This window comes from Leptodactylus fuscus, chromosome 3 (assembly GCF_031893055.1).
Source record: "Leptodactylus fuscus isolate aLepFus1 chromosome 3, aLepFus1.hap2, whole genome shotgun sequence".
Taxonomy (NCBI): domain Eukaryota; kingdom Metazoa; phylum Chordata; class Amphibia; order Anura; family Leptodactylidae; genus Leptodactylus; species Leptodactylus fuscus.
This window is the reverse complement of record NC_134267.1, coordinates 182,088,725-182,226,122: the sequence shown is the minus strand read 5'-3', so window position 1 is coordinate 182,226,122 and position 137,398 is coordinate 182,088,725. Positions and strand designations below refer to the sequence as shown.

Here is a 137,398-nt window from a genome sequence, read left to right as displayed (position 1 = left end):
TGGTGGATTCTGCAGTTGATTTGGTGGAGTGAAAAAATTCTGCCTCTGAATTCTTTAAGGAGGACCCTTCAGGTCCTCAGGGCATCTGCGGTTTTATATACCACTAGAAAGCCGACTGTGCACTGAATGCAGCACAGTGTTGGTTTTCCCATTATGTGCCCCTGGTGAAGAGTTATCGGTGCACTTACTGAGAGCTCTTCACTGTCAGAAGGGCGTTCCTGACAGTGTAACTGGGAATGCCCTTCTTGACAGTAGAGTCCATAGCGCTGTACAGTGAGAGGGCATTCCTTACTGCCCAGCCATGATGCTGTGTGGTGAGGAACGCCCCCCCCCCCAGTACTAGCCTATGGACGAGTATTATCAGGAGTATTATCACCCTTCAGCGTCATGACTTGGTGGTAAGGAAAGCCCAGTTACACTGTCAGGAACGCCCTTCTGACAGTGAAGAGCTCTCGGTAAATGAACCAATAGCTCTTCATCTGGGGCACATAACGTGAAAACCAACAGTGCGCTGCATTCAGTGCAGTGTTGGCTCTCTAGCGGTATATAAAACCATAGGTGCCCAGAGGACCTGAAAGGTCCTATTTAAAGAGAAGTTTTTAGCTTCTATGAATTCCACTGTTTGAACTTACAGTAAAACTATTGATTTTATTTTGCTTGCTTATATAGTGCTATCATATTCCGCAGCTCTGTATAGTCATTGTCATTCACTGTCCCATATTGGCCTCCATATCAGTATGTCTTTGGAGTGTGGGAGGAAACCCACACAAACACGGGGAGAACTTACAGACTCCTTATAGATGTTGTCCTTGGCAGGATTTGAACCCAGAACTCCAGCGATACAAGGCTAACCGCTAAGCCAAACAATGAATAGTATATGCAATAAATCACTGTTGTGTATAAATTAATTTGAGTTTTACATTTGGTCTGTTACAACACTGTTCCCCTACATATAACGATATTCATGCAGAACAATTCAGCCGCCCGAGGCGAGCGACAGAAAGCCACCCCCCCCGGGAGGAGGGGGCGGAGCGGAGGGGCGTGGCCGAGTGAAGGGGGCGGAGAGAAACTAGGGGCAGGGCTTAGCGCCGTTCGTAGGCAGAGAGCAGGCACGGAGAGGACCTGCTCTCTGCCTGAGCGTGAGGGGAGGCTGCTGGAGCAGCGCTGCTCCACTGGCCTCCCCAATCCACCACTTGGTGCTAAGCCAGTCCAGGACAGGAAAAATGCCGCCCTCCCTGGCCCTGACATAGCGCCGCCTGAAGCGGTCGCTTCAGGTCACCTCATGGGAGGTGCGGCGCTGATTCAGTCCTATTATAAATGTCATACTTGGGGTATTTCCAGAACTAACTTGTCATGATTAGGTCATATAGGTTTATATGTTCATCTTTAAGGAAATCGTCTTGAACGCTGAACTGTCTGCTCGGTCTTAGGAGAAACAATATTCATATGCAAGCAGTGGAGAATTTAAGCATGTGACTAAAGAAATGGATGACCACACTGCTCTGCGTTTCTTTCCCATAACATGATTTTGAAGATCACATGGTTTATGTTGTCACCTAGAAAAATTTACTTTCCTTCACAATATTTATTTTGGGTGACCTGATAGTATTTAGCCTATTATGACTATGTCACGCTATTAAAAGACTCACAGTACGTCTCTATTACATGGATGAAGTGACATTTAGAACGTCATTGTCATATTTGTTTTGTGATAGGAGCAGCTTGTACAGGGCTAGATGAATAGTGGTTTACTGTAGAGCACTTTGGTTGCTTCAGTACAGTTCAGTAACCAAAACTGTCCTTTCACATTTTTCTCACAGGAACAGTTCAATGCACATCATTATAAGTGAAAAACAAAGTTACAAGGTTTAGGTTGACTATTATTAGCATGGAAAATCTTGTGCAAAGATTTACAGGCACAGACTTGCCGTTATCTTATGTTCAGTGAAGAGGGACTTGGGATGTTCGGCTGTATCTTTGAATAGATTTTAAAGGCAGTACTGGCACATTGCATACAAGTTAAGGGGATATGTGAGATAAGGGATGACATTTTTTCCAAAAGCAGAACTGCCAATGATGTACCTAGTACTGTAGCATCCGTAGTAACTACAACATGGCCATGGTCTCAAGGGGACCTGTCACAGTACGTAAGTGTCAGGACCTTGTATGTACCACGGCATGCAACGTCCTGATATGCCGAGCCCGGCATCAGGAAAGATCCCTAAACTGTCCAGCATAGGGATATTCCACTTTAAATATGTATGACCAAAGCGATACAAAGAACATACATAATTGGTATGTGTCCACATAGACAGACACCCCCAGCCATCATACTCTACATTTATTATATTGTAATTAGAGATGAGCGAGTAGTATTCGATCGAGTAGGTATTCGATTAACTACTACAGAATTTGAAATATTCGTACTTGATTGAATACTACTACCGTAGCTATTTGCAGTAAATATTCGATTCAGAACCAGTGTTGATTGGCCGAATGCTATACAGTGTATAGCATTTGGCAAATCAACACTGGTTCTGCAGCAAGCTCGTCCTTTCTAGGAGCAGGCAGCTTGCTGTTACGAGGGAGTTGACTTTTTTTCATAGGAATGAATTGACCAGCGTTGATTGGCCAGTGTACAGCATTCGGCCAATCAACACTGGTTCTGGATCGAATATTTACTGCGAATAGCTAGTAGTATTCGATCAAGTACGAATATTTTGAATACCATAGTATTCAATCGAATACAGCAGTCTCCATTGTGGTCCGATTTTAGACTCCGCCTCCTCACAGACGAGCCTCCGGCAGAACCAGTGTTGATTGGCTGAATGCTGTACACTGGCCAATCAACCCTGGTCAATGCATTCCTATGACAAAAAAGTCAGCTCCCTCGTAACAGCAAGCTGCCAGCTCTCCTGACTAGCAAGGACAAGCCTGCTGCAGAACCAGCATTGATTTGCTGCAGGCTCTTCTATGCTAGATGAGGGAGCTTACTTTTTTATCAGCACAACTGCAAGCACTGTGCAGTTAAAGAGCACAGACCCACAGACTATAATGGGGTTAACTGCACAGCGCTCCTCCTAAACACTCTCCTCCTGCTATTCGTGGACTTGGTGAATCTCCTTTAGTCGAATAGTGGTTTCCCCTGAAACGAGCATTTTTTCCCATAGACTATAATGGGATTCGATATTCAATCAAGTAGTCGAATATTGAGGCTCTACTCGAAACGAATATCGAATCTTGTATATTTCACTGTTCACTCATCTCTAATTGTAATGTAATTAATATGTAATTTATCCAAAAAAAAAAAAAAATGAAATATGGTTTTGACATTGTATGATGCCTCAGACTTTATATCCCTGGTTTTATAGCACTATATTGTGCGTATACAGCATGTTTAACTTTTATATCAACTAGTTGTATGCAATACAAAATGCATTGGAGGTTTTTTTTTTTTTTGTCATTGGAAATCATAGTCAAATAAAAGGGCTCTATAATTGGGAAAAGTCATTTTTACCTAATCACATCCTTGCATAGCCTTTAGAAAGGCTATTTCACATGTACCTTTAGTATGTAAATTGCCCCAGTGGTTTTTTAATAAGTTTGTTTTTATTCACGGACTTATTCAAAAACCACTGAGGTAATTTACATACTAAAGGTAGGTGTGGAATAGTCTTTCTAAGGCTGCATTCACACAGAGTAACGTTGGCGTTTTTTGTGCTTATTTTGGCACATAGCGCCACGTAACGCCGCGTATACGCCGCGTTTGCACCGATCAACGTGACCGCAAAGTAGCGCGGCGTTAACGCGGCGTTAACGCGGCGTTAACGCAGCGTTTACACGGCGCTATGTGCCAAAATAAGCACAAAAAACGCCAACGTTACTGTGTGTGAATGCAGCCTAAAGACTATGCAAGGATTTCATTAGTTAAAAATGACTTTTCCCAATTATAGAGCCGCTTTAAGCTATCAACATAGGAGCCCCCTGTAAACCCTGTTACTACTACCTCCATCATCCTTCTACTTAAAGGGTATCTGAGTTTTCCTGAAAAGTTGAAATGTCCGTAAAGACTTGCTGAGCAGTCTGTTCTCTGGCTGTTCTCTGCCTTCTTATATGGTGTCCTATATGTTTTTCTACTGCTAATTTCCCCATTATGGCCGAAGCACATTTTACATTTCTCTCTCAGGCTGGAGGCATGTACAATATTTCTTCTGCTACTGGATTTGCATGAAATTCTGCTAGGAGTAACTGTGAATGTTGTAAGGAAAATCTACAGAACTTCTCTTTGTGAAGAGAGAACAAACCCTCCCCTCCACTCACTGTGAATCTGTCTTGCTTTTCTAATGATAACTATGGATGGACCATCCATAGAAACAGGTAGTGAACAGCAAATAAGTTATAATGGAGACACCTAGTTGCAGGAACATCCAACATTTTAGCATATAATGGCATAGTTGGAATATAATGTTTTAGTGACTTAGTGCATCAATGTTTATTAGATAAATATAGACTTTTTAACTGAGTACTGTTACATATATTTATTTAACTTGTCTTTCACTTAACTTTTCTTAGGGTCCATTCACACGAGGTAACGTGCCGCGTGATGTGGCACGTATACGGCATGTGAGACTTTGTGCGCCGTAAAAGCTCCCATTGCTTTCAATTGGAGCCTGAATCATATACGCCGCGTTATTTTGCGGCTGTATACGATCCAGGCTCCCATTGAAAGCAATGGGAGCTTTTACGACGCGCAAAGTCTCACACGCCGTATACGTGCCACATCACGTGGCACCCTTATGAATGGACCCTTATACTTGAACATATCAGTTATTTGTAGGCACAGAAGACTTTCCATGTCATTTTCCTAGCAAGAGCTTAAAACTGGCACAGTCCACAGTACGTGATTCACAGTGACTACATAGTGTGCAACATCTTCTGGTTAGCATATTCACGTTTATTACTTAATGAGTATTCAGAGGAAGAACAGAATTCACAGAATTCGTTAAAATGATCCAAACAATAAATTTAAGTTCAGTTCAGTTATAGCTTTTTGTCCTCTAACCAGAGAGGGATAAATATTGAGAGGAAAACTTCAGTCTCTATGTTCTAGTTGATCCCAGGGGTGCTGTAACTTTATTTGAAGCTGAAGTTCCATGAAGTGATCTTATGCATTTGTTGCACTGAGTTCATAACTTGTTGTTTCCAAGTATTTTCTTTGGCCGTATTAGCTGTCTGTAGAAAAAAATGATTTTAATCTCATTTCACACAAATGACTTTGTCATTAATTTCTAAAATTAATTTTATTGGAATTTTTACTTTTGGGAGCTAAAAGCAAAATATAGCAAACATTGAAAAAGCATAAAAATAATAAAAAAAAGCTTTTGTTATCCAATCCCTAAAACACATAAATCATTGTAGCCTCATTACTCTTCAACACTTTCTAAGAATATATTCAAAACTTCAAAAATGTTGAAAATGTTCGTCCTAATCTGGTTATGTTTATTGTAGAACCCTGGCAATCCCAAGTGAAGATTGTTATTTCAGTGAGAAAATCCAGTCCAAGCCAGAGATTCACGGTTTATGACTTATAATATTCCCTCTTATTGTGAAACAAGTAGGAACAATTTGCTTAACAACATTAAATGGACACTGCACGTAACAACAACTTTTGTCTACCTTTTTGGTAGCCAGTGCCATATAGAACAGAGGGGAGCCTTTATTTATTTGGCAGATGCTACACACTTTAGCAGAGGCCACATTGGCTGATCTATTTGTCTATTTATCTTCACTCTATGTTCTATAAAAAAAATCAGCACACCCAAATCCTTATTTACCGTACTGATGTAAAACCTTACTCTGCAAAACCCACCCATATCTGCTTCTAATTTAGGAAGCTTCTAGCATCGTCTGTAGACAGTGCTGGTGTTAGCACCTGGCAAACCTGGGCAAGTGCTGGGACCCCAAGCTCCTGAGGGGACCCACTCAGCAGTGGCACATGGTACGTGATCCACAGCCCGTTGGAAATGGCTCAGGCCATGGACCACCATGATAGCGGTTGGGGAAAGCCTGGTTCCCCGACTACTATACAAACTGGTAATGGAGAGAGGCCTGGTGATGGTCAGCCCAGGGGAGGTGATTAAAAATTAAAAAAAATATACTTATACTCACCTGTCCTGGGCTCAGCATCTACTCTGGTGCTCTTTAGGCCGGTGACTGAGGTCTTGCTCCCTAGGCTTCATTGCTGGGGCCTGTAATCTGTCATTGAGCTCCATGTGATTACTGAGGCCCAATCACAGGCTCCAGCAAAGACATCTGGGAAACAGGACTTCTGTCGTGAGGAGGAAAAAAGGATGTCCAGGAGAGTTGAGGTAAGGTTAGTATAAGTGTTTGTTATTTTTAGTCACTTCGCCTAGACTTCTGATGAATATACTCTGGGGTTTGAGTAATAAAAGCTTCAGCTCTAGGAAGGGGTGGCTCATGGGAGCATATAACACTGTGTGAGGAGCATTGTGCAGTATATAATACTTATGGGTGCCACTGCAGAGTATATAATGATGTGTGAGGGCCAATGCGGAGCACATAATACTATCTGTGGGCCACTGCAGAGCACATAATGCTGTCTGCGGGCCACTCTGGAGCATGTAATACTGTGTGGGAACCACTGCTGAGCATGCAATGCTGTATGGGGGCCACTGTGGAGCAGTGACGTCATGACACTTGGTACTGTGGCCCAAACACAGGCCTCAGCAGAGACCCCAGGCACATGAAATTACTAAGAAGATGGAAAGAGAGCCCTGGAAACTGCAAGGGGTCCAAAAGAGGAAGGTGAGTATGAAGGTTTTTTTTTTATTCACCTCCCCTGGGCCTATTATTCTCTGTGGTCTGAAGAGACTGTAGAGAAGACCTGGGCAAAGTCCGGCCCCCGGGCCATATCTGGCCCTCTGACTGATTCAGTCTGGTCCGCACAGCTTTGACTAGGGAGGCGTGTCTAGGGGGCGTGTCTTAGTGCTGGCAGAGGATGGAGACATGTGGAGTGTGTCATAAGGTACTGAGAGATGCAGGGTGGAGTGTGTGTGTGTGTGTCTATATATGTCTGTATGTGTGTGTGTGTCTATATATGTCTGTATGTGTGTGTGTGTGTGTGTCTATATATGTCTGTATGTGTGTGTGTGTCTGTGTGTGTGTCTATATGTGTATGTATGTGTGTGTCTATATGTGTCTGTATGTGTGTGTGTCTATATGTGTCTGACTATATGTGTCTGTCTGTCTGTATGTGTCTGTCTATATGTATCTGTCTGTCTGTATGTGTCTGTCTGTGTGTCTCAGTAACCTAGGAGCAGAGATGGAAGGGGAATGTTATACTGGGGCAGAGATGGCAGATGAAGAGGGGGACATGAAACTGGGGGAGAGTTGGAGGGAGGACATGAAATGGGGAACATAAAGGGGGATATGAAACTGAGGGAGAAATGGAGGGGGGGACATGAAACTGGGGGTAGATGAAGAGGGCACGTAGACTGGGGGGACATTAAACCATGGAGGAAGCTGTAGGGGGACATGTCTGCCTCTAGTTGCCCCCAGTTTAATGTCACCCTCCAGCTATCCCTACGGTTTAATGTCTGCTTCCCGATTTTAATGTCCCCCTGTAGTTGCCCCCAGTTTCATGTCCCGCTCCAGCTGTCAATTTATTGCTTCCCTCCAACTACCCCCACTGTTTAATGTCCCCCTCCAGCTGTCCCAGCTTCATGTCCCCTCTAGTTTCCACCAGTTTATACTGGGGCACCAGGAGAGGGACTTAATACTGTGGGGCAGTTGGAAGGGAACATTATAATGTGGAGACATGTAATGTAACTGTAGGAGGATTATACTTTGTGGGGGCACATGGAAAGATGATTGGGAATGGGCAGAGTCAACGTAGAAGTGGGTGGAGCTAAATTTGCCGTGGCACAGCCCTCTAGCATAGTTTCAATTTCTTATGTGGCCCCATGGGAAAATTAATTACCCACCCCTGCTCTAGAGTATAATAATGTCACGTTCACTTTGACATAACTTTGGCTGTGTTTGTCTTAGAGAGCTAGAATTGGATAGATAAGTTCATAGGAACCCTAAGAGTGTTCTACACTAGGTTTCGAAACAATTTAAGGTGTGGTTCATGCCAAACTTGCTCAACCTGAAACAAATATTGGACCTGAGTCACTCAAACCCCAAATTAAACGAAACCTGAGAGGTTTACTCATCTCTAATTGTCTACCATGTTACAGCTATAATGGAGTGGCAGCTTGGTAACGATCAAACTTTTTAGTGAAGGCAGTCAGAAATGTATCATTTATCCCCAGCAAGAAAAGGTAAGTAGGAGATTGTAGTATGAAATAAAATGGGTTTCTGCACATGGTTTACTTTAAAACATAGTTTCATCTGCCAGGTGACCCCACCACCCAATATGTTTCCCCATATACCTAATATCACATTTGCAAGCTTCCTGAGTTCTCATGGTGTCACCATGACATACTGAGTTTGATTATATCAGTCACTTCTGACAATTGCATTTAGCTTTTTGTGCTAGATCACAGTCATTGGTAAATTTACTGTAATATAGTCACATGACATGGTCATGGTGCGCCTGGGAAAGAGGCCACACAGGTAATAAAGTTATTTTGGTGCCACCACCTTGTGTCATACACTGTAGCTTATAATGTAGCACTGGTGCCGATTCTATTAATTTGCATGGCTCATTATACCTGAGTCTTGTACACCAGTCTCATCAGGTATAACAGGTTTATTTGCTATTGTATGCTGTTTGTATTGTAATATCTGGAGATATTCTTTTTAAGGTTTAAGATATACATTAAATAACGCATTTAGAATTCAATTTTTAAAACATATTTTTATTAAAACAAGGCAATGAACATATGGTTTCAAAGCACAAACTTTTTCACAGAAAACACAACAGCTGAACATTTTACTTGTCCAGAACAAAAGCAATACTATAAACCATACATAGAAATTTATATAAAATATTACTATAAAAATAATGATACTTGCTAATTTACATACACCAAATGAAAACGGCTTCATCACTATGGGTACATTGTTGACTATGAAATATATTAATATTATGTGAAATTTTACTTGTCTTTGAGACATTCTAGTTTTATTTTATCTGCATTTCCTATACACACTGTCGATTTATAACGTTGTACTAATGAAATCTAATGCAGATTTTTGTAACACAATGACTGCTGTTAGGACAAGTTCTAGCACTATGTAAAACTCACATTACTTTAAACAATGTCTGCAGCATATTCTTTAAGCATCACTCATATGATAAATGTCTCTAGTGTACTATCTATTCTCAACACAATTACAATATCTTTGTAAACTTTAAAGTGTTTTCCGAAAGATTAACATTAATGTCTGGGGTGTAGCTATAAGTGGTGCAGCGATAGCAGCCACTACCGGGTCCTGGACCCTGAGGGGCCCCCAAAGGTCTCTCCACCACATCAAATATACCACTATCCTAAATGGCACAAGGTAGGAATGGGGGCCCATTACAGATTTTGCTCTAGGGCTCAAGTTATGCCTCTGATAAAAGCCCTTTCCTTATGATAAGTCATCAATATCAGATGGGTGGGAGTCTGATTCCCAAACCCCCACAGGGCAGTTATTTGTGCAGGCTGCTGTTCTCCAACTCTGGCACTGGACGAGCATAGCGCCATACACTGGATGGGGACCACTGATGATACTGCCACGGGTTCCCTTTCACTTAAATGGAAGCAGTGTTGCAGTATGTAACATATGTGGCCACTACCCAGTGGATGGAGCTGTGATGCCTGCTCTGTACCAGTATTAAAATCTAGAAAAACTCAAAAGTTCTATTCTTTCAACATTATAAACAAACTAACAAACCTTGTCATCCAGCCCCTATAAATATGCCATATAATGTCTTGAATGTGCCTAGCTGACTCCGAAACTGATTCTACTAATTGATAATTACAAGTTCTATGAAACAGAAAAAACATCAAACACAATGGGATAGATTTATGAAGCCCCTGTTTCAAAAAAGTAGTGTAAAAAAAGTAGCAAATCTCAGATTTGTGCAATGTCCTTGCCATTACTTAAAGGGGTTGTCCCATCACAAGGATCCTATCTATACTGCTTGTTAATGTGGATGTAAGACTTTTCCTAAATACATTGCTTCAGTAAAACTGCTTTGTTTGTCCACTATCTTACTTTATTCAATTCTTTGTGGCCACAGCCCTGACTTAGCTGCTCATGAGTCAAGTGATGTATCTGCTGCTCTCAGGGGGAGAGAGGAGGGGCTAAGTGCAGGGAGCGAGCCTGTGTATCTAGCTATTCCTGTGTCTACACCACGTGACCTAGCTTCCTGCTATCAGATAGCGGAGAGGAGCTGCTTCAATTTCTTCTGTTCTCCCAGGTATCAGGCTAGCTAATTCAATTGTGTTCATTATGGCAGAGACAGGCAGTCTATGTATGTAACACAGAATGGAGTTGCTGCTGCCTGTACTTCATAGTCCAATGTGGGTGGGCGGAGCTACACACAAATTTGGGGGCAGAGCTAAACAGCAGGTTGCATGTGAAACCCGCCCACCAAATGATGCAAGAAACCAGGAAGAAAGAAGATTTTACAGCAGTAAAGACTGATGAGTATGTGAGGTGGGAATACCCCTTTAAAAGAGGGCATGTCAAGGGTGTGCTATGTGCAGGGACATTAGCCCTGGTAGTTTATGCCACTTTTCTGGTGCAGATGAGCCGGAGTAGACATATATCCGATGGATGTATTTGATTTATGATTTGGTCTGTGCCTCATTGTAAATCAAGCAAATCCTCCGGTGGTGCAGGGATCACAAGACCGGTGTTGAAGAAGCAGGTCTTGATGAATCCCCCTATATATAGAGTCTCTATAAATACACTCTACTACTCTAAATACACTACAACAAATGCATACAAAAATATGGCCGCTCGCATTACGGTAAACGTTTGAGCTAACAGTTTTGAAACAGTTGCAGTCATAACTTGTGGACCACTGACATGGATATACCACTGATATACTATACAAGAACTACAACTTTATATGTTATCACAAATATATTATTAATTTTTACACTTTGTAATAAAAATTATCTTCGTTAAAATTTATATTGTGTTAGAAATAAAATATTTATGTTTCAATGAATGAGGACACAGCAATTTTCATTGATGGATTACTCAGTATTAACAAAACAACATTTGTTGCCCATACAGTACCTCTGGCCTTGTCTACACTTTGTAAGCCTACGGTATGTCACCTATTCAGGTTCACATTTGTAACTGACTTACACTGTATGGAGAATGTGTCCCAACCTCTTAATCATTGAATCTAGGTCTTTACTTCTAGATATTCCATGACCAACTATTATTGAAAAGTGGAAACGTTTAGGGACCACAACTCAACCATGAAGTGGCAGACTAGGTAAAGTTAAAGAGCATGGTCACCAAATATTGAGGCACATGGTGTGCAAAAGTTACCAATGCTCTGCAGACTCAATAACTGCAGACATAATCCCCTCTGGCATTAACATCAGAACGAAACCTGTGCACGGAAAGCTTTATGGCACGGCTTACAGCAACGTGCAAGCATATTATATGACTAAAGCATGCTGCCACTGGACTCTGGAGCAATGGGAACATGTTCTATGGAGTGAAGCATCATGCTTCTCTAAGGCAGTCTGATGGGCCAGTCTAGATTTAGCTAGGAGAACATTACCTGCTGGATTGTATTGTGCAAACTGTAAAATTTGGTGTGGGAGGGATAATACTATAGGATCATTTTTCAGAGGTTCTAATGAAAAGAATTCTTCAGTATACCAAGACATTTTGGACTCTTTGGGAACAGTTTGGGAAAGGCGTTTTTCTGATCCAGCATGGTTGGGCAAGTTTGGCATGAAATAACTTGCCTGACTTATACAGAGCTCTGACCTTAACTGCGTTGAATACCTTTGAGATGAAAAAGAAGAGAAGTTGTGAACTAGGTCCATTCATCCAACATCAATGTATGATCTCACAAATGCTCCTCTGAGTAAGGCCCGGTTCACATCTGCATTCGATATTCTGTTCAAGCACAGACTAAAGCAGAGATTAAAAAGCAGTTAGCTAAGAAACCACACGGACCCCATACAGTATAATGGGGTCCGTGTGATTTCTGCTTGGTGTCTGCACAAATCATTCAGAGAGAAAAGTACAAGCAGCACTTTTCTCTCCGCATGTTTCATGCAGAAATCAAGCAGAAACCACACCAGACCCCATTATAGTCTATGGGGTCCATGTGGTTTCTTAACTAATTGCTTTTTAATGCATATAGGTTTCTGTTTGGGGGGGTCCCCAAGTGGACTCCCGGAGTGGAATACCAAACGCAGATGTTAACCGGGCCTGAATACACCAAAATACCAGGTACACTCCAAAATCTTGTAGAAAGCCGAAGCTGCTTTCGTTGCAAAGGGGAGACCAACTCCTTATTAATGCCTATAGATTTAGTGATGCCGAAAGGTCTTATAGATTTAATATATGGGTGTCGCTATACGTTTGTCAATACAATGTGTATCCAAAGATAGTAATATGATCTTATGACTACTCTTGGGGTTGGGTCTTATCTGTTTATGCTCATTTATGTTCATAATATGATCAGAAAATAATCCTGTAGTATATTTCTAAAGAGCCAGTAGGGTTTTATTGTAGACCATGCAGGTGCAATTCATTCATAAAATAAGAGCAAGTAACATTACACCAACTGGGAAAATGTATTATGCCTTGTATGTCTGTTTTCTTGCATACCAGGCATGAAAATTTAGCAAATTTTTGCTTAAGTCAAGTTTTTTGCAATTTTTTTTCTTTACACGACTCTGGAGACTTTCCTGAGAGGGGGTATGAGGAGGGATATGTCATGGGTCAGGTTTATATCATTTCTGATGTTACTAGTGTAAATTATGCCTGAAATCTTCGCTAGCTATAAGGCGGTGTCTGAATTAGGAGGAGCCTTGTTATATAAGAAGGGAACCTTCCACCAGTGCAGAAGATATGAAGACTGCCACTGAAATGCCACTCTCCATACATCACCCCCACTATCTTTATACAGGTAAGAGCTGAAAAAAAGTGTCTTTGTATGTAAATGGATCTTGCACGAAATACTACAAGTTATGTTTTTACAGCCTTGACATGGAAGCATTCTTCATTCAATAGTCAAACCACTTGACAATTTATTTCAGAATTTCTTGGAGGAATAATAGCACGACACAGAGCTCTAAAGAAGATATTCCATAATTGTTATTTTATGCAGAATACAAGAAAAGGAAACAATCGGCCTATCGTTTATATGGGTTTCCTAATATGCAAAACATGTTTGGTATCCTTGCTTACATTTTAGCACAGAGAGCTGTGTGGATCCTGGGGAGACATGCCGTCTAGCAATGGTTTAATGTGTGATGCTATTAGGTAGTGTATCCTTAGGAACTAGTCTGTTTGAAATATCTCCACTGTGTAGATCAAAGCTGGATGGCCACTGCGCTGACAGTAGAGGGGAGGAAAAGCAGCTTTGGCGCTGTCAGGTCATTCCTCATCTCCCTATTCTGTACTAAGAGTTTTAAAAAAAATGTATTTACGTATTTAAACTTAATATTCAAGACACCGGTGTCCACTACATGGCTATAAAAACGTAATGTGTGATGTTTAGAGATAATTGTTAAAGGCATTCAATATTTTAACCTGGTGTGAATATAGCATGCTTTAAAACTGGGTTTAAAACATCTATGTCAGATTTTTTTTAGAAGCCTTTTAAGACATTCAATAATACTTAATAAGTGGAGGTTTTCCGGTACTGTTTCATTGATGACCTGTTCTTAGGATAGTTATAAAATGATAGATAAAATATCATCTGTTTGAAGAGGCAATGATGTCACATGCTCAGTCCCATTCAAGTGAATGGGCTGAGCTGTGATACCAAGCACATCTGCTGCCCAAATATCTGGCACTGTGCTTGGTAAGTAAAGAAAAGGCTGCAGCACTCATGCAAATGCTGAAGCCTCTCCAAACAGCTGATCAGCCAGGGGCCCTGGTGTCGAACCCCTGCTGATCTCTAATTGATGACCTATACTAAGAATATATTAACAATGAATAAGCCCCAGGAAACCCATTTAATAGGCGTAGCTTATAGACAAAAGTGGCACTGCTTCTGAATAAAAGGTCATTGCTTGGGACAGCTGGAATACAACAGGGCGTGAAGCAACATTAATGTTGTCAGGTTTGTATGTTCTATCGAGAACTTTTTATTAATAATTTAGATGTACAGGTTGGGTGAAGATGCTCCATAGGAGGTTTCTAGAATAATGAATACATTGTTTATTATAGCAAGCATAAAGGGAATCGGACACATTGAACATGGTATCTGATCTGCAGGTAGCATGTTATGATGCTGGAGGGATAGAACAGATAGATACTGTATATAATTTTGTAAGAAACGATTCAGTATAAATTGTATTTATTTTACTTAAGTCTGTGCTCTTTTATGCTTAGGAGTTCAATGCACATATGGTATCTATGGCATAGCCTCGGAATGTGTCTTAAGTGTCTGCACCTTTCACAAAAATACAGAGGTCTCCTGAGCATGTCAAGACGCCTCTGGGACCTTTTCTAATCTTGAGACCACTGCATCCAGTCTGCAAATGACTCGAGAAAGTAGTGGGATAAACAGCTAGGCTCTGTATACTACACTCTGTATACTACACTCTTATTTACCTGTATTTATTTACAGGCTCGACATGGCAAACAGAAGCTGCTTGGACTTCAGGGTTTAGGGGACCTTTGTTCTTGAGACAGATGTGGCCATCTATCAGATATTAATGGAATATTCTCTGGATATTGTGAATGACAACTGTCTCTCTATGGACAGGGAAGGTTGTCAATCAAAGAGTAGGGCCGGCTACAACCCAGTATTGAAAAAACAGGGATTTAAGTTAATGAAATACAATTTATATAGATTTTTTTCCCCACAAAACTATATCTCCGCCTGCCCAGCTCCTTCTACCATATAACATCTGCCTGAAGATCAGATACCATGTTCAATGTGTCACATTCTTTTTAAATAAATATATCAAATACATAAAACCACAAAGCATTATTGCCTAATAGCAATCTGTATAAAGGCATAGAAATTTTACATTACTTAAAGGGAATCACCAGACGCCAGGATAACAACCCAACCCTGCAGTTTGATAGATTAGGATCATCTGAATTGAGCTACGTTTTTACCTTGTGACTTGGTGCCTCAGTAGCCAAGCTATCCCTTTTTTGACCCCTTTGGAACAATGACAGTGTTGTTGTTTATCTCTTTGGAGCAACAGCAACTCCTTCTCTGCTCTGAGCTTACTGGTACATTGGCAAAAACAGGGACATCTCAGCAACAAGGAAAAATCACCATGATTCATGTGATCCTAACTTGTCTATCTGCATGGCTGGGTTGATATACTGGGTTCTGGTGACTCCCTATAAAGCCCTCTATTAGAGAAAAATAGTATATTTTGTGACACTGACTTCTTATTTACATACTCTCAATATAAACATGGATATGAAATAATATGTATAAATTTCACTGTGTAAATTCTCGCGACATAAAAATAAAATTGCTATTTATGAAAACATTCTTTGCGGAAAATGAGGTATAGTCATTAATGATCATTAGAACATTCACTCATCCATTCATTTACAGTATATATCATATATTCAATGTGGCATGTTGATATTATACACTTGGAACTCTTCAAAGACCATTTCTCTTCATACAATCCAATACTCTAAACTATACATTCTCTTTATACAGCAGAAGTTTTGTGGCCACTGGAATGTATTGTACAGTATTTATAGTGAACTTGACACTGGGTCGGATTCATCATTGAATTAGCACAACTGAACATTACTTTCAGGACTTGGTGGCCAATTGTGCTAACTCCCAATCCTTGAATCGTACAAATTACCATTCTAGGTATTTTCCATTTGTAGCTCTTCACGTTCACTCAAACGCAATGAGTTTTTGACCGAGGAACTGTGATGTTCTGATGGGCGATATGAAAGCGTACTCATCTTTGTGTTCAGGCTTGCGTGTGTCCTAAGTTTTGGTGGAATGTTTTTCAGAAGTTGCAGGAAGTGTTTCCTGAAATTTTTTCCAAAAAACCCATATAAGAAAGGGTTTAAACAGCTGTTAAAGTAGGCGATACAAATCGTAATAGGCATCCCTGTGTCTACAATGTCTTCAAACTGACAGTTTTCTATTACCTTCATCTGAATCAAAATATCCAATAGGGTAAAAATTTGATGTGGAAGCCAGCAGAAGAAGAACACCAGAACAATGGCCACGATCATCTTAAAGATGTCATCATTCCTAGTCTTGCCCCTCTGACCTTGGAAGGTGGCCTTCAGTGTCTTGCCAATTAAGGTGTAGCTTGTTAAAATGATCAGAAAGGGAACAAAAAAGCCAAGAACATTCTTTGTTATGTTCATTCCAATATAAACAGTTTGCGAGGAGTTTCCTGGATAGTAGAACGCACACACTGTTATGTTATCTTTGAGGGGGACTACTGTACGGTAAATGAAAGCGGGTAGACTTGCCAGACATGCGATGATCCATATAGAAATACATATGATCTTACCAACCATTATGGTTCTGCGGATACGAGATACCATTGGATGGACAATGGCTATATAACGGTCAATGCTCAGGCATGTGAGTAGAAATACAGATGTATACAGGTTAAAAGTGATTGCTGTGGCCGACAGTTTGCACAAGAAGGTGCCAAAAGGCCAGTTATAGTGCATGGCTGTGTATGCCGCCCATAAAGGTAATGTAATCACAAAACACAAGTCAGCAATAGCCAAATTCAATAAAAATATGCTAGCCACTGTCTTCATCTTCATGTAACAGTAAATGACAATAACAACAAGACTATTTCCAAAGACTCCTATGATAAATATGGTGCTGTAGATTATCGGGACTGCAATAAATATGTAGTTGTGTCTTCCTGCTTTGGCGCATGAAACTTCCACCTGATATGATGATGTATTCTGCATCTTGAGATTTGTATATATTGTAGGCTGATTCTCTTCACTTAAATCTGAAAGGTAAGGACAGATACACCAAATTAATAATCTGCTTTTGTATCTATGAATAATTGTATTATAGGGTGTTAGCAGTCAGTGCATCTAGTTTTACAAACATGTATTTGGGTTACCATTTTGTTATACACAATTCTGTTCATGCTAGATTCACATGACTGAGTTTCACCTGTGTGCACCGGATTTACTGGCTCCGAACATCATCCTGTGAGAGGATTATAGTTATCTAATATGCTCGGAATCCCTATCTCTCGGCAATGCACAGTCCCCCTATCAGGGCAATGTTCAGACCAGTAAATTCAGTGCACACACACGACAAGCTTCACAAGTAATAATCTAACCTAAGGCATACTCAGGCTTTATGGATTCTCTCTGGTGCCATACTACAGAGCTATAAGCATCATGTGGCTGCTCTAGGGTGCTCCTTGTGGTACAACATTATAGAACTCTTCTACCCTTGAAGCAATGCTACTATAGGAGAATCACTCTGTATTATGTCATCCAATAAAGCATGGTATGTTTTCATATGGTAGATTTATACAGACCTTGAAAGAAAAAAGTCTGCGCATTTCCATATGGAATTAGAGGCATAGAGAGGTAGAGCACACCAAAGTCCCATCGAAGTCCCAGAAGAATAATCAACCTATGACTGTAGTTTTGGTTTCCAGTTTCATAAATGGTCCACCTGTGTAATGTGTAGAGATGAGCGAACAGTGAAATATTCGAGATTCGATATTTGTTTCGAGTAGAGCCTCAATATTCGACTACTCAATCGAATATCGAATCCCATTATAGTCTATGGGAAAAAAATGCTCGTTTCAGGGGAAACCACTATTCGACTAAAGGAGAGTCACCAAGTCCACGAGTAGCAGGAGGAGAGTGTTTAGGAGGAGCGCTGTGCAGTTAAAGTGCACAGACCCCATTATAGCCTATGGGGTCCGTGCTCTTTAACTGCACAGCGCTTGCAGTTGCGCTGATAAAAAGTAAGCTCCCTCGTAACCGCAAGCTGCTATCTCTCCCGACTAGCAAAGACGAGCCTGCGGCAAATCAACGCTGGTTCTGCCGGAGGCTTGTCTGTGAAGAGGCGGAGTCTAAAATCGGACTACAGTGGAGACTGCTGTGGTCCGATCTTAGACTCCGCCTCCTCACAGACAAGCCTCCGGCAGAACCAGCGTTGATTGGCTGAATGCTGTACACTGGCCAATCAACACTGGTCAATTCATTCCTATGAGAAATAGTCAGCTCCCTCGTAAAAGCAAGCTGCCAGCTCTCCTGACTAGCAAGGACGAGCCTGCTGCAGAACCAGCGTTGATTTGCTGAATGCTATACACTGTATAGCATTCGGCAATACTGTAATGCTATACAGTGTATAGCATTCGGCAAATCAACGCTGGCTCTGAATTGAATATTTACTGCAAATAGCTAGTAGTATTCGATCGAGAACGAATATTTCGAATACCATAGTATTCGATCGAATACCTACTCAATCGAATACTACTCGCTCATCTCTAGTAATGTGTTAAAAATATGTAACTTTATTAGTGGGTGATCTTTATAAATTGCTAAAATGTGTGTTTTTTTTTTAAATGAATATATACTCACATGGTAAATACGCTCTGCTCCAGTGCCACCACTCTAGTGACCTAATTACATCCCTGCAGTGATGACACGTTGTGCAAGTGACATGGAGCTATTCTACAATGTACAATGCTTGTAAGGCCAGTGATTGGCTGTATATGTATGGCACATCATCACTGCAGGGCAAGGGGAACCATTGGAGTGCTAGAGCAACAGCCAAACAGAAGTTACCAGATCAGTATGATATCCATTCATTATTTTATATTTCCACTTTCCCATTCTTTTTGAACCTCGGAAGCCCACTTGGAGTTTCTGATGGAAAGTATGTCTAATGAAAATATTCACTGGAGACTCCCAAATGATTATCCCTGAAATTCATATCCTGCCTAGCAAATAGTAGAGGTGGGCACACTAGGGCTGAGTAGCATGCACAAGGCTAAGTTACATTGATATTGAGTTTTGCCTATTTTCAGTGCTGACTGTAGTTATTGGGCCATATGATCTAGTAATATAGTTATAATCCGTCTTGTGTTACCAGTACTAGCATTTTGCCAATTTAGGGGTGACAATTACCAATATTAACAGCAAATGCTTTGCTCTATATTTTCCATTTGTGAATAACCCCTAATATCTCTCCTAAATATCTCTTGAGAGCTGGCTGCTCTGTAACAAAAATTTATATCCCCTTATAATATTAACTATAATACTTAAATGAATCATTTTCATTTAGGCAGACACTTAGAGTCAGGTCACAATATTGCAATGACATACAGTAATTGTCTATTAAATCAGGACACGGGAAAGCGGATGTTTTAATTAAATGTCACCTTGCTTTAATATTGGAGCAAAGATGAGAAATCTTAATTTTTGTTTGCTTGCATAAAGATGAATAAAGTTACACTCTTGTATCTCACAATATTATTTATTTTACAATTAGCGATTCTATTTAATTTTATCCATAACCATATTACTATGGCCTATGACACAGAAAGCATTGCTGATTTTCTAGCCTAATCTTATCAGGGCTCAAAGAGGCTAATAATAGAGCCGCCGAGAAGCACAGGTCTCCAGTTTCCAGATCTGTGCTTGAGAAAGAAATGTTATTGAAACAGCTGGCAAACTCATTTTCTATGTAACTGGTGAGTGCAGCTATCAACCATAGAGGTAACATTTCTGAAATAAACTCCCTATATCTTTAAGACTGTTACTGTAGGAATATATATATATATATATATATATATATATATATATATATATATATATATACCGTATTTTCCGGACTATAAGGCGCACATAAAATACTAGAATTTTCTCAGAAATTGCAAGTGCGCCTTATAGTCAGGTGCGCCTTATATATGGATCTGTCCTACCTCTAATGGAAGATGCAGAAACTCAATTTGAAGCTGTCTCTTCCCCAATACAACTGGTTGGGTCCCGGTCATGCTGTGGCTGGTCTCTCCGCCGCGCCGAAGTGACCTCTCCGTGACTGCTGCACTCTGTGGCGTGATGTTAGGACAGCGTCCGGCCATGTTGGCTGCTGGTCACGCCCCCTCGCTGCCTTACGTGTTCTTCACAGCAGTCTGTTGTGTCCCCGCCTAGTTTCTGTCTCACACTGGAGAGCTGGGAGCGCATCATCCCCTGGAGCTGCTGATGCTTCTGTCCCCTGTGTCACCCTATATGGTGCGCCTTATAGTCTGGTGCGCCTTATAGTCCAGTGCGCCTTATATATGAACCTAGATGCCTTAGCAGGCATTTTTTTACAGGTGCGCCTTATAGTCCGAAAAATACGGTATATATATATATATATATATATATATATATATATATATATATATTCTGTCTTGTCTGGATTATACAATAATAATAATAATAATGATAATAATAATACATTTTATTTATATAGCGCCAACATATTCCGCAGCACTGTACAATTTGTAAGAACATGTTATGCAGTTTTAATTGATTGAAAATCCATGAAAACCAAAGATTTGTGAAAACTACACACATAAAATAAATAAAAACTATTGGTCGGTTACACCATTTATAATATCTACATTCATTTTTATCCAGAATAAATACAAAAATATATCCTTAGTTAGATTACGGCTTGCCTTCACATCTATTTCATTCATTTTGATCATAGAACTTTATGATTAAAAAGTAAGGGCTTGTTCACATCTGCGCCCAGTCTCCGTTCTGCAGGTTTCCGTTTCCTGCACAAAACTGAGCAGGAGATGGAAACCTGCCAGGACTCTCTCACCCATTCATTTGAATGGTTTTGAAAGATGTCCGGCCGTGAGCGCCGGTGAGCGTTTTATGCTCTCCGCTGCAAAACCATTTTTTTTTTTAAATTGGACACAGAGTTGGACATGCAGTACTCTGTGTCCGGTTTAAAAAAAAAAACAGTTTCGCGGTGGAGAGCATAAAACGCTCACCGGCGCACACAGCCAGATCCGGTTTGACAGCTTTCCGTCTTCTGCATTGCAGATGATGGAAAGCTCAGAACGGACTCCAGGCGCTAGTGTGAACCTAGCGTCAAGCTTCAGGGTTAGCCATTGGTCTTAAAATCTAAACCAAGGATTTATATTATGCCTATGGCCATATTGTAATTCAATTACAGTTAACAATTACTTTTACTTTTTCCTGCTAACACTGAGTTTGTATCATCTTTGTGTCTCTTCTGTTTTCTTCTGTTGACCCCTATAAGCATCATGACACCCCACATGACCGCTGAGACCCAGCAACAGACTTCAGTAGACTCTCAGCGAGGCTGGAAGAGGACACTTAATACTTTGGGGTCCGGAGACCACAGAGTGTAGTAGTGGTTTGTTGGTGGCAAAAATTTAGTTTGTTCATCCTTAGTGTTTATCCTTATGTTTCCTCAAATTTCAGATTATAATTTTTCATAAAACAAATTCAATACAAAATCGCAATATTGACTTTGACCCTTGACTGGCTGTAATTTGCATCACAACCACTTGGTGGCTACATGCAGAGCAGACTAATATAGCATAGACATCTAGCAACAGAATATCAGAAACTCATTTTTTAAGGCAGGTGATCTCATGTCACACACCTTAGGATTAGAGATGAGCGAGTAGTATTCGATCGAGTAGGTCGATTGAATACTACGGTATTCGAAATACTCGTACTTGGTCGAATACCACACGTGAAAATTCGATTCCCCTCCCACCTTCCCTGGCACTTTTTTACACCAATAACTATGCAGGGGAGGTGGGACAGGAAGTAGGAAAACATAGGCACTGAAAAAAACCCATATACAGTGTATATTTATAGTGTGAATTTTTACTGTGTTTACCGCTTGGTATTCGACCGAATACGAATATTTCGAATTTCGTAGTATTTGATTGAATACCTACTGGATCGAATACTACTCTCTCATCTCTACTCAGGATATGTTAGATCAAGAGAAAAGGTCAGGATAAACAGATCAGTATAGACACGGCCTCCTTTTTATGGTTATTTCTCCATTTTTTTGACCAGTTTTGATCTCTCTTAGTTCAAGGTATGGCATATAGAAAATAATAAGGGGATTAATAATCAAATTTAATCTATTCAAATCTAATTTGACACATTTTGCATTTAGAATTTACATTTTTTTTTTTTTTTTTTGCAAAACGCAAGGTCTTATGATTGAATCTTGCACATTCACACCCCCAAAAATAAATATTGTGATTAATCTTGGTTAAAAAGAGGAACCTGGAAAAATATTAATGATTTAAAATGGATAGTGCTACGTTAATAGCCATCTCTCTATTTATATATTAAGACATTAGGGCCTCGTGAGTGGCCTTGTACATCACAAACAAATGGCGTTACCTCTTACAAAGCCCCTGGGCTATAATTAGAATGACATACTATTTTAAATCCACCTATAAAACAGCTCAGCTACAGCCATCAGTGTCACACATCCACCAAGACGAAATGCAGGAAATTCAATTAAGTCTGAAAGTTCAGCTTTCATTCCAATTAAAGGCTTGAAAACAAATGGGAAGTAAAGAGTTCCTTGGTTACATCCTATGTGATTAACGCTTTTACAAATGCTTTCATTTGAGACGAGAGCTGGAAACTGGGAGCTTTTGTTTCAACCAGTATACTCTTCATAGTCTATGTACAAGGTATATATCCCTATCTATCTATCTATCTATCTATCTATCTATCTATCTATCTATCTATCTATCTATCTATCTTATATTTACTGGTGTCTGCTACACTATTTTATATTAATGAATCCATGATAAATCAGGGATCTATCAAAATCCACAAGATCATGGGAAAGTGGCTCAGGTAAAAGAATAGAACATGGGTATATTTGAAGACTCTATAAATGATTGAACAATGAATACAGTCTAGTTGGTTGATTGTCCTTCAGATGAGCCAGAATATTCTACAAGATAACAGTTATTCAAAGAGAGTGTTAAATCCTGTTTAATATAATGTATTTCTTCTTGAGCTGTCTCATCCCATTTTAAGGCTAAAGCCCCACGTGACAGAAATGCAGCTTTTTTGTTGCAGATTTTGTTACGGTTTTTGAGCCAAAGCCAGAAGTGGATTGAGCAGAAGAGAGAAGTATAAGAACTTCCTATATATTTCCCATTCCTTTTGTAGCCACTCTTGGCTTTGGCACATAAACACGCAGCAAAATCTGCAACAAAAAAAGCTGTATATACACCAAATCCTACTGGAACAGTCTGTATGATGTATAATACATGTTCAGCTCATAGAAACATCATCATAGTGCATGGAGCCTAACTCTATAGCCACCTTCAATACCCTGCTACTAGATTGCAGTAGTCTAGATTTATAGAATATACATTTCGTAGTTTTACAATTACAAACAGCCCTTTGAATGCAGTCATAATGCTGATGTGTCCTTCAATGAAAAGGTGTTTAACACCCCAGGTCTAAGTAAGGGAGCGTTCACACTATCGTCGGTGTCTGACAGCTAATGTCCGCTCAAAATCTTGCACGGACATTAGCAATTGACACTAGCTGTGTCCATGACATTTTGCATTGATTTAAATGGAGATCGGGTGCGTTCTTTTACTGTCCGTGCCTGTCCTTAACTGTCCGTTCCCAAAGATGTCCGACTTTCAAGCGGAAGCAAAATCCTACGTCGGGTTTTGCTGTCCGCTTGAAAAGTCGGACATCTTTGGGAACAGACGGTTAAGGACACCCACAGACTGTAAAAGAAAGCACCCAATGTCCATTTAAATCAATGCAAAATGTCACAGACACAGCTAGTGTCCGATGCTAATGTCCGTGCAAGATTTTGAACGGACATTAGCAGCGGACACTAGCTGTCAAACACAGACGGTAATGTGAACACCACCTTAGTCTTATCCATTGAGTTTTTTTTTTTCCTGTTGGATTCTACAATAATCTAAAAAAATAAAATGGTGGAATGCACCATTGGATGACATATTACTTTACTCCTAGAATATGTTCATAATATGGTACCATAAGGTAACTACTACTTCATAGAACTGGGCCATAAGGGTCTATGATCACAGTGACCATGCCAAATTATCATGTCATCAATTATAGCCTGGCGTAAATAAACAGGATCTGTTAATAGGTTAGTCCCTATACAAGTAACTGGATGTCATGACTATTGTTCACACAACTGCTCAGCCGATCTCTGACCTCAGCAGTTAAGAATATATAACCAGTGTGGGGAAGGTAGCTCGGAAGAAGTAGTGGTGCAGACCCAAACAGTCAGAGACCGGGACACAAATCTTGCAGCAAAGCAGTTTATTTAAGAAAAACAGCAAAATAAATAAACCTTTATATCAGGCACAAAAATTAGCAAAATAAAATACAGCCTTAAAATCAGGCAAAATAATGTCAAACAAAACCCAGCTGGCCTGAGCGCTAACTAAACAGAAAAGTACTAACTGTATGAGTGGCTTACTACCAGCCACATGAATTAATCAAAAAAACACCGTATGGTATCACAAGGTTCTCAGTGTCAGGACAGACCCAGTCACTTCCTCTCCTCCCAGGATCTGCCCTGAAGTGTAGGCTCTGCAGCCTTTTATGACCCAGTAATGGGCCTATGACCCACACCTGGGGCTGAAGCCTACTCCAGACCTGCCCTGTACCACACATAGGTCAGAAATCAGGGGAAGATATAGCGGGACTCCAGCACTTTACCTGTCACCTTCTCACACACTAGAATGGGAGGCCTTTATGCAGGTAAATTCATTTTTTTCCTTAACTTTATTCAATTATTTGCTCACTGTGCAATATATATATATATATATATATATATATATTTATTTATATTTAAAAAAATCACTAATAGCGATTTTAACGTCGTTTCTCAGGCAAAAATTTTAATGTGGTTCAGATCTTATGTTCCTGGCACTGCACCACAGGCAAAGATGCTGCACGTCAGTATATTTCCTTAACAACTGCATACAAAAGCATCAGCTATTATGGCGCATTGGCCATGGAAACAACAAAACTAAAACTCCATTGTCAGCGCTCCCTCTCACTTGGCGGAGCCATTGTCAGCAAGGAACACAGCAGGGAGAAACAACAGAGACATCCAGCAAAATGGAGGAACACAGAAAAACTACAAGGAAGACACAGATAATGGGAAGATAACACAACAGGTATTGTACAAATTAAAGGAGCAGGCCAAATAATCCTCTTACATACTGATTTGTTTATTCTTTACCAAATCATCTATTATAGTTTATTTAATTAGATATAGTGATAGATAGAGTTATACATTTGTACTTATGTTACATGTCCAAGGATGACAGTGATGCGTCACGCAGTGTCTGATCTACTATGTGTAGAATCATATTGTGTGGAAGACACACACAAAGCTGGCTCTGCTGCAGTCCAGGATTAATGAACATGTGGAAAGAACAGAGAAGTCTCATTAAGCCAGATTTTTATTATGCAATTTTTCTCGTAATCATTGTATAGCTTGCTGCTGACTTGTCTGTTTCTGCGTGAGAAACAGCAGATTTCCAATAACCTTTTGTTCTTGCTAAGCCAGCAGTTCATAAGTTTTGAAACTCGCCAGCACATAATTCTTTGTTCACTATGACAGTAACTTTTGTATTGTATATATTTGGGGCCAGAACTAGAAGATATGTTCACCCTCCATCAAGGGCATACATACGGATACATCCATGTGGGGCAATAATGGCATCTTGCCCCATCTAAATAGTTCCAGAAGACAGCTCCCACAGGGGACACACGGTGGCTCAGTGGTTAGCACTGAAGCCTTGCAGTGCTGTTCAAATCCTGCCAGGAACAACACCTGCAAGGAGTTTGTATGTTCTACCTGTGATTGCATGGATTTCCTCCAATTCTGCAAAGACATACTGATAGGAAAAAAAAATTGCATTGTGATCCTCATATGGGGCTCACAATCTTCTAAAAAAAGACAGTTCCTGTAAACAACAGAATTAGCAAAGCACATGATGATCTAATCTATTGGTGTATCTATTTATCAAAATAACTTTCTGATTTACATTGTCTGCCATCTGTTCTTTATGCACAGCCAAACAATTGGACCAATCTACACCAAATCTGATCCATAGATAAATCATGCAGTTCTGAAGGTTTTAGACATGGTTTTAAGCTTTCTAGGACCTACCATTTTTTACATACAGTATTCATAAAAGTGAATATAACACCACAGTCATCTACATAGAAGACCTTCCTCCACATAACACCATGAGACCCATATTATTCAATAGAAGCTTGCAGGTCCTTTAGTCTTAGCCTCACTGACATATACCATCATATTGAGGATTGCAGTACTCAATTACTGTTCTTTTCGTTTTCAGCCATTATCATAGGATTGTATATATACATATATACAGCACTCACTCACTGTTGTTCTCTGTATGATAACAGAGTATTGAATATTTTTGCCTCAAAACATATAATTTGCATACTTATCAGCTTTGTGGTCCAGGGATTGGGATGTTCAAGTCTCTCTGCTAAATCAGGTCTCCGAGGAAAGCTTTTAATAAACCATATACCTTTCCATGCAGGGACTTGCTGAATTTTCTGTGACTGCTACCAAAAAATCCTGGGCAACAGTCCCCTAAGTGTCAAGGTGGGTAACAGATTTACATCATACAGACGTTGACATGGAAGGATTCCGTAAAATGAGAAAGGGATTTACAAGTGGGTGGGATAATACAAATGTTCCCTAATAACTTAAATAATTTTGAGTGCTCAGTTTGTGACCCATATTCCTGTTCTACTTCCCACTAATATCATGCAGCTTATTGAAAGCTTTACATTTCCTATACATTACACTCGGAACAAACACTTCACAGCCTTTTCATGACAAGAGTCAAAATTTACTTTTACTATATAGTTATGAAATATTATAATGGTTACATATGGATCATTTGGAGTCAAATGTTTCATATACGTTTTAAGTTCCAGTACTGGTAGGCTTGTCATATTACTTCTTCAGTCTGGGGTTTCTGCTTTTTGTGATGGGGACTTGAGCACTACCGTTTCTGGAAATATTCTTGATAATTTGGAAATAGTCCTCTGAAATATTTTTTGTCCGCCAAATTACTAAGTAAATTATTTCCTGTTTGACCTTGTGGATTGTGGTAATGTGCAGCAATCCAGAAGACTCTTCTGGGTCATTTATCTCTCCCGCCAGAAGGGAGGCTGAATTTTTCACATTATATTCTTTAATGCTCTCTCACTATTATTTCTACAGTCTACTTCACATATACACATTACTGTATGACATGAACATGCAGTAGTCACATAAAATGAACAAAGATTCCCAACCTTTCGAACTCACTAGTTACATCAAAAGATAGTATGTATCACTGAATTGCATTATGTACCGTATATTGAATGGGTTATCTCACTTTTACTTTCTGAAGGGTTCTATATCAGCCAAACCTTGGGTTCTGGACCTGTTTAAACTTTGGATCATGTGATCGGAAACAGAATCTGAGACCTAAATTGATCCCCCTTCTCCCTCCTCCCCTATGTTCATAGGTAGTTACTAGAGATGAGCGAACAGTAAAATGTTCGATATTCGATATTCGTTTCGAGTAGCCGCTCAATATTCGACTACTCAAATCGAATATCGAATCCTATTTTAGTCTATGGGGGAAAAATGCTCGTTTCAGGGGTAGGCAACATTTGATCAAATTACACTTACCAAGTCCATGAGTGAGGGTCCGGCTGGATCCTCCGAGAAGTCTTCTCCATGCAGCATCCCCGCGGCATCTTCCGGCTCTGAATTCACTCTGCCAGGCATCGGTCCTGGGCAGAGCCGACTGCGCATGCCCGCACTAAAAGAAAATGGCTGCTTACAGTCAAAGCGGCCATTTTCTTGTAGCGCGGGCTTACGCAGTAGGCTCTGCCCAGGCTCAATGCCTGGCAGAGTGAATTCAGAGCCAGAAGACGCCAAAGGGAAGCTGCACGGAGAAGACTTCTAAAGGTAGGAGAAGAACCAGTATTGATTGGCCGACTGTATAGCATTCGGCCAATCAATGCTGGTTCTGCATCAAACTTTTCCATTCGAATAGCGAGTGGTACTCGATCGAGTATGAGTATTTCGAATACCGTAGTATTCAATCGAATACCTACTCGATCATATACTACTCACTCATCTCTAGTAGTTACCTGTACTATGGTGTCTGGCAAAGTAGATCATTATAATAGTAAAGCTAGCCTCTATAGTACAAGTAACAGGTGACCTGCAAGCATGGAATAGGAGGTGGATTGATACAGTTTTGCTAGGTGCTAGTTTGAATGTCTGAGAGTCAAAACCAGCCTTGAAGCCCAAGATTTAGCAGAAATAGAACTCCTGGAGCAGTAAGTTAAAAGAAAAGCCCTAGATAACTCCTTTAAAGAAAAAAGCTTTTACATTTAAATAAATATTATCACCAATAAACCATATGAACAAAATAAAGTCATGACTGATATGTTCACTGTAGTATTGCAGCTTTTCTTACTATGATGATGCCTTGACAGCCATACTGGATCCACGTGGTTATTAGCAAACTATTCACCTTAATGTAGTCCATTGTTGAGTATTTTTTGACAGCAAGAAAAGAACTGAAGATTGTTTTATCCTTGTCATCAGAAATACTGAAATGGCAGACAGAAACTCAAAATGTGTGTACTATACATGTCAATGGATCCTATGTAAATCCAAAGATAGATGGATGAACAGATGGATCAATAGATAGATAGATAGATAGCCAAAAAGAAAGATTGCAGCCCTGCGATGGTTATGAAGATAATCTTATGTTTATTAGAATTAATAATTATTATGTTCATTAAACTGAAATAAACTAGCTTATATAGACAAGTTTATCTTTACCACAACTATGTGAGTTCTGATTTCTTCCATCTGGTTATCTACAAACCTTGGATTGTTGTTTTGTTGCTGGCACCATCCCCATACTGAGGGCTGCTCAGTTTTTTTTGGATTAGATAGATAGATAGAAAAGAAAAAGACAAATAGTGGGGGCTTGATTAACCCATCATGATTGGACCCCTGGGGTGTGACCATTTCTTTGGCTCAGTGCTACATGACTTTTTGGAGTAGATACTTGATAGATAACTGCGCAGAGATGATTGCTAGTAGATGTCCCCATTGTTCCCAAGACTGTAGTGGTCATGGGGCACCTGGCCAGTTCAATGATGGAGCACTCAATGACTACTCTGTCCAACCACTAAAGAGAGCTCTTCTCCACAGTGTCACATACTACTCTGCACTCCCTGTAGCTTGATCTAGCACATTTCATGACTATTGAATGCTCAGAAATGTGCCTGCCAGGCTGGCCCTAAGTAATAGGCAGTAGAGATAAAAACTGTGGTTTTATGACATTTACTGAAATAGAGCATGAGAAAGTTGGACAAGATGAAATAAAATAGGATTCAGCTGGATAGAAAACATATGTAAAGCAGTGAAAAGTTAAGTAGAACAAGATTTTGTGCTTTTGTGGATGTCCTTAAATTAATCTCATGTGGCATCGTTTTTCCTTCTTGGCACATCTTAAAAAGAAAAAAGGGGGTTAAAGGTTAAGCCCCTGAAGATTAAATAATGGCCCTCCTGGGAGCGATTGGGAAATTGCATTGGGAAAGACTCAGATTCAGGAGGTAAGTGAAGAGTAGATGGGTATTTATTGTATTTATACTTTACAGAGGATTCAGACAGATGAGACAGTGGGATATACTCAGTGAGGTCAGATTTATACCCATGAATCATACTAATGTGTCTAAAAAATGGGCGTCAACTCAGCGATGGTGGTGCTACCTGCTGGGGCTACCGTCCTGAGATGAATGATCTATACTAAGGATTGGTCAACAATATTATAATCCTGGGAAACCTCTTTAAGAAATAAGTAATAGAGATGAGCGAACACTAAAATGTTCGAGGTTCGAAATTCGATTCGAACAGCCGCTCAATGTTCGTGTGTTCGAACGGGTTTCGAACCCCATTATAGTCTATGGGGAACAGATACTCGTTAAGGGGGAAACCCAAATCCGTGTCTGGAGGGTCACCAAGTCCACTAAGACAACCCAGGAAATGATGCCAACACCTCTGGAATGACACTGGGACAGCAGGGGAAGCATGTCTGGGGGCATCTAACACACCAAAGACCCTCTATTACCCCAACATCACAGCCTAACAACTACACACTTTACACACTCAATACCACCTCTCTGACAGTAGGAAAACACCTTGAAACATGTGTATTTGGCACTTGCAGTGAGGAGAGCTTGTCACCAGCAGTGAATTTGGCCCTTGTAGTAAGTTGAGGTTGGCACCAACATTTGTTTTGAAAATCAGGGTGGATTGAGCCTCTAACCAGCAGAGTTTGGGCAAATTCATGGTGGAGGGAGCCTCTAAAAACCCCAGTTTGGACCAATTCATGGTGGAGGGAGCCTCTAAAAACCCCAGTTTGGACCAATTCATGGTGGAGGGAGCCTCTAAAAACCCCAGTTTGGACCAATTCATGATGGAGGGAGCCTCTAAACAGCCCAGTTTGGGCAAATTCATGGTGGAGGGAGCCTCTAAACAGGCCAGTTTGGGCAAATTCATGGTGGAGGGAGCCTCTAAAAACCCCAGTTTGGACCAATTCATGGTGGAGGGAGCCTCTAAAAACCCCAGTTTGGACCAATTCATGGTGGAGGGAGCCTCTAAAAACCCCAGTTTGGACCAATTCATGATGGAGGGAGCCTCTAAACAGCCCAGTTTGGACCAATTCATGGTGGAGAGAGCCTCTAAAAACCCCAGTTTGGACCAATTCATGGTGGAGGGAGCCTCTAAACAGCCCAGTTTAGGCAAATTCATGGTGGAGGGAGCCTCTAAAAACCCCCAGTTTGGACCAATTCATGGTGGAGGGAGCCTCTAAAAACCCCAGTTTGGACCAATTCATGGTGGAGGGAGCCTCTAAACAGCTCAGTTTGGGCCAATTCATGGTGGAGGGAGCCTCTAAAAACCCCAGTTTGGACCAATTCATGGTGGAGGGAGCCTCTAAAAACCCCAGTTTGGACCAATTCATGGTGGAGGGAGCCTCTAAAAACCCCAGTTTGGACCAATTCATGGTGGAGGGAGCCTCTAAACAGCCCAGTTTGGGCAAATTCATGGTGGAGGGAGCCTCTAAAAACCCCCAGTTTGGATCAATTCATGGTGGAGGGAGCCTCTAAAAACCCCAGTTTGGACCAATTCATGGTGGAGGGAGCCTCTAAACAGCCCAGTTTGGGCAAATTCATGGTGGAGGGAGCCTCTAAACAGGCCAGTTTGGGCAAATTCATGGTGGAGGGAGCCTCTAAAAACCCCAGTTTGGACCAATTCATGGTGGAGGGAGCCTCTAAACAGCCCAGTTTGGACCAATTCATGGTGGAGGGAGCCTCTAAAAACCCCAGTTTGGACCAATTCATGGTGGAGGGAGCCTCTAAAAACCCCAGTTTGGACCAATTCATGATGGAGGGAGCCTCTAAACAGCCCAGTTTGGGCAAATTCATGGTGGAGGGAGCCTCTAAACAGGCCAGTTTGGGCAAATTCATGGTGGAGGGAGCCTCTAAAAACCCCAGTTTGGACCAATTCATGGTGGAGGGAGCCTCTAAAAACCCCAGTTTGGACCAATTCATGGTGGAGGGAGCCTCTAAAAACCCCAGTTTGGACCAATTCATGATGGAGGGAGCCTCTAAACAGCCCAGTTTGGACCAATTCATGGTGGAGAGAGCCTCTAAAAACCCCAGTTTGGACCAATTCATGGTGGAGGGAGCCTCTAAACAGGCCAGTTTGGGCAAATTCATGGTGGAGGGAGCCTCTAAACAGGCCAGTTTGGGCAAATTCATGGTGGAGGGAGCCTCTAACCAGCCCAGTTTGGACCAATTCATGGTGGAGAGAGCCTCTAAAAACCCCAGTTTGGACCAATTCATGGTGGAGGGAGCCTCTAAAAACCCCAGTTTGGACCAATTCATGATGGAGGGAGCCTCTAAAAACCCCAGTTTGGACCAATTCATGGTGGAGGGAGCCTCTAAACAGCCCAGTTTGGACCAATTCATGGTGGAGGGAGCCTCTAAAAACCCCAGTTTGGACCAATTCATGATGGATGGAGCCTCTAAACAGCCCAGTTTGGGCAAATTCATGGTGGAGGGAGCCTCTAAACAGCCCAGTTTGGGCAAATTCATGGTGGAGGGAGCCTCTAAAAACCCCAGTTTGGACCAATTCATGGTGGAGGGAGCCTCTAAAAACCCCAGTTTGGACCAATTCATGGTGGAGGGAGCCTCTAAAAACCCCAGTTTGGACCAATTCATGATGGAGGGAGCCTCTAAACAGCCCAGTTTGGACCAATTCATGGTGGAGAGAGCCTCTAAAAACCCCAGTTTGGACCAATTCATGGTGGAGGGAGCCTCTAAACAGGCCAGTTTGGGCAAATTCATGGTGGAGGGAGCCTCTAAACAGGCCAGTTTGGGCAAATTCATGGTGGAGGGAGCCTCTAACCAGCCCAGTTTGGACCAATTCATGGTGGAGAGAGCCTCTAAAAACCCCAGTTTGGACCAATTCATGGTGGAGGGAGCCTCTAAACAGGCCAGTTTGGGCAAATTCATGGTGGAGGGAGCCTCTAAAAACCCAAGTTTGGACCAATTCATGGTGGAGGGAGCCTCTAAACAGCCCAGTTTGGACCAATTCATGGTGGAGGGAGCCTCTAAACAGGCCAGTTTGGGCAAATTCATGGTGGAGGGAGCCTCTAAACAGGCCAGTTTGGGCAAATTCATGGTGGAGGGAGCCTCTAACCAGCCCAGTTTGGACCAATTCATGGTGGAGAGAGCCTCTAAAAACCCCAGTTTGGACCAATTCATGGTGGAGGGAGCCTCTAAACAGGCCAGTTTGGGCAAATTCATGGTGGAGGGAGCCTCTAAAAACCCAAGTTTGGACCAATTCATGGTGGAGGGAGCCTCTAAACAGCCCAGTTTGGACCAATTCATGGTGGAGGGAGCCTCTAAAAACCCCAGTTTGGACCAATTCATGGTGGAGGGAGCCTCTAAACAGCCCAGTTTGGACCAATTCATGGTGGAGAGAGCCTCTAAAAACCCCAGTTTGGACCAATTCATGGTGGAGGGAGCCTCTAAACAGGCCAGTTTGGGCAAATTCATGGTGGAGGGAGCCTCTAAAAACCCCAGTTTGGACCAATTCATGGTGGAGGGAGCCTCTAAACAGCCCAGTTTGGACCAATTCATGGTGGAGGGAGCCTCTAAAAACCCCAGTTTGGACCAATTCATGGTGGAGGGAGCCTCTAAACAGCCCAGTTTGGGCAAATTCATGGTGGAGGGAGCCTCTAAACAGGCCAGTTTGGGCAAATTCATGGTGGAGGGAGCCTCTAAAAACCCCAGTTTGGACCAATTCATGGTGGAGGGAGCCTCTAAAAACCCCAGTTTGGACCAATTCATGGTGGAGGGAGCCTCTAAAAACCCCAGTTTGGACCAATTCATGATGGAGGGAGCCTCTAAACAGCCCAGTTTGGACCAATTCATGGTGGAGAGAGCCTCTAAAAACCCCAGTTTGGACCAATTCATGGTGGAGGGAGCCTCTAAACAGGCCAGTTTGGGCAAATTCATGGTGGAGGGAGCCTCTAAACAGGCCAGTTTGGGCAAATTCATGGTGGAGGGAGCCTCTAACCAGCCCAGTTTGGACCAATTCATGGTGGAGAGAGCCTCTAAAAACCCCAGTTTGGACCAATTCATGGTGGAGGGAGCCTCTAAAAACCCCAGTTTGGACCAATTCATGATGGAGGGAGCCTCTAAAAACCCCAGTTTGGACCAATTCATGGTGGAGGGAGCCTCTAAACAGCCCAGTTTGGACCAATTCATGGTGGAGGGAGCCTCTAAAAACCCCAGTTTGGACCAATTCATGATGGATGGAGCCTCTAAACAGCCCAGTTTGGGCAAATTCATGGTGGAGGGAGCCTCTAAACAGCCCAGTTTGGGCAAATTCATGGTGGAGGGAGCCTCTAAAAACCCCAGTTTGGACCAATTCATGGTGGAGGGAGCCTCTAAAAACCCCAGTTTGGACCAATTCATGGTGGAGGGAGCCTCTAAAAACCCCAGTTTGGACCAATTCATGATGGAGGGAGCCTCTAAACAGCCCAGTTTGGACCAATTCATGGTGGAGAGAGCCTCTAAAAACCCCAGTTTGGACCAATTCATGGTGGAGGGAGCCTCTAAACAGCCCAGTTTGGACCAATTCATGGTGGAGAGAGCCTCTAAAAACCCCAGTTTGGACCAATTCATGGTGGAGGGAGCCTCTAAACAGGCCAGTTTGGGCAAATTCATGGTGGAGGGAGCCTCTAAAAACCCCAGTTTGGACCAATTCATGGTGGAGGGAGCCTCTAAACAGGCCAGTTTGGGCAAATTCATGGTGGAGGGAGCCTCTAAAAACCCCAGTTTGGACCAATTCATGGTGGAGGGAGCCTCTAAAAACCCGAGTTTGGACCAATTCATGATGGAGGGAGCCTCTAAACAGCCCAGTTTGGACCAATTCATGGTGGAGAGAGCCTCTATAAACCCCAGTTTGGACCAATTCATGGTGGAGGGAGCCTCTAAACTGCCCAGTTTGGACCAATTCATGGTGGAGGGAGCCTCTAAAAACCCCAGTTTGGACCAATTCATGGTGGAGGGAGCCTCTAAAAACCCCAGTTTGGACCAATTCATGGTGGAGGGAGCCTCTAAACAGCCCAGTTTGGACCAATTCATGGTGGAGAGAGCCTCTAAAAACCCCAGTTTGGACCAATTCATGGTGGAGGGAGCCTCTAAACAGGCCAGTTTGGGCAAATTCATGGTGGAGGGAGCCTCTAAAAACCCCAGTTTGGACCAATTCATGGTGGAGGGAGCCTCTAAACAGCCCAGTTTGGACCAATTCATGGTGGAGGGAGCCTCTAAAAACCCCAGTTTGGACCAATTCATGGTGGAGGGAGCCTCTAAACAGCCCAGTTTGGACCAATTCATGGTGGAGAGAGCCTCTAAAAACCCCAGTTTGGACCAATTCATGGTGGAGGGAGCCTCTAAACAGGCCAGTTTGGGCAAATTCATGGTGGAGGGAGCCTCTAAAAACCCCAGTTTGGACCAATTCATGGTGGAGGGAGCCTCTAAACAGCCCAGTTTGGACCAATTCATGGTGGAGGGAGCCTCTAAAAACCCCAGTTTGGACCAATTCATGGTGGAGGGAGCCTCTAAAAACCCCAGTTTGGACCAATTCATGATGGAGGGAGCCTCTAAACAGCCCAGTTTGGACCAATTTATGGTGGAGAGAGCCTCTAAAAACCCCAGTTTGGACCAATTCATGGTGGAGGGAGCCTCTAAACAGCCCAGTTTGGACCAATTCATGGTGGAGGGAGCCTCTAAAAACCCCAGTTTGGACCAATTCATGGTGGAGGGAGCCGCTAAACAGCCCAGTTTGGACCAATTCATGGTGGAGGGAGCCTCTAACCAGCAGAGTTGGTGGAAATCAGGGTGGAGGGAGCCTCTAACCAGCAGAGTTGTGGGAAAGCAGGGTGGAGGGAGCCTCTAACCAGCAGAGTTGGGGGAAATCAGGGTGGAGGGAGCCTAGTATTAGCAGAATTGTGCAACGCTTATGGTGGATGAGTATGAGGATGCGGAGGAATTGGAGAGGTTGAGTACAGACATGAAGTTTCATGTTGGGGTGCTTTACACAGGTGGGCCCAAAAATGAAGGCTCTATCCAGTGGTGGTTCATTTTTATCAAAGTGAGCCGGTCGGCACTCTCAGCTGACAGACGGGTGCGCTTGTCAGTGATGATGCCACCGGCTGCACTGAACACCCTCTCAGATAGGACGCTGGCGGCAGGACAGGACAGCACCTCCAAGGCATATAGGGCAAGTTCAAGCCACAGGTCCAACTTCGACACCCAATACGTGTAGGGCGCAGAGGGGTCGGAGAGGACAGGGCTGTGGTCGGAAAGGTATTCCCGCAACATGCGCCTATACTTCTCACGCCTGGTGACACTAGGACCCTCCGTGGCGGCACTTTGGCGAGGGGGTGCCATCAAGGTGTCCCAGACCTTAGACAGTGTGCCCCTCGTTTGTGTGGACCGGTGAGAACTTGGTTGCCTACTGGAGGAACTGCCCTCCCTGCCGCCAACGTCACATGCTGGAAACATCTCCATCATATTCTGCACCAATTGCCTGTGGCAAGCATTGATGCGATTGGCCCTCCCCTCTACCGGAATAAAAGACGAGATGTTGTTTTTATACCGGGGGTCAAGGATAGCAAAGATCCAGTACTGGTTGTCCTCCATGATTTTGACAATACGCTTGTCGGTTGTAAAGCACCCCAACATGAACTCAGCCATGTCTGCCACAGTGTTAGTTGGCATGACTCCTCTGGCCCCACCGGAAAGTTCAATCTCCATTTCCTCCTCATCCTCCATGTCTACCCATCCGCGCTGCAACAATGGGACGATTCGAAGTTGCCCGGAAGCCTCCTGTATCACCATCACATCATCTTCACACAACTCTTCTTCTTCCTCCTCCTCCTCCTCCTCCTCCTCCATTAAACGCAGTGAAGCGGACAGATGTGTGGACCTACTCTCCAGCTGTGACGGATCGGATGCTATCCCTAACTCCTCTGTGTGATCTGAGTTATCCCTGATGTCAATCAGGGATTCTCTCAGAACACACAAGAGCGGGATTGTAAGGCTCACCATCGCATCCTCAGAGCTCACCCTCCTTGTGGACTCCTCAAACACCCGTAGGATGTCACAAAGGTCTCTCATCCATGGCCACTCATGGATGAGAAACTGAGGCAGCTGACTTTGTGGCACCCTAGGGTTTTGTAGCTGGTATTCCATCAAAGGTCTCTGCTGCTCAACCACTCTATTCAACATCTGAAACGTTGAGTTCCAGCGTGTGGGGACGTCGCACAAAAGCCGGTGTTGTGGCACATGCAGGCGTTGAAGGAGAGATTTTAAGCTAGCAGCGGCTACTGTCGACTTGCGAAAGGGGGCGCACATGCGCCGCACTTTCACCAGTAGCTCTGGAACATTGGGGTAGCTCTTTAGGAAACGTTGCACCACTAGGTTGAAGACGTGGGCCAGGCATGGAACATGTTGGAGTCCGGCAAGCTCCAGAGCTGCTACCAGGTTCCGGCCGTTATCACAAACGACCATGCCTGGGCCCAGGTGCAGCGGCTCAAACCATATTGCCGTCTCATCGAGGAGGGCATCCCTCATCTCGGAGGCAGTGTGCTGTCTGTCCCCCAAGCTGATCAGCTTCAGCACAGCCTGCTGACGTCTACCAACGCCAGTGCTGCAACGTTTCCAACTCGTAGCTGGGGTCAATCTAACAGCGGAGGAGGAGGCGGTGGCGGAGGAGGAGGCGGTGGCGGAGGAGGAGGCGGTAGAGGAGGAGGAGGAGGGGGGTGTTCTTCTCGTGTCCCTGCCAGAAATGTTAGGCGGGGAGACGAGGTACACCGGGCCAGTTTGGGAAGCAGTCCCAGCCTCAACTACATTCACCCAGTGTGCCGTCAGTGAAATGTAGCGTCCCTGTCCGCATGCACTTGTCCACGCGTCGGTGGTCAAGTGGACCTTTGTGCAAAGCGCGGAACTAAGGGCCCGCCTGATGTTGAGTGACACGTGCTGGTGCAAGGCGGGGACGGCACACCGGGAGAAGTAGTGACGGCTAGGGACGGCATAGCGAGGTGCCGCAGTTGCCATCAGGTCCAGGAAGGCGGGAGTTTCAACAAGCCGGAACGCCAACATCTCCTGGGCCAGCAGTTTAGCGATGTTGGCGTTCAAGGCTTGCGCGTGTGGGTGGTTAGCAGTGTATTTCTGCCGCCGCTCCAATGTCTGAGAGATGGTGGGTTGTTGTAAAGAAGCGCCTGATGGTGCCTTTGATGGTGCAGGAGAAGGAGATAAGACAGGAACAGGGGAGGATGAGGGAGAAGTCAACAAAGTGGCAGAGGCAGATGAAGTGGTGTCCTGGCTCGTCCTCTGGAGTGCATCGCCAGCACAGTCAGCAGTGGCAGTGGCAGAGGCAGAGGCAGTGGCAGAGGCAGTGGCAGTGGCGTGAACGGCAGGCGGCCTTTGTCCTGCCGTTGCTGCCTGCCACTGATTCCAGTGCTTGGATTCCAAATGACGGCACATTGAAGTGGTGGACAGGTTGCTCTTCTCAGAGCCCCTAATCAATTTCGAGAGGCAAATTGTGCAGACAACACTATATCTGTCCTCGGCGCATTCCTTGAAAAAACTCCACACCTTCGAGAAATGTGCCCTCGAGGTGGGAGATTTTCGGGGCTGGGTACGAACTGGAACATCTTGGGAGATTCCGGGTATGGCCTGGCTTCGCCTAAGCTGCTGACCTCTGCCTCTGCCTCTAGCTACCCTTTTTGGTGCTGCACTTGCCTCAACATCCACACTACTTTCCCCGCTTGACATCCCCCCTGTCCAGATCGGGTCAGTGTCCTCATCATCCACCACTTCCTCTTCCAACTCCTGTCTCATCTCCTCCTCCCGCACAATGCGCCGGTCAACTGGATGCCCTGACGGCAACTGCGTCACATCATCGTCGATGAGGGTGGGTTGCTGGTCATCCACCACCAAATCGAACGGAGATGGAGGAGACTCTAGTGTTTGAGCATCTGGACACAGATGCTCCTCTGTTAGGTTCGTGGAATCGTGACGTGGAGAGGCAGGTTGAGGGACAATGAAAGGAGCGGAGAACAGCTCTGGGGAGCAGGGACAGTTGGGGTTATTGTTCTGTGAAGCTTGGGAATTTTGGGAGGAAGGAGGACAAGACTGTTGGGTAATAGGAGGAGAGGAGGCAGAGTCTGACTGGCTGCTGGACAATGTGCTGTAAGCGTTCTCTGACAGCCATTGCAAGACCTGTTCCTGGTTCTCGGGCCTACTAAGGTTTGTACCCTGCAGTTTAGTTAATGTGGCAAGCAACCCTGGCACTGTGGAGTGGCGCAATGCTTGCTGCCCCACAGGAGTAGGCACGGGACGCCCTGTGGCTTCACTGCTACCTTGCTCCCCAGAACCATTCGCCCGACCTCGCCCACGGCCTCGTCCACGTCCCTTTCCGGGAGCCTTGCGCATTTTGAATTCCCAGTTAGAAATTGGCACTATATACCAGTAGTAAAAATTGTGGGTGCACGTAACCCCAATATATTCTTTGAATTCCCAGTCAGAAACTGGCACTGTATACCAGTAGTAAAAATTGTGGGTGCACGTAACCCCAATATATTCTTTGAATTCCCAGTCAGACAATGGCACTATATACCAGTAGCAAGAAATGAGGGTATTTATAACCCCAATATATTCTTTGAATTCCCAGTCAGACAATGGCACTGTATACCAGTAGTAAAAATTGTGGGTGCACGTAACCCCAATATATTCTTTGAATTCCCAGTCAGACAATGGCACTGTATACCAGTAGTAAAAATTGTGGGTGCACGTAACCCCAATATATTCTTTGAATTCCCAGTCAGACAATGGCACTATATATCAGTAGTAAAAATTGTGGGTGCACGTAACCCCAATATATTCTTTGAATTCCCAGTCAGAAACTGGCACTGTATACCAGTAGTAAAAATTGTGGGTGCACGTAACCCCAATATATTCTTTGAATTCCCAGTCAGACAATGGCACTATATACCAGTAGCAAGAAATGAGGGTATTTATAACCCCAATATATTCTTTGAATTCCCAGTCAGACAATGGCACTGTATACCAGTAGTAAAAATTGTGGGTGCACGTAACCCCAATATATTCTTTGAATTCCCAGTCAGACAATGGCACCGTATACCAGTAGTAAAAATTGTGGGTGCACGTAACCCCAATATATTCTTTGAATTCCCAGTCAGACAATGGCACTATATATCAGTAGTAAAAATTGTGGGTGCACGTAACCCCAATATATTCTTTGAATTCCCAGTCAGACAATGGCACTGTATACCAGTAGTAAAAATTGTGGGTGCACGTAACCCCAATATATTCTTTGAATTACCAGTCAGAAACTGGCACTATATGGCAGTAGCAAGAAATGAGGGTATTTGTAACCCCAATATATTCTTTAAATTCCCAGTCAGAAACTGGCACTGTATACCAGTAGTAAAAATTGTGGGTGCATGTAACCCCAATATATTCTTTGAATTCCCAGTCAGACAATGGCACTGTATACCAGTAGTAAAAATTGTGGGTGCACGTAACCCCAATATATTCTTTGAATTCCCAGTCAGAAACTGGCACTATATACCAGTAGCAAGAAATGAGGGTATTTGTAACCCCAATATATTCTTTGAATTCCCAGTCAGACAATGGCACTGTATACCAGTAGTAAAAATTGTGGGTGCACGTAACCCCAATATATTCTTTGAATTCCCAGTCAGAAACTGGCACTATATGGCAGTAGCAAGAAATGAGGGTATTTATAACCCCAATATATTCTTTGAATTCCCAGTCAGACAATGGCACTGTATACCAGTAGTAAAAATTGTGGGTGCACGTAACCCCAATATATTCTTTGAATTACCAGTCAGAAACTGGCACTATATGGCAGTAGCAAGAAATGAGGGTATTTGTAACCCCAATATATTCTTTGAATTCCCAGTCAGAAACTGGCACTGTATACCAGTAGTAAAAATTGTGGGTGCACGTAACCCCAATATATTCTTTGAATTACCAGTCAGAAACTGGCACTATATGGCAGTAGCAAGAAATGAGGGTATTTGTAACCCCAATATATTCTTTGAATTCCCAGTCAGAAACTGGCACTGTATACCAGTAGTAAAAATTGTGGGTGCACGTAACCCCAATATATTCTTTGAATTCCCAGTCAGACAATGGCACTATATACCAGTAGCAAGAAATGAGGGTATTTATAACCCCAATTTATTCTTTGAATTCCCAGTCAGACAATGGCACTGTATACCAGTAGTAAAAATTGTGGGTGCACGTAACCCCAATATATTCTTTGAATTCCCAGTCAGACAATGGCACTGTATACCAGTAGTAAAAATTGTGGGTGCACGTAACCCCAATATATTCTTTGAATTCCCAGTCAGAAACTGGCACTATATACCAGTAGCAAGAAATGAGGGTATTTGTAACCCCAATATATTCTTTGAATTCCCAGTCAGACAATGGCACTGTATACCAGTAGTAAAAATTGTGGGTGCACGTAACCCCAATATATTCTTTGAATTCCCAGTCAGAAACTGGCACTATATGGCAGTAGCAAGAAATGAGGGTATTTATAACCCCAATATATTCTTTGAATTCCCAGTCAGACAATGGCACTGTATACCAGTAGTAAAAATTGTGGGTGCACGTAACCCCAATATATTCTTTGAATTACCAGTCAGAAACTGGCACTATATGGCAGTAGCAAGAAATGAGGGTATTTGTAACCCCAATATATTCTTTGAATTCCCAGTCAGAAACTGGCACTGTATACCAGTAGTAAAAATTGTGGGTGCACGTAACCCCAATATATTCTTTGAATTCCCAGTCAGACAATGGCACTATATACCAGTAGCAAGAAATGAGGGTATTTATAACCCCAATTTATTCTTTGAATTCCCAGTCAGACAATGGCACTGTATACCAGTAGTAAAAATTGTGGGTGCACGTAACCCCAATATATTCTTTGAATTCCCAGTCAGACAATGGCACTGTATACCAGTAGTAAAAATTGTGGGTGCACGTAACCCCAATATATTCTTTGAATTCCCAGTCAGACAATGGCACTATATACCAGTAGCAAAAATTGTGGGTGTATATAGCCCCAATTCTATTGCTAGGGGACTTGCAGGGTATTTCTGAGGTGAAGGTGGGGGGGGCACACCGTTGGAACGGTGATTTGGGGTGTATATATGGGGTATACGGGAATACACTGTCAGTGTGTTCCATTCAGGATCCTGGGAAAGCTGGGTTGCGGCGATTGAGCCCGTCAGTGCCACGTTACACTGACAAGCTTCTCCCTGGAATTGAAGTTATATGTAAGCCCAATATATTCTTTGAATTCCCAGTGAGACAATGGCACCATATGGCAGTAGCAAAAATAGTGGGTGTATATAGCCCCAATTCTATTGCTAGGGGACTTGCAGGGTATTTCTGGGGTGAAGGTGGGGGGGCACACCGTTGGAACGGGTATCGGGGGTATATATCGGGTATACGGGAATACACTGACAGTGTATTCCATTCAGGATCCTGGGAAAGCTGGGTTGCGGCGATTGAGCCCGTCAGTGCCACGTTACACTGACAAGCTTCTCCCTGGAATTTAGCTCTTACAAGAGCTGTTGTGGTTGTCTTCTCCTTCCTATCCTAGCCTGTCCCTGCCTACCCAGAATCTAAGCCCTAGCTAGCTGGACGGAAACCTCTGTCCTCGGTGAATTGCAAGCTCAGAATGACGCGAACCTGGGCGGCGCTGTTCTTTTAAATTAGAGGTCACATGTTTTCGGCAGCCAATGGGTTTTGCCTACTTTTTTCAACGTCACCGGTGTCGTAGTTCCTGTCCCACCTACCCTGCGCTGTTATTGGAGCAAAAAAGGCGCCAGGGAAGGTGGGAGGGGAATCGAGTAATGGCGCACTTTACCACGCGGTGTTCGATTCGATTCGAACATGCCGAACAGCCTAATATCCGATCGAACATGAGTTCGATAGAACACTGTTCGCTCATCTCTAATAAGTAACCCTAAATAAAAGAAATATAAACGTGCTTGTTAATCTCACTGACAAATATCTATCTATCTATCTATCTATCTATCTATCTATCTATCTATCTATCTATCTATCTATCTATTATCTATACACAGGGTGGGGCAGAAAGGACGGATGTTTTTTAAATGGATAGAACTCACCACCAGGTGGAGTGACAGATGTGGCATTAGGTTCATGAAGTCTTAGCATTTTTTTCTTTTTAGTTTATGCCTAAGCCATGGAGCCGTGGATGATAGAACACCGTGTTTTTGCTTACGACAGTTTTGTCTTACAACAGGATGGGGCGACGGCCCACACAGCTAGAGCATCAATGGACATTATTCGCCGTCTCTTCCCTGGTTGCCTCATTTCCAGGTTTGTTGACATTCATTGGCCTCCTCGGTCCCCTGACTTATCCATGTGTGATTATTTCTTATGGGGTCACCTCAAAGCACGTGTATATGAGCATAAGCCCAAACATTAGAAAAACTGAAGAAAGCTATTCCCGTGGAAGTCAAATCGAGTCGAAAGAGTGGATGCAAATTTCCAAGAACACATTCAGAAATGTATGAGTGCTAACAGACACCACATGAGAGATGTTTGTAAAAAAAAAAATTGCCGATTTTGTGATTTTCTTCAAAAACGTCCGCTCGTCCGTTTGTTTCTGCCCCACCCTGTGTGTATATGTATATATATATAATATATATATATATATATATATATATATATATATATATATATATATATATATATATATACACACACATATTACGTGTATATACATGGTGAAAAGGAAGATGCAGATACATCATTGGTACATGGCCAGGGACTGGATGTTAAAGCAAAACTGGCTTAGTTGCTTATAGCAACCATACCAGTTATTTAATGTAGCAACCAATCACATCACATAGCAACCAATCACAGCACAGCTTTCAGTTTTTAAAAGTCAAATGTGAAATGTGCTTAGATAGTGTGACATAAGATGGTAACATCAAAGCAAAAAAAAGAAAAAAAAAAAAGAAGAAGCTTATTGTGTATTGGAATTTTTTTTTTTTTAATGTAGATTGTGAGCCCCATATAGGGATCACAATGTTTTTTTACTATCAGCATGTCTTTGTAGAATCGGAGGAAATCCACGCAAACACGGGGAGAACATACAAACTCCTTGTGATGTTGCCTCTGGCGGGGGATTCAAACCCAGGACTCCAGTGCTGCACGAGCTGCAGTGCTAACCTCTGAGCCACTGTGTTGACCCTTGCTGCATTGGAATTTGCTACAATGAGCGTTGTTTTACCAGTAGAACAAAACTTTCAGAATACATTTGGTAAATGTTCTTCACATAGAAATTCCATTTCGTATTTGGTGAAGCAATTTGAAACCTCTGGGTGTTTATGTCATGGGAAAGCGCCACCAAAAGAGGTTCGAGCTGTGAATAAGCATAGTCCTAGAAAGCCGAGCAGACGTATCTTATAAAAACTCTTTCTTTTTTTGCTTGCTATATTGGGGATTTTTACCTTTTTTAAAAACTGTCAGGTCAGAGTAGCAACCAGTTTACAATAACTATTCTGCAGTATATGTTGATGAATCTATATATGAATTGGTAACACATACTTCCTTGCCATGATATTTTCAGGGTGAATGATATGTAGAAACTCTTGTGACGGAGAAAGAAATGTTAATGGAATTAAACAACATTTCATTTTTAGATACTGGACATATACCTTAAAGGGCTGAGACATGATCCTTAATAAGAACCCAAAATGAGATAAAGGAAGAGAGGAGAGGATACTGCCTGTACAAGCTTATACCCTAAACATTATATGGGTAATGAATTTCTTAGTCCACTTCTCATTCACAGTAACGTGGAGAATCTTATTCACTTACATTAGTATTGAACAATATGAGCAGTTACATGTACCAGTAGTTTTCATCTTTTGCATTTAACACAATATAAACCATGTCAGAATTAAAGAATATACAGAAAGAATAAAGGTGAAGAACAATGATATGAAGAAAAAAAATCATAGACGGTACCTTGCGTTAATAAATGAGCTAAATTTCAGTTTCCAGTCTTTACTCCATCTTTTATTTCCAGGATTGCAACTTGATTGTAGTTATTTACTTTTATCATGTCGCTCCCGGTTATACATGCTGAATTTTAGGATTGTGTGTCCAGAATGCTTTTGACTTCTAATGGATTAGTGTAGCTTCATTCCTGAATGCCCTTATGTTCATAAATCCTATAAGAGATTTCTTCTCTATTATTTCAACAAAAACTAATACTAAAAAATTTGTGATCTCTTCTTCCTTAAAGAATCTGCATTGCATTCTCTCTAATCTCACAAAACCTATGTGATCTCTCCTTCCCTTCTCTCTTTAGCATACTTGATCTGCCCTCCCTGATAACTTGGACGTTCCCCCTCTTCACACTCCGATCTCCCTACCACCTCTCTCTGAAAGAGCCGGGATCAATGTGCTTTCCAATCTATGTGAGGAACAACAGGATAACCAGCAACAAAATGTTAGGAAATTGTTAATGAATAACACATATTTAGAAAGTTGCTTCATTTTGCATTTAGGAAGTAAATGAAAAACAGAAAAAAATCTGTGCAAAGGTGTCCATAGCCTTTCAGTGCATATTCATTTCACACTCCGCAAGACACTTGTGGATCAAACTCATATCCTCATGAAACCAAACACTTTGGAATATGCAAAATTTATTTTACTACAGGGGTTATCTTTTGCATGCAACGTGTAATGTTACAAGAAAGGAAAGGTCTTCAGTTCCAGCCTTCCAACACACATGGAACTACTTTTTAAGTGTTGTTTGAAGCGTTTGGCCAGCAAAATCTTGTCAAGGATTTACGACGCGAGACTTATTTATTTGTGAAGTTATTAAAACAGTTATTTCTGTTAAATTATCGAGCATTTCTATCAGCCAAAATTGTTAGGCATCAACTTGTACGTGGGAAAAAAGATTCTCATCATTGATGCAGTGATATTGTTGCAAAGATGTACAACATTTCCAAGACATTTTGATATAATTTTGGAGAACTGTGATACTGGAAGGCGAGATAAGAGGTTCTAAATGTCATGTTATCGTGATATACACAGTTTAGAGTTAATCTCAAGTAGGATGTTAAAAAAGTATTATCCGCACTGAACACAATGGATGAGCTTCCTTGTGCCTAGAAAGAACATGTAAGGCCTTAGATCTAAACATTATTTGACATTATTATTTCCTATAGCAACCAATCGCAGGGCACTATTCACTATTGTAATTTGTTACTGAGAGCAACAGGGAAAGTTCTTCTGTGCAACAATTTTGGTAAATAAGTTTTGCCTCCCAGCCTCCTTTAGAATGACTAGCCTTCTAGCATTGCAACGGTTATGAGATGGATGAGAAAATCAAATATTGTTACAGAAAGTAGAGGTAGATAAAGATTGGTGAGACACCAAAAAGTTGACCACAAGTGCAGTCTGGTAGCTAGGAGTGACGAGACCTTGTGTGGTACCTAGAAGATTTGATGAAATAATGATTTGGCATATCGTACAGCTACGAAACACCTGGTCTGACGTATACAGGTGTAGAAATCTTATAGCTGATAACTTTTTTTTTTTTTAAATGTAGATTGTGAGCCCCACATAGAGCTCACAATGTACATTTTTCCTATCATTATGTCTTTTTTTGGAATATGGGATGGAAATCCATGCAAACACGGGGAGAACATACAAACTCCTTGCAGATGGTTTTATGCCCTTGGCAGGATTTGAACACCAGGACTCCAGCACTGCAGGGCTGCAGTGCTAACCACTGAGCCACCGTGTGGCCCCTTTATCACTGATAACTTGGGATATCTTATCATACATTACAAAATGACCATGAAGCTATGAGCATGGATGAGGAAAAGATATTGGAAGAAAAAATGTCGAACTAGAGAAGTCCACATTCAGGTGAAAAGAATATGAATGAAGAGGTGTCAGGATGAAGCCAGCCAGCCAGCCACACAGGATGAGTCCAGTCATACTTGTTCAGTCAGAGGAGGCGTCAAGTTAACAAAGCCAAGCCCAAACAGATAGAGTCCAGATCCAGAAAAGGGTAAAAGAGGGACTGTTTGCTGTTGACCTCCTGAAGTGGTGGATCAGCCTCCAGTTGTTAAAGGCTGTGGTTGATGCATCGGCTATATTATATGTATGAATATGTGTTAGTTAAAAGACTGGAATGAGGCAAGTTTTTTTGGCCTAGCTTGGAGGACCTGGTAGCCATGTCAGAATGCCTGAAGAAAGATCTGCAGCTCAGAGTGTGTTGGCATTGGGAGGACATTTGGCTGTTGACTGAGGTGCCTTACTTAAGAGCCCCATTTCTAGTTGCAGGCAGGACTCTGAGTGGCTTCCAGGTCAAAATTGCATTACCCCAAGCATGGGATGGCTTAATGAGGGCTGTTAATCCCTATAGGAACACTTGCCAGCAACTCAGAGAAGCCAAGGTTCATTTAACTGCTTGTAGACTCTAGTTTCCCTAGGTTGAGGTAACCCATAGGTAGTAGTGAGGCAAGCGTTAAGTTTGTTGCTCCTCTGAGTAGAGTTTCCCACTTCACAATGGAGTTTCTATGGGGAAGATGTAAGGAGGTGAAAGCTAACCTCCTTAGGCAGGCAACCTTAGGTGGTAAAGAAGACATGATCATATATTGGGTACTTCAAAGGTATGGCCCCACGCTAGCTGTGGGGTGACATTTGGTTACTTCTGGGCTTGGCTGCTGATAGTGGCTTTCAAACCTATAGGGATCCCAGCCGAGAGCTACCATATCCCATATTGTGTTTTGTTGAATTGTCGTTTATTGCTTACTGTTACAGTAGCAGTGTCGCATCATAGAAGGTCCATTTGTCGCATCATAGACTGACCATTTGTCACATCATAGAAGGCCCATTTATCACATTATAGAAGGTGCTGCATAAAGCAGATGATTCTCATATGATGTCATAGAAGGTGCTCAATGTGTGTGTTCATATCACATATAATAGGGAATGCTGCATATAACGGCTGTACTTTTATAGCACATGTTCCATAGTATGTTACATCTGATATAGTAAGATAGAAATGCTGATCAAAATTACACATTTTGGCCTGTTGTGACCTTTTTCAAGTCGATCTGAGAGGAGCGTGGTACAGGGATGCAGAGTGACACCTCCATGTTCCTATGTAGCATTCCCTATAATATCTTATGTAAAGACACGTCTTGAGCCTCTATTTATGCAGCACCATCGATGACATCATACTGGATCAGTCGTGTCATGCAGCGCCTTCTATGATGTGACAAATAGATACTTAATGCTACATTTGATGTTTATTGATATGATACCTTTTCAATAATTTTTTCAATGAAGTTAAACATCTTCACATAAGTGTGTGCCTTGAAATTTATGGATTGGAGAATCCCCCCCACAGACCTCCACAACCTAAGAGTTCGGTACTACCGTTCTGTTTTATCTGCTGCAGTATATGGTCAATGTCACTCAGCTCATATATGGTAGAATACATCCATTCACTGTCACGTTTCCCTTCACCGGGGAAAGATCCCATGGTCTTGGAGTATATAAGCCGTATATACTGCAGCCACATGTGGGGCAGAATTTATAGGAGATGCACATGAGTTAGCAACTTTCACATTATTTAGGGTTAACCAATCATTTTCTTTATGGAAGTCAGTGTCCGCTGGTCATGTCATGTGATTGTTTGCATCGGGGACAGAGATAAGTACAGTCATTCAGGGCATACATGACTAAGTAGAATGACAGAGACTATTACTTGCACAGGAGTAGAGCTGCTTCCAGCTGTGTCTTTATAGTATCTGACATCCGAAGGCAGCTGGGCCTCAGACCTCTACCAATCAGATACTGATGGTCTATCCCGTTGATAGGTCAGCCAAGAAAACCCCTTTAATTTTTACTTGCAAATTTTCTGACACCTTTTCGCAGAATTATCACCACTAAATCTGACTATAAACTTCATCCTAAATAAAAAGAAAAATCTTTGCATTTATTGCCAGTGTAATTACTCTCTAAGCTTCTCTTTCATCCAAATGTGAACTTCAGAAGGGAGGAGACACGAAAGCGCTGCTACAATCTGAAAAACATCTGCTGTTATTGCTGTCTAGGGGCTTGCCAAAATGGAGGGTCAAGAATACAAAGACAAGTACATGGCCATATTTTATAAAATTTATTTTTGTTTTGCTTGATTTCTTGGAGTTATTTAGAAGCTTCGCTGTAAGAGGTGCTTCTGCTTAACCCAGCATTAGAAAATGAGAGTCCTGAATTGTGCTCTCTGCATATCATTAGAAAATCTCCATCGCACATGAAACCTGAAGACTGGCATAAACCAGGGACAGGTCCAAACTGCATAAAAAGTGTTCATGAACCTGAGTACCACACCACCATTCTTCCCACCCCTCTCAATAGCGAGTTGCTACTGTCATGTATACAGTATATGAGGATTTATGTCCTCTGAAGTCCCTGGTGAGAAGAGTGGAAGGAATTGGGAATAAGTGGGGGAATGATCCAATCATGAGTACAGCGAACTTACGATTTATTGTTATTATTACTATTGTTAACCCCTTCCAGCCAATTACATTTTTTGATTTTTGTTTTTGACTCCCCTTTTGGCCCTGTGTTATAGCACGTCCATGTGGGGCCTACTGTCGATTAGATAGTTGTGGCCTATCCAAAGGACAGGCCATATAGTAAATTACTACAAAATCCTGGACAACTCCCTTGAAGCAAGTTCTCCATATAACATGGACCAGCTACTGTCAGACTGGTTTTCTGCTATTAACCTTGAAGTAACATGAGAGTGATAAATAACAGTTCAGTAGTAGTTAGGCCTCCTGCACACAAATGTAGTGAACTTATGGTCTGCAAATACTTATCTGTAATCTGCACAAAAACATGTCTGCATTGCATCAGTATGTCGTCCACAATTACCAATCCTGTATGGTTCCCTACACTGGTCTGTTTGTCCAATTGCAGCCAAAAATAGGACACACTTCATGATTTGCGGGTCTTGAACATGGCACAGACACACAGCTGCAAAAACTGTTGTTGTGAGTCTGGGCTCATATAAATGAATGGGACCGCACCTTGATCTGCAATTGTGAAGAGGCCTTAGGGATATACTGCTTAACTATCTTATTAATGAAGATGTCATGCCTTATTACTTAGCAACCAATCTGTTTCAATTTCTAGTTATACTTATGTTAAATGGTTCAACCAACTTTTTTTGCATTTAAAAATGAGTGAATCTCACATGATATTTTTGCATGGTTCTCATTTTTTTCAATTCAGCCAGTATCGCTTTTTTATTTTCACTTGGAAATGTCAACTTGTTGAGTGCAATACAGGCATAAATAAAATATCATCACTGATGCAGGGCCCAGAAAGGCTGGTGCCAGCATTCAGCATGGTGGTCAAGCCGATGCCAAGACTCACAGCTACTCTCTGCTCTGCTGTGGGAATCCCCAATATCCTAGAAAAACTCAGAGCAGACCCTACAGCAAAGCAGATTGCAGTCGTATGAAATATTGCAGTATACTGCATGGGCAATGAATTGGAGTGCTAAAAATAAAAGTAAAAAAAAAAAATTCAAATCACCCACCTTCCTTTATTTTATTAATAATAGTAATCAAAATAATTCTGCATCCAAAAGTATTATCCATTATGGTGAGATCCTCCTAAAACCCCAAATACCTCCCCCCAAAAAATACAATGAAAAGTGGTCAAAACATTATACACCCCATAAAACTGTATCAATAAAAACTGACCTCTTACACAGTTCTATAGTTTTTTTTTTAAGTATTAAAACATAACTAAAACTATATATATTTGGTATGGATGTGATTGTATGTAATTTTTACGACACAGTGAGCCCTGTAAAAAGAACCTGTAAGAAGTTGTGGCTTCCCGCTCCGGAGTAGGCGTAGTCCAGAGCATGCTGCCATGACTGAATCAGCCGCGGAATCCGCCTGAAGAAAGGGATGTCGCTCATGGAAAAAAGTAAGCTAGCGGTCTACATAGACTTCTATTGTGAGGGAGCGGATTATGACGTGGATTCAGCGCCAAAATCCGCCCCCTCTTGCCCTGTGTGAATGAGCCCTAACAGGTCTTGGGTTTGGTACCTGGCAGAGACATACTGTAAAAGTAACCAAATAAAGGCAATGTGCTTTAGGGTTCCCCTTTGCACGGACCACAGCTGGGCTTCATTTCCCAGGGCATCCCTCTGTACTCTTCCAGTATTGCTGGCTGATATCCAACCTTATGGTACTTAAACATCTCCTTATGTCGTATAGACGCTGCATGGTAAAGTCATTCTTTTAGTATGCTAGCACAGTGGCAGTGCACGGTGATGTTCTGCTCACTTGCTTTGTGTAATTGGAGTAAGAATCTCCATATGACTTCATTCACTCGCAATTTGGAACATTCTGTCTTATTTCTAGTTTGCATTGACCTAAAATTAATCCAAACAAATAACATTTTGGAAGCCGATTAACATTGCCTCAGGACAAGAAGGATCGTGGTTATGTATTTTGGAGCCATCAGATGTGGTAGATGACTATCTTGATACAAGTTGTTGCTTATGTTTTGTAAATGTGTTTCTATGATCTGACATGTAACTTCCGATACTATTACACAAACATTAACCACCAAGTAGTCTCTACGTTGCCAGTAAAAATGTATTAACGTCTACAAATAAATATAGCACGTACCGCAAGATTTCAGCACTTCACAGATTTGTTTTCTTCAAAGTACACATTCCACCTGCCACATGTAATTCATGAAAGCAGAGCAGACTGTTCTCAGCACTGTGTAAACCTCATGGTGGAGCCTGTTACGAAGGGTCACCTTTGTTTAAGGCGACATTCCCTGGAGTCCATTGTCACAGAAAATATTTTCTTAGTAGGTACAAGTAATAAACTAAGCCATATCCTCCAGCTTTGACCAGGGGGTAGATTTATAATGTTTACAAACTGAAGCAAATGTTCTGTGTAACAAGCTTTGTGAAATTGAAGAGTAAAGATGCACTAAAGCTAAGGTCCCATGTAGCAAGTCGCAGCCGAAAATGCCGCAGAAAAGACTGCTGCGGACTCTATTTGAGACAGATGTAGCAGCCAATGTCCAGCTTAGGTGCAGCCATGTTGCAGCTAAAAAGGCACCAATATCTTTCAATTGACTGATATTGTTCACAGAGATATCTACACAACTAAGTGGACATTAATTGGGTTTTACCACAATCAAAATTTATCCCCTAATACAAAGGATAGAACATGTTGAGATATTACATGATTGAATTTTCTTTGCAATCACATCTGCTATTACGTGACCCTTATAAACATTAGCTCAACAACCAATCTTAAATTGGTGTGTTCCAATCTCAAGACGTTAACCCTTATTTATAGGATAAGGAATAACTGGAAGATTGCTGGGGGTCTGTCTGTTGAGATCACAACCGATCAGGAGAGCAGGAGAGTTTTCTGAATGGAGCGATGGTTTGTGTTGAACACTCACTGGTTTATTTATTTCAATGGAATTGTCAGTGATGATGAGTGCTGTACTTCATCTATCTCAAGCGATCTCATTGAAGTGTATGGCATGGTGTTTGTGTGCCTCACCCACTCTAGGGGATATCAGAGCTTATATAGTAGTGTTCAGTGGAGCACTTATGTCTGTTGGTTTCAGCAATCAGTGAGGATCTCACTGATGAAAACATCCGATATGTCGCTATTCCATGTCAAAATCATTATGAAATAACATTTTTGATGTACATGGGAATGCTGGACATGAGCCAAAACCAACATTGCTTTTGACCACACTGAGTAAAAATCTCTGTAGGCCTGCTTCAAAATCTAACAAAAGGTCACTATAGTATCGTAATAGGATTATCTCTGTATTAATGCTCATTAGAGATGAGCGAGTACTGTTCGGATCAGCCGATCCGAACAGCACGCTCGCATAGAAATGAATGGACGTAGCCGGCTGCCGTCAAAGCGGAAGTACCAGGTGCATCCATTCATTTCTATGGAGCATGCTGTTCGGATTGGCTGATCCAAACAGTACTCGCTCATCTCTAATGCTCATGCTCATTTAGAGGACTTTTCACTATATTCACAACTCCAATTCATTGTATCTTTCAATAGTTGCTGCTGCAGTGATACCAATGTACTTGGGATTTTTTTCCTCTTGGCCTGACCATTCCCTGAGCAATCATTTTTGTTACTTTCAGCACAAGTATGCTCAGATGAGTGGTCCTAGAGAAGGAAGGTCTGTCTTGGATATAACACATATTAAAATGTTTTGACTCTCAGAATCGTGATTGACATGGATACAGTACATCTTTTTGCAGTAAAGTAACACAGCCTTATCACTTCACTAAGGCTGGTTCACATCTGCGTTCAGGCCATTCTGTTCCTCTGTCTGCATGAAAAATGCGGAGAAAAAAGTCCTGCAACCAGCACTTTTCTCTCTGCATTTTTCGTGTGGAAACCGAGCGAAAATCATATAGTCTATGGGGTCCAAGGGTTTCCTTAGGTAACCACTTTTTATGCGGATTAGGTTTCCATTTAGTGGGTCCCCATGCGAACTTCCTGAATGGAAACCCATGCACAGATGTGAACTGGGCTTAACACACGAGTGACTCCTATCTTTCTCTATCAGTTATATCAAAGTCTTCTTGTCCATTCCTAACACTACGTTTCCCCAGAAGCCCCACAATGTATTATCAGCAACTCATCCTAACTGTTCTTGCCTCTGTAATCTCTTCTGCAAAAATGGGCACCTTCTCCTCCTAGCTGGATTTTTCATGCAGTTATCAGTTACCTCTGACTTATAGTCTGCAATGATTGGCTGTCCTATGTCATGACGGCTGCTGGCAAAGCATTTTGGGCAAATCCATCTGATTCCAGAGGTCATGAGATTCTTCTCTACTTTTTCCATGCTATCACAAGGTGGCTGCCATTTTAGCTGGTTTGTGCAAATTGAAGTACAAAATTTTCAAGATTATTTCTAAAAATTTTGGGTCAAATCAGTTCAGTCATCTCTATGAATAAGATGTTTGGGTCCTCACACAGTTTTGGCCACATAGTGTATCTTGTAGATGAAAAATTGCTGAGTCGAATTTTTAAGAAGCTACTAAACTTATTTCCATGTGTTTGGTGGAAAAACTGTGATCATTTCATGTGTTCTTCTTATGATTTTTGTAACGTTTAAGTATCTACAATTATAAAAACAAGCCGCTGTGATACATTGTATTCTTTTAGTACCATAATCATCCAAGGGAATGTAATAATTACAGTAATGTATCATTGTTATTAATGGATGTATCTGACAGAAAAGCTGCAATGACAGCTTGTAGCACATGGTCTTCAGCCTTTGTACATGATTTTATTTTAAGGCTGGTGGAGCTGGATTCAACCAGAATTTCTGACTGGATGAGACTGGATAGCAATAAAAATGTTGTTTTAAACTTGAATGCAGCACAAGGGATGCAAAATACACAATATTTTGTGAAAATAGAAAACATATGTAATTCTTCTATGTGGGGAGAACATTCCAATAAAAAATGGCATGGTGAACTCTCAGGGGTGAAATCCTTTTCTAATTCCTTAAGGAGGCATAAATATTTATTGTATCTCTAACTTTCTGGAATCGGTATATATAGGATATTACAAATGTAAAGCAGTTGCCCAAGGGAAAACAGATTTCAAAACAAGAATGGGAAAGCCACATTCATTCCAGATGCTTGTTCGTACCTCTCAGATCCCCCCTCTGGTTCCCAAACACACTGCAAAGATGATTATGTCATGCATGCCTTTAAATGTAGCTTTATCCTGGAATGTCCTCCGAAAACACTGTGAGCAAGTAAAGGGGGTGAAGACAAGTTAGAAATAGTTTATATAGAGAGTAGCTGCACGTTGAGCTATTTGCAACTTGATCTGACATACCTCACGAGGTCCCTCTGTTACCTCACTTAGGAACCCCATTATTCAACACCTAAACCTTCCTGATTGGCTCCAGCAGATGACTACTCTAAGGTTATCACTGGTCAGATCACTTCTGGCAATGGCCTTACATCACAGCCACTTCCGAACCACCACTGGCAGTGTTGCACAGACAATACCATGGCGGAAAAAACCTGGCTCCTCTCCCTACATTCGGTGGACTTCCTGAGCTGCTTCTCTCACAATTGTGGCTTAGCTTCAACTTGAATTTTCAGACACTGTGGCCTCATTACCCCTCAGCTGAGTGCTAGACTCCTGCGTAGAGCACCATGGTCTTTTGGTTCACTAATCAAGGTATTTATTTACTCTGGACACCCCCCTGGCCCTGGGGAAACCGCTATTTCTGAGGCCTCATTCTAATGCACACCATGGCAGCCATCTTGAATTTTATTATATTCTTAACTTCCACCATAAGCCAATAAATTCTGCCCCAAAAGTTCAAATCATAGCTGCCACAGCTCCAGAAATGCCCCAGAATTGACCACAATTTGCTATACCCTGCATTTCTGTCTCAGTGACCACAGTGCCTCTTAAAGAGACAGCACACACTTGCACCCTCTGTGCAAAACCTGTACTGCTCATTCTTTGCTGTCACAGAACTCTGGGGTCTTGCAGGTGGTCTTTTTCTCTTGCCATCAATACATAAACATCAGGTTGGGAGGCCTAGGAGGTGTGCATCTTGACTGGACTCTGACCTTCCCTCTAATGTACCCCTGAATCCATTATTTCTACCTTCGCCAGGCTCAGATTGACAGACCTTTTCTCTTTACAATGTGGTTAAGGTTGGCCAAATAAAAAATAGAGACTCACGTTCTATGCCAAAGCAATTTAAAAAATCTCAGGCAGATATTGACAAGTATCTCAAAAAGCGCTATCCACTCCATTCCACACTTGCTGCGAAATGTGCTCTCTAAATACCAGACCCAGCAGACTCAGGTGCTGAAAGTTTCATGGAGAAAGGAATCACCTTTGACCCAGCCTCAATAGTCACCATCTCCTACAAAAAGCCTCCAAAAAATAATAGAGAAAACTCTTCAGCCAGTCAGAGAACTTGGTGACATTAGGAAGCATTGGCACTACAACTGAACACCTTGAGATGCAAACAATGCTCCTTGGACATGGAGCCTGCAAATCCCACCTGGACTCACTGCACTCCTATTTATAGGATCAGGACAATGTAGGAAGGTGGTATGACGTTAGACGTTCCTCCACCGATGTATCCCCACATGAAGCTTGGCATCACCTAATAAACTCCCTAAATTCCTCTCCTTACTAAATTTCATAGAGACCAGCTACCAGAGATTATTCTTTTTATTCCAACCGACATAACTCCTACCAGCGCTTAGATTATATTTTTATATCTCACCACCACTTTGCGTAATCTTCAATACCCACTATCAGACAGATCACCATATCTGATCATGCCCCAGTTATACTGCAACTCAAGATAAACTTATTTCCTCCATGAAACTATGATTAGAAATTTAATGAAATGAGTGAGATTAAACAGATAACAGACCTTAAAAATACCTTGGATATAGCCTCAGAATTTTCCTCCTTCTACCAGGACCTATATAATCTGAGGTCCCCCTCTGAGATACATGACCGTTCTGCTCTTATTCAGGAGTTCCTCCGATCACTCACTTTACCGACCACCCGGAGCCACCAACAGCATATACTTACTGCATAGTTTACTAAGACTGAGCTGCAAGCAGCCCTTTGTAATACAACACTAGGGAAATCTGATCTGCACGGACTTCCGGCTTCCTACTATAAGCAAACTAGCTCGATTATCCTCCCTCAATTCTTACATGTCTGCAGCTCATTAGATGACTCCCACTCCTTACCTCCCCAAGCTCTAAAGGCACACTTCTCCATAACCAACCTTGTACGAAAGTTAGAGTCAATGGCAGCCCTTCTGAAGCATTGGAAATGGCTGAGGGTATATCCAAGGTATTTTTAAGGTCTGTTCTCTGTTTAATCTCACTCATCTCACTGGCAGAGTAGTCACCTATCTCCCCTACTATTTGTTTTGACAATCGAGACCTTGATTCATTCAGCAGCAAAGACAAAGTTGATGACACTATACATAAAACTGCCATGTTCACAGATGATCTTCGCCTTTTTATTACCAACCTCTCAGTTGTATCATCAACTCTCCCATGTATAAAAATATTATCAAACAGCTATAGATCTCTATTTAATTTCAAAATCAACTACTCTAAATCCGAAGTATTGTGTGCCTCCTGCCCACCGAAATTGAAGAACTCCCTAGACAAGTTATTACCTTTTCAAAGGAAGGAGCAAGGGGTATCCCTACTCTCCTTCCTTAAAGCATGGGAGTCAGAACTGCTGATCTCTCTATTCCCAGAGGACATGAAATCCATATTCTAATGTTTCTTGGAACCATCCAGATGTATTCAACATCAGTAATCGACATACAAACTACCAGATGGTACATGACTAGGGTTGAGCCAATCTTGACTTTTCAGGATCGATTTTGAAATCCGATTTCCGATCATTTTTCATTCGAACCCGATCTCGATCTCAATTCCGATCCCAATGCAAGTCAATGGGATTTTTTTTACTAATGAGAGATCAGATTTTAAAAACAATCCTATTCACTATACAGCATGGAATCTAACAATTGAACACTTTAATTGTTAGAATCCATGCTGTGTAGTGATTTTTTTTTAATCCTCTGGCTACTTAGTCCCCCCAGGTGTCCACTTACCTGCAGAGATGGCTGGTCCGGTGCCCGTTGTTCTCGTTCTTCTTCGCCTCGCTGCCCCTTGCCTCCCAGGTTAGGAGAGTGTGCGAGGGTTAGGAGAGTGTGGGCGGGTACTGGGAGGGGAGACGTCATGTCTCCCCGCCCTGTACCCGCCCACACTCTCCTAAGCCACAAGCCCCGCCTTCTGCCTAGCTCTTAAACACTAACCTGGGAGGCGGAGTCAGCGAGGCGAAGAAGAACGAGAACACCGGGCACCGGACCATCCATCTCTGGAGGTAAGTAGCTACTAGAGATTTTAGCTAGTCTCCCATTAGAATGAATGGACACAACTGGCACGCAGGGGGTTAAGGCTGTGTGCCGGCTGCTTCCATTCATTCCTATGGAACCGCAGCGGAGCCTTCACACTGAGTATACGCTCCGCTCAGAATCAGCGGAGCATATACTCAGTGTAAAGGCTAACATTGTTAGCTTTTCCCACAATGCTTGGCCAGTAGCAAAGCATTGTGGGAAATAATCACCGATCTCGATCCCATGTAAAAAGATCGTGTTCGGAATTCCGATCACGATCGTGAATTTTTCTCGATCGCTGATCAGAATCCAGTCTTTTCCAAACACGATCGTTCAACCCTATACATGACACTATCCTTAATACACAAATACTCTACATTTGCTTCCCCTCTGTGCTGGCAATGCCATAAGCACCCTGGCACATACCTTCATATCTGGTGGGAATGTGAGGAAATCAAGACCTACTGGGATTAAGTCCAACTATCTTTGACCTTATCTGCAGCCATAATAAACATCTCAATCTTTGGCCTGTACTCCCTAAAGGATTTCATAAACACCTGTGGCTTCAATTATTCTCAAGAACATAATCTCTCATCCCCCTTTAATGGGCCTCTGATCCATCCTTCCTGCTTAGGAAAATATCCCAAGTTGCACATATGGAGAAGCTTTCCCACTTGGAACTTTGAACCACTCATAAACACAAATCTATCTGGGCATGGTATTCCTTTATAGTAAGAGATAAATGGAAACACTTGTGGATTCAACCAACTAAATAAATAAATAATCTGTCTTTATTCCTCCTTACAAGCATCAATCAGCATTACTCTATACAATTAATACTTTAGAATGAGACCCTGACTTCATGATCTAAGAATTGCTGCATATTGATTAACTTGTTCCACTGCTAAAACTGGTATATGTTTATGTCTCTTGTTTTGAAGTTAGGCTAAGTTCCCACTTGCGCTAGACTCTCCATCGTTCATGTCTGCCGGGGGACCCAAACAACAGAGAACCCATCCACTAAAACAGCAGTTACCTGCAGACATCTGCTGACCCCATAGACTGTAATAGGGTCCGCCTAATGTCCTATTTTCAGCAGAATCTGCAATGGAGTCTCATAAGGAGATTCCGACGGAGATGTGAACCTGACTTTATTTTGTTTCCAGACCTTTATGACTTTTGTAGATTACTGATTGTAATGTGTGTATTCATCCTACTATTGACATATGTTATTTCATAATCAGTTATGAAACTACAGATGCAGCAGTTAAGGTGGATACTACGGGGTCTGCCACATAGGTTGAGCCCAGGTAATAGGTAATTTATTCCCATCTTCTGGATCATGTTTAAACTTGTAGCTTAAAGGGGTTTTCCCATAAACATATTTAAATGTGTAGACCATCGAAAGTGAAATATTTATGAAAGTATTAGTAACTAGTAATTATTTAAGAAATAAAAATGTTGCATTGTTTTAAAGATGTTCTCTACCCATCGTAGTGGTGAAAGTCTTTTGTCTACAACCCCGAATGCAGGAACTTTCTATGGTCTGGCTCTTGCCAGATACCCAGCCATGATTTCCTTATTGTGGCCAGGTTATCAGACAGAGATACTACATGCATCTGATTGTATCTGATGACATAGACACACACATGTTATTGCATTACAGTGTGTAATAAATCAGGACAGGTTCTATTCATGAAATACATAATCAGAAATACTTTTCTCAAAGTATCCCTATATATTGTAATTTCATACCATTGGTCTTCATCTGTAAAACATATTGGGGGGCATTTATTATTCCTCTATGCCACTTATGTGGAGTAAAGAAAAAAAGTTGCAAACTTTGAGTTTCTGTGTTTCTAAATGCCATTTGTGATGAAAATTGTTACAAGTATAATTTTTGTGCTATCACTTTCCAAAAAGAAGTTGTGGTGACATTGTACTATGGGCAGGACCAGTGGTGGTTTTCTGGAATAAATCATGCCTGAAATCTATACCACCTATAAGCTAGCATAGTAATTCCCAAAAAGTTGAAATTTTGTGCAAATATAACGCGAGCAAGAATGCAATGATTTAGAAGTCTGATATAACCATACTTCAATAATCAATCAATCAATCATCCCCCCTAATGTCTTCAGGGGGATTGACCACCTTTCCAGCCCATTCTGTGATTAAATAAATAACATATGTCAGCTCACCCACAGATCTTCTGATTTAAAAAAAAAAAAATGTCCATTACCTTATGAAGAAAGGAAGGTGCTCAGAAAATTCGGCCTCTCAGCCCAAGGTGTAAGTACAAGCGTCCATGAATTGAAAAAATCCAGCATCTATTCCTTTGTATAAAACGTAACTTTTATTATGAAAAAGTTTTCCGGAGCATGAGCCGCTCCATGAAATCAAATACAAGTATGCATGATGGCAGAGATGAAATGACGATGATGGATTTTTTCAATTCATGGACGCTCATTCTGTGATTAGACAGAATGTTTCTACAATCATAGTTTCTGAAATGTAGCAATACTCACATTGTACGATAGAGATTATGCAATTCTATACAGTATACTAAACCTAACATGCTTGGAAATATTTAACCCATGGCTAAATAACTACTGGGGATATAATAAATATCTGTTGGAACCATGCTGTATAAAATGACTAATGTGTTCATATGCTATGAGGATAGTCATATATACCAGATCACAAGGTAATAGCTACTCAAGATCCATCTTTGTGTTGGAGTACAAACCAAACTTTCCCTAATCGCTTCCATAAATACATTATGGTGCCAGAGCCCGCTATTTCTGACCATTATCTATTTACTGCTTTATGTCTCATGGTATAGATCTCAGAACCTGATGATATTAAGGTAACATGTTGGTTTCATGATCCTATTATGAGTTTTAATTGGTTTTGTGGATTTTTACCATTTGTTTTTAATACAATTACATGGACATGCTGTGTGACACTGATAGCTATTATATAGCTTGTGTTTCATTTGTTTCCCATGACGGTAATTTGTGCTCTCATCTCAGCAGTTTGGTCAACCCATGGGTTTGCAATGTAGTATATGACAGATGTTATAATTTATGTTTTGGGTCCCTACTTATTAAAAGTAAGGGTTATTATTTAAGAAATCATGACATTGTCTTAAACAGTGCCAGAAGATAAGAGAATACTCTGAGAACTACATGACGTAAGTAAGAATTTGTAGGCATCAAGGTTGTATGCTGCAAAGCAACTTCAAATAAGAAGTAATTTAATTTTCAGCACTGTTGTAAAGTACTTTGATACTTTGTCAGCTTTTTATGATGTATTGAAGTCTTAGGAAGTTGCTGAGTTGGCTACAGTTTTTCTAGCAGATGTCATTTGCTGTTATTCACCGCCAACACTGGAATGCTGACTCCATGTTTGACCATAAAAAATACTGTAAATATATGGTCATCATTGTGTTTTGCTGTATATAGCGGAAAAATACAATTACTTGATGTTTTAAAGAAGAAGCTTAAAATGTGTAAGATAGAGTGAACCTAGCCTAAGGCATGTTCAGCTGCCTTGCAGCAGATACTGGGACACATCTACAAATACTATGTCTTAGTGCAAGGCCAGGGGAGATTTTACCAACCAATGCAAACTGGCATACTTGTAGAACAACCTTGAATTGCTCCAACAATGCTTCACGATTTTGTACCTTGTTTCCCAGTTTTTAATGCGGGCAGATGCAGGGATTTATCATAGATTTCAGGTGTAATTAATGCTAATCTTCTGACATGGGTTATAGTAAATATGATGGGCTGAAATCCCGTTTTTTGTCTGTATGCAAATAAGATCTCGTAGCACTGAGGGCGGTCCCCAGCGTTCAAACAACAGTGGGGGTGTCCCCAATGCTGCAAGAGAACTCTCTCCAGGTCCGCTTCCATCTCCTCCAGCAACTCTTCACGCGTCCTCTTCCGGCACAGGCTTCAGACTTCTAGGCCTTGGGCCTAGGGCAAATTGGCTGCAAATGCCGACGGCCATGAGAAAAGGGCTGCTTACAATGCAGTGTAAGCGGCGGTTTTTCTTGTGGCCACAGGCATGCGCCCAAGGCCTAGAAGATAGAAGCCACCACCGGAAGAAGATGCGGTGAAGACCTCGTTCCAGAAGAAGATGGAGGCGGCACTGGAAAGTTCTTTCACAGCATTGGGGACACCCCAGTACTGTTTAAGAGCTGGGGCAACCCCAATGCTGCGAGAGAACTCATTTACATACCGAAAAAAAATGGAATTTCAAGTGAACGGTGGCGCGGAGAAGACAACAAAAGGCAGGAGAAGAATAGCCTTTTTTAGGGTGGTTTCACAAGGAGTAACACTCCGCTCATTCAGACACGTAAACACATGTCAAAGTGACCGCTTAAAAGAGAATCCCATAGACTTCAATGTGTACCGGTCTTATGCGCGCTACACATTGAAATCAATGGGAGGCTTTTAAACCCATTGATTTCAATGTGTAGCACGTAAGACCGGCACACATTTAAGTCTATGGGACTCTGTTTTACAGCGGTCACTTTGAAATGTGTTTACATGTCTGAATGAGTGGAGCGTAACCCCGTGTGAAACCACCCTTAAGGCTATTCCGACATGTTAATGAGAAAAAAATGTGATTGAATGATAGGATCCCTTTAAAGAAAGTGCTAGGATTAGATATGAGATGTAAGTAAGTAAACTATTCTCAGTACAGTCTAATGGAGTCGGAAATACAACCTCAGTCTTATTTCTAAGATATCAAAGACTTAGAAATTGCTGTCCTCCTGTCCTCTGTCTCATTATGTACTTAGCAGATCTACTTGTTGTCAAAAATGTTGTACAGGGTTTTAAAAAAGTAACCTAACAGCAGCACATGAGAAATGCCCTACTTCTGCACTGATGCTCTGGTGGTGCACCTATCATATGGCGTACATCCTCCTGACCACAGCAGCCAATCACTGTCCTCAGTTGTGATGATGTCATGTATACTACAAATCTGCTGAGGCCAGAAATTGGCTGCTGTGAACATGCTGATGTATGGCTTTTACACCCTAGGACAACCCTCTTCACCCACAGTTAAAGGTTGTGTGACGGCTAGTAAAAGAATGTCCATCACACGATCAGTTTTCCAATGTGTATAAAGGCTTACAAATCAACAAGTCTGACAAAATAATTATCTCTATTACACTGAGTATAGGTTATGGTCATAACCTAGTAGCAGCTACAAGGAGAAATAGTAAGAATTGACATATACTGTATCCAGTATATACTAAAATAATTGTTTTCTAATTGGGCATGATCCTAAAGTTCTCTGGATCGCTCTGGATATGGAGATTTAAAGTACATGGTTTACATAGGTAATATATTTCTGACTACTGGAGGATCTTATACTAACACATCTTGAGAGAAGTAAAAACTATCCCAAAAACGAGTGTAGGGAGCTCTGCTACCATAAACCCTTACCGAAGTAATCATTACTACTGTTACTCTTAGGGCCCCTTCACATGGAGGATACTCTGGCTGATTTGGAACGTGTAAACGTTCCAAATCAGCAGCGTTTAAGCAGGTCCCATTGCTTTCTATGGGAGCTGGCATACGGCATACAGCCGGCTCCCCATAGAAATGAATGGGAAAAAGCAGCCCATTCATTTCTATGGGGAGTGCACGTATGCCGGCTCCCATAGAAAGCAATGGGACCTGCTTTAGACGCTGCTGATTCAGAACGTTTATACGTTCCGAATCAGCCGGAGTATCCTCCGTGTGAAGGGGCCCTTACACACTTGTTGCAACAGAAAACAATTGTTTACCAATATATGTTTAGGTACACATTGGGATCTGCAGCATAAATCAGCATTATTGTCTCTCTCTTCTTTAAATTTGATTTAGCAAATAGTCACTTGAGACAGATCATAAGTACATGATTATCCATCTGCCCTGTAGCAAGCAGAATACCAAACTGAAGTAACTGAGGCGTACTCACTGACGTAACTCAACAAACAGTTCACTGCAGTACCTAGAAAGCACCAATTTGTGGACGTCACACCGAGGCTGGACTTGGAATATGCAACTCAAATAAAGTGAAATAAATCAGCACGTCAATATACAAGTAGACACTTAATAGTACAATATAAAACCAATACAATAAAGTACCATAGGAAAAAAGAAACCCTCCTATCCAAGTTGCAAAGATCAGCTTCCGATTATGACTTAAAATGAAACTCACGCTTCATGGTTGGAACCCCAACCTCACAAAGGGATGGCCAAATCTGTGAATGGCCATACACATTAGATTTTAGAGTGCTATAGATGGTATGGAACAAACATTTGTCGACCATTCATACGAATGACTATTCCAAACACACAAACAAGAAACATTTTGACAATGTTTAACTACCCCAAACACTATGAAAAGATGAAAGATTGGTCAATTCTAATGAAGTGATGGAAACAAAATGATGTTCACTTTGTGGGTGTGTGTTACTAGGGCAATCTCCCAGGGGACTGTCAGTCTAGCTTATACACAAGTTGCCAATTTTAGTTGATGGCTGGCTGTATGGGATGAATGTTTGTTGGTTTCTGTACAAAGGATTGTTTTCCAAACATTCAAAATCTGCCACTTCAGCAGTCTAACACCTAGTGTGAGTTTGGGGTACATGAGTTTTCATGAAAAATTGAAATATCTGCAGGGTGTCACTGAGCATATTACTCTCTGGCTGTATAAGCCTTCATACATAGTTTACTAGTTTTTTTCTGCTATTAGCCCCATTGTGGCTGCAGAACATTTTGCATTTCATTCTAAGGCAGGGAGTTTGTGCAATATGGAGCGATCTCCCGCCTCTCCTATTCACTACTACAAATACTGTTTTATGTAGATATAATTCTGCCAGGAGCAACTGCAAAATAGCAAACAAATTTTACTGAGAAAAGTCTAAGAGACCATAATACCGGAGATCCTGGGACACTGGACTGCAAATACAGGACATGCTACAGCTTAAAGGGATTCTATCATTAGAATCCCTTTTTCAGGTAATATTATGCTGTTTGTCCACTACCTTTATAATTCTGCTCTGCACCGCCATTCTGTTAATATACTGTTTTTTTTTCCAATACGCAAATGAATCTGTGCTGCCTGAAGACCTTCCAGCGATGCCTCTATATTGCAGGAACAATACGCTAGTGTAAAATGGCAAAACAGACATGCACAGACAGCTGTGCCCAAAGCCCAATGGCAGAGCCGACTGCGCATGTACAGAATTTAGATTCCGAACGCAGGCTCTCTAGTAGCAGACAACATGAAGGACGCAGCAGAGAGGTGCACCTGTAGAAGATGGAGACGTCGTTGGAGAGTCTTCAAGCAGTACAGGGGATGCCCCTGTGCTTTCTGGAGACTCATTTGCACACCGGGAAAAACTGATATATCAACGATGGTGGCAACTTTCTTATGGCTATTCCGACATGATATTACTGGAAAAAGGGATTTTAATTATAGAATCCCTTTAACAAATCACTAAGAAGAGAGAAATCTGAGCACAACATCCCATGAACAATAACACAAACAGCCAGATGTAGATACAAGTGTATAGTATGCTGTGAGGTGTTGCAGAATGCTCTCAGTCCAGTGTGCAGAGAAAGCGGTTTGAGTATAGAGAAACACAAGTCCGCGCTCACTGGTAGATTTAGGTGATTAATGAATAGTCGAATGTTAAGATAAACCATAGAAAATTTATTGGTACAGAACAAGGACAAGCACGAGAAAGCAGTTTGAGGATGTGTGCAGGGACTGTGAAGAAAACAGCCCCACCACTCTCCATCCACTGTGTAAAGAAAGCAGTCCCTCCTCCCTTCACTCATTGTGAATCTGTCTCAATCTGCACTAAGTGCGGGACTGTCTTAGTACCAAGGAGTGAACAGCAAAGTAACTAGAAGTGAGACCCGTGGTGGCAGAAAATTTAGAGCTGTTTTTCAGGTAAAGAACAGCAACATTTTTTAAAAAAAATAAATTGCATGACATTTTTGTCCAGAATCAAATGTTCTTTGAAACAAAACTAAGTGGTCTGTAATACGCAAGTCACTACTCCTGTTAGTGCATTGGAGATATGTAATAAATTTTAATGGAAGACATTTTTAACAAAGAAAAAATACTGTGTCACACTGAGTTAAATGAGATACCACTTGAGGTATAGCTTCATTAGGAAACCTTGAAAACAATTGATATTCATGTGATATTAGGATAAGTATGAGATATATTACCAAATTATTGTAGTTGTACAGCAGAAGTGAAGTTATGTTGTTTTGAGATAAGACAATTATTGCCCATTGTGCTTAGACAAAAATTCAGAAGCTGCTTTGTGACTAACAAAAAAATATTTATATGACATGGACTGATGTTTTTGCAAATATTGCAAAGTGGCTTTTAATATTATGGTAATATCATATCTTGTTTGTGATCACCACTAAAACCTAGAGTGATATATACATAATATATCCTAGGCGGTTCATCAATAGAGCAAAAGCAATCCTGGTATTTAGATTCCGCAAAAATATTTCACAAATAGCTAATAACTTCTAGCTGATTTCTGTTGATAAAACTATTTTTCCAAGAATAAACAACAACTAATATGTTCTGCTTTCCTGTGACTCCTTTTGCTTATAATATATCATGGAATGTGAATTTAAGGGCCATTTATTTTATGTTGTTTATTATCACAGACAGAAATATTTCAAATTAAATAAACAGGGTGTTCTCGGTACCACTATGTAGGAAACATTCTCAAGCAGTCGCTTCACAAACGCTCTCTATAATCTGCCTCCGTGTCATACACAACCGTTCAAAGTTTTCTTTCTGTAAAACTCTAAAATTCATTTTTACATTTTATCTTGTCCATCACTTAAAAATATCACTCCAAATAGAGGCGGAAATATGTATGTGAATTTATACTTTAGTTTCCGCTTTCAGATACATTTGCAGGCAGGCATGTACAGATCAGCATTCCACACACTAATTTGTTATACACCCACTCGCCATTAATATAGAAGCTCAGTTTATTTTGGAAAACTTCCATCTTTCACAAACTCATCTTCATCAAAATACATGGGTAACGCTTGACCAGACCAGGAACAAATGTGCTAGTGTTCAGAGAATGTACAATAACATTTTAGTAGTCAAATCTAAGGAAGATAGATAGATAGATAGATGATAGATAGATGATACATAGATAGATAGATAAATAGATAGATGATAGATAGATAGATAGATAGATAGATAGATAGATAGATAGATAGATAGATAGATTGATAGATAGATAGATAGATAGATAGATAGATAGATAGATAGATAGATAGATGATAGATAGATAGATAGATAGATAGATTATATAATGTATAATTATTTATATATGTATAATATATAGTATAATATCTATCTAATACTACAGTGATGTTACCATTATATGGTGGACAATCAAATATTTGATATTAGATACAAAGTGATGTTCTCTCCAAAAGATTGTCAATAGAAATTAGAGTTGAACCTTACTGACCAGAAGTATTTGGAAAGGAACTCAGGGACTCCCTTGATAGCCCACCCCCTTAACCCCACATATTGAAAAGAAATGCACATTTATTGTCAGGAAATTGACTTTACTGCACCATTGGGGACTGCTGTCCTTTTTCCCACTTGGGTGCTGGGAGCGGACGTTGTATTGCCATGGTTCAGGCAAATCTGGTCAGACGCCAAGTTCCTTTAATAATAATAATAATAAATTTTATTTCTATAGCGCCAACATATTCCGCAGCGCTGTACAATTTGTAGGGTTCAGATACAGACAGAAAGATACATTACAAAGAAAGTCATTTCACACAATGGGACTGAGGACCCTGCTCGCCAGAGCTTGGCAATGCATAATATTCTGCATAATATTCTGCATAAACATAACTTTGTCCATCGGACCCTGTATATTTGAATCAATGAACAAGTCCTTCAGTTGAATAACAAGTGACATTGCTGGAGTCCACACGAGTGCAGAGCCCGTGTAGCATCACCTGCCAACTGTGCATTCTCTAAAACTTTGCTGGCCCATTGCCTAGTAAACAGTACATGCAAAAAGTGATTCACTACGGTATACTAAAAGACTCCCAAATGAATAATCACATAGTGGAAAGTGCATTTTTGTCATACACCAGAGATTTCCTAATGGATGGTGAATTAACTTAATCTATGAGTTATATATCCCCTTTAGTACAGATGTAAGCTCCTGAGCTGGGGACAGTTAGCAGAATGCGGTGTTGCTGTTTTTCATGCACATCCAGAATCATCAAGAATGTAATCTACAATGTGTTACAATGTTTATTTAAAGGAACATTTAACCTAGCAACTGTGCCGCAACAGATGTTCTCTATTTATGTCAAAAGGCAAAAGGGGGACATTGTAGATAGAGGAATGCAAGTAATACCGAACATTTCTGTTACATTACTGAAGGGAGTAGACTTTGTAGTTATTTTATTGCCAGAGCAAACATCATACTGTATACTGCACAGCACATATAGATGCCAATGTATCGGGACATTAAACATAAAGTATCTATTATTTCTAAACACTTTCCATTGGCAATATGAATGCAGCTAGTTCACAGAAATGTCTGAAGCTATAGACACAAGTTAACTTCACTTATCTTCAGTTTTTCTTTTTTGGAAACATTTTCTTACATTTTAGTTACTAGTATTATATTAGCAGCGTGTCTTGTATACTTGTCTTTAAAAAGAAAGGTGGACTTCAGATATAGAGCTCCTTCAAGAATGAAGTCTGGACAATAACCCAATAGGTTATCACTGGTCTGAAAGATACCTGCCATATGTTATCGTAATACTTGTATTCCCTCTGAATTAAGAATTCTGAATGTCACTTTGCTATTTTATTCCTCCTGGAAGTAAGTGATTCACTTGACATTTCCTTTGCAATGAGCACTATCAGCACTGATTCCACATTACTAACATGTACAAGGACATGTTCTTTTAACATGGTCATTGATAACATTCAGTTGTCTATTTATTCATGCACTTATTCCTTATAACAGACACGTATCTCTGGTTGTATTTCTTTACTCTCTGGAGCATCATCACTTAGTTGACTTAGGGTTTGATAAAAACTTCTTAAAGGATAAAACATTGCACATGTTTGCGTCTATAAAGAATTCCGATTTCTTGATCTGTCTATAGAGTGTTGCAGTCATTTAAGACAGATGGAAACAGAGATAAACTATTCTTTTTACATAGTCATATGACATTTGTAAAATCATATAGGTAGATGAGACAATAGTTGTGTGACTGTTACATTGTATCATTGTAACATATAACAAACATTGCAAAGATGAAAGTTTAAGTTTCAGTTGCTTCAATAGTTTAAGCAAGGAATCATACAAATATCACTTATGTGCAGTGTTACTGAAGAATTGGAGAAGTACTTACTTGTTTAACAGCTTGAGGATACAAGCAGGCAACCTATAAAAAAGTCAGTCAGTATCTAACATACTCTTCTATATAAAATGAAAAAAATAGTTATATGTGCATATATTAAGGAGGGTCTGGTCTCCCTCTTACCTCAGAAGAGAATCCAGTACTCAGGTATTAGTTTACGACTAGATCTGAGCCCGGGTGACAGAGCCAGCAGACAAGCATCTGTGATGTGCAAGGAAGCAGAGTTAATTTTGTGATCATTCTCTCCCAGCTGTGCAGCAGTTAGAGCAGATTTCTGCCTTATCCTTTACATCAGAAGCAAGGCACGCCTTTGCTGATCTCATCTTACACTGTCTAGGAAAACACAGGAAATACAAACATTTAAAGACATAGTAAAACTTGTGTCTTCCTGGGAAAATTAAAGACATTTCTTAGAGTTTGCTTAGAAACTACTGTTTACTAGTGTTAGAGTAGCTTTTTTCCTCAGAGTCTCCAGCAGATTATGTTATATGGTAGAAAATGGAAAGTACATTTAGCAGAAATTCAACACTTATATCTTCATAAAGCACTGTTATAACTTGGCAATAGCTGGCTCCCCTTCCTGAGGCCCTTTTTGCTTCTAATACAGCTGTCCTCTTTTGTCCTCTTATGTCCTCAATATTGGGCGAGGACTCCAATTTTATATGAAATCAATTCAATACAATATTACAACATTCTAGTAAAACCCTTAAAAGGCTGAAAACTACAGCATGATGTAATGTCTTTGCCCGTTCAGGCTTCTGCTCCATCCTCCAGTCACAGGTTATGGTGCAAGAGTCTATCATTCCTTGCTTTAGGTTCCACCACACCCATCTCCTTCACTTTGGTTTCCCTCTGCCCCTCTAATAGTTAATTTTAGCCTTACCAGTGTGATTGACAGCTTATCTTCCTATCAAGTCTGGAGCGGACTCTTCATTCCTGCTGATTGTTTGCTCACATTCAACTTGGCTCTTGCTATTGCCTTGTGCTTGCTGGCTATTTACTCTTTACTGTTTGTTAGCTGTATACATAGTTATGATTTCTGGCTTTACTTTTGACTATTCTCTCTGATTTTGATTCTATACTGCACTTCTTGACTGATATTGACCCCTTGACTAGCTGACCTTGCTTTTATTATTTGTCTTGTCTGCATTCTGTGTCTTCACTCAGATCATAAGAAGAGACTGTCGCCCAGTTGCCATCTGACACCTAGGGCAGTTAAGGAAAGTAGGCAGGGACTGGTTGGGGTTCAGCTTAGGACTCACTATCTTGTCGTATTCCTCCTACCAGGGTTCACTAGCAGCTACTGGGGAATTGCTCTTCAAACAATTCCCTTATACATGATCATAGGGTGGCTATAAGTAGCATATAATTTTGTCTTGAAAGGCTAACCATCTGGTGATATACATATTTGGTTGTGTTCATCCAAAAGGAAAGGTAAAGGAGAAATCTGTACAGAACACTGATCAACCATATAGTTAAAATCACTTACAGTTGAGTAACATTGATTATCCCATGACGAAGAGACCTTTCAAGACGTAGGAAGGAGTCCAAAGAAAGGGCAGCACTGTGAAGAGAAAGAAGTAGACCTAATCTCCAAAGGAGCTGCAGACCTGACTCCTGGTCATCTGCAATAGAAATAATACAGCACCCCAGTGGCATCAAGAAGATTCCATTTTATTCCTCCATAGAGCAATTTTTCAGTGTCATTATGGATTGGAGTCATGTATACCATGTTACATAAAATAGAATGTGCTACTTTTTCTTTACTGTATATATCAAGAGGTGGGATATATTAGGCAGCATTTTTAGAGGAAGATATTTAGTAGGAAAATGACCAAGCATAAAGTCTGAGTGACTTTGACATGGGCCAGATTTTAATGACTTGATGATATAATACGGTAGTCTTGTGGGGGGTGTCCTAATCATGTAGCTGGTAGCAGCAATAAGGGCATCAGACCATAATGAGCCAGGTTCGTTATACATTTTCCAAAGATTTCAGGTTCAGCTGAACATGTGATTTTGGGGGAATGAAACCAACAAATGTTTGTTATATTTCTACCAGTAACAGTCCTAGAAAAGACCCAGGGATCTGTGTGCCATTTACAGTATGCACATGTAGAGCAAAGACTAGCCATATGGACCCATTCCATAGAAGAGCTACAGTAGCTCAAATTAATGAAAAGAATACTGACTATAGTGATTACAGGGGTAACATAATCACAGACAGGTTAAATTGCCCATGCTTACCCTTGTCCACCACCAAACGCACCTATAATGGGCACATGAAGCTCAGTAATAAGCAATGGAGCTATGGAAGAAGGTGGCCTGGACTGCTGAATCATGTTTTCTTTTACAGCATGTGGATAGCTAGGAAGAGGTGGCAACAGAGTGTACTATAGCAAGAAGGCAAGTTGGGGTATGGCATAATGATACATTTGGGTGCTCCATTCATGTGGATGTTATTTTAACACGTACCATCAACCTAAACATTGCACAAACCAAGTACACACCTTCATGGTAATAGTATTCCCTTAAAGGAATATGAGGATTGATTTATAATAACCTACTGGCAAACAAAACAACTTTGGCTCCTCCTGCCACACCATCACCAACTGTGGGTAGGCCTTTTGCAGTTATAGCTCTATTATGCACCAATTGCCTGTGATGTTGTAAAAGTGCCTGCCCACAGGGGCACAGTGGTATACTAAGCCAGAAAGGCTCATCAGTATAATGAATATGAGGGGAAACTAATGATGCATGTTCAGCTAGGGGCTGCCATGAGACATTATACTGTGGAGGGAGCTCTCTGAGAAATTATGCTGTGCGGAGTGTCCGCTAAGGGACATTATGCTGAGTGGAGGGTCCGCTTTGTGACATTATACTGTGTGAAGGGGCCACTATCAGACATTATACTATGTAGAGGGGATGCTATGTGACACAATACTGTGTGAAGGGGTCGCAAACTCGCGATAGGACATTGTAGTGTGTAGAGTGGCCACTATGGAACATTATACACAATGGAGCAGCTGCTATGGGACATAATACTTTGTGAAGGGGCCACTATGGGACATTATTCTGTGCAAAGGCACCACTATAAAACATTATACTGTGTGAAGGGGCTGCTATGGGACATTATGCTGTTTGAATTGGCCACTATGGACATTATATTGTATGGAGGGACTACTATGGGACATAATACTGTGTGGAGGGGCAACTGTTAGACATTATACTGTCTGGAGGGGCTGCAAGGGAACATTGTACTATGTGTAGGGGCCACTATGGGTCATTATACTGTGCAGTAAGGGTCGCTATGGACATTATACTATGTGCAGGGGCTGCTTTAGGACATTACAATCTGTGGAGGGGTCACTATAGAACATTATACACAATGGAGGGGCCGCTATGGGACATAATACTTTGTGAAGGGGCCACAATGGGACATTATACTGTGTGAATTGGCCACTAGGGGACATTATATTGTATGGAGGGGCTACTATAGGACATTATACTGTGTGGAGGGGCAACTGTTAGACATTATACTGTCTGGAGGGGCTGCAATGGAACATTGTACTCCAAGATGTCCCAATGTTTGCTTTACTCAGACACCTGATTTGCTATTTGACTTAGGACTTGGGACTTATTCTCTCTGTAGCCTGGGCTGTGGATTGCATATTATAATTACTTTACATAGGAAACACTCAGACAATCCTCCCAAATACACCCATGAATATAAGAACCCATATATATTTTAATATACATATTCTATAAAGTACCTGCTGATAATGCCTTGGTGGCACATACTATAAGACACTTTCATGGGTCTTGTGGAGTCCATACTTTAATGTCAGAACAATTTTGAGGACACATAATGCATATTCGGATCTCCAGACAGAAAAAAACCCGATGAAAAGCATAAATAGCTTATGGTTAACAATTCCCAAAGAGACATCAGTGTACAAAAAAGGCCCCTACTTAACATGTGATGTGGTATATGGAAAGAGAACATGCCACTAAAATTGCGTAACCTAATGGGCTTTAAAGATTGCAAAAATCATCCCAAAAATGTAATTTTTTTATTGCAGATTTTGAATATAGGGCTCACATAAGTATTATTGGCACAGAACTCTAGTGTCTTGTGTAAATTTTAAAGAGGACCTTTCAGTACCTCCAACAAACTACCAACAGGATCAGCTCTTTACATCTTTACACCATGTAATAGCTGCTGCTCCCCTCATTCTGTAAGTTAAATTTTTTTCTTTAGCCCCCCACTGTTCCTGGGCAATCACTGATGATCGTTTTAGTGTCTGATATGCTATATAGTCTCTGTGCTGTCAGGAGGGCGGTGTCAGGCAGGAGCTGGCAAGGGGTGTGATTCTGAGCTCTGACAATGGCTGTCTCTGATTGGAGCTCTGAATCAGCCCCACCCCCACTCCTGACATTACAGAACTTAAATAGTACATCAGGCACCAAAACTAACTACGCTTGTTACTTGGGAATGGTGAGGGCTGGAGATAAAACTTTAACTGCACAGGAATCAGTGGAGCAGCGTCTATTAAGAGATGATAAGAACTTGAATTGATGGAGGTGGTGAAAGGTTCTCTTTAACTTTTTAGCAAACTAATGCATTTTAGCCTCCACCAGAAACATTTTACCCTATCCAGCTTACACTAACACTGGTCGCAGGCTTCTGATGTGGAAACACCTTCCCATACTTCAGGCCCAGTTATCACAGCATTAGTTCATCCAGCTCAATTAGGACATTCATCATCCATATTTAACCTAGACCTTGGGGTCCATAGACTTCCTCCAACGGCTATGTCTTATTATGCAAGGTCCTCCCCACACACCAATGTCTGCACACATCACTCATACCTTCCTAATTGGCAAATTATTGGTACCCTTCAAGTTCAGACATGGTGTAGCCCCTAACTGTGACTCAGGAGAGAAGTGTTTTTCAAACATAGAGCAGGCCAGTGTGTTGACCATGTAATTTTAGTTGTTCTGCAGGCCCATCCTTTGAAGAGGGCACTCCTAAGAGATGTTTCTATCCTCCAGCACATCCAGAACCTAGAAGTTTTATACCAAAGCATCTGCTCCACCTGTGGACATTTGTTTTCCTGTCTCATTGCTGCTGTTGTAAAGGTCATTGCAGTGCTAGGACTTGGGGCTACAGTTCTGGGTCAAACTGGAATTGTCGATGTTGCCATCACACCAGCACCCGGTGCCACAATTTCTGAAAGTGGCATAATTACAGATTCGATGGCAAGTGTTCCACCTTCCACTGGAATGTTATCTGTGTCCATCTTGCCGACTATGCCAAGATGTAAGGTGTGGGAAATAGTGGACAACCAGTAATGCTTAAAAGAGATGAGCGAGTAGTACTCGATCAAGTAGGCATTCAATCGAATACTACGGTATTCGAAACACTCGTACTCGATCGAGTACCACTTGCTATTCGAAAGTAAAAGTTCGATGCAGAACCAGCATTGATTGGCCGAATGCTATACAGTCGGCCAATCAACGCTGGTTCTTCTCCTACCTTTAGAAGTCTTCTCCTTGCAGCTTCCCTGCGGCGTCTTCCGGCTCTGAATTCACTCTGCCAGGCATCGAGCCTGGGGAGAGCCGACTGCGCATGTCCGCTTGCGCAGTCGGCTCTGCCCAGGCCCGATGCCTGACAGAGTGAATTCAGAGCCGGAAGATGCTGTGGAGATGCTGCAAGGAGAAGACTTCTCGGAGGATCCAGCCCGACCCTCACTCGTGGACTTGGTAAGTATAATTTGATCAAATGTTGCCTACCCCTGAAACGAGCATTTTCCCCTCATAGACTATAATAGGGTTCGATATTCGATTAGAGTAGTCGAATATTGAGGGGCTACTCAAAACGAATATCGAACCTCGAACATTTTACTGTTCGCTCATCTTTAATGCTTAACACTTTACTTTAATTCCAGACAACTCAGACCACTTGCTCTATAGGCAAGCTTGACTTTACTGATCCTCAATCTTCTGCAGGGCTGTCAAGGCTAGCTCTCCTTGGCTGTTATCTTAAGTATCTCTATTGTCTGTACTGTATTGTTGCAGTTGTCATCTCTTGGAAAATTACGGAAGAACAAGTTGATGAATTTCATCAGACGGTTCATCCTGTTTAGCTTCAGCTTTACTCAACTTTTTTAAGTGTATATAGAGTATCAACATAATATGACAATATGAAATATTTTAAAGCAGGACGTGAACATGGTTGAAAAATATAAGGTGTATGGACACATTTATGTGTATTCTAGTAAACAAGAATATTCAACTAATAAGCTGACCACATTCACGCTCATGCAATCCAATTTATTATACATGTATCATTATATTTCATTATATGCTGAAGATTGTCACATAAATACAAAAATATAGAATGCACAGGAAGAAACAGAACTTTCTCCACCCCCAGCTTTAACCTTCTGTAAGCACATTTTCTTCCACTATGAGGAACATTAAATAAAGACATCTCTACTATTATTTTTAGAACAGAATAATTATTAAACCCGTCAATAGGGCCTGGATTATTATATTGTTTTGCTTTTGTATAACATTGTGAATTTTTCTAACACACTTAAGTCTTTATCCTCATTTACATAAGATCACTTTATGAATAAGTTATCACAAACAGCTGCTGCCTTTTGATCAGTCTATGACTGTGAAGCAAATGGGATACTACAGAGAAATCTTTGCTTATATTGAAAATGTTTTGCTGTGACTAATATGTTAGTCACTAAAACATTTATATTTACCAATAAAGTGGTGATGTAGAGATGACATAACTTTGGTGTGCTCCATGTGTCCTGTGACTCATACTCATTGGTCTCCTGGTGAAGTTGATGCCATTCATGAGGCCAGAATGGGCCCAAAGAGTATAGAGACCCACATTGGACATTGCGATGGTGCCCAGGAGAAGTGAGTAAGACTTATTGTTATATTTACTCACATCCCCTGGGACTTTGCTAATTATACTCTGAAGTCTGTAGAAAAACCAAAGTATAGTAATGGACCATGGATCACAAACAAAAAAATTATGGGTTCAGTCAAACTGGAAATTTTCAGAAAATTCATAACGAACCTGACAATTCGGTTTGCTCGTTCCTAGAGAAAGTCATGGCCACCTCTGGTGCCTATTATCCATGGGAATAAGGGAAATTACCTATATTCCATCATACATAACCTACGCTTTTTTCCATTCCATTATGCAGAACCGATAAAACTATTGGGGAAAAATCTGTAAAGCCCCACTTAGTTGGTCATTTTACAAACTTGCTAGGGGAAATTCAGATAAATAAATGTAAGCCAAATGTTACTGCAGTTTTCCCAGTCATATTTTGTTAGGGAAGTGCAGACAGCAGTTCCCCAGTGTGTAGCTACACCCTGGGGAGAAGGGGGCAGAAGAGACAGTGAGACCTAAGCTGAAGCCCCCCACTGTCCCTTCCTCTTGCCTGGCCCTATCCTACACAATAGGCGGCAACTTGGAGATGATCCCTACCTATATACATGGCACACAAAACGCAGACAATACAATAACAACAAAGGAAGGTCAGCTAGCCAGGAGTCAGTAACAGTCGAGCAAGGGAAAGCCAGAGGTCAAGAGTCAGAATATAAGTAATAACAGCGAGAGAAAAAAGCAAGTACGCACAAGGCAATAGCAAGCACTGGTGTGAATGTGAGCTAAGACTAAATAGGCAGGAAGAACCCGCCCTGGAGTTGATAGAAAGGCAGGCTGTCAATCACAGGGCAAGGCTAAAATTAACTATTAGAGGAGCAGAGGGAAATGAAGGTGAAGGAGATGGGTGTGGTGGAAAATCAATTACCAAGGTGAAAGAATAGGACAGTGTTCAAACATTGCAAGAAGAGCTCAAAGGAAGAAATCACAGCCGAACATGTCTCCAGCGCCGCAGCATGCGGCCGGATGATGATGCCAAAGCCTGGACGGGCAAAGATGTTACATAATTACTTTAGACCACTACTGCTGTCCCTATAACATAGCCATCTGACATGTCCCACTACCTAGTCAACTGAATATGGCATGGTATAATGTGGCAATGGGACCTATTTACTTGTGCAATTGCATTAAAATTAATTCTGCTTTTTATGAATGTCATATTTATCAAACCACATCCAGTTTTTATGACTCACATTTTTCCATCAGAAAATGGAGACATATCTTACAACTTTCTCTAGCTCCAAAGCCACATATTACTATCCACTGTGTGTTACTTTAATAAATATGATGCACACTACGCTACAATTCCATATGGTATACTACTTGGTGGCACACCTGTGTCACTAAATATGCTTCAATGAACATACGTTTTGAATCAAAATATTTGGGAAATTGAGTTTCTTAAACAATATGGCATAGAACCACCCACGAGGAGCAGCAGGTACCATATGTTTATAGCTAAGGTGCAGGTTCCAAAAATTCTATAAAAAATAAATAAAAATCCAGACAAATCTGGAAAGCATGCTGCTGTGCTATTTTGTCCATTAAAATGATGTTAATGCTGTGGACCAAATCTGTCATATGGTACTACTAATACTTTCAGGTTGTTGTTCCTATAAGAAGACAAAAAACAGAACTGCTGTACTACGCAGATGTGAATCATACATAACATCCTATATTTTCTCCAGAAATACAATGAAATAGGAATCTAAAGTAGAAACATGTGAATTGCACATTTAGGATTTAATCATATGCAGCACTATCTGAAAGCATGGCATTGGTTACCCAAGTATTGGAACTAAACATTGAGAAAAGTGCATGTTTTTCATGGTTGGCTAAGAAAATATCCAATTTATATGTAAATGTTTCATTTAATTTTAAACAGTTGAATGTAACATAAATGATATCCAATTCAGATACAAAACTGATGTGCTAAAAATGACAGAAAAAGTGCTTGTTTACCTCTATGGAAAGAAAGCTAAGTAATTCATAAAAGAATGAAAAATTCATAGTGAAAATTCCTCACCACTATAGTAACCACAGGAAATCTGATCCGAGCACTGCTTTCTATCATGTTACACAGTGATAATTTTTTTGTCATGTATTTTGTATGGTAGGCAGTTTTCTCTATTGAAGTAAATGGGGAAAAGAACAAGCTGAACTTTTCTCTACAGTTGGCTCCATCATTGTGAAACAAGCCACTTCAACCACATGATGAAAGGATTTTGACTACATTAAGAAACAGTGAAGTCACTTACACAGTACATGTGAATTTTTCTCCTGCCTTTGCAAATCAATGTAACAGCGAAACATTGCTGAAATACTGTACAAAGGCCTTTTGTATATGTTTCACAGTATTTAGGTTCATTTATATGTGTTCTAGGGAAAGGAGGGTTATTTGAACTTTACTTTTTATACTTTTTTTGCATTTGTTAGAGCCCCTAGGGGTCTTTAAAAAAAATGTCAATTGTGAGCCCCATATAGGGATCACAATGTACTTTTTTTTCCCTATCAGTATGTCTTCGTAGAATGGGAGGAAATTCATGCAAACACAGCGAGCATACAAACTCCTGGCAGGTGTTGTTCCTGGTGGGATCTGAACCCAGGACTTCATCACTGCAAGGCTGCGGAGCTAACCACTGAACCACTGTGTTACCTCTACCCCCTAGGAGTCTTAAACCTCAAGGGGTCTGATCACTGATGCAATGTATTACAATACTAATGCGTTACAATGCAAAAACAGCAGTTATAGTGCAAGCTACATAAAGTAGCCTGCAATAGCAACTATTGAATAACAGACCTGGGAGCCTACACAAGGCTCTCAACTGCCATAGCAATGGGACACGCGAACTGATTGCAGGCATTAGCACCGGATGTCTGCTGTATAAAAAAAGCAAACACCCAGAGGCTACGGCGGCCACCTGACTCCCAAGCGGCCATCATTTTTAAAAACCCATCATCTGCCGTACTAGTACAGCGGATGTAGAGAAAGGGTTCACATCACATAATATTCTATGAATATGTGATGAGCATAAAGTAAAGCTATAATGAAGTCAGTGTTACTGTGGAGCAAATATCAGAAATTTGAGGAATTGACAACAGCAAATAGTAGAACTAACTGTTTAAATCTTATACAGGGCTGAGAGATAGGTTCCAGACACGCAAACACCTTCACCAGAACCAGCCGGGAAACCACATGGACTTGTGCCAAATCTGGAGTCCAAGTTATCACTACAGAAACTAAAAAAAAAAAATCTTCACTATCGGAATTCAAACCAGAACCTACAATAAACTTACAAGGTAGATCGGAATCAGGAAGATAAAAGTCCAGTCAAATGTCAGTTTGGGAGGAAATGGAAATGCCAAAATCAGGGGACAAGTAATTTTCCAGTATTAATTTTCCAGTATAATACCAAGGGTCAGTTGTTTTACAGTCAGGCACAAGATTGTAGAAAGGGGGCACATGGCTAATCTTTTGGTATTAACAGAGAATTTCTTTATATACGTCTTAGTTTAATGGGCAAAAAAATGGAAAGCAACACAAGTTGCTTATTATTAATAATAATACTTTTTATGTATATAGTGCCAACATATTCCACAGCACAAGAGGTGACAGAAGAGATAACAGGGGCAGTATAGGTGGTAGCATTGTTTATACAGTTGTCCGTTTTTTGTTTTGTTTTTTGATAGTGGTTACTTTCATTACACATAAATAAAACTGTATGAGCTGTCACCAGTCATGTCCTTTAACGTGCAGATGGCGCCTGGACATATAAAGTTACAGTCCGATATGGCATCATATCCTGTAGGGTAATGTGGGATTGTGAACAGCGAAGGGTCAGATTTAGGGATTTTAACTTCAGAAGGGTTTACATTAGGAATTGTGATAGGCTTGTCTGAAAAGATGTGTCTTTAGTTTGCACTTGAAGCTGTAGAAATTGGGAGTTATTCTGATTGTCCGGGATAGAGCAATCCAGAGAAGTGGTGCAGCTTGGGAGAAGTCTTATATACGAGCGTGGGAGGATCTGATAATAGAGAATGTAAGTCTTAGGTTATTGAGTGAATGGAGAGCATGGGTTAGGTGATAGACAGAGATGAGGGAAGAAATGTAGGGAGGTGCAGCATTATGGAGAGCCTTGTGAATTAGGATGATAACTTTATATTGTACTCTAGGCAGCCAATGTAGTGACTTGCACAGACCGGAGCCATCGCTGTAGTGTTTAGACTGATAGATGAGCCTGGCCACTACATTCAGAATAGATTGTAGATGGGAGAGTTTAGTAAGGGGAAGACCGATTAAGGCGTTACAGTAGTCAAGTCCTTTTATTTATAGTGAATTTTCTATGATTATTCTTATTGTCATTTTCTTCTTCTAGGCTCTGGGTTCAGACATTGAATCACCGTGCAGTTGACACAAAAATAGTTTTCTTCCTTGAGGAGAAGAACTATTTTAGATATATTTTTACTAAAAAAAATCAGTTTTTTTCTAAATTCCACTTCACTTACACAAACTAAAACAACTGGATCTTCAAAGCAGCCAAGATGTAATAAAATGAACTTATAATGGCGCGTGTAATGTCCACCCTGCCAACTTTACTAAATGATGGCCTCATAATTGTGCGATAACTTTAGGCCTCGTTTTAAATGTGTTTAATTAAAATGAAGGAGAAAACTAATTGGCCATGTAATGCGTCTTTGTTAAATAATTATGCACAATTAAATTACTGAAATATCCTCACAGGCAGTGCAGGAAATTCAAGTTGAACCCCAGTGCAGCACAAAATTAAAAATGTGTTCATTTCCCATCAACTCAGTCTAAAACATAGACCCTGGACCCATTATTTTTAACATGAACATCAGATATAGGAAATTGGCTCAGTAGGGCTCATGGATACTAATGACCTAAAAAAAACTTTTTTTTTTATTAGTGTAAGAAACTCTGACTGAGCTACTGCAGAGTGTCCTGCTTTTTCTGGGCTCACAAGACATTGTTTCTTAGTTTCAATTATTAACAAGAGACTGACGACAGAATAATCATTACTGAACATCCAGTTCTGGAATTGACAATGAGCCATTAATAAAACCCTCAGACAGCTTGTGTTCTCTAGCATGGCCAATTAGTTGTTACATGTCTTCCAGTGTTCTCTTTATTACAAGATACAATGTTTGTTTTTGCTTGACAGTCCTTTAAAGTAAATCTGTAATGGGCAATGACATCTTTACACTAGAAGTCTATGCATATTTTCATAATTTATTGATATAGAGATGCAAATGTATTCTTTCTTACCTGTCCTCTTAGCAGAGAATGTCTAGATAAATGTATCACAAGTTAAGCTTTTCTAAAAGAGACTTGATTTCAAGATAAATCAACATATGCTAGTCAACCTGCCACCAAGTAGGTTAGGGTGTGGCATGGCCAGTACTATCCCTGGCATGGATAAACATGTAAGAATTAAATATGGATACACCTGTAAGAATGTATTGGGGAATCTTAAAGGGATTCTATCATTAAAAACATTTTTTTTCTAACTAACACATCGGAATAGCCTTAAGAAACGCTATTTTCCTACCTTTAGATGTCTTCCTCGCCTCTCCGTTTGTCTAAAAATCCATTTTTCGTCAGTGTGCAAATCAGTTCTCTCGCAGCACTGGGGGCGTCCCCAATGCTTCAAGAGAACTCTCTCCAGCGCCAACTCCATCTTCGTCAGCAATGGTCTTTTCATCTTCTTCTTCCGTTGCTAGGGTTCACTCTTGTGCACCTGTGCAGTCGGCTCTGCCATCGGGCCGCAGGCAGAACCGAGTGCACATGCCGGCGGCATCCACACATGCGCAGTAGAGGTAGATCATCACTGGAGGAGACAGACAGAATTAGTACAGGAGGAGGAGGGGCCATCTCACAGGAAGAAGTATGAAGGGTCCGTATATATTATGGGTCAAGAGTTGGGATGAGTAGGTAGGGAAGGGCAGAATAGCTAGAGAGACAGGTAGGTGGTGTATAGGAGTGGGGAGTGAGGAAGGAGGGAGAGTAAGATGAGAGGGGTTAGGTGAACAAGAGCAGGAAATACCAGTATCTCCCAGAGACACCCATAAATCACTCACAACACAGATAAAAGTATATGGGTGCATTCATTAACCCATTAGTAGCACTAAACAAAACATTTTTTTGCCTGTAAAACCCCTTTAAGTCAACCAAAAAATGTTTTAATGTGGCTTTGTGGATTAGTAACATAGTATTACAGTTTTTTTCTTGTTGGCTACTTTGTGCAGACATCTGGGGACATTGAGTCAGTCTTTAGAAAGTACATCAAGAACTCTTTTAACAGTAAATAATTACTTACTTTTAGTCATGGTGTCTAGATATGAATATGGCTTCATGGCTTCTACTTGATATACTGAGGTGCTGATCACTCAAGCAATTTTTTTCATGTGCAGCCAAACTTCATTATATTAATCTTATCTGATAACCAAGAAGACATTTGTTTAATTCGATGAACAGAGCAGAAAACACCTTGTCACTATTATTACAGGGCTTTCTCATATGAGTTGGTTTTCATATTCTGAATAACTTTAACAGAGAACTCTTACAAGTTTTCTATAAAAATCCATTTGACCTGTTTCAAAATGATGGAAAAATTACATGTTTCCCCCTGCACTTTGAAATATTTTATTGTATTAGTCTCAAAGGTTTTACTGGACTGTTTTTATAACCTTGTAACACTGATCCAAGTGGATGGGAATATTTAGTGATATTTCAATTTGATAAACCTAAAAGATGAGTCAAGAAAATCAAAGGAATAATGATGAAGAATACATGGGAAATAAAATAAAAATAAAAAATCGCAGAGGCAATGCAATTATACAAATAGGGAAACCGTCAACATTTCAGTACTGGGCCATCCTATTTCCTTTGCACTATTCTGAAGTGGCCTTGTATGAGTCCTGAGCTAAATCCTATTGAGCATCTTTGGAAGGAGCTGAAAAATGATGTCTGGAAAAGGCGCCCTTCAAACCCGAGATAACTGGAGCAGTTTGCTCATGAGGAGTGGGCCAAAATACCTGCAGAGAGGTGCAGACGTCTCATTGACAGTTACAGGAATCGTTTCATTGCAGCGATTGCCTCAATAGGTTGTGCAACAAAATATTAAGTTAAAGAAACCATCATTTCTGTCCAGCCCTGTTTCATGAGTTTTTTTTTTTTTTTAATTCTGTTGAATAGGGTTGAGCGATCATGTTCGGAAAAAATCGCATCCTGATCGTCGATCGAGAAAAATTCACGATCGCGATCGGAATCCCGAACACAATCTTTTTAGGTGGGATCGAGATCGGTACTATTTCCCACAATGCTTTGCTTAGCCTTCACACTAAGTATATAGTGTATATTCAGTGTGAAGTCTCTGCTGCGGATCCATAGGAATGAATGGAAGCAGCCGACACACAGCCTTAACCCTCTGCGCGCCGGCTTCCTCCATTTATTCTAATGGGAGACTAAACTAACATCTCTAGTAGCTACTTACCTCCAAAGATGGCTGCTCCGGTGTTCTTTGCCTCGCTGGCCCTCCATGCTCGCTGCCCCGCCTTCCAGGTTAGTGTTTAAAGAGCTAGGAAGGCAGGGCTTGTGGCTTAGGAGAGTGTGGGCGGGTACAGGGCAAGGAGACGTGACGTCTCCCCTCCCAGTACCCGCCCACACTCTCCTAACCTGGGAGGCAGGGGACAGCGAGGCAAGAAGAGCAGTGTGGAGCGGCAGCGAGGCGAAGAAGAACACCAGAGCAGCCATCTCTGGAGGTAAGTGGACACCAGGGGAGACTAAGTAGCCAGAGGATTTAAAAAAAAATCCTCTGGCTACTTACTGATTCACTACACAGCGTGGATTCTAACAATTACAGCATTCAATTGTTAGATTCCATGCTGTATAGTGAATAGGATTGCTTTTAAAATCCGATCTCCGATTAGTAAAAAAATCCCATTGACTTGCATTGGGATCGGAATTGGGATCGAGATGAAAAAATGATTGGAAATCAGATTTTAAAATCGATCCTGAAAAGTCAAGATCGGCTCAACCCTACTGTTGAAGTAAAAAGCAATGTCTGACTTTCATTTGTTCATTTACATAAACTTTTTATTTATTACTTTTGTCAGATTCAAGTTATTTCTGTGACCATTTTCTTTCATTAAACGAGGGGGAACAACAATTTTGTCCACGTATGTACATGCTTCATACATCTGGGTAACCTTAGAAAGAAGTTTTTTGGCCACAATTATTTTTGGTTTTTACTGACCAGACCAATGAGAGGAATCAGCTGAATAGGATCAACTCTTTCATCAGCAGCGTTATCTACCGTGCTCTGGAGATTTTCTGAGCAAAATATTCCAGAATTGTGAGGAAATTCCACCACAAATGACTGTGCTTCTTGTGCTGGGTTCCACTTACCTTATTTTCTAAATGTAGAGGTGGAGAGTCAGTCGTGTGTACTACACCTTGAGAGGAAATCTGGGGTAACCTAATGTGGGCTGCCTCTCCATAGGTTGTAGTAGCCATCTTGGCTGCATTGTGTGCCCATGTTATTAAAAGAATTTTCCACAATAGTTCATCAGTATTAGATCAGTGGAGGCTCGAGTCTGTGGAACCCTCACAGATCAGCTGATTGAAGGGACTGCAGCATCTTCAAAATTTACATAGTACATCTCCATACAATTGGCAGCAAAGCCCTATTTATTTACGTGGGGCTGAGCTACGGTAACCTGCAGTACCAAACACAGTCACAATGATATGTATGACACGGTGCCTGGTAGATAATATAGTGGGACCTACTTTCTTCTGATACTGATTTACTATTATAAGGATAAGCCCTCAATATACCAGAATGTAATAATTGTTTGCTACATCAATAAAATTTAAAAAAATTGATATTTTATTACATAGCTAAGTCAAACCTTCATCCTTACACGAGGCATAGCATGAAGCGCGAGTTCTGTGGCATGATAAAAAGAACCATATAAATTAAGGGATTACCTCCAAACTATATACAAAGCAGAAATCATGGTTCCTGTTTTCATGGTGCTCTTTGGTAGAAAGTTGTAAGTCATTAGATAACATAAACAGTTTATTTCTTGTACTTCTCTAACATGAACTGTACTTCTATGTGTGTAGTCATGGAATCGCTATCTTTTTGTAGGAGTGGATCTTTACATTTCTGCATCATCAGTCATATACTATAAATCTTACCTGCACACTTCCTGTAAAAATGCGTTACTTCATCAATAAATGGACATTGCAATATTAACATTATAATATTATATTGCATTTGATCTGATCATTTTGTCAATAATACTTTTGCAAAAATAACAAGGCATAGAAGCTATACAGTATAAATAACTCAAAGATAACATACACTGACAAGCAAAAGGGTAACAATATTTTGACTCTTAGGCTCCGTATATCACCATCCGCTACAGCGTCAGATGTGAGACGTCCATCATTTTATAGACCATCATCTTGGCTATCTCATACATAAATTTGGCTATTTAGCATATGATTAGTTATGCAAATTGTAACTGTAAGAGTGAAACAGCCCTTGTGTTGTGAATGTGCCTGTTTCTGTGAATAAGTTTGTTTTTTTCTATAAAAATATTTTGTTGTTTGACCACAAGAAGCCACTGCTGCAAGGCTGCCAGACAAAGGGAATAGATTGTATGTCCCTGGAGTAGTGACATGGAGACCCTGTTCTGCAGGGGTGGGATGAGAAGCAACAGTGTGTGAAGAAGCAGCAGAGTGGGTGTAGCAGCCATTTTGGGACTGTATGAGCTTTCAGCTGAAAGAGAAAGGAAAAGAGAATCTCTAAGGGACCAGAGATACATCAAGTTGGAGCTGAATTGACGACTTCCAGAGGTTATCCAGACAGCATCATAAGGAGAAGATTGCTGTCAGAGACTTGGCTGAGAAGTGACACTGTAAGTGAGGCCGCATGCTGTCTTAGGAGCCCCTCTTCCAACTGTTGCAAAGAAAGGTTAAAAGGTACCTCACAGAAGTAACCGTGCACGCACCACACAGCAAGTTTGGCGCCAAATTGCTTGGGACTGAGTGAGAGCCTGTAGTTAGATAGTTACGCCTAACCAGTATCACAGGCTGCAGATAGATAAAAGCTTGGAGTATATTGAAGGCCACATTAGTGGGCACGGCGCTGTACAACACCAGGGTGTCAGCTTCCAGGCTGAGTGAATATAAATATTCAGGAGTGTTCTTTTGGGTAAAATCTAAGTAAAATCTTGTCTTTGCTTAATTGAGTTGGACTCACTTCCTTTGTTCATGACTTCCCTGTATCCTGGGGAGCCCACCCCGATACACAGCTTACATAACTGCATTGTTACTGTTTTGCTCTTTAAAGTTTTAGTGTTCCAGGGAGCGGAAAGGCCAGCCCCAGTGCACCAACTTCAACATTTGCATAAGACTAGAAAGTTGTTTTTGGGAAATCTAAGTGACGTACATAACAGATATGTTATCATTGTTATGTGCTCTGTAACATGTTGATGACAGTTGAATATAGTTGAGGGAGGAGGTAGACTCCTTTTAAATAGAATATTGTAGCTTTCCAGCAGTATATAGAACTGTCTGTGCCCCCAAACCATGAAAGCTCCTCTTTAACAAAAATCCAAACCTTTGAAAAAAAATAAAAAAATAAAGTTGCCTTATTCTGACACTTTATTATATTTCTATATATATAGCGCTGTGAAAGATGTCTTTTTTGTAGAGCCAGATATATTTTAATTTATGCCATTTTGAAGCATGTTTGACGTTTTGATCGCTCTTTGTTAGCTTTGCTATTTTTTTTTCTGTATGAGAATATTTGAAGTTCTGGCAATTGTGGTTAAACGGATGCATTATCTGTTTGTGTTTATTTTTATTTGGGATTTAGAAAAAAGAAGAGTGATTTAAAGTTTTAAATATTGTTTTTTCTAAATATTTTTTAAAACAAATTATCCACCCCCTTCCCCAGGGAGCTTAAATCTGCATTCAATTGATCGCTTGTTCCATATTATGCAATACAACTGTATTTCAGTCTATGGCAAATGCCTCTAACTGTTGAGGCTTCTACAGGCTGTCATGGAATTAGGACGGCTCCAGTGATGTTGCTGCCTAAGAGCAATTCTACAAAGTGGAGATGATGGGGAAAATTGGGGGCTAAATGAAAAGATTATTGCCCGCAATGAAACAGCGGAGACCTGGTAGTAGAGAATGTAGGGCAATGAAAGTAGCTTTGCTCCTATTCAAGTAATGGGAGTTGAGCTACAGTTCTCTAGCACCATTGTTATACAGTGGCCAGAACTGCATTGGATCCACTGCAGCAGGTTTTGCACATGGATGCTGCCAAAAGAGCTGATGTGTTCAGGCTCCGGTTGTCTTACCCTTCGTTCACATCTGTGTTCTGTATTCCGTTCGGAAAGTCTGCATGGAGACCCCCTGAATACTGAATACTGAACGTAACTGCAAGTGGTGTGCCAGTGACAGCACACAGACCCCATAGACTATACTGGGGTCCATGTGCTGGCTGCATGAATCATGCGGACAGGAAAGTAGATACTACTTTCCTGGCTGCATGAATCATGCGGACAGGAAAGTAGATACTACTTTCCTGTCTGCATGTTCCCTGCGGAGATTTGGCGGCAAGCACACGGACTCCATTATAGTCTATGGGGTCCGTGTACTGTCACTGGCATACCACTTGCAGTTGCGTTTGTTATTCCATTCAGGGGTCTTCATGCAGACTTTCCAAATAGAATACCGAAAGCAGATGTGAACGGGGCCTTACCTCCACAGATCAGTTCATGATAACCTACCTGGATAGGTCATCAGTATGAAACGAGCATTAGGGGTCAGTAAACTTCTTTAATGCTCATTGACAAAAAGACATTGCTTTATAAAGTGGCATGTATCTAACTTTTATAAACCATATAAAGGATTATTCAACTTTCAATGAAGTGTAACAATGAGCGCATAAGCTGATGACGGCGATGTACCCTATGAACATCATTCGTTTTAGCGTATGTTTGTTTTGTGTTACCATTAAACCCAGTCTTTCTGTATTGACCTTCAGTTGTCTTGTATGCTTTGTTCAGAGAAGCTTACTATTGTATAACAAAACACAGACGTGAATTCTTATGAATGTAAATGTAGATCTGAAGGAAACTCAAAGCAAGGCTTCATTTAGCATTTCCATAAAAGGATCAATGTGCTGCATAGGAACAATATTTCATGTCACTCTAAGGAGATCTGAGCACAATTGTCTGTTTACACCACAAATACTGTACAATACATAGTCACATAAAGTCACACAATGCTTATAAAATGTTACTTTTATCTACACCTGCGCCCTGCACTCGTCACTATTTCCCTTGTAAAACTACAAAAAAAAGTGGTTAGAGTTTGCTTAGCCAGTGTACGATGTGCATGTGCAGTTATTATCTACGGAAGTCTGACATCTGTGCCTTACTACTCGAGGATTTACTAAAATGGAAAGACATTAAATAATGGTTTGTTCAGAACTGCGTCATCCGATTTCCATTAATGGGAATAGGGTCTAATGCAAGCAGCACATTGAGCAAAGGATTCTGCATGTGATTCTTGATCTGACTCTTGATAATTTTATATAAGTAGGTAAGTTTTTTTTTACAAGTTTGTGTATCCAAGAAGTCACAAGTGCTGTATTCTTGGAATGAATTTGTATTTCTACTAGGAAGGAGCAAATTGATTCAGCAGAAATGGAATTTGATCCGAATTTCAGGAAATCTTTGATTCGCCCAGAATCAGGATTTCTTCACACTTTGATGCATCGAATCGCATTTTTTAATTAAATGGACGCTGCACATGTTAGGACAAGGGGCATATTCACTGTTCTGTTCCAAGTTTAAAATAAAAGGCCAATTTGCAGTACAGTACTTCCAAAAAAAAAAAAGCATGATTCTTATCCAGTAATCTCTGCCTTTATCACACTTTTTTTTTTTTTAAAGGTGTTCATTATTGGGGAAAGAAATAAAGGGCTAATAAGGGGCTTATTTGCTGTTCTCTTCAAAGTAGAAAATTACCGACCTTTTTGCCCTGTATTAATTTCCTGTATTAACAGTATGTTAGACAGAAAAGCAGCAGGCCATGCACAGGGGAGGGCCACGGGCCGCAATGTTTCTGGCACAGGCACAGGTCGCAGCAGAGTAAGGGGCCTTGGCAGCAGGGGTCACTCACAGAGGCCTGAGCTCCCAGTGTCAAGTAGTGGCAAGCAAGTCTTGACAAGCAACCGAATGGTTGTAGACGTGTTAACTTGGTTATCCACTTTATCCCAAGTCACGTCAGACACCCCCAGCCAGGTGTCGGTAGGTTCATTAGACACAACCCTTAGTTGGCATGGCCCATGAGCAGACCCTGTACCCTCGCGTTTACTCAACCTGCCTCTGTCCTTTTCTGTTTCCTCAGCTAGGGAAATACTCTGTGGGAAATGCTGTGGGCTCAGAGCCACTTTACAGTATGGGGGAAAGCAGCGAGGAGGAGAGTGAGGTGGCAGCTGGTGTTGCAGTCAGGCTCCTGCCTCAAAGACCATTGAGATGTATCTGATTGCAATTGGAAGCCGGGTGTCGAAGCGTTTTCATCATCATCGGGAGAAGAGGGAGGCAGCATAAACATAAGGCAGCGGTGGAGTCAGCAGGGTGGCAGAAGTGGGAGGACGGGAGCCAAATGGACCCAGGGTAGACCACCCACTTCACAGAAGCCTAACTGCCTGAAAAGCAGTGGTGCACAGATTTCATGGAGGAAGTGGTGATAGCAGTCAGTTAGTGAAAAATATTGGGGGTAAAATCACCAACTCGGTGGTGTGGCAGTGTTTTGTTAAACCAATGGGAGAGGTGAACATGGCAGAAGGTGAAGCGTGGCCAGGGTGCCAATGTTGGCACTACAGCCATGCATCAATATATGCAACAGCATCCTTAAAGTGGCCTGGGAGAGCCATGGATCCAATCAGGTGGTCCAACCTGCCACAGGAACCTTTGTATCACTCAGTGGCCCACAACCCATTTCAGGTAGTCAAGGTTCCACCACCTCGGCCGACCTAAGCTGTGTGTCCTTCCCATCATCTGCTGGACATGATACTGCTCTTCCTCCTCCTACTAGTCATTGCATCAGCAATCAATCAGAGAATCTATATTTAAAAGACAACAGTATGCGTGCACTCATCCAAGGGTGCAGAAGCTGAACGTGCTCCTGTCCAAGTTACTGGTGCTGCAGTGTCTTCCGTTCCATTTGGTGGACTCTGCACCTTTCAGAGAACTGATGGCTTGCACCAAACTGAGGTGGAAAATCCCAAGCTATCATTTCTTTGCCAAGAAGGCAGTACCAGCCCTCCCCACTTTGCCACTGGGGCACTGTATGGGCTCCTCACACTGCTGCCACCTCTGTATTCTGCCACTGGGTCACTTTAGGGTCTCCACATGCTACTGCCGCCACTCCACTGTGCCACTGGGTCACTGTATGGGCTCATAAGGCTGCAGCAGCATCAACACTCTGCAACTGTGTCCAAATAAGTGAGGTGTGCAGCGGTTCTAAGAGCGAAGCCTGCCATGTGTGTGTCATACTCTCTGACTGTATTGTTTCACTACCACAGCAGACTCCCTATGTGTGTTACTGCAAGGCACAGTGTTGTACATTACTATACAGGCTCTCTGCAGCCAGGAAATAGCTGTCTTTCTTTAACATTAATCACCACAAATCAATTCAGAAAGAATAAAATCTTTTTGTGAAATTCAGAGAAGTGGCCAAATCGAATTTTCCAAAACGTCGCCTATCTCTAATTACTGCTATGTCAACTATATCTTATAACTATTTATAAATTATGTTAAAGTGGACCTGACATCAAGTATTAAAATCCCAGTGACATACTTCATATGACAGGCGCTGTCACCAAATCCATACAGCCGTTTCAAAGATATAAGCCCTGTCAATGTTGAAGGAAATTATGATATACTAGCCAAGTGGGCAGTAATACTATGGTTTCTCTTGGGGGCAGGGTCTCTGTGTGCTGTATCTCATCCAGTGCTACCTTCCACTTCACTAGGGTATCCTAATGTGTACTGCCATTAAAAGGTCTTAAGGGCTTTTATGTTTGGAATGACTGAACGGATTTGGATAAATAAAAAAGTAAAATACTCAGGGTGAAAGTGTCAGATCAAGTATGTCTTTATTCTAAATATCATGACTGTTGGTTTCACATGGTGGAACCAAGGTTGCATGAAACAAGAAGCTATTCTTCTGAATATACTGTATCACTGATTTAACAAAACATCCTGTACGCACAATAATATCTCGAGTAGGAAACAATATCAATAGGAAAATAAAGAGGATGGACTTCCAAAGAACTTATTGAATACAGATTTAATTGGATATATTAAATAAAAATAAAAATAAACAGTAAAAATGATTAAATAAAACCCTAAGATGGTAAGAAAATGTGGTACATATACACATCCAAATGCAATAAGATAAAATACTTCACACAAGAGACCCCAAATACAATACTCTATGCCAGTTCAGTGAAACAATGCTTACCTAACCAAGGCGGAAAAGTCTTTCCAGTCTCAAGTTCTAATTTTTATTGCTTAGAAGTTCAGAATTTTTGTGTACAACTATTTTTTTTTTACTTGTCTTCGCTATAAATTGGCTAGCTGATATTCTTTTGACAGTTCTACTTGTTAGTTTGAACTTAGTCTTACAGTCACAAACTGGCCATAATATTCAGAAGGTACAACATTTATAAATGTATTCAATTCTTCAACGAACCATTAGAAAAAAAGGAAAAATGTGAAAATAATTTGCATGTTCCTATGCTGAGACATCATTTATTTAAGGTACAGAAATTCCAAAGATGCACTACTGAGATACACTTGCACTGATGTAAGTCCCCTTCTGCTTTTTGTCATGGATAACAAAAATTTATTACCTGTATTATAGGAGCATTCCAGAATTCCAGACAAAAATAATACGCTATATTATGCCCAGTGAACAACCTAAGTAGTTGACAAAAGAGGATATCCTTGAGGTTCTAAATTGGTATACCACAAAGAATTTGATTTTTCATCAGCATTTAATGTCTCTCTCTCTCTCTCTCTCTCTCTCTCTCTCTCTCTCTCTCTCTCTCTCTCTCTCTCTCTATATATATATATATATATAATACAGTGTTGGCCAAAAGTATTGGCACCCCTGCAATTCTGTCAGATAATACTCATTTTCTTCCAGAAAGTGATTGCAATCACAAATTCTTTGGTATTATTATCTTCATTTAATTTGTCTTCAATGGAAAACCACAAAAAGAATTGTCAAAAAGCCAAATTGGATATAATTCCACACCAAACATAAAAAGGGGGTGGACAAAAGTATTGGCACTGTGATATTGATAAGATGATGATTCCAATAAATAATATTAATTACTTTTTCTCAAAAAGACATTCTAAAACACAAGAATTAATTCATTGCAAGATATATTCAAAGTGAAGAAAGACATATAGCAATGACTGAAGAATGACTGCTCCATATTCATCTTTAATATAAGCGGGATTAAGACAATTAGGGTCAGAGGTTACATTTGGGTACTTAGAGATATGTCTATATTGACCTTCCTGTAAGTATGATTGGAAAGTGTTTTATAACATAAATTCACAGGAATCATGCAGAAACGTGCATTCAGCACAAGGTCAGGAAATGTAAAACACACAGTGATGCATATATGAATAACATCTGTGCCTCGCTCCTCTTGCAAAGCGTAATGAGATTTGTCAGGAAAAATAGAGCCGGGGCATGGGAACTCTCATTTTCTTTCTAGTTTCTCACCGATTTTGAACAAGCTTTGCACATGCATATATTACGTCAGGGTATAAGGAGCATACAACTTGCAAAAGTTCTACAAAAATGTGCAATGTGTGTTATTAACTTTTTTTCTATTTAAAGCCCATGAACACAATTTATACTGCACATATAGGAAGCTGCTAGTGCAGCCCCGTGTTGTCCCGTTTTTATGATGGAAAAGTACAGTACCTGAGCAGATTCCAGCTCAGTCAATGTTCCACAGACTATAAATATGGTGTTATCGGTGTTTTCTTGTGTGAATGTTCATCCTGCTAGCATTTTCTGTCCAGCTAAGCGTACAAATAGCACAGGCGTCAGCAATCCCAGATTGTCGTTCACATTCATGCCTCCTTCTTCATTCATCTTGTAACTTTGCTATAATTTAGATTCACATCAGTCACATAATTTTTGACATGGGTCTTTTGTACTGCTAAATAAAGAAAACAGGTGATGTAACTTAGGAATACTAATATTAATACCACCTTCCTCAGTGCCTCCAATAGTAATAGTACTAATTATGTAATAATGCTCTACTACTGTTTTCTATGAGTAACAGTGCCCTCCATAGTGCCCCATTAGTAATAATACCACAATAACCCCCCAGTGTGCACCATTAGTAATCATGCCAATATTGTACCCATATTAATAGTAATCATACTCTTCCAGTGTGCCCCCACTGAAAATAATGTCTCTTTACTGTCCTTATAGTAATAATGCTTCCCTAATAGTATAAATACATTCCCAACATGGCCTATAAATAATAGTGTATCCTATAGTGGCCATAATAATAATATTCTCCCTCAGTGTACCCCAATTAGTAATAGCGCCCATGTAGTGCCCACAGCAGTGATAATGGTCCATAACATACCACTATTGGTAATAATGCCCCCACAATGCCCTCAATAGTGTTAAAGGGGTTCTATCATTGGGAAATCGTGAATTTTAGGTAGTGATATGCCTGAATAGCCTTTAAAAAGGCTATTCAGCTGCTGCTACTAGATTTTGAAAAAAAAAACGCCCCCCCCCCAATTTTTTTTACATATCGGTGAAACTGATATGCAAATGAAGGTTCTCCGTGCACCCTTGGCATTCCCCAAGCCATTGTGCACCCCCTTTGTAACGCCCCCTCCTTTTCTTGTGCTCCAAGATGCCCTTCTCCTCCGTAGCTGTCACTGCCTCCATTCTCTGTAGCCTCGATCCTGCGCTTTGACATTTCCGACATGCACAGTATCACTCCATTCCGAGTGCTACTGCACTTGCCCGAGTGCCATTTTCTTGTAACTACCTATAGAACAGTATACTGAGTAGTTCTATAGGTAGCTACAAGAAAATAGCGCTTGGGCATGCACAGTGGCACTCAGAACAGAGCGTTACTGCACATGCCCGAGGTTTCAAAGTGCAGGATCGAGACTACAGAGAATGGAGGCGGTTACACCTAGAAATGAGGAGGGCATCTTGGAGCACAAGCAAAGGAGGGGGCATTATAAATAGAGATGAGAGAATACCATTTGATCGAGTAGGTATTCGATCGAATATTAAGGTATTTGACATATTCGATGTCGATCGAATACCACGCAATAAAAATTCGTATCCTCTCCCACCTTACCTAGTGCTTTTTTGCACCAATAACTGCAGGGGAAGTGGGACAGGAAGCAGGAAAACATAGTCATCGAAAAAAAATAGGAAAAGTCATTGGCTGGCTAAACCAGGTGACCTCGGATTTATAAGAATAGTGTCAGCCATGTTCATGTCATTTGCGGCTTGGAGTTAGATAGGGAGAGACATCTGCTGATGAGGGTCAGAGAGAGATTAGCTACTGCTCGGCAGGAAATATTCTGAAAACAGCACTACTGCTTGAAGAGTGTATATAGACCATAAGCATATAGGCTCATCCTGCAGACATTTCACAAAAGCACTTTTTAGGGCTCAAATTCCGTACCAGTATATACCTCTCCCATAGGGGTGAGAAGAAACCTGTATACTGTCATCCGGTATATACAGTAGTGGATATCTGCTGGTGCAAGGCTGAATGCACAGAAAGGGCCTGACACTCTAAACGCTGCTGGTGCAAGTCTGAACTCACAGAAAGGGGCAAAAACTAAAAGTTCAGGTGCAGAAATCAAACTTGAACTCAAAAGAAAACCTAGACACACATGTTCTATCATGAAGTTAGAAGTAGAAGAGTTGCTCAGCAAGTGACAGTTGTGGTTCTTTCTGTACACTCTCTCCCACCAAAAAGGCTAACTTATGGGTGTACTGGCACCCCCTCGCCAAACTCATCAATCTCCTCTACCGGAATGAAAGACAAGATGTTATTTTTATACGGGGGGTCGAGGATTGCAAAAATCCAGTATTGGTTGCTCTCCATAATGTGTACAATGCCTTTGTCATTGGAAAAGCAGCACAACTTGAAGTCAGCCATGTGTGCCAGAGTGTTACTTGGCATGACTTCGCTGCCCCCTTCGGAAGGGTCACTCTCCATTTCCTCCTCTTCCTCCTCCCCTTCACCATCCATGCTGAAGCAAAGGGACCCACTGAACTTCCCTGCTAGCCTCATGTGTGACAGTGGCATCATTTGCTACTTCATCCTCCTCTTCTTCCGCTGTCATTCAATAGTGAGAAGCTGACAGGAGTGTGCTCTGAAAGTGTTCAGGCTAGCAGCAGCTACTGTAGACTTTAGGAAAGTGGCTGCACTTTCACCAGTATATCAGGCACAATGGGGTAGGATTTTAAAAACCTTTGCACCACCAAGTTAAATACTTGGGCCAGGCATGGAAAGTGTTTTCAGTCTGGCATGCTCCAGAGCCGCTACAAGGTTCCGGCCATTATCACACACGACCATGACTGGGCCCAGGTGCATCGGTGAAAACCACATTGCTGTCTCCTCTAGGATGGCATCCCTCACCTTAGAGGCAATGTGTTATCTGTTGCACGAGCTGATGAGCTTCAGCATGACCTGCTGACGTCTCCCCACGCCAGTGCTGCAGCGTTTCCAGCTCGCAGCTGAGGTCGATGTTACGGCAGAGGAGGAGGCTTTGTGAGAACCCCTGCCATGAATGTTGGGCTGGGAGAGGAGATAGGCCTCCCCATTTTCGACCCGGTCCCAGCCTCCACTACATTCACTCAGCCTTTCATTAGAGAGAAGCAGCGTCCCTGTCCGCATGTGCTTGTCCAGGCATTGGTGGTCAAGTGGACGTTAGAGCAAAGCGCGGAGCACAGGGCCCAACTGATGTTATGGGACACATGCTGGTGCAAGGTGGGGACGGCTCACCAAGAGAAGTAGGGGCAGCATAGCGAGGTGCCGCAGCTGCCATCAGGTGATGGAAGGCCTGAGTCTCCACAAGCAGAAACACCAACATCTCCAGGGCCAGCAGTTTTGAGATGTGGCCGTTTAACAGCTAAGGGTGGGGGCTGTTGGATTTCCCATTGCCTATGCCATCTGTGGTTGCCATGGGCATTGTGATTTAAAGGGGTGCATGGTAATGTTTCTTTAGCTTAAAATTTGTGTTTCTATCCATATTAATGTAGAGGAAAGAAGGTTTCCAAGTATTTTTCCACTTTCCTTAGAGGTTATATTGAGTTTGGAAAGTGTCTAGTTGATAGGCTGTGATAGTGGGGTAATACTGGGACTTGGGCATGTTAGATGCCCCTAGACATGCTTCCCCTGCTATCCCTGTTGCATTCCAGAGGTGTTGGCATCATTTGCTGAGGTGTCAGTGTGAACTTGGTGACTCTCGTTAGTCGAATTTGGGTTTCCCCTGAAACGAGCATTTTTTCCCCCATAGACTTTAATGGGATTTGATATTCGGTTGAATAGTCGAATATTGAGGGTCTACTCGAAACGAATATTGAATATCAAATATTTCATCTCTAGTTATAAAGGTATGATGCAGGGGGGGGTGTGTGATGACTCGGGGAATGCCCAGAGTGCACGGAGAGGTTTAATTGCATATTGGTTTTATTGATATATAAAAAAGGGTGGGGTCTTTTCAAAAGCTAGTAGCAGCAGATGAATAGCCCTTTTAAAGGCTATTCAGACATATCACTATCTAAAATTACGATTTCCCAATGATAAAGCTCCTTTAATGCTCCTCCAACATGATGAGGCAGGGACCTGCAGGTTCCCATATCTCACTGTAGGCATGAATCTACTGTATTAGTGGGACACATGCATTATAAATGTGTGCATATTAAATGTACAGTGTAGTTGGACTGAAAGAAGGAAAACATTCCCAAAGGAAAAGACAGGAAAATGTTTTCCTTCTTCCTTTCTCCTGGGACAAGTCTTGTTTTGGTTAAAAGGAAGAAAACAAACAGCAATATGACAGCATAGAATCAATGGATAACCTAGAATAACAGAAGTCAGCCTAGAATCAAACCCATCTAATGCATTATTCATTTTTATTAGCCACTTATAATATGCCTACCAAGGTATAATGTTACCTGAAAAAACTGCATATTTTTGTAGAAATATTCTGTGATGAAACTGAGAAAAACATTCTAAGTCAAAGTTTCAAAACATGTTCTAAATCAAATGGATGAGACACAATAAATGGGGAAATTTATAGAGAGCGTTGTAGAGGTTAACCTTAAATTTAAAGACTAGTTTACAACCCATTAATGCTTTGTATACAAAAGTACAGGAATACAAACAACACTTCAAAATACATAAACGGTGTTTGCCAATATTAAGTCAGATTCAGAATGTGCAAAGTACATCAGTAATGATCCCAGACCAGACAGCTAAAGCTCAGACATCAGACCAGGACCATAAAATGTATTCAGAAAATCTGGAAAGAGCAATAGCTCAACAAATGAAATGGATATAATATGCACGTAAATATGTAGCTGCATTTACAGTACAACGTATTATAGGATTAACAAGACCCCCTTCATCAGGTACAATAATCTTACACAGAGATAGTAAATACTCGTACCAAAGCTCTTATGTAGATGTGGTTAAAATGAAGAACTTAATTGTAATATATCTTTTTTACAGAGAAATAACACCTGCAATTATCACTCCCTCTCAATTGTCTGGTGAAATCCATAGTCAATGGGATAAAGATGAATTATCAACTTCAATAAGAGATCTGGTTATAGAAATTGCCTATAGAAATGTATAGAGGGGGAAGGATGGAGAGGATGCAGAGAGAGGCATAGACACACAGACACAACTTTAGTAGGCTCCTACATCCACAGCTACACTGCTCAAATATGCATAATACAAATACTGTAGAATCACAACAAGTGGATCCATAAAGAATAGTTACCATATTTTTCGGACTATAAGGCGCACTTTTTTTCCTCCAATTATGGGAGAAAAATGGGGGTGCGTCTTATAGTCCGAATGCAGAGTCTGTGCGTCTGTGTCCCGTCCCTGTCCCGTCTGTGCGAAGCAGAGAAAGGCTACAGCTAGAGAGTACAGGAGGCTCAGGCAAGTTAGAAGAAAGCCTGTACTTGTTTATCATGCCCCTATACTGAAGCCCCTTCCTGACATCTGCCGTTTCATAATGGTAGATGTCGGGTCTTAAAGATGGCGGCTGCTCCTGCAGAGCTGTTGCCATAGCTACTGAGTCTCCGCTGTACAGGAGACCCGATAGCTATGGCAATCGCTCTGTGAGAGCAGCCACAAGTCTTAAGAGCGATCAGGCATTAGTGCTACCAGTGTTAACCCCACCCCCCTTCCCCCAGAAAGTTAAGAGACCGCCCCTGGTACCTGTACTGCGCCAGGCCAGCTCCCGCAGGGCAAGATTGCAGGAGCCGACCTGTTCCTGGGCCACGCAGGAGCCTCCCCTGACCAGCCTCAATAGTAATACAGTTGTATTGCAGTCTCTTGGACTTGCAATCAAATGATTGAAAATTCAAACACCCTGGGAGGGGGCAAATGAAATATTAAAAAAAATATGAATTGATATAGATGAGTGTGTGTGTGTGTGTGTATATATATATATATATATATATATATATATATATATATATATACACTCACCGGCCACTTTATTAGGTACACCATGCTAGTAACGGGTTGGACCCCCTTTTGCCTTCAGAACTGCCTCAATTCTTCGTGGCATAGATACAACAAGGTGCTGGAAGCATTCCTCAGAGATTTTGGTCCATATTGACATGATGGCATCACACAGTTGCCGCAGATTTGTCGGCTGCACATCCATGATGCGAATCTCCCGTTCCACCACATCCCAAAGATGCTCTATTGGATTGAGATCTGGTGACTGTGGAGGCCATTGGAGTACAGTGAACTCATTGTCATGTTCAAGAAACCAGTCTGAGATGATTCCAGCTTTATGACATGGCGCATTATCCTGCTGAAAGTAGCCATCAGATGTTGGGTACATTGTGGTCATAAAGGGATGAACATGGTCAGCAACAATACTCAGGTAGGCTTTGGCGTTGCAACAATGCTCAATTGGTACCAAGGGGCCCAAAGAGTGCCAAGAAAATATTCCCCACACCATGACACCACCACCACCAGCCTGAACCGTTGATACAAGGCAGGATGGATCCATGCTTTCATGTTGTTGACGCCAAATTCTGACCCTACCATCCGAATGTCGCAGCAGAAATCGAGACTCATCAGACCAGGCAACGTTTTTCCAATCTTCAATTGTCCAATTTCGATGAGCTTGTGCAAATTGTAGCCTCAGTTTCCTGTTCTTAGCTGAAAGGAGTGGCACCCGGTGTGGTCTTCTGCTGCTGTAGCCCATCTGCCTCAAAGTTCGACGTACTGTGCGTTCAGAGATGCTCTTCTGGCTACCTTGGTTGTAACGGGTGGCTATTTGAGTCACTGTTGCCTTTCTATCAGCTCGAACCAGTCTGGCCATTCTCCTCTAACCTCTGGCATCAACAACGCATTTCCGCCCACAGAACTGCCGCTCACTGGATGTTTTTCCTTTTTCGGACCATTCTCTGTAAACCCTAGAGATGGTTGTGCGTGAAAATCCCAGTAGATCAGCAGTTTCTGAAATACTCAGACCAGCCCTTCTGGCACCAACAACCATGCCACGTTCAAAGGCACTCAAATCACCTTTCTTCCCCATACTGATGCTCGGTTTGAACTGCAGGAGATTGTCTTGACCATGTCTACATCCCTAAATGCACTGAGTTGCTGCCATGTGGTTGGCTGATTAAAAATTAAGTGTTAACGAGCAGTTGGACAGGTGTACCTAATAAAGTGGCCAGTGAGTGTATGTTCAAATCACCCCCATATCCCTAGAATACATACTGTATAAAACAAAAACATTACTGTGAAACACATAGGTATTCCTGTGTCCGAAACCCCCCGGCTCTATTTACTTTAGTGAAATATTATATTATTATGTTATTAAATATTTTACTAATTTTTTTTTTTTTTTGCTTCTAAATTTTTTCCCCCCTATTTTCCTCCTCTAAAACCATAGTGTCTTATGGTCCAGTGCGTCTTATAGTCTGAAAAATACGGTATACACAATTTCAGCCACTTATCACTTTTGTTACCTGGGGCAGATTAGGTCATAACAAGACCCCTGAAATTGCATGGGGACCCAAAGATTAGCGTGGTCCCACAGTGGTGAATTGTATTATGACATTTATTTTTAAATTAGCCAATACATATCAAATTAATGCATTGGTTAGCAGCCAACATTTTACTCATCCATCCTCATCCATTTTAATTTTTATTCAACTTCTGAACATAAAGTAGTTTTTCCAACTTGTGCCATAGATGGGATATACGTGGAGGCCCACTCAGGCCAGGGGAGTAAATTCTGGGATAGCAACAGTAGCGACTGCCACAGGGCCCTGGACATTATGGGGCCCAGTGACAGTTGCGATTGGTGCATTTTTTTTAATAGACTGTGAGCAGGAGTCTGGATCGGTAAGTGAGGCCATGGGCCCAACAAACACTATTATTACACTTGGGAGTCCTTTTCAGTATAATGATTGGAGGTCCAGGAGAGGTGAGGGAACATAAAAAACAGTGTTACTTACTTCTCCTGGCCCAGACAGGCTTCAGGCCTACATGAGTGATGTCCCTGATGTGGCTCAAGTGACATCCCGTACGTCATTGAAGATGGCTGTCATCTGCAGAGACTGCATCAGAGCAGGGAGAGGTAAGTAACAGTGTTTTTTATGTTTGTATCCTCCCCTGGGGTTATTATACTCTGGAGTCTGAAAAGACTAAAGAGTATAATAATTGTTAACAGGTTCCCACAATGGGGCATAATACTGTGTGCAGGGGCCACTATGGGGCATAATACTGTGTATAGGGACCACTATGGGGTATAGTACCATGAGCAGGGGCCACTATGGAGTATAATACTGTGTTGAGGGGCCACTATGGGACATAATACTGTGTGCAGGGACACTATGGGGCATAATAGTGCGTGCAGGAATGGAGGTGGTCGGTCAGTTGTGGTCTTTGGTGGGGGTCGGTCAGGGAAGGGGGGGCCGTGTCAAAAGTTCACCACGGAGCCCCTTTATTCCTAATTACGCCACTGACTCAGACTGTATTACTTCCTTAACAGACAGAGAATGGAAAAAAAACACTACAGTAGCTGTGAACTCTGTATGTGTGAATATTCTGTCTAAATTAGTAATATCCTGTGTAATTTCCCAGAAATAGAATGATGTCATAGATTATTAATAAGGTTGTATACGCCATGTCTACTAATATGTTGTTAATACTGATGTTTTCTAAAGCTGTTAATTTGCTTCACACTGTGTTGAGGATATCTGTGGAGCTGGTTATTACAATGGTCAAAAACATTTTTCAAGTTTGGGAAATTCATTTAAGTCATTTAATAAACTTTTCAACATTAACTTAAAGAAGCCTAATGGGAAAATATAATCAGAATATGACGTATTAATTAAAACAAGATTTTATAGCAAACATATACCCATATGTTTGTTTTTTAACCATAAAAATGCATTAAAGGATCTTTACATTGCTTTTATTCTAGTATGATTTTGGAGAGAAGAGAGTACCGTACATTATTTGGTCACAGAAAAATCTTTGTATGTAGCAATCCTTGTACTTCCTGGTCTCTGTTAGGAAGAGGGGTGGTCGTACTTCATCACACTCTGGAAAACAGTATTAGTCTATATCAGTGATTCCCAAAGTGGTCCAGGTGGACCCCCAAGGGTCTCAGCCGCGACGCAAATTTCCATAGTTAGATCTAATCTTCACATTTTATGACGAGTTTTGGGAATATGGTAGAAATGTAGCAGCAGGGGGTCCACTGAAACCAGGTAAATTTTGAAAGTGGTCTGAGAAAAAAAAGTTTAGGAACCTCTGGTCTATATTTTAGTTAATATTTTTATACTGGGTCTTACCTGACAATGTGGTGCCTGGACCTGACCATTGCATATACAGGTATCCGTTGTCATATTTTTATGATAATAATGTGTCTTAAAATGTAAATAACCCATTAGAAAATAATGTTTTATGTTTCATCAAATTTCTATAGTTTTACAGTATATTGCTAAAACAGAAGTCATAAGACTGCCTGTGTAGCAAGTTATCTCTGCTACTATATACTGTCACAGCTTCCTCCTCAGATATGCTTCACCAACATCTTGGGGACCCCTGTCTCATAGTTTGAGAAGCACTGATCGGTAGAACCTTTTCTGCCCATTCACTCCCATTCATCAGAATTGCTGTAGAATACACACACACACACACACACACACACACACACACACACACACACACACTCTACACACACTGATGCAAAATAATGGTTGTGGGCCAAATATAGGGGCCAATTACAACAGCCACTGATGTGATTGAGGAAGCTGGACACCATAATAGAGCCCAGGAGAGGTGAGTATGATTGTTATTTTTATGCACCTCTCTTGGGCCTCCACGTATTATACTGTGAGGTCTTAAAAAACACCAGAGGATAATAATATCAGTTCCTGTTCAGGCAAAACAAGCTCAAAATGAAACTGGAGGGCAACCCTCGCAAATATTTGTGAGGGTCTTCCCACACTAAACCCACACTATCTCTTCAGACTAATATCTCTCTTTACATGCTCACAAGCTTCACAGTTTTTCCCATCCTGAATTGAGATTTGCAAAGTGCTGTATCCCTATAGTGCTCAGTGATCAGACAGTTACTAGGGAGGTGAATAAAAGTTAGCTTAGAGGAATACAGGGGCACATGCAGGGATATTAGAGGCAGGCTAAGGAGCCACTTCTGCAATACATACTGGCACACTGTATATGGAAAAGACTCTCCTTGGCAATGCTTTGTTAGAGTATTGCTAAGTAGAATCTTTAGTGCCTGTTTTCTACTGAAAGGAACTAAAATAAGCCAATAAAGTATATTACGAAAGTGTTCCATAAAAAACTCTTACACAATACTGAAAAAACAAGTGAAGAGACAGTTACACTTTAGCCCAGTGTAGCAGTCTGTCTGTGTCATACATTAATATTATGTAATAGAGGAGATTCACAGACTTGAGATCTGGGCTACTCTATATGAAATACATTGTATTGCTTTGTTTTACTCTGGTTTGGGTTTAGGATTTGGGATAATTAGGTATCAATAACATGCAGTAGAATCAGACATAATAGTACAGTAATAGTATGTAATTCACATAGTACTAGCACTGTAATACTATGTAATTCACACAGTACTTAACCAGTAACAGGTGGCACAGACAGTAACAATCCAAATGTAGGCAAACCATGATTTATAGTACAATAAGTAAATATAGTAAAATGTGTTTGTATAGAAAGCCTCACTTGTGGAGATAATTTGCCTGTATATAGACTTGTTTCCTTGGTTCGGTGTAATCCCTGTTATCTACTCTACTGATTTATTACAAGTTAATGAAGGTTTTTTAATCTTCACATGACAGAAATCCAATGGCACATTTCACTTGGAACAATCCTCTAGCCCTTGTAGGTACTTAAGGCTTTTTCATTTATATCTTACTGAATTTCTAGAACACTAAAGCTCTCTATATTTACAGCAATATTTCCATTTTCTATAAACTATACATTGGCTTTTCATCTCTTTCTTGCGGTCTATATATATATTGAAGTTATTATGATGGAAAAATACCACAACAATGGTATAGTGATGGCACACTGTGTTCTTCAAAACCTTAAACAATCCCTAGAAAAGTTGGATTCACACCACTGCCACATACCCAAGAACCAAAAATGTGGACTGGAATTATTCCCAGAACTGTGACTTTATGCATGTGGTGGTATTCTTTGAAGTAATATAAAAAAAATATGATGGAAATCGGGAATACTGAGGCAAAGAAATAATACAATGGACAAAATATGGGATATTTATAAAACTAGAAGTGAAAGGTAGAAGAGTTGCCATTTTGACCATTCAGGATACATATATTCAGTCAGAATTTACATCTGTGCCGAAATCCACATCTATATGCATGGAAATCATTGCAGAAAAACTATACCAATTTGTACAAATACATGATACAATAATTGATACTTTTACATCCTTCTATGACCATTGTATATTCTGCTGCCTAGTTTACTACTGAACTCTCTGAGTGAAATTTTTAAATTTCCAAATTTACCCCACACATCTATGGAGAATTATATATCACCTTCATCTTCAGATTCTCTCCCAGTCCAATGGATCTGTAAAACTAATAACATGTACTTATGCAATTTGTTGTAAATACACAACTACTGTAGATCCATTTAACAATTCTTAAAGGGGTTGTTCAGGAATTGTTTAAAGCATGGAGGAGGCCGGGAAAGTGTAACATAATCACCTTTCCCCAGCGCTTTGTTGTCCACTGCCGGTGTCCCTTCCATCTCATGCTATGCTCTTGCCACCAGAAATCCTGCTCCCCACAAAACCACAGAGACCAATCAGTGGCCTGAGTTGTTTCTCCTTGCCACTCATATACATAACCAGTTTCTTCAAGCGACCACTGAGATCACTGATTGGTCTCCACATCATGTTCTGGCAAGGGCAGGATGCAAGACTAAACCAACACAACAGCAGACAATGGAGTGCCAAGGACAGGTGAGTATTATTTATTTATTTTTAATGTTGCATCTCCCACAGCCTCCTTCATGGTCTAATGACAACCCCTCTAATAAAGGTCTTGGTCATCCCCTCTAACAAATACTTCATCTCACTTATAACTGATCTAATTCATCCCTCTTATTATGGAATTGCTGAGGTATTTCAGTTACGGGTCAGTTATATTATATACCTTTAACACTGCCACTGAGTTTTTTTTGCACTGCTTTATTGCTTCTTTGTATTAGGATCTATTTATATTATTGCTAATAAATATCTATTCTTAATACTTTAATGCTCTTGGTGGCTTTTGTTGAATAGTTTGGATAATTTAGGGAGGTTGTAAGGGAGTGCCAGACAGCAGTTCCCCAGTGCTGTAGATGAACCCTGGAGGAAGGGGCACAAGAGACAGTCAGCTGTGGTCTGACCCCCCCCCCCCCACTGTCCCTTCCTGCTTGCCGGTCCTATCCTAGGTAATAGGCGACAACTGGACGACAAAACCCTTCCTAAATATGTGACACACAAAACGCGAACAAGACAAACAACAATAAGGGGAAGGTCAACTAGCCAGGGGTCAGTAACAGTCAAGCAATGCAGTGTCAAAATCGAAATCCAAAAGAGTAGTCAATAGGGAAACCTAGAGGTCAAGAATCAGAATACAAGAATAAACAGCAAGAGAAAAGCCAGCACACACAAGGCAATAGCAAGCACCAGTGTGAATGTGAGCCAAGCATAAATAGGGAGGATGAACCCGCCCTGGACCTGATAGGAACGCCAGCTGTCAATCACAGGGCAAGACCAAATTTGACCATTGGAGGAGCAGAGGGAAATGAAGGTGAAAAGCTGACGGGTGTGCTGGAAAATCAATTACCAAACTAGAGCTGTGTTCACACAGTGCAACCAAAAACTCTAAGCAAGGAATCAAACTGTACACGTCTCTTGCACCGCAGGATGCGAGCGGAGGGCAGCGCAGTGACCTGAGCAGACAGACGTTATAGAGGTTTTTTGCTTACTAAGGGCCCCTTCACACGGCTGATACGCTGGCTGCTTTAGAATGTGTAAACGTTCCGTAGCTGCGGCATCTTAAAGCAGATCGCATTGTTTTCTATGGGAGCCGGCAGACGCGCGCTCGCCATAGAAATGAATGGGCTGCTTTTTCCATTCATTTCTATGGGAGCGCGCGTATGCCGGCTCCCATAGAAAACAATGGGAACTGCTTTAGACGCCGCTGCTACGGAATGTTTACACGTTCTAAAGCAGCCAGTGTATCAGCCGTGTGAAGGGGCCCTTATAGTCAAGGTATTTTTGTTTAATATCCTGCGGCAAGGTAGGGAGGACTTCTCTGCTAGGGACCCAATTTTCAACCCTGGACAAATGTGTTATGAAAATAAGTGCACTTGTAGACCAAGAACCAAACTAGAAAACCTATGGCAGAAATAAATATTAATACAATAGTAGGGTCAAAAACCAGTAAAGCATAAGGATAGCCAAAATGAAGGCAGAAGAGAACCATAATTCAAGTCCAGGGGGTTTCAGATAAAGCCAAATCAGAAAGAAATCAAGGAAAACAAGCGAAGATCAGTAAACCAGGAGACAAGCAGATAAACAGAGTAGAGTCCTAGAAGTGAGTACAGAGAGCTCAGACAGAATACAGTCACAGGCACTTGGGTAAAGTTAGTGTCAGATTAAAATACCCACCATAGCCCTCGATTGGATGGTGAACTAGAAACCTGATTGGCTCTTTAAACATAAACCAACAGACCCAGCCAAAATCATGCCTTCTGCATCACATAGAAAGACGTACATTATATAAGTATTAAAGGGGCTCTATCAGCAAAATCATGCTGCTAGAGCCCCACATATACGTGCATAGCCTTTAAAAAGGTTATTCAGGCACCGTAAAAGTTATATTAAACTACCCCGCCGTTTTAAAATAATAACCTAAAAAAGAATGTGCTCTACTTACGGATCGTGCACGATTGGGCGGGCATTCAGGGTGTGTCTTCATCTTCATCCACGCCTCTTCTTCCTCCGATGTCCTCCGGTCCCGTCCTCCTCCGGCGCTTGCAAACGGACACTGATATAAAAAAAATAGCCTGGGCGCATGCGCAGTAGCATGCAGCTTCTACTACGGCTACTGCGCATGCGCCCAGGCTATTTTTTTTTTATCAACGTCCGTTCACGAGCGCCGGAGGAGGACGGGACCGGAGGACATCGGAGGAAGAAGAGGCGTGGATGAAGATGAAGACACACCCTGAATGCCCGCCCAGCGTGCACGTTCAGTAAGTAGATCACATTCTTTTTTAGGTTATTATTTTAAAACGGGGTGGTGGGGGGTAGTTTAATATAACTTTTACGGTGCTTGAATAGCCTTTTTAAAGGCTATGCACGCATATGTGGGGCTCTAGCAGCATGATTTTGCTGATAGAGCCCCTTTAAGTCATGATGCATTACCCTACTGCTTAAATATTCTTCATACTGCCTTCTTATGTGTAATGACTTTCTCCACCATTGTTTTCCTTTAGTCATTTGATTTCTTAAAATCCTTAGAAAATCTGTGTTGCAGGTTTAGGATACAGAGCCAATCTGGTTTCCAGTTCACCATCCAATCAAGGGCTTAGATGGGGCATTTTACTAAGGCTAAGCCTTACAGATTTGGACTCTATGCTCTATGTTTACAGGTTTTCTTCTTATTGTAAAATTTCAATAACAATTGCAGTTAAAACCAAAACACTCCTCCTTTAGTTTGTGTATGACAGACCATTCATACCATCTAAAATCCCACACTTACATCTGTGCACAATGGGAATACTGTATGATTCACAACAAATTAGAGTGCTGTCAGACAGAACGGCTGTGAAGTTGCCATATTCATGCATGTAACATTAGAGAAGCAATAAAATTGTTATTACTGAATAAAGAGAATGTCTGTCATGGGAAATGAGGGAAAATGTTTACTTCGATATTGCAAAACAGATATTGCGTGTTAGGACACAAATATGAAAATATATTTTTTTTAAAGATTTCATTGTATTGATGCATGAACATATCACTTTAGCCATAAACCTTTCTACCAAATTAAATATAATCCGATTTAAAGGATCCTCCAGAGATTCTCCATTTTTTTTAAACATATCTCATATGTAAGGCACACCTCCCAAATGTGATGAAAAGAAGCACATACCGTACTTACCTTGAGAAAACATGCAAATTACTTCAAGAGAAGGAACTAGATAAGAAGCTACCTTTTGTAAATCAATAACTACAGATGTACAGGAGTTTGCAATAACAGGTGGATCCTGCTAGCGCGATCAGCCTGTGCTGTTACCTTGTTCTGCCAGGCAATTCATTTGCATGCATGTGTATATGCATGTAGTGTCTGCCACCTTATTCCCCTCTTGCCCCTCCACTGCTACCTCCAATAAAAACAAAACCTTAGTGTCAGAGTGGAGTAACAATATATCATAGTGGGGCTTTGTGCACCTCAGTTTCAGAGGAAAGCTGCAGAGTAAAGTCCAAACACATAGCATATGAAATAAATAAAGATATAATACCCATAGTGATGGTAATGCCTGGCATACGTTCTTTGGCATGCCCCAACGCACGTTTCGACATTCGGCATTCATCCCCAGATGAAGGCAACTTCTTGACGAAATTTACATTGGGGCATGCAAGAGGACCTTTGTGGCACTGCAGGTAGACCAAGATGTCGGTTTCCTATCCCTCGCTGTGCCATGTGAAAGGAGAAATGAATAAGAGAAACCACTTTAATCACTGTTACTTATTATAAGAATTTCTCGAAGTGCTGGCCGCCTGCCTCAATACAAGCAGTGCAACGCCGGGAGATGGATTGATGCACCCATTCACAGACTCCTGGCATGGCCCTCACTGCCTGGATGCAGTTTATGAGTTCTTCGTGGGTTGGCACAATCGTTGCATACACAATGGACTTGACATGTCACCACAAGAAAAAAATCAAGTGGGGTGAAATCTGACGAGCGAGTGGGCCACAGCACAGGTCCACCGCGTCCGATCCACCGATTTGGCCATCGGTTGTTGATGCGTTCATAGACAAAAATGGGGAGGTGATCCATCCTGTTGGAGCCACATCCTTGCCCTCATGTTCAAAGGCATGTCTTCGAGCAACACCGTCAAATCATCCTGCAGAAATGCACTGGTCGGTCTACCTGCAGCGCCGCCACGGTGCATTTCAGGTCATATGTTCATTAATAAAAAAATGCTTCATATATTGGCCAATGTCCACCCTTTCATTCTGTATACTTACTTTCCAAACACCCTATGTAAGAAGAACCTAGAGCAAGCAATCATGGCTGGACAGGCCTCCTGCGACAGGCAATGAGTACCCATAAAAAATACAGTATATACTGAATATCTCCTTACAGAGTATCATTATATCATATTCTTGACAGTTATCTTAGGATATGTGAAGGGAAGAGGAAAGGTAGTAAAGGTCACAATGCCTAACTGAAAATACTGTATATGGCTTGCAAATGGTGTAACTATTGTAAACATACTCCAGCTAGTTTCTTTAAGTAAATTGTTGATACATCTAGCAGCACTTTAATATTTTCGGGCCATTTTTATAATTTTTTTTTTCCTGATTTTGTCATATTACTTCCTTCTAAAATAGAATGACATAAGTGACTTCATACATACAAAAAGGTTTTATTATACAATTACCTGTTATTTTTAATATTCCATATTAAGTGGAGGTGACATTTATATTGGTTTCATATTAAAAACTGATGTCTTATTTTTCTTTCCGATTGTTTAGGCACTGTAAAGATCCATGCGGTGTTACTGTAAATTTAGCATCACAAGATGAAACGCTCTTAAAAGTCACATATTTGTCCGGTTTCTGCAGGATAGAATATGATAAGGAACACATGTCTGCTTAGTGAATCGTGACTGTCCTTACATAGCTATGACATTCAATCAGTATCACAGCAACACTACAAAGACCGTCCTGTTTACCCTGCTCACTGTCTTCACCGCAAACCTTTCTACACCACTCAGACCAATCCTTAAAGGTCATTTAACCTCCTGTCCCCTTTTATAGCACTTTATAATTTAAAGGAATGCTATCATTAGACTCCCTTTTTCTACAAACACCGCATCGGACTAACCTTTGGGAAGGCTATTCTTCTCCTTCCTTTCTTTTTCTGATCCGCACAACCGTTCCTCAGAATTTTTATTATTATTCCTTATGCAAACAAGTCTTCAGGAAGCACAGGGGAGCATTCCCTGTGGTCACCGAAGACACTCTTCTGTCTTCTCCTGCCAACGCCTCTCCACCTTGTCATCAGCCACGTCATCAGCCAGCAGAGCCACCTGCACATGTCCATTCGGCCATTCTCCAGTGGCTGAATGGACACTCGTGTAAGAAGCCATAAGAAAATGGTCGAACGGACATGCACAGTCGGCTATGCCAGCTGATGACACATTTGATGATGGGGTGTAGTGGCGACGACAGAAGAAGACAGAGGCATCACTGGAACATCTTTAGTGAGCACAGTGGATGCAGCCTGTGCTTTCTGAGCCTGGTGGAATCTCCTTGTGCTTTCTGAAGACTCATTTGCATAAAGAATAAAAAAGAAAATTCTCAGGAATAGCGGCATGCATCAGAAAAAGAAAGGTAGGAGAAGAATAGCCTTTCTAAAAGCTATTCTGAGGCTAAGACCCCACGTTGCGGAAACCCAGCTTTTTTTGTTGCAGATTTTGCTGCGGTTTTTTGGAGCCAAGAGTGGCTACAAAGGGAATGGGGAATATAGAGGAAGTTCTTATATTTCTCCCTTCTGTGCAATCTACTCCTGGATTTGGCTCAAAAAACCGCAACAAAATCTGCAACAAAAAAAGTGGGTTTCCACAACGTGGGGATTTAGCCTGACATGGTCTTTGTAAAAAAAAAAAAAAAAGGGATTCTAAAAACAGAACCCCTTAAATTATACAGAAGTCCAAAGTTCAAAAGCATCAATCGCACATATTTAAGGTAAAAAACCACAAAATGGAAGATTGATCAAGACCAACATTTTCCATACCAGTCTTAATAATCCCTGTGCCAGTGGAGAACGTGAAGGCCTTATCATATATCGGGTGCATCTTCCTGCCATCTGTTTGCTGATACTGAAATGTATACCTGCTCGTAGCTGCAATAGATTTCAGTCACAATTTACTCCATTCTTTTAGAAAGCACTGCGAAAAAAGCCACTAGTATCAATTTTTATCACCAGCAGCTTTTGAAAAGACACAAGTATTTTATGACTTTTTACACCAGAAAACTGGAATAGGGGCTTTATAAATCTTCCCCTAGAACCTCAAAAACTTTACAATTTGTGCCAATATACATCTACTGTTTCTATTCTTTTCTGAACTTACTCCGGTAAAGTTGTAAGTCTAGTAACAGTAAGATTAAAATGTTTTATTAATATAGACCGTGTACGTCATGTAAGTTTTCTTAGGTAAAAATATGCTTGCTGGTGTGTACATATATATATATATATATATATATATATATATATATATATATATATATGCTTGCTGATGTGTACATATACACAGGGCCGCCGATAGGCCAGTACTACTGCTACTGGCGTCAGGGGCCCGGCCAAATTTAAAAATTGGGGGGGCCCGGGCCCCCTGGCGCCGGCAGCAGTCATTGTATGTCCTGTTTGTTTCAACTCAGATCTGCGTCCAGAGGACGTAGATCTGAGTTGAACACATACGTGGCTGAAGCAAGGAGCTGACACAGGTCAGCTCCTCGCTTCGCCGCTGCCCGCCTCTCTCGCTGACACATATGCAGCTGAAGCGAGGAGCTGACCGGTGTCAGCTCCTCGCTTCGCCGCTGCGGCCTCTCTCACTGACACATATGCGGCTGGCTCAGCCGCATATGTGTCAGCGAGAGAGGCGGCAGCGGCGAAGCGAGGAGCTGACACCGGTCAGCTCCTCACTTCAGCCGCATATGTGTCAGCATCAGTGAGAGAGGCGGCAGCGGCGAAGCGAGGAGCTGACCTGTGTCAGCTCCTTGCTTCAGCCACGTATGTGTTCAACTCAGATCTGCGTCCTCTGGACGCAGATCTGAGTTGAAACAAACAGGACATACAATGACTGCTGCCGGCGCCAGGGGGCCCGGGCCCCCCCAATTTTTAAATTTGGCCGGGCCCCTGACGCCAGTAGCAGTAGTACTGGCCTATCGGCTGACCTGTGTCAGCTCCTTCACTTCGCCGCTGCCGCTGGCTACCCGGCAGTGTAGACGCGATGTGATGACGTCACATCGCATCTACAACTGTGCGCCAGTAAGAGAGAGAGGCGCAGAGAGCAGCGGGGGAACGAGGAAAAGGTAAGTGTAATGTGGAACGTGAAACTGGGGGCAGATGAAGGAGAGGACGGCATGACACTGGGGGCAGAGATGGAGGGACATAAATCTGGGGGCAGAGATGGAGAGGACGGCATGACACTGGGGGCAGAGATGGAGGGGACATGAATCTGGGGGCAGAGATGGAGGGGACATGAATCTGGGGGCAGAGATGGGGGGCATGAATCTGGGGGCAGAGATGTGGAGACATGAATCTGGGGGCAGAGATGGAGAGGACATGAATCTGGGGGCAGAGATGGAGGGACATGAATCTGGGGGCAGAGATGGAGGGATATGAATCTGGGGGCAGAGATGGAGAGGACATGAATCTGGGGGCAGAGATGGAGGGACATGAATCTGGGGGCAGAGATGGAGGGGACATGAATCTGGGGGCAGAGATGTGGGGACATGAATCTGTGGGCAGAAATGGAGGGGACATGAATCTGGGGGCAGAGATGGGAGGACATTAATCTGGGGGCAGAGATGGGGGGACATGAATCTGGGGGCAGAGATGGGGGGACATGAATCTGGGGGCAGAGATGTGGGGACATGAATCTGTGGGAAGAAATGGGGGGACATGAATCTGGGGCAGAGATGTGGGGACATGAAGCTGTGGGCAGAAATGGAGGGACATGGATCTGGGGGCAGAGATGGAGGGGACATGGATCTGGGGGCAGAGATGGGGGACATGAATCTGGGGGCAGAGATGGAGGGGACATGAATCTGGGGGCAGATGAAGGGTGTATATGAAGCTGGGGGAGAGACGGAGGGGGGACATATAATTTACGGGTGACTGTAGGAGGATTATACAGTGTGCGGGCACATGAAAAATTAATGAGTGGGTGGAGTCAACATAACAGTGGGTGGGGCTAAATTTCTCTACATTTTATCCCTCTTTTGGTTCTTCAAAAGTTGGGAGGTATGGGTACAGGGGGCAATGGAAAGATGTTAGAGGGTGGACGGGGGGGATTGTTGGGATTGCGGCACTGCGGAGAGGGAACTGGGGCAATAATATATAATATATAAGTTTTTAGCTGGAGAATAATAATGATGTAGGCCGCTATGTTACTAGCATAGCAGCCTGTTTGGGGGTGGGACTTTCACTTTAACCGGTTAAGGACCAGGCCCAGAAGTACATTAAGGACCGGGCCTCTTTTTTCAAAACTGACATGTGTCACTTTAAATGGCAATAACTTTGAGACGCTTTAACTTACACAAGTGATTTTGAAATTGTTTTTTCGTAACACATTATACTTCATGTTAGTGGTAAACACTAATCAATATTTTTGTATTTATTTATAAAAAAACTAGCAAATTTGATGGAAATTTGGAAAAAATTGCAATTTTCAAAATGTGAAATTCTCTGCTTTTCAGGCAGATAGTCATACCATCCAAATACATGAATAAATATTATCTCCCATATCTCTGCTTTATATCGGCATCATCTTTTGATCGTCTTTTAATTCATTTTGGATGTTACAAGGCTTACAAGTGTAACAGCGATTTTCCAGATTTACAAGAAAATTCCTCAAATTAATTTTTTAGGGAACACTTCAGTTCTGAAAGGAATTATAAAGGCCTATATAATAGAAACCCCCATAAATCACCCCATTTTCAAAACTACACCCCTCAAATTATTCAAAACAGCATTTGGGATGTTTGTTAACCCTTTAAGCATTTCATAAGAATAAAAATAATATGGAGGTCAAATTTAGACATTTCATTTTTTTTCACTAATACATTCATTTAGACCTAAAATTAACACATTCACAAAGGGTTAAAGGAGAAAATGCATCTCACATTTTGTTATGCAATTTCTCCCGTGCACAGAAATACCCCACATGTGGGTGTAAACTGATTTTTGGGCACACGGCAGTGCACGAAAGGGAAGGAGTGACACTGGGTGTTTGAACAGCATATTTTGCTGGAATAATTTTCAGGCACCATGTCACATTTGCAGAGCCCTTAGCGTACCAAAACAATGGAAACCCCCCAAAAGTGACCCCATTTTAGAATCTACACCCCTCACGGAATTCATCAAGGGGTATAGTGAGCATTTAGACCGTACAGTTGTTTCACAGATTTTACTAACATTGGAATGTGTAAAAGAAAAATTACTAAAATGTCACTTTATCCCCAAAGTTTTCATTTTCACAAGGGGTTAAAGGAGTAAAAGCCCCCCAAAGTTTGTTAAACAATTTATCCTGAACACGGCAATACCCCATATGTGGCCATAATCTGCTGTATGGGAACATGGCGGGGCTCAGAATGGAAGGAGCGCTATTTTGCTTTTGGATGGCAGATTTTGCTGGAATAATTTTTAGGTGCCATGTCGCATTTGCAGAGCCCCTAGAGAACCAATACAGTGGAAACCCCCTAAAAGTGACCCCATTTTGGAAACTACACCCCCCACAAAACATATCAAAGGGTAGAGTGAGCATTTTGACCCTACAGCTGTTTCACAGATTTTATTAACATTGGGACATGAAAATGAAAATTTACTTTTTTTCCAACAAACTGTCAATTTAGCCCCAAATTTTTCATTTTCACAAGAGGATAAAGGAAAAAAAGCTCCCTAAAGTTCGTTACACAATTTCTCCTGAACACAGAAATGCCCCATATGTGGTCATAATCTACTGTATGGGAACATGGCGGGGCTCAGAATGGAAAGAGCGCTATTTGGCTTTTGAAGGGCAGATTTTGCTGGAATATTTTTCAGGTGCCATGTCGCATTTGCAGAGCCCCTAGTGTACCAATAAAGTGGAAACCCCCTAAAAGTGACCCCATTTTGGAAACTACACCCCTCATAGAATTTATCTAGGGGTTTGGTGAGCATTTTGGCCTCACAGCTGATTCACAGATTTTATTAACAAATGGACATAAAAATGAAAAATTACTTTTTTTTTCCAATAATCGTCCATTTAGCGCCATATTTTTAATTTTGCAAGTAGCTGAAGAATTAAAAGTCCCCCAGAATTTGTTACACAATTTCTTCTTAACACGGCAATACCCCATATGTGGCCATAATCTGCTGTATGGGTATACGGTGGGGCTCAGAATGGAAAGAGCGCTATTTGGCTTTTAGAAAGCAGATGTGGCTGGAATAGTTCTCAGGTGTCATGCCGCATTAGCTGAGCCCCTAAAGTATCAATACAATGGAAACCCCCCATTGTGACCCCATTTTAGAAACTACACAGGTGACAGTAAACTGGAATTCACCAAGAAGTGACCCCATTTTGTAGGGACACTTTTAGGGCCTCTGCAAATGTGACGTGGTGTCCAAAAACAAAGAATATAAATCTGCACTCCAAAAGCACATATCGCTCCTTCACATCTGCGCCCTGCTGGGTACCCAAATAGCGGTGTATGCCCACATGTATGACACTGGTGTACCCCGGATAACGGACTTAATGCCATATGTGGGTATAAATGGCTGTTTGGGCACAGCCGGGCACAGAAGGGAAGGAGCGCTATTTTGGTTTTTGGAGCACAGTTTGGTTTTAGGACACCATGCCACTTTTGCAAAGCCCCTGAATTGTCAATGAAGTGGAATCCGCAGACATGTCACCCCATTTTGGACACTAGCCCACTCATGGGATTTATCAAGTGGTGTAGCGAGCATTTTTCACTCTTGAGTGTTGCATTTATTTAGTTTCCAGAAATGAAATCACAGCTGATAATGAGAAGTTAAAAATGAAAAATTTCCAGTGATTCGCCATTTTAGTGCCCGATATGTTGTGCCCAACTTATGTCAGCAGAGACACTCCATAAACTGGTAAGCGGGTATCCCGGGCACAACAGCTTTTAGAGCGTTCATCTCTGATACAAGGCGGGCACAACATATTACGCACTGAAATGACGTATTCCTGGAAAAATTGTCATTTTCACCTCTCACAATCAGCTTCGTATTCATTTATGGATAATAAGTTATAGCAACACTTGGGGGTTAAAAATGCTCTCTGTACCCCTGGAGAAATCCTTCAGGGGTGTAGTTTCCAAAATAAGGTCACATATCAGGGGATTCCACTTTACTGGCGTTTCAGATCTACAAAAGTGTCATGGCATCCAAAAACCAAACCTTCTGTGCTCCAAAAACCCAATAACCCTTCTTCCCTTTTGCGTCCAGCTGTGCCCTAATATCAGTTTATACCCACATATGACATTACGTCCGATATAACGGGTACACCAGTGTCATACATGTGGCATAAACTGCAGTTTGGGCGCACAGCAGGGCGCAGAAGCGAAGGAGCGCGATGCGGCTTTTGGAGTACAGATTTTGATGTTTGGTATCTGGACGCCATGTCATGTTTGTAGAGCCTGTAAGGTACCAGAAAAGTGGATTCCCCAAAGGAGTGACCCCATTTTGAAAACTGCACCCCTCAAAGAATGTATCAGGGGGTGTAGTGAGGATTAGTATGCCAGATGTGACTGCACAGCGGATGGTGAAGAGGGAACATATAAGCGGTGCGGAGGACATTGCAGACACCAAATTCCCTACTATGTCCCAGTAGCTCCTATGATTGGGGGAGTCACTCTGGGGGTCACTTTGGGGGTCACTTCTGGTGTTTTTTCGCTCATAAGCTGTAAATCTGGGGTGTCCCCTGATATCCGCTCACACAGCTTATATATTCCCTACCTGCCGCAGCCAGTTGTGTTCTAATAATTTGGCGATTTTTGGGGGGTTTTGCCTTGACATTGCTAGATGCTATATTTTCTTTATTTTTCTGGTGACATGGCCATATAAGGGCTTGTTGTTTGCAGGATGAGATGTATTTTGTAATGACACCATCTTTGGGTGCCTACAACTTACTGATTACATTTTATTAACTCTTTCTTGCTGGATTTAAAAAAAAAAAAAATCAATCCTGCATTGAGTTTTACATTTTAAATTTTTCGCCATGCAGCGTACAGCATAAGTAACATGTGTCCTTTATTCTGTGGGTCGGTACGGTTACGGCGATACCTCATTTATGTTATTTTTTTATGCGATACTAAGTCTGCAGAACAAAAACACATATGGGGACATAAATCAATGTTTTTTGCATCGCCATCTTCTGAGAGACGTAACATTTTTATTTTTCGGTTGACAGTGTTGGTTGAGGGCTTATTTTTTGCAGGAAAATGTGCGCTTTTTATTGGCACTGTTGTGGGGTGAGTATGACTTTTTGATCACTTTTTATAGCATATTTTGTAGGATGAGATGACAAAAAAATCATTATTTCCGGCGAGTTTTTTCCGTTTTTTTTTCCGACGTTCACCGTGTACATTAAATATTATTTCAGTTTTATTGTACAGGTTGTTACGGACGCGGCGATACCAAATATGCATTGCTTTTTTTAATTTTTAGTGCTTTTTTTTATATAATTCATTTTGTATAGAAAAAAGGGATTTTTGGACTTTAGAACTTTATTACTTTTTTCATACACTTTTTTTTTTTTTTTTTTAACTTTTTTTTACTTTTTCATGTGTCCCTTTAGGACACTTGAATCAGTTGATGCTTTGATGAAAGCATCAGCTGATTCAGCACAGTAGCAGACAGGACACGAGCAGGACATGAGCCTGCTCGTGTCCTGTAAGCTGCAGAGGAAGTGAGACACATCGCTCACTTCCTCCACCGCCTGGCAGGATCACCAGGTATGTGGGGGCTCCGGTAGTCTGGGGTCACTGGCCAGACCCCAGACTACCTTCTACTGACATCGGCACCCCCCGATCTCGCCGCGGGGGGTGCCGATCTGGTTAACTTGTCGGCGGATCCCTTTCGATCGCGCCGTGATGTTTGACGGCGCGATCGAAAGGGTTAACACGTCCAGTCGGACTCAGTTCCGACTGGACGTTATTGAGGAAGGGGTTAGGTGTTAGTAACACCTAACCCCTGTCCCCCCCGCACCCCTCCCCCCGCCAGAAAGGTACCTAAAGGCCGGACGTATTTCGACAATAGTCCGGTCTTTAGGTACCAGCACATGAGGCCGTAAATTTACGTACGGCGGTCCTCATGTGGTTAAAGGAGTGTTCACATTGCGTTTTTGGCCTCCCTTGCCGGGATACGTTGGTAACCAGTCACAATCAGCTCCCCACTTATCCCTGCACGGAGAACTGCAGGCCCCCCTTTTTTTAATGGCCAGTTCTTCGTGCAGGGATAAGTTGACAGCTGATTTTGACTGGTTACCAATGTATCCCGGCAAGGGAGGTCAAAAACGCAATGTGAATAAGCCCTGAGGATTTATTAGGAGGGCTCTTATAGATGGTGTTGGCTCTCTATAGGCGCTGTCACACGTAGCAGATTGTACCTGCAAATAGAATCTGATTAAGCCTTGTAATGCTGCTAAATAAAGGGAAATGTAATACATAATTGGTGTGTCGCAAAATAAGGTGGTTTTAAAATGGGGGGGGGGCAGACACTTAGGCTGTATGAGGCCCCAAAATTCCTGATGGCGGCCCTGCATATACATATATGCTTGCTGGTGTGTACATATAGTAGTTTATGGTTTTGTGTGGATTTCATTTTCTAGGTACATGTTGTGAAATCATTTCTTAAGAGTATTAGAGCAGCTGCCAAAACAAACATTGAAATATTACTTTCCTGAGATTTCAAGTTTTGGAATGGATTAAGGGTGAATTCACACTGAGTAAACGCTAGCTTATTCTGAACGTAAAACACGTTCAGAATAAGCGGCGTCTAAAGCAGCTCCATTCATTTCTATGGGAGTGGGGATACGAGCGCTCCCCATAGAAATGAATGGGCTGCTTCTTTCACTCCGTGCAGTCCCATTGAAGTGAATGGGGAGTGCCGGCGTGTACGCTCCGGCATGAGCAGAGCTTGCCGTATACGCCGGCACTCCCCATTCACTTCAATGGGACTGCACGGAGTGAAAGAAGCAGCCCATTCATTTCTATGGGGAGCGCTCGTATCCCCGCTCCCATAGAAATGAATGGAGCTGCTTTAGACGCCGCTTATTCTGAACGTGTTTTACGTTCAGAATAAGCTAGCGTTTACTCAGTGTGAATGCACCCTAAGATTGGTTTGTAAAATTGTGGAATTAGAAAAAAATATATTTCACCATTAACTAAAAGTTGTGGATGTCATAATACTACACTGCGGCATTGATCAGACCTAAAACACAGCAATTCATAATTGCAATATTAATTCTCAACACTCGAATAAAATATAGTTTTTTTGGTTTTTGTAATAAAACTATACAAACATACTGTAACTAAGTGATCTGAATGCTGATCAATTTCTACATATTAAGGAATTAATAAAAGTAAAAGAGATTTTTACAAGTCATTACCAAGGTGAAAATATATCCAATATATAACACAATGGGCAGATTTATTAAACTATCTGAAAAACTTTTTAGTTTCCCACAAGAGTTAGTCACAGAGCTCTATCCTGCTCACAAAAAATGAAAGTTTCATTGTGGCTGTGCTATGGGTGACTGAGGCCCGGTTCATCTCTGCATTCGGGCTATTCTCTCCACATTTTTATACAGAAACCGAGCAAAAAATGGGGTCTATGGGGTCCGTGGGTTTCCTAAGGCAACCACTTTTTATGCGGAATAGGTTTCCGTTCAGGGGGTCCCCAAGCGGACTCCCCAAATGGAAACCCATGCGTAGATGGAAACGGGCCTAGGACAGTATTTCTTTTAAACACTGTAATGTTGAAATGCTGTAAAAGATTTTTTCATGGCACAATAAATAGCATCCATATGTGGGAAACATGTAAATTCAACACTGACAGGACAGAATAATCAGTAATTTTGGACTTAATTCACTGAAATTCACTGTATTTTTTTTAAAGAATTATGCATGATTTTTACATAGATCGTAACTAGTGTTGGGTGAACCTCACGAGATATTAGCGATAATTGTCTTTACTTCAGAACTGGAACTACTATTATTATGAAGACACCCTAGTGTATAATAAAGAGAGGCTCAGTAGAGGTGTGTAAACATTACAAACTCATACTCTTCAGGGCTCTTGCAGCATCTCGTGCAGGTCCTTACCCTCTTCAGGCCTCTTCCGCTCTCTTTAATCTCATCTGACTGCTGAGGCCTGTGATAGGTCATGATGCTTGCCTTACCATGTGACTTCTGAGGCCTAATTACCGGTCTCAGAGGTCCCCTTGGGCCAGAAGAGGATGGGCACACTGGATGCCATATAATAGTGGTTCACGGGTGGCAAACCTCCAAAATTTCAGGTTTGGCTGAACTTGAAATTTTTTGAAAGTTTGTGACAAAATTAATTTTGTAGTTTATTATTATTATTATTATTATTATTATTATTATTTCCTTTTTTTTGTAAAGAAAAAACTCTGCTTCCTTTATTATATGTGAGCCTCCCCTTGGCTGCCAACATGCTGTCACGGTGAGTCATAATTAGGCCTAAGGAAGTAGATTTTTTATTAAAAAAAATACATACCAATGTCAATTTTTAGGAATATAGCTACTTTAGACATTTAGTATCACATTTGTAGGATATAGATTTCAGGAACTAATATGTAAATATGCTATGATATTCTATTTGCAGAATATGACAAGCTATTATAATATGCTACTGGTCTCCCCATGGAGTTGTGATCTGAGAACCAAGCAGCAAGTGTTCAATTTACCAACAGCACCACAACAGGTGAAATTTAACATTGCATTGATTGTGTTGAATGGGTTTGTCCATATAGTACACGGACGTGCAGGGTCCCGCAGAGTGACAGATACTCTTCCCAGCTGCTGTTGGCTCTGGTTAATAGATAAGGTTATTGAACTGGAGACCATGGAGCGGTATTCCATAATAACATACAGTAATGTTTAAACAAAGGCTAAATAGTATGTACTATATATTGGGCACCACTCAGTGCTTTGCATAGTCCAGATGAAATCCTCCCCGAGAGTGCTGCAGATGGCTCGCTGGCTCTGAAAGCTGATCATAATTCATGAAGAAAGAGGTTAGTCCAACACATCCCTTGAGATAAAGCAATTCCTTTTATTGCTGCATCATTAAAACATGCAACTATACACCGGTCCCAGATTACACTTGCTTACGCATTTCAGACACAATGTTCTTAATCATAGCTTGTATCATCAGTGTACGCATGCATATTTAACAGTACAATGGACCAATCATATTAAACAAGGAGAATGCAGCAAATAATTACAGATATTAACTTTTCTAAAAAAAACCTCTTGTAAATGCGTATATTGTGCAAAATGATACTAATAAACGTACAACAAATTATTTCTCCAATTTTCTCCCGTGGTCTAAATGGGGGAAACAATATTTTTATTTTATTAGTTTCATTTCCCGCAATATCTTTATTTATGAGAACTTTTTTTTTAGTCAAGTTAATATCTGTAATTATTTGCTGCATATTCATGGTTTGATCTGATGGATCCATTGTGCTTTTCCATATTCAGACGTACGCTGATGATGTAAGAACATCCTGCTACAAATGCATAAGCACATATAATCTGGTTTTATTGCAAGGTAAATAAAGACTAACCTTTCGTTTCATAAAAGTTTTATACCTAAAATAGAAAATTGGTCATGAACTATAATACTTAAAATGAAGGAATAATATGAGCCGATGTTGTAGTATAAGGCTATATCTAGATTTGCTTCAGGCGATCTGCAAGTCTTCTGGACGACACCTGTGTCTGCTGTGATATGTAATGGGCACTGGATTTTGGTTTTAGTTCATGATGGAAACTGAGATGCAGATGTCACTAGATGTCCCCCATTAAAATGATTGGACAGCCGTTTAATATATGAAAGTTTATTCTACCAGAATGGGAGTTAGATTTCCTTAGTGGGAGACTCCACTCTATGAAGTCCATGTAACCTAATAGTTAGAGATGAGCGAACAGTGTTCTATCGAACACATGTTCGATCGGATATCAGGGTGTTCGCCATGTTCGAATCGAATCGAACACCACGTGGTAAAGTGCGCCAAAATTCGATTCCCCTCCCACCTTCCCTGGCGCCTTTTTTGCACCAATAACAGCGCAGGGGAGGTGGGACAGGAACTACGACACCGGGGGCATTGAAAAAAATTGGAAAAAGTCATTGGCTGCCGAAATCAGGTGACCTCCATTTTAGACGAATAGTGGATTTCAAATCCGGGTCATATGAGAATGTGAACTTTGTGACTATGAGACAGGGATAGCTGTACAGGCAGGGATAGCTAGGGATAACCTTTATTTAGGGGGGAATGTTATTAAAAATAACTTTTTGGGGCTCTATCGGGTGTGTAATTGTGATTTTTGTGAGATAAACTTTTTCCCATAGGGATGCATTGGCCAGCGCTGATTGGCCGAATTCCGTACTCTGGCCAATCAGTGCTGGCCAATGCATTCTATTAGCTTGATGAAGCAGAGTGTGCACAAGGGTTCAAGCGCACCCTCGGCTCTGATGTAGCAGAGCCGAGGCTGCACAAGGGTTCAAGCGCACCCTCGGCTCTGATGTAGGAGAGCCGAGGGTGCACTTGAACCCTTGTGCACCCTCAGCTCTGCTACATCAGAGCCGAGGGTGCGCTTGAACCCTTGTGCACACTCTGCTTCATCAAGCTAATAGAATGCATTGGCCAGCGCTGATTGGCCAATGTATTCTATTAGCCTGATGAAGTAGAGCTGAATGTGTGTGCTAAGCACACACATTCAGCTCTACTTCATCGGGCTAATAGAATGCATTGGCCAGCGCTGATTGGCCAGAGTACGGAACTCGACCAATCAGCGCTGGCTCTGCTGGAGGAGGCGGAGTCTAAGATCGCTCCACACCAGTCTCCATTCAGGTCCGACCTTAGACTCCGCCTCCTCCGGCAGAGCCAGCGCTGATTGGCCGAAGGCTGGCCAATGCATTCCTATGCGAATGCAGACTTAGCAGTGCTGAGTCAGTTTTGCTCAACTACACATCTGATGCACACTCGGCACTGCTACATCAGATGTAGCAATCTGATGTAGCAGAGCCGAGGGTGCACTAGAACCCCTGTGCAAACTCAGTTCACGCTAATAGAATGCATTGGCCAGCGCTGATTGGCCAATGCATTCTATTAGCCCGATGAAGTAGAGCTGAATGTGTGTGCTAAGCACACACATTCAGCACTGCTTCATCACGCCAATACAATGCATTAGCCAGTGCTGATTGGCCAGAGTACGGAATTCGGCCAATCAGCGCTGGCTCTGCTGGAGGAGGCGGAGTCTAAGGTCGGACCTGAATGGAGACTGGTGTGGAGCGATCTTAGACTCCGCCTCCTCCAGCAGAGCCAGCGCTGATTGGTCGAGTTCCGTACTCTGGCCAATCAGCGCTGGCCAATGCATTCTATTAGCCCGATGAAGTAGAGCTGAATGTGTGTGCTTAGCACACACATTCAGCTCTACTTCATCAGGCTAATAGAATACATTGGCCAATCAGCGCTGGCCAATGCATTCTATTAGCTTGATGAAGCAGAGTGTGCACAAGGGTTCAAGCGCACCCTCGGCTCTGATGTAGCAGAGCTGAGGGTGCACAAGGGTTCAAGTGCACCCTCGGCTCTCCTACATCAGAGCCGAGGGTGCGCTTGAACCCTTGTGCAGCCTCAGCTCTGCTACATCAGAGCCGAGGGTGCGCTTGAACCCTTGTGCACACTCTGCTTCACCAAGCTAATAGAATGCATTAGCCAGTGCTGATTGGCCAGAGTACGGAATTCGGCCAATCAGCGCTGGCTCTGCTGGAGGAGGCGGAGTCTAAGGTCGGACCTGAATGGAGACTGGTGTGGAGCGATCTTAGACTCCGCCTCCTCCAGCAGAGCCAGCGCTGATTGGCCGAATTCCGTACTCTGGCCAATCAGCACTGGCTAATGCATTGTATTGGCGTGATGAAGCAGTGCTGAATGAGTGTGCTTAGCACACACATTCAGCTCTACTTCATCGGGCTAATAGAATGCATTGGCCAATCAGCGCTGGCCAATGCATTCTATTAGCGTGAACTGAGTTTGCACAGGGGTTCTAGTGCACCCTCGGCTCTGCTACATCAGATTGCTACATCTGATGTAGCAGTGCCGAGTGTGCATCAGATGTGTAGTTGAGCAAAACTGACTCAGCACTGCTAAGTCTGCATTCGCATAGGAATGCATTGGCCAGCCTTCGGCCAATCAGCGCTGGCTCTGCCGGAGGAGGCGGAGTCTAAGGTCGGACCTGAATGGAGACTGGTGTGGAGCTATCTTAGACTCCGCCTCCTCCAGCAGAGCCAGCGCTGATTGGTCGAGTTCCGTACTCTGGCCAATCAGCACTGGCCAATGCATTTCTATGGGGAAAAGTTAGCTTGCGAAAATCGCAAACTGACAGGGATTTCCATGAAATAAAGTGACTTTTATGCCCCCAGACATGCTTCCCCTGCTGTCCCAGTGTCATTCCAGGGTGTTGGTATCATTTCCTGGGGTGTCATAGTGGACTTGGTGACCCTCCAGACACGAATTTGGGTTTCCCCCTTAACGAGTTTATGTTCCCCATAGACTATAATGGGGTTCGAAACCCATTCGAACACTCGAACAGTGAGCGGCTGTTCGAATCGAATTTCGAACCTCGAACATTTTAGTGTTCGCTCATCTCTACTAATAGTGTATATGCACAATTTTTTATCATCATTGTGCAATCTCTTGATAGGGGGATTCCCATCTAAATGATGGCAAATGCACTAAATGAAAGAAAAGAAAATAAAGCACAAAGCATGTAGTGGTGGGGTCTGAAGACATTGGATCTTGCCACAAGTGCACATATTGGAGCTTACCCAACTACCACATAAAAGGTCTGGTTGACAAACTTTGAGTGGGAGCAAATCATTGGACAGAAGGAAACAGGATGGTCATTGTGATGAAGGAGTTGGAGCAGTGGTTAAGCTCTGGCTCTGGATTGTCCAGACATACCACCAGTAGAGAGGATCATTTGATCCTCAACAAGGATGAGCAGGTTCTTGTCGTCTATCAAGTTGAATAGTTCACCATCTATCTGCTGTCTTTCCTCCAGGGGTCTTGGGGCAGTAGGCATGATGTGATGACTTCACTTACATTGCGTCTGTCGCTCCTTGAAGACTCTAAGGGCCCCTTCACATGGAGTAAATGTGCCGCGCATTGTGTTAACGCGGCGTAATCGCGCACCGTAAAAAAACGCGGCGTACATGCGCCGTAAACGCGCCACAATGCGCGGCGCGTTTACTCCGTGTGAAGGGGCCCTAAGACCAGAGACAGGAATGAACAGGGGAATGGTGAGTATTAAGGGTTTTTTCTTATACAGTGGGTCAACTACATGGAGACATGAAAGGGTAGGGGCATGAAATTTTGGAGACAAGTAGGAAGGGGACATGACACTGTGGGAGCAACCTTAGGGGCACATGTCACTGTGGGGCAAACGGAAAGGCACATCAAATTATCAGGGCAACCTGGGGAGTGGGGGAACATGAAACTGTCATTGAAACCTTAAGGGGAACATGAAAATGTAGGGGCAACTGGACAGGTACATTATAATATAATGTTTGAGGGGCCAGGGGAGTTGAAACAGGTTAGTGTCTGAGGGGACAAGGCAGTGGGGACAGGTTAAAATGTGATGCATGCAGGGGCATTTTACTGTGTGATGGGCTACTGAGGGGCATTATATTGTATGGGGCCCCTAGGGAGGCATTATACTATGTGAGGGCCATTGAGGGGGCATTAGAATTTGTGCAGGACAGGTATTTCTAAGTGGCCCCACCTATGTGCTAAAACTCTTCTGGACACTAAGGACTAAAACTCTTCTGGACGCCATATACAGCCATTCGATTGCTGTGAAGGAATATATATTTTCTCAGTTATGTACAATTTGCTGTATTTTATAATCGTATTTCAGTGGCTTTCTCCTTTAATGCACAATCCTTCTTAGAGCTAGCCATACCTTAAAAGGCCACAATAAAATTCCTGATCCAAAACTATAAAGTTAAAAAGCGATAAATCAAAGAATAACATTTTGATAGCACTCACCACTTGGGAATAGCACCACACTGGTTTTGCTGGCAAAAGCTCTATACAAAATATCAAGAGAACATTCTCCAAGAAATGGGAACATGTTGGAACTAAAATATGGAGTGAAAACATGACTTAATGAACTAAACATAGAAACTGTATAATTGAAGAATTCCTCTATTACTTATTTTATTTATTTTAAAAAGCTAGTGGTTTGGATTTTCCATTCTAAGAAATAACCGTGTTTGCAAGTAAATGTGCATAAAATTTTGCCATGAAATACCTCCATTGTTTGCATTTACTATTTATCTTAAAGAGGACACATTGGTGGTGTTGTGCAATACTGGAAAGTTGACAGTGCACTAAATTTGTAGCATGGTCAGCTTTACTGGTATTTGTTCAGGTTGCAGATATATCCGTGTCATTAGTTTCAATTGTCAGAGGGGCTGACCTTACAGCTTAGTGGTGAGGAACATCCTTCCCCGGGGTACACTTCCATAGACTTCTACTGTCAATGGAAGTGTTCTTTGTCACCAAGTACGAATATCTCTGCAACCAGGACACATACCTGCAAAGGTGACACTGCACCAAATTCATCTTTCCAGCTACATATAAAAACACCAATGTTAGAGGACATGTAAGGTCCTCTTTAACTACCTAAGGGATAATTCACATGCAGCAGTTTTAGTTACAAAAAATTCTGTGATTGAATAGATTTCTGTAAGTCCCATTTAGAGGAATGAGACAGTCAGAAATTAGATAGCCATATATAAATTTAGCCTAGGGCTGAACCACACAAGTTGGACTTTTTCTATAAATTGAGTAATTTTGGGGTGATTAGTAGAGATGAGCGAACAGTGTTCTATCGAACACATGTTCGATCGGATATCAGGGTGTTCGCCATGTTCGAATCGAATCGAACACCACGTGGTAAAGTGCGCCAAAATTCGATTCCCCTCCCACCTTCCCTGGCGCCTTTTTTGCACCAATAACAGCGCAGGGGAGGTGGGACAGGAACTACGACACTGGGGGCATTGAAAAAAATTGGAAAAAGTCATTGGCTGCCGAAATCAGGTGACCTCCATTTTAGACGAATAGTGGATTTCAAATCCGGGTCATATGAGAATGTGAACTTTGTGACTATGAGACAGGGATAGCTGTACAGGCAGGGATAGCTAGGGATAACCTTTATTTAGGGGGGAATGTTATTAAAAATAACTTTTTGGGGCTCTATCGGGTGTGTAATTGTGATTTTTGTGAGATAAACTTTTTCCCATAGGGATGCATTGGCCAGCGCTGATTGGCCGAATTCCGTACTCTGGCCAATCAGTGCTGGCCAATGCATTCTATTAGCTTGATGAAGCAGAGTGTGCACAAGGGTTCAAGCGCACCCTCGGCTCTGATGTAGCAGAGCCGAGGCTGCACAAGGGTTCAAGCGCACCCTCGGCTCTGATGTAGGAGAGCCGAGGGTGCACTTGAACCCTTGTGCACCCTCAGCTCTGCTACATCAGAGCCGAGGGTGCGCTTGAACCCTTGTGCACACTCTGCTTCATCAAGCTAATAGAATGCATTGGCCAGCGCTGATTGGCCAATGTATTCTATTAGCCTGATGAAGTAGAGCTGAATGTGTGTGCTAAGCACACACATTCAGCTCTACTTCATCGGGCTAATAGAATGCATTGGCCAGCGCTGATTGGCCAGAGTACGGAACTCGACCAATCAGCGCTGGCTCTGCTGGAGGAGGCGGAGTCTAAGATCGCTCCACACCAGTCTCCATTCAGGTCCGACCTTAGACTCCGCCTCCTCCGGCAGAGCCAGCGCTGATTGGCCGAATTCCGTACTCTGGCCAATCAGCACTGGCTAATGCATTGTATTGGCTTGATGAAGCAGTGCTGAATGTGTGTGCTTAGCACACACATTCAGCTCTACTTCATCGGGCTAATAGAATGCATTGGCCAGCGCTGATTGGCCGAATTCCGTACTCTGGCCAATCAGCACTGGCTAATGCATTGTATTGGCTTGATGAAGCAGTGCTGAATGTGTGTGCTTAGCACACACATTCAGCTCTACTTCATCGGGCTAATAGAATGCATTGGCCAATCAGCGCTGGCCAATGCATTCTATTAGCGTGAACTGAGTTTGCACAGGGGTTCTAGTGCACCCTCGGCTCTGCTACATCAGATTGCTACATCTGATGTAGCAGTGCCGAGTGTGCATCAGATGTGTAGTTGAGCAAAACTGACTCAGCACTGCTAAGTCTGCATTCGCATAGGAATGCATTGGCCAGCCTTCGGCCAATCAGCGCTGGCTCTGCCGGAGGAGGCGGAGTCTAAGGTCGGACCTGAATGGAGACTGGTGTGGAGCGATCTTAGACTCCGCCTCCTCCAGCAGAGCCAGCGCTGATTGGCCGAATTCCGTACTCTGGCCAATCAGCACTGGCTAATGCATTGTATTGGCTTGATGAAGCAGTGCTGAATGTGTGTGCTTAGCACACACATTCAGCTCTACTTCATCGGGCTAATAGAATGCATTGGCCAATCAGCGCTGGCCAATGCATTCTATTAGCGTGAACTGAGTTTGCACAGGGGTTCTAGTGCACCCTCGGCTCTGCTACATCAGATTGCTACATCTGATGTAGCAGTGCCGAGTGTGCATCAGATGTGTAGTTGAGCAAAACTGACTCAGCACTGCTAAGTCTGCATTCGCATAGGAATGCATTGGCCAGCCTTCGGCCAATCAGCGCTGGCTCTGCCGGAGGAGGCGGAGTCTAAGGTCGGACCTGAATGGAGACTGGTGTGGAGCTATCTTAGACTCCGCCTCCTCCAGCAGAGCCAGCGCTGATTGGTCGAGTTCCGTACTCTGGCCAATCAGCACTGGCCAATGCATTTCTATGGGGAAAAGTTAGCTTGCGAAAATCGCAAACTGACAGGGATTTCCATGAAATAAAGTGACTTTTATGCCCCCAGACATGCTTCCGCTGCTGTCCCAGTGTCATTCCAGGGTGTTGGTATCATTTCCTGGGGTGTCATAGTGGACTTGGTGACCCTCCAGACACGAATTTGGGTTTCCCCCTTAACGAGTTTATGTTCCCCATAGACTATAATGGGGTTCGAAACCCATTCGAACACTCGAACAGTGAGCGGCTGTTCGAATCGAATTTCGAACCTCGAACATTTTAGTGTTCGCTCATCTCTAGTGATTAGCCACCAGTTAGGCTGAGCTGCCACTACTGCCTGTACTTCCCCAACCTCTCAGATGCTCCATGAACCTTGCAGAACTTATTGAAGTTCCATTGCAATCTGATTATATGGTGTAAACTTGGGCAGGTGATCCAAAACTACTCATAGGTTTATTCACACATGGCACATTTGTTAGAGACATTTCCTGCAACGCAAAATCTGTTACATGAACTGAATATGGTTTCTTCTATAGTAGTGATTAATTTTTATATATCACATGCAAGGATATGCCACAGTTGCAAAATAATTCCATCAAATCTACAGTGGAAGAAATTTATTAAGACTGCTGTTTCCTACGTCCTTCTCAGGTCATCCCTCCACAAGCACTAGAAGTGCCAGAATTACTAAGAGGCGCGGGCTCTTTAATCTCTTGTGCATGTTGGGAGGTCTTTAGACTTGTTGTTGCATTCTACACAATACAAGGTTAAGTTCCACTATCTCTTATTGTATGTTTGTTTTAGACTATTTTAAAACACAGTGCTGAAGGCATTATTCCATTAAAGTTCTGGTTACCAAACGTGATACTTCTTACTCAACATCATGCGCATAGATGACAGTACAAAAAATAGTAAAACTGCTTTCTCTTTTGCACAAAGTCAAAATCAACTGGGAAGTGATGTAAATGAGACATCTTGATTCTCCTTTAAGAATAAGGATGGTTCAACCCAATGTTAGTTTTGGGTTGAATGAATTCATCATGAACCAAAAATGAAATGATTACTATTATTATTGGAATCTCTTCAGAGCTCAGAGTATAAGAAGTGGAGGCCCAGGGCAGGTATGGAAATATAATAATCAGTTATTCACACCTTCCTTCACATCTTCTTGCATCTTGGCCTGGATGATAGTAAGTGCCCTGGGGTCACCATTTAGGTCTTTGAATGGGCCTCGATGGTTAGATGGGATGTGCTGATCCCATAATGCTTGCATTAAAGAGCCAAGATGTTGGCATGCCACATTTGACAACCAAGGCTCAATCATAGGCCTCAATGGTGACCCCAGGACATGTGACATCATCTTGGAGACTGGAAATGGATCTCAAAGGAGTAGTGCTGGATAAGAGAAGTGAGGTAAGATGAGTTTAACTGTTTACTATTTTCCTCTGGACCTCCACTTCTTATACTGAAGACACCTCAGAGAATAATAAGTTAACTTTTTGGTCATGGGTGACAAACCCCTAAAGTTTCAGGTTTGGTTTGAACTCAATACTTTAAGAAAATATGGGTTGAATAATCAAATACCTTTTACAATATGTATCCAACGTTTTTGCCCATAGGGTTGTGATCCATTTCCTTTGTTGACATAAGCTATTTTGATCTGGATAAAATACCAAAAGATCGTACAAATAGAACAGAGCCTTTCAAATAAAAAGGGAGATATACCAATTTTGTAATTCAAGAAAAGGTGGAGAGATTGAAAATCACTATGTTCCAACGAAAATGCTGATTTTTCTACCTGGACTGTAAAAAATGTATATGCTTAAGTGCAATGTAAGTGCATGGACGGCGTCTTTCAAATCTAGAAAGACTTTTTCCCTCTAATAAATATCTAAACTCTGAGTTGTTTTTATTTCAGAAATTGCTTGAGGGTTCAGACATTGAGAATTTATTGGATTAAAACATTCGATTTTGTTACTGTGAACAAAAAGTTAACACTACATTTTATATCTTTAAGGGAACTGAAAATGTGATTAGAGATGAGAAAAACTTTCAAGGTTCAATTTATTCTCAAGTTTGCTGGTTCAGATTGACTTAATATGAGTCGGAAGGGAAAATTGCCTAAAAAAGTCATATATGACACTGTGAGGACTTCTAGAATTCTACGTAACACCTTCCTAGCTCTCTAACATAGAGAGTGACAGCAACACATATGGCTATGGGCAGATGGATGGTGGCCAGTAGTAACAGCCTGTTTAAGAAGACGCTACAGTGTTGATTTTATTTATTTATTTATTTATTTATTTTTTACCTTTTTTTTGTTAAGATGAACTACTGTTAATGCAGCTAGTATATAACTTCACTATCCCTGGGAATTTTTGCACCTAATGTATCGTATTGTATTAAATGTATCGTTTATAAATGGAGAAACAGACCAATTTTTAATGAATGAGAATGACCCCTAGGGAAAAAAGAGGTAATGTTAGTGTATATTACTAGAGATGAGCGAGTAGTACTCGATCGAGTACTACGGAGTACCACTCGCTGTTCGAATGTAAAAGTTCGATGCAGAACCAGCATTGATTGGCCGAATGCTATACAGTCGGCCAATCAATGCTGGTTCTTCACTAACCTTTAGAAGTCTTCTTCGTGCAGCTTCCCCGCGGCGTCCTCCAGCTCTTCATTCACTCTGCCAGGCATCGCTTGTAGTGCGGGCATGCGCAGTCGGCTCTGCCCAGGCCCGATGCCTGTAAGAGTGAATGAAGAGCCGGAAGACGCCACGAGGACGCTGCAAGGAGAAGACTTCTCAGAGGATCCAGCCCAACCCTCACTCGTGGACTTGGTAAGTATAATTTGATCGAACGTTGCCTACCCCTGAAACGAGCATTTTCCCCCCATAGACTATAATAGGGTTCGATATTCGATTCGAGTAGTCGAATATTGAGGGGCTACTCGAAACGAATATCGAACCTCGAACATTTTACTGTTCGCTCATCTCTATATATTACTTCACTGTTTTTTTTTTCTGGCTTTTAGTAAATATGAAAATAGTCAAATTACATCAGAAATGTGATGGCTTCAAGTGATTGTTCCTTACAGGGTTTGTACCATTACGGACAATTATTTCCTATCCATAGGATAGGATAGGTGATAAGAGTCTAATCGATGGGTGTTCGACCATTGCATCCCGAACGAGCAGGAGAATGGAGGACTAACAGTCGGGCATTGCCGGAGTTTACAATCCCTGCAGCCCCATAGTAGTCTTGGAGTGCCAACTACACAAGAGTACTGGTGCTCCTTTCACAAGGAGGCTTCAGGTAGACTTTTGCATCTATGTTCTCCTGATTGCTGGGGAACCCTGTGATCAGACCCCAGTGAAGGGAATGGCAGATGAAAAACTGTATAAGTGGATTAAGCAGGTAGTACAGTCAAGACTGGATTTGGGGGGAGCAAAAGAGTTAGATGGGAAACCACATAGAAGGATGTTACAGTAGTTCCAGATGACACCTGGACTGGGAATTTTTTAGACTCAGCGGTTAGCAAGGATCAGCTACAAGACATCATTTTGAGGTGGAGGTGGCAGGAAGTAGTAAGGCTCCATTCCCACGGAGTAACGCACCGTGCATTCAGACACATATTCACGTGTCAGAGTGTGAACGCTCAAAACAGATGCAATTCATTTCACTGTGTGCCGGCTCATGCGCGCTACACATTGAAATCAATGGGAGGCTTTTTAACCCATTGATTTCAATGTGTAGCTGGCACACATTGAAATGAATGGCATCTGTTTTGAGCGCTCACACTCTGACACGTGTGTACGTGTCTGAATGCACAGTGCGTTACTCCGTGGGAATGGAGCCTAAGAGTTTGAAAGTTTGGCTTGAAAGACAGAACAGCATCAAAGGTTACTTCAAGGTGTCAAATTTGTGAGAATGTTGTAAATATGAAGTTAGTGAGAAAATTGGTATCTAAGTGGCATATCATCATATCATGGTAACAAGTGGACTAACAAACTCTTCCAGGCCTCCCATGGTAATATACAGTATCACTTATGTCTTGCCCTTCCAAAAATATATGAAAAGGAATCAATAAATTGTATTTTCTCCAAGATGTTGTATCATGCATCAATGGTTCAGGCTTATTAAGGGCGAATAAAAGTCTTTATGTCCAATGTCGCTTTCCTGCTTAATCTGAAGAGTGGTCGTGGAGAGACACAAATACAGTGGCCGAAGAATCTGTTCAGTGCTCAACATGAGTCCTATTCAAATTATTATTTGGAAATTTTGGAAATGAAGACCGCTTTTTAGGACATGTTTAAGTGAGTGTCCTCTTCTTTTTGCTACTTTTTACATGAATTCTTATATATGTGAATTCTTATATACATAAAGTCTATACACAAGCCATGAGCAACATCTGCTTAACAGTCCATTTCAACCATCCTCCTGGTGCACATCAAAGTCTGGTTTTGATATACCTGAGAATTTGTAGCAGTGCCTTATGTTGTTTCTCTTTTGCTATTACCTAATCTAATAGCAACCATGCATGATACTCACTGAGCATCATATGGAGGTCTTGGCTATTGAGCAGCGCCGCTGTAGTACTCACTGGGTGATGTACAATGGCTCTCCATACCTGATCTTTACCTTGTATTACTGATGATCTCCTGTACCCCCAGTATACACAACACTAGAGATGAGCGAACAGTAAAATGTTCTAGGTTCGATATTCGTTTCGAGTAGCCCCTCAATATTCAACTACTTGAATCGAATATTGAACCCTATTATAGTCTATGGGGGGAAAATGCTAGTTTCAGGGGTAGGCAACGTTCGATCAAATTATACTTACCAAGTCCACGAGTGAGGTTCGGGCTGGATCCTCCGTGCAGTCTTCTCCTTGCAGGGTCCCCACGGCATCTTCCGACTCTTCATTCACTCTGCCAGGCATCGGGCCTGGGCAGAGCCGACTGCGCATGCCCGCACTACAAGTGGACATGCGCAGTCGGCTCTGCCCAGGCCCGATGCCTGGCAGAGTGAATGAAGAGCCGGAAGACGCCACGGGGAAGCTGCACGGAGAAGACTTCTAAAGGTAGGAGAAGAACCAGCATTGGCCAATCAATGCTGGTTCTGCATCGAACTTTTACATTTTACATTCGAACAGCGAGTGGTACTCGATTGAGTACGAGTATTTCGAATACCGTAGTATTCGATCGAATACCTACTCGATCGAGTACTACTCGCTCATCTCTACACAACACCAGTGACTGAGTGATCAAGTAGTGTTAAGCCTAATTTTTCAGGAAAGCCTTTTCCTTGATATTACAGGCTGGGATCCAACCCTGTGCATGACACTAAATATGCAGCTCCTGTATGAATCCAATACTTGCTAATATGAAATATGCCCTTAGGATAAGTTCTGTAAAACATTTGTTAACTTAAAACATGATGAGCATTATAAAGACTTGTCATCCTCTGATCCGCTGAGAAGTTTAGCAGTAATAAATACAGTTATGTAAACACATGCACATCCTGGCAAAAACTGGATATTCTTCTGCATGCAAACAAGACAGAATTTGTGGGTCAGGGCTGTTCCCATGCTCCAACCTGTGATTGAATGCTATTTTATTAATATTACAACAAGATCTGGAAACAGCACAGCTGTATAGTTTTGAGAGTTTACACTTACACAGGGCACTATAAACAGGAATAACAAGACAATTAACAGAATCTTTTAGTGTGTTAATACATGCAAAGAAAATTTGTATATTTCATTAATACATTTAGATATTAAAAATAATAAAAATTTTTGTCAATGGATTAGGAAATCGGCTTCCTTAGAATAATATCTAAGGACTTAAATAGGTTATATTTAGGGAAGTCAAATGTCCCCCGGAGGTTTTGTTACTAACACAGTGGTGGAGTGCGCCACAGCTGTTGTCTTTGAATGTGAAAAAGGAATTCAACACGATCCATAGAAAGTATATTGAGGTGTACTATAATAGGAGTCCGTAATTTAGTAGAAGAAAGGAAACAGAGTCACCCTATATTCACATGATCGTGAAAATCTCCCATATGATGGCCACTTTTTTTAACGGCCATTACATGGTTGCATTCATTTCATTGTCTGTGAATAGGGTTAGTCACAAGACCGATATTTTGTTGGTTCGTTGGACCGTCAAAATATAGGTCATGCTCTATTTTTTGTTCCTCCAAACACTGTAATGTACAGTATGTGTCTGTCTCTCTAGGCTGAGCGCCCCTTCTAACTGCTCCACACCCTCTTAAGGAGCTGCACATCTGGTGCTTAATAGCACCCATCTGAATAAAAGACCTGGCATGAACGGGTGTAGCAGGCTCAACCTTCTCTTTCCACTCCAGCAGCGTCAGGGACTAAGAGAACTCCTTAAGGAGACTGCCATTAATGCCACCTTTGCAGGCGTATGGAGACTTACAAGCCATTTATGGTCCACTGTGGGATTCTTGGAAATATGCAAATCTGTTTTACAGATTTGCATATTCCCCAGAATCCCCCAGTGGAGCATAAATGGCTTGTAAGTCTCCATAAGCCTGCAAAGGTGGCATTAATGGCAGTCTCCTTAAGGAGTTCTCTTAGTTCCTGACCCTGGTCTATAGTCTCTTACCTAGCCAAACTAGTTTCACTACACTGTGTGGATGAGATCCAACCAGATCAAAACAGCGCTGTCCACACCTGGGAATCTGTTCCTTTTGGAATAGATACTGTATACTAGTCTGGCAATAATCCCAATAATGGTATTAGGCTGTCTGAAAAAGCCATGCCTGGTGTTTAAGGGGGCTGTTCTACAGGCAGCAAAAAGAGGTATTACACTCCAGCAGCCAAATTCTTCTTCCAGTTGGCCAACCATTGGAAACTATTCATTATATGCCTACATGTTTTGGTTGCTGCAAATGGAATAGGACAACACATTCCCCCCTTAGCATTACATAGCATTACATGAAGGGTAGACTGATTCTAAAATACAGATTACTAAGCCAAAAGCCATATAAAGTTGTTACCATGCATTATCCAAGGGAAATGAACCTTAGTAATTAGAAGTCCTTGGTATTCACTTTAACTAGCAGTAGTATCATCACTTACTTGTTAGTTACACTGCCATTGTGCTCACATGAAGAAGATCGGGGTAATGACTGTAACACACAATACATAATAGAAACCACAGGTGTAACTTTACTCATGGGTCCCAGTGCAAAATCTGTAATGGGTCCTATATTTGCCATGTACTCTGCATGATACCGGTGACTTCTAATATTGCAGGGCCCAGTAGTGATTTCTATCTCTGCAAGCTCTGTAGTCCCAATGGTGGGACTATTAAAAGACTATCTTATCTTAATATACTGCTATCAATTAAGAACCAAGCCTACAAAGGTTAAGGAAGATATTGTGCACTATTTTATACAGTATGCTTATAGGTCCTTTGAAGCTGCAGTTAAGTAAGACTTGAACATACAAAATTAGAATAGCTAATTTCCCATTTAATCATTTAATCACATCATTGTGTAACATTTGTATTGCATGGCAGTGGGGGAAATAAGTACTCCACATACTAGTGTAAACAATAAGAATGGGCAGGAACAGTGCAGCTTAGGCTATGTTCACATCTGCATCAGAGTCTCCATCCTGACAAATTCCATTACAGTTAATGGGATCCATTGAATTCTGTATGTATCAAATCACAAGGGCCACCAGAATACCAAGATCGGATTTATTAAAATACAATACAAAACAGGAAAACAATTGGGTGCTCCTAGTGTCACATATAACCCACACCTGGAGACACTGAGAGGAATCACACGC

At 41.6% G+C, this 137,398-nt stretch overlaps 1 protein-coding gene and 2 pseudogenes across 1 annotated transcript; 1 reads left to right on the top strand and 2 right to left on the bottom strand.

Moving 5' to 3' along the window:
- Positions 1-15,874: 15,874 nt before the first annotated feature.
- AGTR1 (angiotensin II receptor type 1) lies at positions 15,875-69,727 on the bottom strand. Its single transcript, XM_075268856.1, has 3 exons — positions 69,597-69,727; positions 69,465-69,497; positions 15,875-17,150 (listed from the first exon to the last, which is right to left on the bottom strand). Exon 3 carries the CDS (start codon positions 17,104-17,106, stop codon positions 16,021-16,023), a length of 1,086 nt encoding a protein of 361 aa, XP_075124957.1. The 5' UTR covers positions 17,107-17,150; positions 69,465-69,497; positions 69,597-69,727; the 3' UTR covers positions 15,875-16,020.
- A 42,426-nt stretch (positions 69,728-112,153) lies between these two features.
- LOC142198723 (small nucleolar RNA SNORA17) lies at positions 112,154-112,265 on the bottom strand (annotated as a pseudogene).
- On the top strand, positions 112,213-112,324 carry LOC142198712 (small nucleolar RNA SNORA17; annotated as a pseudogene).
- Positions 112,325-137,398: the final 25,074 nt, after the last annotated feature.

Bases quoted from the DNA above. Each gene is read 5' to 3' on its own strand.
- AGTR1 (XM_075268856.1), bottom strand. From the start codon at position 17,106: ATGCAGAATACATCATCATATCAGGTGGAAGTTTCATGCGCCAAAGCA.